This window comes from Thermobia domestica, chromosome 11 (assembly GCF_964235325.1).
Source record: "Thermobia domestica chromosome 11, izTheDome1.hap1.1, whole genome shotgun sequence".
In the NCBI taxonomy this organism is placed as follows: Eukaryota; Metazoa; Arthropoda; class Insecta; order Zygentoma; family Lepismatidae; genus Thermobia; species Thermobia domestica.
In genome coordinates this window covers 182,895,814-183,039,992 of record NC_137464.1, presented here as the reverse complement: position 1 = coordinate 183,039,992, position 144,179 = coordinate 182,895,814, and the positions used below count along the sequence as shown (strand labels likewise).

The following is a 144,179-nucleotide window of genomic DNA, read 5'->3' as shown; positions in this document are numbered from 1 at the left end:
CGTTATAATTTGTTTGCTTAGTGTTTTTCAATACTAATGCTCTCTTAAATATTTTCTAGTGAACTATGGAATCATTATGACAACGGAGAAGAAAGGACAACCAATATAGTGGAGGGCTGGCATTCGAAGTTTAATAAAAGGCTGACAAAGGAACATCCGAATATGTTTAACCTTGTCCAGCTTTTACAGCAAGAGCAGAACGAAAATGGAAGATCAATGATGCTTCTAGAAGTTGGGAAGAAACCAAAAGAACAGAAACTAAAATATAGGCGTATTCAGCAGAGAATCAAGTCCTTGCAAAGTAGATTAGAGTCGGGTCAATTGGATTTGATTTCCAATGTAGACGCTATAGCTTACTATCGTCATCGTGAATTCTGTAGAGGAATTTAAAGCTTAAAATATATAAAACGATGATCATGTCTGCTGTGCTGTATGGTTGCGAAACATTTTCGCTTACTCTGAACGAAGAACGTTGACGGAAAACAAGATCCTTCGAAGAATATTCGGCCCCAAGAGGAACGGGAATGGGAAATGGCGATGTCAAACATTGTTAAGGTCATCAAGTATAACAGGCTAAGGTGGGAAGGTCATGTAGCCAGAATGGACGTAGGAACGCTTTCAAAGTCTTAACTGGAAGTCAAATAGTGAACGACCATTAGGAAGACCTAGGTGCAGATGGGAGGACAATATTAAGGTGGATCTCGCAGAAATAGGAATACAAGGTAGAAACTGGATCCTGTTGGCTAAGGACAGAAGTCAATAGAAAGCTTTTGTAAACGCGGCATTGAACCTCTGGGTTTATAGGCCATAGAATTAGTTAGCAACAGATTATATACTGCTTTTTCTCTATATAAGGATCAATATCGAAACCGGAATTGAAGTGGGCTTCAACCACTTCTGGTTTTAGTAGAATAATATGGACAACAAATGTGAGGTCTATTCTTGATATCCTGAATCCATATTTAAAAAAAAAAAAAGTCTTTATTGATTTGGCTCCATTGTGATTACCCTTGAAACCGAAAATGGTAGATTTCTACCAATTTCGGTTGAATAGAAGGATAAAGACGGAGGTGTAACTAATTCTTGGGATGCTGAATCCGTATCAAGAGGTCGTTCCTCGCTCTTATCGTTTTTGATCTGATATCTCTCGATAGACCAATGATTCCCAACCGATGTGTTGCGAAATCTTAGAATTTAAAAATCATGAAGTGTTTAATTCAAATCAATTTTGAGAGGGACTGTATCAACCAATGCCTCCAGCAGCAACAAGAATGGTCAATACTACATAGGGTCACTACTTTATAGAAACTAGTCTTACACTATTATTATTTATATTATTATTAATTCAAAATCCAATATGTGTTTCGCGATGTCGTGGATGTACAGTAGAATGTGTCTTGATAAAAAAAAAAAAAAAAAAAAAAGTTGGGGGCCACTACGATAAACGGAAGGACATAGCTGTTCCATACAATTTCTGCTACTCATGCATGCTACCATAGTTTAGAAGTTTAGAAATGTCTGTCCAGCAAAGCCTATTTTATTTTAGTTGGTCAGTCTTGGTTGTTCAACGTGAAATGTCAAAAAGCTTCCTTACAAAGTAATAATGTCACATATTTACATCTATATAACCACAAATATGTAGTCAGATTAAACAAATAACCGATTTAGAGAAATTATCAAGTAAAATAGGACATAAATAAAAAAAAAAAAGATATTACCACTTCCGTAATTCCAGTCCCATACTAAGACACACATGATAGAGTATTATATTCCATTGATTCACAAATTTATAACATGTGAATCATTGGGGGTCGCTTTAGAGATGCTGTGGAAGTATATATATGTGTTTTCGTTCGATTAAACTACCGTCAGGAGAATAGGTTCCAATGAGGCACAAGGTCCTACCTTGGGTCATTATTTGTCAAGCTGGCTAATTGAAAGATGGTCCCCACGTGGCCATGTTGAATTTTAATGAAACTTTTAAAGAGCTTGAGAACTAGATAAACTTGTGCGAAGTTACAGCTTCGTATAATCCAAAGGAGACAACAGAGAATTTCCGAGAAGTAACATGCAGAAGAGGAACTTACTAAGAGATCAAGACGTTAGGAATGTTTGTGTACTTGACTCAATAAAGTGAACGCAATGCAGGCACAATTTGTTATCCAGGATGCAGATATTATACAACGAAAAGTTTTTTTTTTTTTTTTTTAAAGAAATTTTTGTTACAATTTGATTTTATACAGGATGATAAATTTTATTTCGATAAATTTCCCCACAATTTAATAGAGTGTAAGTAAGTGTAAAAATAAGAATAAGATGTTTATTCAGTTCATTAACCATGTGTCTAATAGGACAAGAAAGATATAAAAAAAAATACGGCGGTAGTATGTGACTAATTAGATGAACGCTGGACTTCTCAGATTTCGTATTTTAGACCAATCCTTACATCATACCCCATTGATCCCCAGCCGGCTTCACTTTCAAAGAGGCATCTCAAGAAGACGGCGCCGGAATTTAATACTCTCGCACTTTTGCTATAATAACATTAACAAATATTCATAGATTTTCCAAATGCCAAATTGCGTAGAAGAAAGTGAAATTGTTATTACTGATAATTGAATTATATTTTCAAAATTAATTTGGATCGTTAAAAACCTCTTGACTTTGTGTATTTTTGGAAATCTAATTAGGATTTAACTTTGAAATATCTAGAAAAGAAAGAGAATTTTCAGAAAAATTCTTCCCATAAAAGTTTTAGATAATAATGTCTACTCTCAAATCTATTTTTGAAACATGAAAATCGAGCAATTGGTTCATATCCGCATATGATACTCATCTCACACATGAACCAGCTATCGTATTTCTCGAACTATCAAACGTAATCGAACAATTTCTTTCTTTCGATTACATTGACTGTTTTATTTTCTCAGCGAAAGTTCTATACTATCTACAATGAATTCTTTTGGCTTTTCATTTCTTGTCCGAACTAGTGTTGCTCACGACACGAGAAGTACGTTTTTAAATTCGAGATGAGACGAAAAAGTACCAAAATTTTCGTCTTGTGTTTGAGATAAAGCAAGAAATTTCACAAGTTTAGTGGGAAACACTACTTTACTCAAGTCTTAGATTTCAAACACTGTTTTAGTGTTGTATGGTTCATATCTGAAATGGATTAAGTGGTTGTAAGTACAAATAAACCAACATTTATCAACGTTAAAAGATGTGCAGATCATTACATAATTCACTCCAATTGTATATATGGTTCGAATGTAGATATACCGCTATTGTTACTTAATACATTATAATTGTATCTATTTCCTATATCATTTAACATCATTTGAATACATAGTGCATTCTAAATGTTAACTTCCTCTTGTTAGCAGATTAGATAAGAAATAACGAAGATCACAAGTTAAACTCGTCATGTGTCATTAGGCCTACATTATTTAATGATTTAGACTTAGATTTGGTCGTATTTAGGATTAAACTATTTATACAATTCTATTTAACTATTTTTATCTTATTTATTTATTTTTCTTTTTGAATAGAAGCAGTTCTAAGTAAACGTAGGAAGTGCTTAGCAGCAAATTCAATATGAAGATTAACAAGAGGAAAACAAAAGTTATGAGATGCGCAATAAAAGAAACATGAAAAATGAAGTTCAATATAAGAAGATCATCTGGTGGAAGAGGAAGATGAGATCTGTTACTTGAGAAGTAAAATAGCAAGTGATAATAGGTGCAAATAAGATGTGAGACCCAGAATGGCTCAGATGAAGAAGACGTTTGAAGAATAACAAAAACTTCTGCCAGAAGTATTGATATAGAACTTAAGAAAAAAGCTTTTATAAACGTATTTATGGAATGTGACGTTGTACGAATGTGAGACATGGGCTCTAGAAGAAGGAGAAAACGTAGAACGAAATGTTCGAAATATAATATTACAGAAGAATGTTGAAAATTAGATGGTCAGATAAGTTATCAACTGGAAAATTATAAGTATGGTTGCAGAAAAATGGAGTATGCTGAAGATAGTTTCAGAGAGTACAGATAAAATTATAGGACACATTATGAGACATAAAGGAATCGCGCTATTTGCTATGACGGAAATGTCAGAAGGAGAAATACTCAGAGAAGAATCGCGATTGAAATATACGGAACAAATAACAAAAGATATAAGGAAGAATAACTAGAAGAAAACGAAAACTTTGGGTCACAATAAAGAAAAATGGAAAGCTGGATCGGAATATTTGCCTCATTAAAATCGCTACTAGTAGTTCGGCGCTGTGAAGAATTTTTATGTTCGTTTGTGCACGAAGAATGATTTAGTAACCTGGATAATATGTATATTTTTTAACTAATGCCAATTATTTAGAGCATTTGAATTTCCTATTACTAAGTGTAAACATAGCAAAAGTCAAGTACATAAAGTTACAAAACAAGACGACGAAAGCTTATCACGATGAGACGAGAAAGACCTATATTTAAAAGTGCTTTATACAGAAGATTGTTCTTTGTGTATCTGACCATTTTCGATTCAGTGTTGCTGTTGCCACCTGGCAAATCATGCTGAAACTATGGGTTTGCTGGCGGGAGCAGTGTTGTATCTGACCTTATAAGTGCGTGAGGGTTATCAAATGGCGCCGAAAATCAACCGGTATTGAGAGGGTTACGTAATGGCCCTTTTCCGTAAAGTTTTTTTACGTACGCATTGTAAAATAGTGCCGGGAGATTGGGTTAACACTCGGGGTGACTACTGGAAATGTTATTGTGGCCCGTTACACACAATAGGCTTCCCTTATGAAACATTCACCCACGAAAACCACCAACAGAAGAGCTGCATGCAAAATGACACCCGTAGTGTTTAGGGGAATCCGTCGATTGGTGTGCCAAGAAAATCTTCTGACGCAATGTGATATAGGCCACAGATTCCACCTTGCACCGTCAACTGTGGTGCCTCAGGTTGAAGTGTGTATGGAAGGCCCGTTTACGCCGCCTGGTACCGCGTTACATTAGCGAACCTAAGACGAACTGCAGGAAACTGTATGAAAAGAACCTGGCGAGTTCGAAATGGAAGAAAGGTGTCGCAATGGATGAATCACATGTCCATCTTATTTCTGGTGGTCATATTCGGGCGATCACATACCATGACATTGATGGCAAGAGACGCAGTAACATTATTCGTCAGTGCAGGGGAAGTTTCCCTAGTGGCTTTATGATTGTTATGGGATTCGGATATGAGACTAAGTTGCTGATGAACAAAAATGTTAATTCCATTCTGACACCTATCTATCCGAAAGGCATCCCATAATTAAACTTGATGAACGCAAACCAGGTGATGATCCATATGGACAAGGCTTCGAATCATAATGCCAGAACATCACTACGTTTTTATCAGGAAATGGCAGAGGAATGTCATTTCGTCTGAAGACATTCCTGTGAAAAGTCCAGATGCCACTCCAATGGAGTTTTTGCGCATTTAGACTGTTGAAATGTTGTCTCCAACATCGCCGCCCGCGCGTCCTGGGTGATCCATTGAGCGCGTGCAGAGAGGATTGGGGCAGAATTCCCACACCTGTCCTGCTCCGGAGCTTGCTCAATGGAAACTGCGATGCCGTGTGATAGTTCACAATGCTGGGGATACAATAGAACATGATCGCTGGTGGCGGCACGGTAGCTCTTAAGGAGGGTACCCGCCAATATGGTCGGATATAAAGCGAACAATCTTCTGTAGTATTCACTGGTGGAACTAAAGAAAAATCTCTGAAAACCTCAATTAAGGTTACAGGTTGTGTTGTTTGAACCAGGGATCTTTTGATGAGATTAAAAAAAAAAAGTTAAGATATATCAGCATCGTTATACTACTGACATAGGTAACAAAATCTGTAATTTAGTTTGATTGCGTTGTGTTTTAGATTAAGTTCAGTTAATTGAAGAGAGTTTAGTAACAGTAAAAGAGAAAAAGATAAGGGACTGGTTTATCGATCAGAAGCATTCAACTTTGAATTTATTAGTACAGAATGTAAACTTAAAAGTTCCCTGGAGCAGAATTTAATATTGATAGAAAGTTCAGGGAAAACAAAGGAAAAAAATCATTCATTTGTGATGATTTTTTAAAAAAAATATTACTTAGCAATTCGAAACCAGTGTTGCCAAGAACGTTAAGAAACTGTCATATAATGGTCAGTAAAAAGTGTCTTCCACCTGTAGATCGTATTTTGACCAAAATTCGAAGAATATTTTCGAATTGTACAGAGAATTAAGCTTCTTTCAGTGTCAAGAAATAGTAAAGTCGATCGAACTGTTCCAAAGCCAACGACAAAGGAATATATAAGAGAAATTATAGTATACACTTTGTTAACAACTGTACGAGTTGAATAAAAACAAAGCTACTGTCTTCCTAACTGGAGAAAAGCTTTCCCTTTTATACACGTAAGTGATTAGCCGAGCAAAATTTGAGACATTCTTACGTAAAGTAAAGAGTGCTAAGAAGTTTGGAGAATATACACAGCCAGGACGAAACGAAGTTTGAGACCAAGAGCATCCAGAAAGAGGGAAAAGGGCAAAGGTAATTTAACAAGCGCATTTTAAAATAGTTTATTCAGAGACAAATCAAAATACTTAGAAATACACTACTAAAATAAACATTTAGTACATTGATCATATAAAATCTTCATTGGTACTTTATGTTGTATTTTTATTCTATTCGTTTATCATCATATGGTAATTATTTGATAACAGTTCGTAATCCTCCCCCTCCCCATATTCCAGTGTTGAGTTAAAAGATGTAAAATAGCATCTTCTGTGCTGTACTATGGCATTTAAAAAATACGAGTTCTATAGAATCTGCAACAATCGTCTCCATTTTGAAGCAATAATATGAACGGCCATGGGTAAGGCATAATCGAGTAACTTCATTGAGCAACCTCAGCTTAACCTCTCTATTGCGATGGTCGTGGCTTAACTCACGCTCCAAGTGCAAAAGAAAAATTAAATTCAGGCTCAAACTATTAATATGTAAAAAAAAAAAAAAAATCAAGATTTAATTTGTTTGGGGTTCCTTAGGAGTTATGTTTCTTTGTAGTATGCTATAAACCTGAACAATGTAAGAAGGAAACAAAACGAATGAATACAAAACGCAATTTGCAAACATGCAGAAACATTTAATACCTTTTGTGTGTGTGTGTGTGTGTGTGTGTGTGTGTGTGTGTGTATGTGAATGTGGTTCAGGCTCATTTCATAGACAAACAAGACGCGCAGAAAATAGAAAAGAAAGAAAGAAAATGAAACTTGATAGTAGCTAAGAATTTTCACATAAGGAAATCTGAAAAGACTCTATTTCTGAATTCAATAACTGAAATTAAATTACCTATAGAATCCTAAATAAACAAATAGGAAGTAACAAGTACAGATTAACTGTCAGATACTTTATTAAAACCAGCGTGTAATTTCATATCATGTTCATGATCCAAAAATACAATAAAACTTGAATTGAATTTGACAAAAATTATCTCGAAACTTCAAAAGATGAACTGTATCACGACAAATTCCTCTCATAAATTAGTGAGAATAAAGCTGTCGGTAGCAATATCACAGCACACTTAGCTGATGGTACGCCATTAATATGTTCTCCAGTGTGTTTTTCATTCGTGAAAAGCACTAGCCAAAATAATGCCCGATAAAGGTCTTTGCATGGAACCCTTACTGTTTTTCCGCCCATGACCAGTCTGTGCAACGTGATTCCAGTCACCTTGAACCAAATCGAATGACCATCTCAGGGCCATATATTCTCCCGCTTCATTTATCTGCATCATTCAGTGATGACATTTGCTTATGCATGCTGACTATGGACTATCTTACATCATACAAGATTTAAAATGTTAGAGAGCTATTATTTAAAGTTTGTTTGTTAACTATGTATATACAGGACTCTTACCTTATATAATGCGGTTTTGCTCTTACACGAAGTTTATTATTACTCACATTTACGGATTTCCAATAGCTTTACCAATTCACATTCTTAAAAATAACCAAATAACATCTGTAAAACGCATGCTGTATGTATCGATAGAAGTACAGGTATTGTATAAGATGAGTCGAGTATCGGCTTGTAATATGACGATGGTAACTACAGTGTATCCGAGAAGTTCTCGTACTTTCTGGTTTAAGTATCACACAAAACAAAATCAGTGTAATTTTAGTTGTGGTATCGCTGCTTTCATGGTCACAGACAACATTGTCTGCTATCCCTGAGTGATTTCTTAATAAGCAATTTCTAGGTCGCTGGATTGGGCGTGGTTCAACATCTTCATTCCTATTGAAATGCACTGAGCAAAATCTGTTATCCGGACAGCGGTATATTGTACAAATATATGAAGTCTGTAAGTTTACTACGGAAATTTGTACGGAGCATACGTTATCCATGTGCTACATAATACTGCCTTTTCCCGCTTAAATGCAGGATGTCTGACATCTAACAGTCTTCCATACATTACACAAGTATACGTATGTTACATACTTCAGCTATAAATAGATGTTATATTTCCATCTGGATGTAAGATCCTACCGTCTACATACATTTCTTTGTTTCATACGGAAATTACGTGTAGACGGAACATTTATACGGAAAGTATTGTAAAACATACATTTTCAGTTAAACGTTTGCTGCAGAATGGTAACTACAGTGTATCCGAGAAGTTCCCGTACTTTTTCGTTTAAGCATCACACAAAACAAAATCGTAAACTATAGTCGTACGTTGTCTAAAAACTACAGGATTTAGGGCATGTAACCTACGTTTTACGTACGCCACATAAGTTATTTTTCCTTTAAATGGCACTCACGAAAACCGAATCTTATAACACCAGACAACTCATTGTGAGAAAAAATCTAGTCATATGTCCCTTATCATAGGTACAGGACAGACAAAGAATTACGTAAAAATATAAAGGAAGCCTTTCGAACGATAGCTCCTCAGGTGCTTCGCGAATGACATTAAGACGCATACATCTGTGCATATAGTATGATAGAGCACATACAAATCCACTGAAATACACAGTTTATATATGTAGATACTCAAGTATAGTATCTAATAAATAAATAAACTAAAATTACACTGACATTACACTCTGTGATATTCAAATACAGGGCACAAGAATTTCTCAGACACTCTGTACAATTAAAGAATGGGCGCATGGTGACTCAGTGGTTGGGCGCTTACTTCTGGAGCTAGAGACCTTTGGTCTGATCCATTTGCCATTGACTTTCTGTAGGGTTTCTCGATGTTCTCTCGTCTGCTCCTACATTTTCATTCCATCAATTCCTTTGGTTATCATTCTGATCAATATGCAGCAAATCTCTCAACTTATAACGGAAGCAATTGACAATTGAAAATTGGACAGACAAGGGTGATGAACGGGAGTATTTTTCTGTCGTTTGGTGGTGTCCGATTTTGAAGTCAGCAAGTCTTTTATATCTTGTTAAATTTTAATGTTTGGGTACTTATCAGTCGCGTCTCTAGATTTGTTCATTTGCGAAAGTAAAAATGAATGCTAAAAGTTCTCTACGTAATTGCTTAGTACTTAAAAATACAATACTAAGAATACATTGTGTTTTAATATGCTCCCCACTTTGAAATAAATAAATGTTAATTCAACTATGATTTCATTGGCGTAAATGACGAACTAGATCATTTCAAATGTATACTTTAGTTTACTATAAACCAGTGGTTCTCAACCTAATTTCTATCATGACCCCCATTTTATCACATTCTCTCGCCAGCGACTCCTTTATAATTTCTGGTTTGAAATAACTTTGTTTGGGATTTTGAATATGCCTATTGCGGAGATCTCACGACATCCATCGATTTCTATAATAGTAGAAAACATTTGTATATGCTGGATATATGAACTTTCCTAAAAGCAAATGCATTAAAACCAAATTTAGTCAGTTCATTCATGTTACAAATATTGAATCCGATTCCTCATACAGTTCCAAAATGGTGGCCGTTTGAAAATTTTAAAACTTCATTCTTCCCTTAATTTTGGGTCATATAAAAAATAAAGTTATTTCTAATTTGGTTCTAAAAAAACTTGACCAGTTGTTAAAAAGTCATTGAGTATTTTAAATGACTTGATAATGTGCGTCACGAAGATTGAACTGGGCGTTGCTGCACTACTGAAATCATATCATGCTCAGGTATCTCATTAGCTTTCAATTTTAATTGTATTTCAATATGTAGGTTTTGATGCATTTGTATTTTTCTGGTATTTTGATATGCAGTTGTCATTAGTTTTATATCATACCTCTTTCGTTTAAATTGATTTTTAAACAACTCTGCACCTGTTGAAAATGTTTTAGTAGCCCTACTTTTGTTGTTCTTAACAGTATATATAAGAATTAAAATATGCATATCAGAACAAAATTTAAAATAATATTTAAAAATAGTTTTCGGTATTGGATCCTAATTATATTTATCTCTTCCGCTTATCTTCGTGATCCCCTGTAGAGGTCGCGACCGTCAGGTTGAGAAACCCTGCTATAAAGTATTTTATGTTCTCTAGAAAATTACATAAAGAAATTATATTCAGTTCAGATTTTTTTGTCATGGGAATGGTGTTGATAAGCAGCTAAGACTCGAGTAGACAAATCAAAAGTTGCTATCTAAATGGAAATGTAAGATTGTTTTATGCAAGTAAATTCGATGCTACTATGCTTATTATTTCGCAAGTAGATATAGCCATCATTTGCACTACCGTATACATTCAATACACTTGATATATTGGTATATAGATTGGATGTTGACCTAGAGCTACTTCGTGACTAAATGGCTAATATACGACCCAGGTTCGATTACCGGTGTTAGATCATGTAAACTGTAGACTCACGTGTCATAGCGTTGGTGCTATGAGAGAGTCTTTAAATTCCAAATCAACTAACTAATCACTATTGATGCAAATTTCAATTGCATACTGGTATACCAGTGGCGAATTTGTCATGTCAAATATGCCAGTGGAGTATACAAAATTCCATAGAAGGCGTGTCCAAATACCAAAGTTCATACCGATAATTGTAAATAATAATAGTAATAGCACTTAAACGTGTATTACGTAATACGTGCTATTTTTGATGAGATGGAATGAGACAGCATACATGTCTCATCTCGTTGGTACCATTACTCCATACAGTTAAGCATAACACAATTCGGTTGTATAAAATTGTTCCAGAAAGTTAGTAAAATTATCTTTTGTACTTCTGTACACAGATTCTCTGGAAAAAAAGGTTTCACATCAACAAAAAAGTAGCTTCATTGTCACCTTCAATTCGGTATTCTGTTTGTTTGCTTGGTGTTTAGCGTAAGGATGTTTGGTGCGTAGACCGACACTTCAATATGATATTTTACCATAAATACCTTTACTGGGGATTGAACCCGGAAAATACTTCCGTACTAGCCAGGCCTGTAGCCAGACCAAAAATGTAGGGGGGGGGGCGATCCAAAAATATTATGGTTCACCACCATATTATACTTCATTTGCAAGCCTACTGTGAAAATTATAGAGGGGACCGGCCCCCTAGACCCCCTGGGTACGGGCCTGGTACTAACCCCTTCCTTAACTTCGGTCCCTCTCTTTTTTTCTTCTGGACCGCAGTGGCTCAGTGGTAGAGCGTTCACCTCTGGTAATTGCGATCCGGGTTCGATCCCTGCCCCCGCCAAGTAAACTTTATGGTGGACAAACACCGTGTGCGTGGGTTTTCTCGGGGTTCTCCCGTTTCTTCCTACTTTCTTTATTCCACCATTTTCACTCATTACTCATCATCACCGGCTCTTTTAGCCTAACCAGGATAACCGCAGGACGTAAAACTCAGAGATTTCATTTTATTTCAGTTTCTCTTCTTCTTCTTCTTTTTTGTGTTGTGGTAAAGATGGTGAGAATCATATATGTGGATTCAATATATTATACTCATGAAGTACACTGTTGTACGTGTCTCATTTGGGTAGTAACTGACTTTTCAATCGCCGTATACGTAACCGTATCTGTTTCCTCTTGCTAAATAATGACAGTGGGAATTTACGCGCGTGCGTTGAAGGTTATAGAAACACGGGAAACAAAACTTCAAGGAAGAAACGTGTGTAGTACAAATACAAGAGCTTTATTGACAAACAGGATACACTGTTTGAGACATCTATGAGTTAGAAAAGGGAGAATACTTGAACTGGACAAGAGGAAACAATCACAAAAGAAAATCCTTATTTTATGGTAATTCCAATCGGGGATTCTTATCTCTTCTCCGTAACTATACAAACATAGACTGGCATTGTTGGTTCTCCAGAATAATTATGTTTCGCAGAAACTGCTACCGCAAACAACAGAGGTTACGGACCTACATGGTTAGAGGTTCTTCTTCTTAATTTTCTGTGGCATATGCATGCCTGAACACTGGTTATAGCGTTCTTGGAAAGAAATTGTTTATCGTTGATTTAATTGAGGTAATTTACTTCTTTTTCAAAATATTACGATAGAAACATGCATATTTAGCATCTCTTCAGCACTCTCCGCTGGTCTAGTGGCTAGAGCGCTCACCTTTGGTATATGTGGTCTCTAGTTGTATACCCGCGGTGGGAGACCACGGGGTGGTTCCTCAATCTCCCTACAATCCAGACCTGGCTCCTGTCCGATCTCATTCTATTTGGCGGTTTGAATGTCCACCTTTATAGTGAGCAAAGGGCGTGGGTGGATAAGTATGAATCTTGGGACGACAAGAGGGTGGTATGTAGGTACCTCCATGATACATTAATCCCTCACCTTTCAAACCTCAACTCTCATTGCCTCAAGAGAAATGGAGCAAAATCGGAAAGGTGGGATTAATTTATTTCTCAAGAATGGCTCGATCGATTTTGTTCAAACTTAGGTGTATGTATAGGTGTACACAAGGGCTTTGTCTATATATATATATATAAATTAACAGCTCGCCCCGACCATTCCTCCCCCATTTAAAAAAAATCGATTCAATATTTTGAGCCCCTTTGACCTATGATGATCTGGGGGCATAATTATGAAAAAAAATAACTTTATGTCGCTTTAACCCTACAATCACGTATAATATCAAGGGTGAATTCCATAGCCAAAATTAGCCAAAACCAACCATGCCACACCTATAAGGGAGCAATTGCAAAAAGAATAGATATTGATGTATTTTTAGCATATTTGCTACGTGAATGAATGAAAAATCACACCTGAAAAGCACCAATCTCACGAGGCTCCATTTGATGGCCTGTGGCGTCCCCATTCCCATTTTCAGCCATAGTGAAACTGTTGATATTGGTGTTTATTTCATATGAATCAATCAGCCTGAATATGAATATGAGGTTAAAATTGTTATCAGACCCCCGTAATCATCCCACTTGAGAATGCCTAAAGTTTCAGTGTGAGTGTTCATATAAAATAAATGTTATCTATACCTACAGTGTGCAATCAAAGTGAAGTAACCTCAGCTGAAAAGAAAATAACCATCAACAACAACTTAAAGTAAAGCATCCTTTGTTGTAATGTCTCCCTTCGGCCTGAGAAGGAGGGGGAAGGGGATAAGAAGTAGAGTAGTGGAAAACTGCAACATCTGAAATAAAATGTACATTTCATCCAAGAAATAGAAAAAAAATATTATGCAAACGGAAAGTAAGTTACTTGTAAGAAATACAAGTATTTCAATGTGTGAAAGAAATAAGAATGAGAGGAACATTGTAGTACGTACTCCAGTCCTTGTCACTGTTTTCATTTATGTCAATACAAATGTTGTCGTGATCGAATATCTTCCATAACTTAGGTAATAAATAATGGCTGCAACGTGGGAGCAAGAGCCAACTGTTTGCAATTCATTTACACAGTTGCAACAATACCTAATGGCATTTTTGTAATATTCTGTATTTGGTTTTAGGTGAAGCATTTGTATGTCTTACTTTGTGCATGTCTTGAATGCACTGTCGTTTCCAATATCTTGTCGTTGTCTTTAATATACTGCATATTAATATTACCTCTTTCATCCAACATTTCAGCCAAATAACGTATTGCCTGTTTATATTGGAAGGATCCACAAAACAATCCTTTCAAATATTTTTCGGTCATTCGAGGAAAATCCTCCAAATCCTGTGAAGAAAAACGGAAGTTCCCTTGTTCGCAATTTCTACTATTCAACAAGGACTGCAACGGTGTTTTCCTTTCCTGAAGTTTTCGCAGATTTCATGATTGCGGTGACTGCGGAGTGGTTGTCATCTGGAATCACACGTATGGAGAATTTATTGTGAGGTGCGTGAAGTTGGCAGGACCACTAAAAGCTCAAATTCTGAAACTCGGTGCAGATATTGAGTAGAATTTGAGCTCTCAGAAAAACCAACTCCCAGAATTTGAGCATTCAATTTAAAGGCTCTAAGTCCATTTAAAAGGTGGTCCTGCCAACTTCACGCTGCAAGACCACCGAAAGCTCAAAATCTCAAACTCCGTCCAGATATTCAGTAGAATTTGAGCTTTCGAAAAAACCAACTCCCGGAATTTGAGCTTTCAATTTAAAGGTTCTAAGTCCACTTAAAATCTGCAATTTTGAACACATCGCACCAGGACACCAAAAGCTCAAATTCTGAAACTTCGTGCAGATATTGAGTATAATTTGAGCTCTCAGAAAAAAACAACTCCCAGAATTTGAGCATTCAATTTAAAGGCTCTAAGTCCATTTAAAAGGTGGTCCTGCCAACTTCACGCTGCAAGACCACCGAAAGCTCAAAATCTCAAACTCCGTCCAGATATTCAGTAGAATTTGAGCTTTCGAAAAAACCAACTCCCGGAATTTGAGCTTTGAATTTAAAGGGTCTAGGTCCACTTAAAATCTACAATTTTGAACACATCGTACCAGGACACCAACAGCTCAAATTCTGAAACTCGGTGCAGATATTGAGTAGAATTTGAGCTCTCAGACAAACCAACTCCCAGAATTTGAGCTTTCAATTTGACGGTTCTAACTCCATGTGAAAGGTGGTCCTGCCAACTTCACGCTGCAGGACCACCGAAAGTTCAAATTCTCAAACTCCGTCCAGATATTCAGTAGAATTTGAGCTTTCGAAAAAACCAACTCCCGGATTTTGAGCTTTCAATATAACGGTTCTAACTCCATTTGAAAGGTGGTCCTGCCAACTTCACGCCGCAGGACCACCGAAAGCTCAAATTCTCAAACTCCCTCCAGATATTCAGTAGAATTTGAGATTTAGAAAAAACCAACTTCCGGAATTTGAGCTTTCAATTTAAAGGGTCTAAGTCCACTTAAAAGCTGCGAATTTGAACACATCGTACTAGGACACCAACAGCTCAAATTCTGAAACTTCGTGCAGATATTGAGTACAATTTGAGCTCTCAGAAAAACCAACTCCCAGAATTTGAGCTTTCAATTTAAAGGCTCTAAGTCCATTTGAAAGATGGTCCTGCCAACTTCACGCCGCAGGACCACCGAAAGCTCAAATTCTCAAACTCCGTCCAGATATTCACTAGAATTTGAACATTCGAAAAAACCAACTCCCGGAATTCGAGCTTTCAATTTAAAGGGTCTAAGTCCACATAAAAGCTGCAAATTTGAACGCATCGTACCATTACACCAACAGCTGAAATTCTGAAACTCGGTGCAGATATTGAGTACAATTTGAGCTCTCAGAAAAACCAACTCCCAGAATTTGAGCTTTCAATTTAAAGGCTCTAAGTCCATTTGAAAGGTGGTCCTGCCAACTTCACGCCGCAGGACCACTAAAAGCTCAAATTCTCAAACTCCGTCCAGATATTGAGTACAATTTGAGCTCTCAGAAAAACCAACTCCCTGAATTTGAGCTTTCAATTTAAAGGGTCTAAGTCCACTTAAAAGCTGCAAATTTGAACACATCGTACTAGGACATCAACAGCTCAAATTCTCAAACTCCGACAAGATATTCACTTGAATTTGAGCTTTCGAAAAAAACAACTCCCGGAATTTGAGCTTTCATTTTAAAGGGTGTAAGTCCACTTAAAAGCTGCAAATTTGAACACATCCTACTAGGACACCAACAGCTCAAATTCTGAAACTTCGTGCAGATATTGAGTAGAATTTGAGCTCTCAGAAGAACCAACTCCCAGAATTTGATCTTTCAATTTAACGGTTCTATGTCCATTTGAAAGGTGGTCCTGCCAACTTCACGCTGCAGGACCATCGAAAGCTCAAATTGTGAAACTCCGTCCAGATATTCAGTAGAATTTGAGCTTTCAAAAAAAACAACTTCCGGAATTTGAGCTTTCAATTTAAAGGGTCTAAGTCCACTTAAAAGCTGCAATTTTGAACACATCGTACCAGGACACCAAAAGCTCAAATTCTGAAACTTCGTTCAGATATTGAGTAGAATTTGAGCTCTCAGAAAAACCAACTCCCAGAATTTGAGCTTTCAATTTAAAGGCTCTAAGTCCATTTGAAAGGTGGTATTGCCAACTTCACGCTGCAGGACCACCAAAAGCTCAAATTCTCAAACTCCGTCCAGATATTCAATAGAATTTGAGCTTTCGAAAAAACCAACTCCCGGATTTTGAGCTTTCAATATAACGGTTCTAACTCCATTTGAAAGGTGGTCCTGCCAACTTCACGCCGCAGGACCACCGAAAGCTCAAATTCTCAAACTCCCTCCAGATATTCAGTAGAATTTGAGATTTAGAAAAAACCAACTTCCTGAATTTGAGCTTTCAATTTAAAGGGTCTAAGTCCACTTAAAAGCTGCGAATTTGAACACATCGTACTAGGACACCAACAGCTCAAATTCTGAAACTTCGTGCAGATATTGAGTACAATTTGAGCTCTCAGAAAAACCAACTCCCAGAATTTGAGCTTTCAATTTAAAGGCTCTAAGTCCATTTGAAAGGTGGTCCTGCCAACTTCACGCCGCAGGACCACCGAAAGCTCAAATTCTCAAACTCCGTCCAGATATTCAATAGAATTTGAGCTTTCGAAAAAACCAACTCCCGGATTTTGAGCTTTCAATATAACGGTTCTAACTCCATTTGAAAGGTGGTCCTGCCAACTTCACGCCGCAGGACCACCGAAAGCTCAAATTCTCAAACTTCCTCCAGATATTCAGTAGAATTTGAGATTTAGAAAAAACCAACTCCCGGATTTTGAGCTTTCAATATAACGATTCTAACTACATTTGAAAGGTGGTCCTGCCAACTTCACGCCGCAGGACCACCGAAAGCTCAAATTCTCAAACTCCGTCCAGATATTGAGTAGAATTTGAGATTTAGAAAAAAACAACTCCCGGAATTTGAGCTTTCAATTTAAAGGGTCTAAGTCCACTTAAAAGCTGCAATTTTGAACGCATCGTACCATTACACCAACAGCTGAAATTCTGAGACTTTGTGCAGATATTGAGTAAACTTTGGGCTTTCAGAAAAACTAACTTCCGGAATTTGAGCTTTCAATTTAACGGTTCTAACTCCATGTGAAAGGTGGTCCTGCCAACTTCACGCTGCAGGACCACCGAAGGCTAAAATTTTCAAACTCCGTCCAGATATTCAGTAGGATTTCAGCTTTCAAAAAAACCAACTTCCGGAATTTGAACTTTCAATTTAAAGGGTCTAAGTCCACTTAAATGCTGCAAATTTTAACGCATCGTACTAGGACACCAAAAGCTCAATTTCTGAAACTTCGTGCAGATATTGAGTACAATTTGAGCTCTCAGAAAAACCAACTACCAGAATTTGAGCTTTCAATTTAAAGGCTCTAAGTCAATTTGAAAGGTGGTCCTGCCAACTTCACGCCGCAGGACCACCGAAAGCTCAAATTCTCAAACTCCGTCCAGATATTCACTAGAATTTGAACATTCGAAAAAACCAACTCCCGGAATTCGAGCTTTCAATTTAAAGGGTCTAAGTCCACATAAAAGCTGCAAATTTGAACGCATCGTACCATTACACCAACAGCTGAAATTCTGAAACTCGGTGCAGATATTGAGTACAATTTGAGCTCTCAGAAAAACCAACTCCCATTATATGAGCTTTCAATTTAAAGGCTCTAAGTCCATTTGAAAGGTGGTCCTGCCAACTTCACGCCGCAGGACCACTAAAAGCTCAAATTCTCAAACTCCGTCCAGATATTGAGTACAATTTGAGCTCTCAGAAAAACCAACTCCCTGAATTTGAGCTTTCAATTTAAAGGGTCTAAGTCCACTTAAAAGCTGCAAATTTGAACACATCGTACTAGGACATCAACAGCTCAAATTCTGAAACTTCGTGCAGATATTGAGTAGACTTTGAGCTCTCAGAAAAACCAACTCCCAGAATTTGAGCTTTCAATATAACGGTTCTAACTCCATGTGAAAGGTTGTCCTGCCAACTTCACGCTGCAGGACCATCGAAAGCTCAAATTGTGAAACTCCGTCCAGATATTCAGTAGAATTTGAGCTTTCAAAAAAACCAACTCCCGGAATTTGAGCTTTCAATTTAAAGGGTCTAAGTCCACTTAAAAGCTCCAAATTTGAACACATCCTACTAGGACATCAACAGCTCAAATTCTGAAACTTGGTGCAGATATTGAGTAGACTTTGAGCTCTCAGAAAAACCAACTCCCAGAATTTGATCTTTCAATTTAACGGTTCTATGTCCATTTGAAAGGTGGTCCTGCCAACTTCACGCTGCAGGACCATCGAAAGCTCAAATTGTGAAACTCCGTCCAGATATTCAGTAGAATTTGAGCTTTCAAAAAAAACAACTTCCGGAATTTGAGCTTTCAATTTAAAGGGTCTAAGTCCACTTAAAAGCTGCAATTTTGAACACATCGTACCAGGACACCAAAAGCTCAAATTCTGAAACTTCGTTCAGATATTGAGTAGAATTTGAGCTCTCAGAAAAACCAACCCCCAGAATTTGAGCTTTCAATTTAAAGGCTCTAAGTCCATTTGAAAGGTGGTCCTGCCAACTTCACGCTGCAGGACCACCAAAAGCTCAAATTCTCAAACTCCGTCCAGATATTCAATAGAATTTGAGCTTTCAAAAAAAACCAACTTCAGGAATTTGAGCTTTCAATTTAAAGGGTCTAAGTCCACTTAAAATCTGCAATTTTGAAAACATCATACCAGAACAGCAACAGCTCAAATTCTGAAACTTTCTGCAGATATTGAGTAGAATTTGAGCTCTCAGAAAAACAAACTCCCAGAATTTGAGTTTTCAATTTAAAGGCGTTAATTCCATTTGAAAGGTTGTCCTCCCAATTTCACGCTACAGGACAACCGAAAGATCAAATTCTCAAAATCCGTCCAGATATTCAGTACAATCTGGGCTTTCAAAAAAACCAACTCCCGGAATTTGATCTCTCAATGTAAAAGATGCAAGTCCACTTAAAAGCTGCGCCATTAACAGCTAAAATTCTGAAATTCGGTGCTGCATTTGAGTAGAATTTTAGCTCTCAGAAAAACGAACTCCCACAATTCTAGCTTTCAATCTAAAGGCTCTAAGTCCATTTGAAAAGTGGTCCTGCTAACTTCACGCTGAAGAACCATCGAAAGGTCAAAGTGTCAAAATCCGTCCCGATATTCAGTCGAATCTGAGCTTTCAAAAAAACCAACTCCCGGAATTTGATCTCTCAATTTAAAATATGCGAGTCCACTTAAGAGCTGCGCCACTAACAGCTCAAATTTTGAAACTCGGTGCAGAATTTGATTAGAATTTTAGCTCTTAGAAGAACCAACTCCCAGAATTTGATCTTTGAATTTAAAGGCTCTTAGTACATTTGACAGGTTGTCCTGCCAACTTCACGCTGCAGGACCACCGAAAGCTCAAATTCCGATAATCCGTCCAGACATTCAGTAGAATATAAGCTTTCAAAAAAACCAACTCCCGGAATTTCAGCTCTCAATGTTAAAGATCTAAGCCCACTTAAAAGCTGCACAACTAACAGCTCACATTCTGAAACTTTGTTATGTAGAATTTGAGATTTCAAAGAAACCAACTCCAAGAATTGTACGGAGATTGAGAATTTGAGCTTTCGTTAGTCCTGCAGCGTGAAGTTGGCAGGACCGCCTTTCAAATGGACTTAGAGTTTTTAAATTGAAAGCTCATATAATGGGAGTTGGTTTTTCTGAGAGCTAAAATTCTACTCAATATCTGCACGAAGTTTCAGAACTTGAGCTGTTTCTGTCCTGGTACGATGTGTTCAAAATTGTAGCTTTTAAGTGGATTTAGACCCTTTAAATTGAAAACTCAAATTCCGGGAGTTAGTTCTTTTGAAAACTAAAATTCTACTGAATATCTGGACGGAGATTGAGGATTTGAGCTTTCGGTGGTCCTGCAGTGTGAAGTTGGAAGGACCACCTTTTACATGGACTTAGAGCCTTTAAATTCAAAGCTCAAATTCGTGGATTTTTTTTGAAAGCTCAAATTCTTCTTAATATTTGGACGGAGTTTGAAAATTTGAGCTTTCGGTGGTCCTGCAGCGTGAAGTTGGCAGGACCACCTTTCACATGGACTTAGAGCCTTTAAATTCAAAGCTCAAATTCTGGGAGTTGGTTTCTCTGAAAGCTAAAATTCTACTCAATATCTGCACGAAGTTTCAGAACTTGAGCTGTTTCTGTCCTGGTACGATGTGTTCAAAATTGTAGCTTTTAAGTGGATTGAGACCCTTTAAATTGAAAACTCAAATTCCGGGAGTTGGTTTTTTTGAAAGCTCAAATTCTAGTGAATATCTGGACGGAGTTTCAGAATTTGAGCTTTCGGTGGTCCTGCAGCGTGAAGTTGGCAGGACCACTTTTCACATGGAGTTAGAACCGTTAAATTGAAAGCTCAAATTCTGGGGATTGGTTTCTCTGAGAGCTCAAATTATACTCAATATCTGCACGAAGTTTCAGAATTTGAGCTGTTGGTGTCCTGATACGATGTGTTCAAAATTGCAGATTTTAAGTGGACTTAGACCCTTTAAATTGAAAGCTCAAATTCCGGGAGTTGGTTTTCTTGAAAGCTCAATTTCTAGTGAATATCTGGACGGAGTTTGAGAATTTGAGCTTTCGGTGGTCCTGCAGCGTGAAGTTGGCAGGACCACCTTTCAAATGGACTTAGAGCCTTTAAATTGAAAGCTCAAATTCTGGGAGTTGGTTTTTCTGAGAGCTCAAATTTTACTCAAATTCTGCACCGAGTTTCAGAATTTGAGCTTTTAGTGGTCCTGCCAACTTCACGCACCTTTTATAGTGTAGAAAACTAGCAAATTCTACAATATGGGCCGATACTAGCTATCATTTCATTGTCAAATATTTCATCCAACAGACGATACTTTCCTTTCAGCATTCAATGTGTAGCTTCAACTGTCCAACGAATTCTTGTAACAAACCTAGTATCATTTGCTTCTGCAACGGACAATTGTGATTTTTTGCCTTTAAATGCAGACATAGGAACTTCATAACCTTTGTGCTCAATATAAGTTTTATAGGGTCTATATTCTAATGCATTGACTACTGATTTACTAATATAAAACATACAATTCTTAGGTAGATGGGAGGGGGGGGGGTCTTGGCCCAAAGAAAAATTGCAACAGATGCTCCTGGCTGTCAGTGTTTCTTTTTTTTCGCGACATATTCACACAATCACAAAGATTCATTGTTTCGTGTTTGTTTTAAAATGACAAAGATGTTCATTCCCAAATAAATTGTTAAATATGAACAGTTTCACCATACCACCAAGCTAGGGATGCGGGCGCCACAGGCCATCAAATGGAGTCTCAGTGAATTTGCACTTCAGTTGTGAGTTCTCATTCATTCACGTAGAAAATATGCTGAACCTACATCAAAATCTATTCGTTTTGTAATTGCTCCTTTGTAGGTATGGTGTGGTTGGTTTTGGCTAATTTTGACTATGGAATACAAGTGATACAATTTGAAATATATATATATATATATATATATATATATATATATATATATATATATATATATATATATATATATATATATATATATATATATATATATATATATATATATATATATATATATATATATATATATATATATATATAGATAGATAGATAGATAGATAGATAGATAGATGGTGATCAGAAAAATGGAAACACCTGAACGAAATTGCAACTTACCAGATTAATATGGTGTCGGGCCACCTTTTGCCTTCAGTATAGCCTTGATGCGACGTGGGATGGAGGCATAGAGGTCGTGAATGGTAGCAAGTGGAATTTTACACCATTCCTCGTGCAGGGCATCGGCCAGTTCTGTGAGAGAGGATGGAGACGGAAATCGTCGCCGAAGTCGTGTTTCCAAGACGGACCACAGATGTTCAATTATGTTGAGATCTGGGGATTGGGCGGGCCAGGGGAGGTGTTGAACTTCATCCCGATGTTCCTCAAACCACGCTGCAACAACGCCAGCTGTGTGAATGGGTGCATTATCATCCTGAAAGATGGCGTCATTGTTCGGGAACAACATCCGGACCATAGGATGCAAGTGGTCTCCTAAAATTGCGACATAATCGTTGGCAGTGATTCGTCCGCTAAGTGTGATCACAGGACCGAATGAAAACCATGATATGGCGGCCCACAGCATCACCGAGCCGCCGCCATGTTTCACAGTTGGGCGGAGACACTGCAGATCATAATCTTCTTTGGGCGTTCTCCACACATAAACACGGCCCGTGGTTGGGAATAGGGTGAAGGATGACTCATCCGACCATATCACACGTTTCCAGTCCTCAACGGTCCAAGTTGCATGGTCGCGGCACCATTTGCGGCGTGCGAAAGCGTTATGGTCCCTGATGAGCGGTTTGGCCCGTGCAACACAACCCCGTAAGTTCATGTCATGTAATTCGCGGCGGACTGTGATTATCAAAACAGGGTGAGGGAGGTGCTGATTGAGTTCCTCCGTCACTTGCTCCGCAGTGGCACGACGGTTCTGCGTGACAATGCGCTTTAGTACCCGGCGTGACCTGTCACTCATGATTTTCTTCCGCCCACTGTTCCGTTTCCCCGATGTGGTTTTCCCGTGTGTTGTGTAGGCCGTCATCACCTTCGACACTGTCCCACGTGACACACTTAACACAGTAGCCACTGCCGTCACACTCACTCCACATAACCGCACACCAACAATTTGCCCTCTTTGAAAATCTGATAGGTCTCCCATTTTACACTACCTCCGTCTGCTGCAGCCACTGGACACTGCTGTTCTACTGCGCCTGACGTAGTATGGAGACCGACCTAACACACCACCACCAGCGGTCCGGCGCTGCGGGCGCCATGACACCATTGCCAACCCATACATCTGACGCGTTGCCAACTACAGGTGTTTCTATTTTTCTGATCACCATCTGTATATATATATATATATATATATATATATATATATATATATATATATATATATATATATATATATATATATATATATATATATATATATATGTATATGTACATACACATATATATGTATATGTGTGTGTGTGTGTGTGTGACTGAGGGTTAAAGCGACATCTAAAGTTATTTTTTTCATAATTGTGCTCCCAGACCATCATAGGTTAAACGGGGCTCAAAATATTGAATCGAATTTTTTGAGGGGGGAGGAATGGTCGAGGCCAGCTGTTATTTTTTTTCAGACAGAGCCCTTGTGTACACCTATATATACATCCAAGTTTGAACAAAATCGACCAAGCCGTTATTGAGAAATAAATTAATCCCACTTTTCCGATTTTGCACCATTTCTCCTGAACCAATGAGAGTTGAGGTTTGAAAGATGACGGATTAATGCATCATGGAGGTATCTACATACCACCCACTTGTCGTCCCAAGATTCATCTGGGGCCATTTCACTTTTATCCACCCATGCCCTCTGCCAGTGACCAATAACTCATTGGGTGTGTGAAACAGTGTTATAATAGTCAGTGTTCGGGGTTTTAACCAAAGTTCATTTTCGGCATCGAAAGAACAGTGGGCTAAATGTGTCACTGCCAGTGGAGAATATATTGAGTAACATGCGTATGTACACTCATATCCAAAATTATTGTCGCATGTCTATAAATATGTTGTTTTAGGAATATCATTTGATAACGAATTCGCCCGATATTTCTTACAATGTTAGTATGTGTATAATCGGCAAAGAGATATAGTGGCAAATTTCATGTCAAAAGAGCAGTAAATAAGAACAATAAAACGAAAATAAAACTTTCTTGTTCATTTAGCAACATTTTGTTTAACTCATTCTAATTTTTGTATTTATAATTCTTTTCCTATGAATTTTACCACAAATATACATTTCCCGATTATACACATAGTATCAGTATTAAAAGTACCCTGCAAAATCATTATCAAATTATATTCTTACAAGAAGACAGTTATAGATATGCGACAATCATTTTGGACATGAGTGTACATATAGGACACAAGTACACACACACACACACACAAAAATGGTTTTAGTGCAACTATTTAAAAAGTGGCCCATTGTGCAAAACTTTTAGAACGCCCTTTGTATATTCCCACCTTTTTGAACTATTACAAATAAGATTAAACGATGCTGTTGGCAGATAAAAATAGTTTCAATGAAGGAACATTATAGGTTGTATGAACTACTTTAAAAATTAAAAAGAGATAATTTTAAACTATATTTTATTTCTAACGTACTTTTTTTCCATACACATTACCTTACTTATAATTTCGTTTCATAAATCTGTTTATTTTCCTAATTTTATATATATGAAAATTCCCTGAAATCTAAATACTCCTTTATGCGAAGATTAGGCAGAAGAATTCCTGTTCTGCCTAAGGGAAAGATCAAAAATCTGCCACAAAGTGCTGGAGGATCATTAAGAAGAAGAAGAATCAGGTAGAACAGGAAGACACCTAAAATAGCCTTTATCAATAATTCTCCAGTATGTATTCAAGAAAGCAGCTTTTGTTTTTCAGTCTTTTGAAAATTGATTTCATTATCTAAAATTCCTAGGCAATTTGGTCGTAGATTCCCTTGTCTTTTTACTCTTGAAAACATTTATCAGATAATTAAAAATTCAATGTAAGTTACTTGTTTTCAAATTAGGGTATATACATCGCTATCCTTTATTTTGCTACTAAGAATGTGTCTGCATTGTAATCCTTGCTCTGTATATGAATATTCATCTTTGTCAGATCTTCACTCAAAGTATTTTCCAGGTTATAATAATTCTAGTAAGAACGTAGTTACAAAAATAGAATTTCATCAATTATTCTTAAGTTTATTCTGAGTATTATATAGGGTTTCAGCTGAAGATCTTTGCGAAAAAAAAAGATTGATAATAATATTTTAATGTTTTTAAATTATTTCAACAAATTTAATTTTACTTTTGTTATGTTGTTATCATTATTGATAATACTAGTTATTATTATTTGTTTTATGAAAAGTGAGAGAGATCTTTTGCATTTTGCTTATGCCTTACATATAAAACTGTTCATTAGAAACCTACGTATAAACAACCGAGTAAAAAAATCCATTTATACTTGTAACAATCCGTTTATCACTAAAATAAAAGGGAATAAAATAATATGATTATAGTTTTATTCTCCAATAGAAATAGATCTTTATATTATTACTTCATATTACCGTGTTGAGCTAAAACTTGACGTTAAACTATTAAGACAAAACGTGAAGTTAAACGTAATTTCAGTATGTATACCGAAACCCTACACCACCACAAGATAATTTACCCGGCAGAGTTATCTACACCACAAATCGTACGTTACAGATACTGCTGCGGCCGGGGGAAATGTCCGAATGGGATTTGCTTTGTTACGGATCAGCAATAGGGGGAATTCTAACTGTTGGGATCTATCGCTCTCACACAGTTATATTTGCAGGAAATAGCTTGGGTGCATGGTCAATCTGCTAGTAGTGATCATTGTTCGAGGCAAAACGCCACCAGTAAGGAAAAGATTTTGTAGACAGTTTTCAACAACGCATTGAAACTAAACGTAAATATTTATATATTATTTTATTTATTTGTTAATTAGAGACGGAAAGTCATTTTACAGGTACGTGCCTCTAAAAATGGGAAGTTGGATAGAAATATTGAAATGTACACTCAAAGAAAGGCACCATTCTGAAATGTGCATGATAGGACGGAGAAGGGGGAGGGAACAATGGAAAAGCTTCAGCCAGGACAACCGTTTGAAGGTTTCGAACAAGGGTACTTCCGACTACAAGTCAAGAAAAAATAACTGTTCACCTTTGAAAAATAATCATTATTTTAACGTAAGATTTGAAATAAATGGCTATATACGTTTCATATAAACTACCTAGATAGCATCAAAATGTAACTTGGGTTCATATATTTTTTTTAAAAAAAGTAGGGAAAACCTTTAGTATGAATAATACGGAGTGCTTTTTTCCATCACAGTTACATGGTATAATAAAAAAGGTATTTAGCCCATGCCCCTCCATTTAAGCCCTTGCCGTTCGATGGGAGCCCAATCCAAAATAAAATTTTCTTACTCCATATAACACGATACCAACATAGATGTATAAATAAAACATGAAATAGGTTCACACACACACACACACACATAAATCAATAATAATAATAATAATAATAATAATAATAATAATAATAATAATAATAATAATAATAATAATAATAATAATAATAATAATAATAATAATAATAATAAAAGAAAAAAGTTGAAATGACATTTTGATCTGGGCCGATTTCAGTAAAGTGTTCACTACAGGGCTCCAGAAGTAATATATATTTCTTCAGACAGTTATGTCAAATATTGTCTCCTCAATTTAACTTGTGAAGCATGAAATTTTATTCTCACTATAATTTCCAAAAGAACTGAAAATAATTTAAGTTGATGTTACTGACCCATTATCTAAAAAAAAAAAAATATATATATATATATATATATTGATTGATTTGATGGAGGAGAATGAAGGCGATTTGTCCTCGTCACGACTGAACAAAATTTATTTCCCTAAGATGAAGCATGGTTCTTCTTCAGTAAAAACGCCAACTGGGAGTCTGAGAAGAAATAAAAAAATATTTATTAAGGTTTAAATTATAGGGGATTCAAATATCATATTTCATGTTTCTCTAGGGAGCCCAACTTCATGTAGATAATTCTAGGGGGAACAAATATTAATGCTTACCCTTCTAGAAAATGTTCCAAGTAACTGCCGTTTTTTCAGTCCTTAGATTTACTATGAGAACACAGTCGGCATTTTGAAGGCACATGAAATAATGAAACTAATTTCGATTCAATATTCATTAGTCTTACCTAATTATTTCAAATTATTTTTCAATATATTGGAAATAATAATAGTCATCCTCTTATTTATTAATGTTTTTCGGTAATTGTCCTTCTTCTTTTTAGTGGAGTTTCAAGCACGTATACACTGATTAAAGCTTTGACATTTTGCTACGTAAACCAGAGGATAACAAATTTTCACACAATTTTTAGTGTAGGTTCTTCTTGTTTTACTGTTATTTTAAAATTAACTAGCTGAACCTGCGCTCTCTACACAGCGCATCATTTACATAGAGCATGAATCTCCTTGTCATTCCTCACATCTGTACATGTCCTTTTACAGACACAAGTGAAAGACGTATTGATTAAAAAAAAAAAAAGCCAAGGGGTATCATAAAGGGGAGATTTTTTCGATTATTTTTCTCAATATCTCGCACCGTTTGCAAGATTTGAGCCTACTTCCGGTTGGAGTTTCTTATTCATGTATGACCAGTGTTTTCTTTCTTCTTGCATGCAGTATGTAATAAGCAAATACATTACATACACAATTAATTATAGTCAGTTATATATGGTGTTCATTGGGCTAAACACTCCAAAAATAAAGGTTCATCTTAGACTGGAGAAATGGTTATCCTTCCTTTTTCATTATTATTTGGGCATGAAACAAACGCCTGAGACATATACAACCCCTATATACAACAATGTGGTGTTGGAATGTATAATGCGTAGGATGTGATGCTTTAGTTTTTTTTTTTATTTCAACACTTCCAGTGTACCCGTAAAAATGTGATAAAGATATAGTGGCCATGTTTTTAAAATATTCAATTAGAACTGGACAATCTACATGAAATTTGCAATCGATCAGTAAAAACATCTTTCTAGAGCCTGTAGTTTCCGAGATCTCATTGTCGAAAGGATTGGACATAAACATATAAACGTCCACAAACATATACTGTAGTTAAAAGAACTCCAAAGATAGCAGCACAATTCATTTGCATTGATTTTGGAGAAGGCTTATTAAAATACAAAGGCTTGGAACAATAGCTTTAAAACATAAACTTTATAAAAAGATGTATTTAAATAAGAATTTATTTAAAGTACACATACTTTAAAATATTGTCTTTGTTAAACGTGAAATCACAAATAACCGTAAGTCAAAGGTTTGAAACCCAAAGTTAGAGGTTGGAGTTCCGGCATTTTTACAGTTTTTGTAGCATTTTGATAGAGAGATTCTATACTAACTATATGTCCTATTTTCTTATGCAACCAAAAACGTTCTGGAGTTGTCATGTACAATATAACATCCAGGATATTTTCGCGACACACGTAGTTTCGTTTTCACATCGTGAAATTACAGAAGTATGATCGACTTTAAAAGCTGATTGAAGAGGCAGTATTGATTATAATGGGTTATGGCGAACCACTTAGAGCGCTCTATACTTCTATAGTCTTACTCCCATGTCTTCATTGATCTCCCCCTCCCCCCCCCAAAAATAAAAAAATCATAAAAGCATTGTTTCTAAATATTAAAAACAAATATGGTTATTATTTCAAAATTCTATAAAACAGTAAAAATAGCCAGTGTATTTCAGAATTTTTTTTCTTTTAAGTATTTTGCTTACGCCGCAAACGATCATAAGTTATTTGAAGATGTATTTCTTGACAATGTGAAAAAATACCTCAATAACATTTGCTGGCTATTATAATACATATTATTGAGATAACTACGCAGAGAAATTTCCTAACGTTATTCTTTTATTTTTAAAAAGAAAAAAATCAAAAATAGTAAAATGTAAAGAAGAAACTAAGAATCATTCGTGACTCTTATAGTGCTATATCTGCTTATGAAACCTAGCGATGACAGGTGAGAAAGGAAATAAGGAATCCTCCAAAAATCCCAGAAGTAGACAATAATTGAGACCTTGAAAAAAACTAAATAATACAATTCACTGTTACTGTTTATAACAAGTGGCTGGGAAAGTCGATGAATCAAACTCAGAAGCTCCTGGCATGCAAAGCTGTGGCCAAGCCGAGCCAGAGCGAGTCAGACCACCAAATGTAGCGATATTTATTCTTTAAACGATGGGTTACTTGTCCACAAAACTTCGTTCAGATCTAGCTACTAGTTACCAAGAAATAAAATACAAATTACAAGTTGAGCCAAGCCTTTCCCTGGTCGAGCTCGGCCTCCAAATATAGCGGTCTCTATACGCTAGACGATGAGCTACTTGCTCGTCAAATTTGGTTCAGATTCGGGCAGTAGTTACTGAGAAATAAGATAAAATACCACATACAAATCGAGTCTACCGAACCTGGCCTTACAAACAACGATCTTTATTTCTTAGACAATAGAGTACTTGCTCACCATAACTGATTTAGATCCTTCCAGTAGTTTACAAAAAAATAAAGTACTGGAATATTAAAGAGACAATATTTAACATATAAATTGCAAATGTTTTGCGTAAACTGCGATAAACTCAAACGTTATTATCATCAATAAAAACTTTCTAGCGGGACACGATGTTTCAGGGAGAGCTGCCCCTCCCCTCCCAAGACCCTATAGTTACGCATACGTAGATAGTTTGTGTTAAGATTTGTTAGGACGTTTTAACAAGATCGAGGAATACACATCTTGTTAGTTGTAATCCTACATACGGGTAAAAATAGTTGTGATTCTAACGGAAATTATTACGTTTTTTTTTTAATCAAAACTATATATTCAACTACAGTTGCAGAAGATTGGAAAATACTAATTTGAAGAATATGCTGTAGACCTATTTACGTATATTCTGACTGAAAACAACTGAATTAGCGGAATTAATAACAAAGAATGAAGTTTTAGTGAAAATTGTGAGAAAATGAAAATTCAATAATATAAAAACCTGGTGCACTTAAGTTATTAAAAATTGTCCGCTGTGTAAGAATACTTTCCGATGTAACATTCTACGTATTTGATAAATAGAATTAAATGGTATCTGAATATCCTATAGACGCATGCATGAGCTATATAATATCATATATACAAAAATCACTCGGTTCTGTTTAGACAGTAGAAAAAATTTACAATGAAAAATACTTTTGTGTAGAGTGAAAAATATTGAAAATGAAATGAAAATGAAATATTTGAGTTTTACGTCCCACGATTAGGCCGGTTAGGCTAAAGGAGACGGTGATTGATGAGAAATAAATGAAAGGATGGAATGAAGAAAGTGGGAGGAAACGGAAGAACTCCGAACAGACCCATGTATACGATGTTTGTCCACCATAAAATTCACTTGGCGCGAGCTGGGATCGCTCTATCTGTGGGCCACTGAGACCCCAAATGTTGAACAATGCCTTGAATAGGTTATTTAATATATCAGTTACTTTTGTTTGTTTGTTCATTGATTTTATGTTTATGGTTTACATGCTATCATTGCATATACGGAATGTGCACTGTAACTTCTCATAATGGATCATTGTAAACTAGAATTAAAACAAAATATGTAAATATGAATATAATTTGTACATAACCTAAAGAAAAATATTGAATATTAGTGAAGTAGCCTACTTCACAAATATAGACCTTTCTCTTCATGTTAATTAGGTACCCCCGGCAAAGAGCGACAAGGAAGGGATAATTAATTTCTCATGTCATTTCACGAATCTCTTTAGCATCGGGATGGGAAAGTTTGTTTTGATTTTCGTGATTAGATATAACGAAAACGTATTTTTTTTATTGGCAAAACATGTTCTGGTCACTCTGTGTAAGGAACTTACCGCTGAGATTTTTTTTTCATCCGGTAAGGATTTAACGATACAATACACACGAGCCATCGCAGCCGACCTTCGCCCTTATTTGCGCTAGGCTTTCCGCGGTTTGTTGTCGTCGGCTTGGCTGCCTGTTCCACACAGCAATGGAAAGTGATGACGTCAGAGAAAAACCTCCTCAGCACAGCACACGGCACACACCGTCCGCTCCGCTCCGCCAGTCAAGTAGGGGGTGGAGGCTATCGGAGAAGGGAGGGGAAAATCTAAAAGCGAGTAGTACTCGAGCAAATGCAAAAGCGAGCGCCGCATTCACATTCTGTCTGAACTGACTGACATTAGACGTTCTACATGAGATCCTGTCCCTGATATGCCATAGGTTACTGTCATCACTTTACTAGAGGTGCTGAGAGAAGAATAACGCGGCAACTGAAAATCCATCCCTGCTTCTGATCTCTGCTTGTGCGAATATCCGTGCGTGTGAGTGCGTATGTGTGTGTCTGTGTTGGGATACGCAAGGAAATATTGATCGACAAATCCAAAACACAACGGTGGTCCTTTTGTTATATGTGTTACGTTGGTAGACATCTGTTGAAATTTCTCTCGTCTATATTGAGTGTTAAGTTTTGGACCATCTGTTGAAATCTCTCCCCGAAAAAAAAACTGTTCCCTGTATTCATTTAAAGGGAAAAGACTGAACAATAACTAATAGTTTATTGTGCTCAAGTGTTACACGTCCTTGTGCATCAAGAAATCCCACCTGGTACTCCCAAATCACGTGCTGACTGTTCCAATACCAGCTTTGTTGTGTTTGAATGAAGTGATAGTTACTATATCCCAACTTGTTATTATTTTTATTTTTTACAAATATTTCATCAAAAGCACGATGTCTTTAGTAACCGTATTTGCAATATTGGCATGTTTAACTGTTACCAACTCCCAAGAAACCACTCCTTTTAAATACGATGTTGGTACTACAAGCTCAGGACCTCAGGATACTGAGTTCAGATCTGTGTGGGAGGACTTATTTGGGCCAAGACACGATACAAACTCGCATGGTTTACCCGAAGAAATACCAGTGCCTGACGGAGAAGTTTATTTCACCAATAATAGACCAAGTTACAGCGAAGATGGAGAATTTCCATCAAGAGAACCGCCATCTCTATTATCAAGGGTAGAAATTCCGCAACCCAGTACATCAGTAGGTACTGAATCTAGCAGTTCAACATTACCATCTTCTAGTACCAGTACAAGCAATAGGGCAGGTGATATATCGTCTACTTCAACTATTGAATCTACTAGCGCCAACACTAGTGCAAATGATACATCTTCTACCTCTACTGTACAATCTATGAGTAGCAAAGCAAATGAAGTGCCTATTTCAGTAACCACTACCGAATTAACACCGAATTCCAACGTTGTTGAAATCAACAGTACATCACCAAACAATGATACAACAATGGCAGACTTACAAAGCAGTTCAATTACACCAACGACAGTGCCACACATTAATATGAATAATACATCAAGTTCTAGTATGAACGTAGAAAACGTAACAACATCCATGCATCCAAACGCTCCAACAATGAGTTCATCAATTGAACCTACAATGGATGCTAATGTAACAGAACATTCTTCGACGGTTACTTCCAATAGCAGTCCAATGGACAATAATACTACAACCAGCGCTACAAGAATTGGTAATGACACGGTAATTGACGATACAACAGTTGTAGCAATGGAAACTAGTGATGCTGCAACAGAAGGTGGTAGTTCTACTGAGTCTATGGAAAGTACGGAAAATTCGTCAACGGAAGAAGTGACAACATTGGGAATGATGAGAAATGGTGCTGCAATGGACGCCGAAATGCCAACAACAACAACAACAACATCATCATCATCATCATCTCCAACGTCTTCATCTTCGACAGTATCACCAACAACTTCAACTTTATCCACTACTACCTCTACAACATCCGTAGCACCAACTACAGAAATAACGAAAAATAATAGTAAAAATAATTCATCGGTTGTTGAGCCCCCTGTAACCTCGCCCCAGGTGGGATCAACTACAGAGGCACCACACGGATCATCTGCTATCTTCGCTTCATTACCATCATTCTTCACAATATTTACAACAACAATAGCAATTTCGGTGTTATTCAATTGATAATGTAAAGGTAAGTTATTATTTTTATTATTATTTCATTTTGCATTTTTGTCGTGTTGTTTTTTGTTAATTATTCACTGAATAATTATCTTCCTTTTATTTAATTATTTTGTTTTATAAAATATTGGAGGTAAGATGAAATATGTAGTTTTACGTCTGACGATTATGCCCTGTAGGATAGAGACGTCTAATAATGAAGTGAATGATAATGGAAGTATTAATTAGTAAAATGAGAATGTGGGCGGAAACGGGAGAACTCAGAGAAGACCTCGGACACGATGTTGTCCACCATAAACTTACATGGTCTGGGATGGAACCAGAAACCTCTCGGACCGGAGGTGAGGCTTTATAACTGAGCCAGCGCGCCCCTTATTTGAGTTAGCTACTTGCAGTTTTTTTTTTTCATTTCAGGAATTTTTTGGGTACATCATTGGGTTCCGATGTTGTGATGATTTTGAGCAGTTTCAACAGGCGAATTCCGTAATAGTACCTTTAAATATATACTCTGAATCGCTATCTTTCACTGTTATATTTCTCTGTTTAAAATTACTTTAGAGGAGAAATTAACATTGAAAAATTGGTTAGTCGGCCAGTGTAGCCATCCCAGTATTCGCCTGCATCCCAGTGTTTAAAGGTGCTACTCCAGCATTCGCCTATTGGGCCTAAGACAATCCTTAGTCATAATAGCTTTCCTTTGTAGTTTAACGTATGATTATGATAGGGGGGACGATTAAGGGATAGGGCTAAGGGAGACAATGATTATGATAGTGACCAAGCTGATGGAGTGAAGGAAGTAGGAGGAAACGGGAGAACTTCAAGAAGACTGACGCACACAGTGTTTGTCCACGACAAAACCCGCTTGGCGATAGTTAGGATCGAACCAGGGACCCCAAACTCCAGAAGTGATCGCTCTACCACTGGGACATCGCGGCCCAAATCATTAATAGCTGAATATGAATTTTGAATCCAGAACCTCCCAATTGCGAAGTGAGAACAGTAACACTTAGGTGCGCGCTCTCTTTCTTTCTCCATTATATGCAAGGACTTGGGAACAAAATATTAGTAACATTTTATGTGTAATAAACTACAATTTTTCAAAATCGTAACGCTGTTTGTTGCACTACATTAAAAAAAAAAATAGAAAAATGGGTGGGGAGTATAACAATGATCCCGAAGAAAATATATGTATCCTACCATGAAAAATTTAAAAAATCAAATACCTACCATGACCTGTGTAAATGAACTTTAACAATGAAATTTCCAGTGTAACGTCCTACGGTTCTGCTCAGTAGACTAATGGAGACGGATGATTAATGAAAGTGAATGATTATAAAAAAATGGTAGAATGAAAATGTGGAAGGAAACAGGAGAACACAGAGAGAAGACCTACGGACTTGAGATCGAACCAGAGACCCCTCGCATCAAAGGTGAGCACTCTATCACAGAGCCACAGTGCCCTCTTAAATGAACCTTAAATCTAGTAGATTGAGTCTAACACTTTTTGTGACCTAATCTAAGTACAGTATTAATAAAAGATACTTTGACTTTCGAGGTGATGTACAGAAAAAAATAGAGCCAGCTGTTTCCCTACTCCTGCAGATTATGTTGAATGATGGTGGGCAAGATAAGATATATCCCATGACCCTAAAACTACGTAGCTTTTACTCTCCAATGAAAAATTTGCTGCTGCCTACGGGCTTGCTTTCAAGGCATTACTTATTACTAAGAAAGAAAGAAATGAAATGAAATCTTTTGGTTTAACGTCCCACGTTTATGCCCGTTAGGCTGAGAGAGACGATGATTAAAACAAGTGTGTGATAAAGGAATAATTGGTGGAATAAGAAAGTGGGAGGGAACGGGAGTACCCCGAGAAAACCCACAAGCACGATGTTGTTCACCACAAACTTACTTGTCAGGGGTTCGAACCAGGGAACTCATGTACCAGAGGTAAGCGCTCTATCATTGAGCCACGTGCCACCCGTACTACTAAGAAGTTTGCATCTAAATTTTATATACTGAAATTACATTTTCAGCAATAATAATAAACAGTTATTCGAAAAATAAAAATCACTTTATTTCACACCAAAATATGAATAAATGCGCTACATATAATTTAATGTTATATCAAAGGAGGTGTACATGTATTATTTTCAGCAAAAATCCTAAGAAGGGGGTTGCAAATGGCTGTCAAAAGTTCCAATCATATCTTCTCTCCGTTTGCCGGAAATAGATCTGGTATTCAGTGTTATCATAGACTCAGGATTCTTATTATTAAATTTTGGTAAATGTAAAAGAAGTTTCCTTTCAGTCTTGTTATTAGAGACATGTTTGTGTATATATATTGTTCCTACGCTATAGTGGTATTCATTAAATTTCTCATTTCGGAGAGGGAACGAGGTAGCACATATCAATAGATAAGAAGTGATTACTATCGCATGTAATTTCCTCTTTCTAGGGACTAAATTCCATAATATTTAAGCATGATAAAAACATTCAATTCCTTCCCCCCCCCCCTGTATCCTCCATTGCAAAATCTAGGATGCTACAGTAAAACTTAGGTCGGCCACCGTTTATATCACAGAAAACTTCCCATTTACATAGCTGGCAAGCTAATGAAATAATGATAATGTGTGAGTGTATGTATAAACATTTTTCTCAGATTTGTGACAAATAGACCAAGTGGTCAAGGGCGCCGATCCTGGGGTGCCGAGGGAGCCCTCTCCCCCAAAGCTCATGTGGGCCCATGTATTTCTATGAATATATATTTTGTATGTATTTTATTGTTATGGGTCCCCTTAAAGTTACAGAGAAATCGGCGCCCTTGCAAGTGGCCATCTCAACCGATTTTGTTATAAAAGAAGAAATGTTGAAGTTTCTCATGCGGCAATCAATTGGGGTCTATCAAAACCATGTGCCCTATTTTAAACATTAAATCAAGCACTATTTTTGAGTATACAAACTTTACAAAATAGTAATTTCATTGATATTCAATAGATAATAGAAAGGTAAGTTTTTGTGTTTATATTTCGTCTTCATACCAAGTCGACCATATTGTTGCCTTTTTTACTCTATAATGGTTGAGTGTGACATTTGACTAATAAAACGTTGAAGAAACTGCTGAAGCAGTAGTTCTGAGTTCCCCTTCAAAATTAATATTAATGAATTATGAAATAAGTAGCGTGCCTAATTAGCAAAATAAAACGCAAATTACGATTCTTCAGTTACTTGGTCACTTAATCAAACTTTTTATACAGTGAAACCTCTCAATAACGGACACCAATGGGACATGAATTTTTGTCCGTTATTGAGAGGTGTCCGTTACAGAGAGGTTATAGAAATTTAATTTCCCACAACGGTAATTGTATGCTGTAATATACAGTAAATACATTGTGTATGAAAGCAAGTACGTAAAATTCAATATGGAAATACTGTATTTAGCCCTATTTGAATTACTGGGAAGGATGAATGAGAAATTCATTTCTGTTAAATAATATTATTGCTGTCGGAAGTGTTAATATATTCGTATACCGGTACTGCAAAAGATAATGCGTGTATATTAATTTTCTTAAGTATATGTCATCACCCTGTAAGCGTTTCTATTTATTTCAAATTCTCAGAACCTTCTCAAAAGATGCATTAGGAACTAACTAATCGGCTCAACTCTTTCGTTTAGCGAAAAAGGCATATTTTTCCTCTACAAGGGTAATAAAACTCATTAGCAAGTGTCTTCTGAGAATCCTCAGTACGGTTGCGGAAGAAACATATGTGTGTGTGTGTGGGGGGGGGGGGGGTGCGTTTGTGTACTGGTGCTGTATCTTCGTTGGCGGAATGGATGAAAAGGCATATGGGAGTGCATATGTTTATTGACTCAGCCACAATCACAAAAAATATTCTCTTAGAGAAAGTTGAAAAGGAAGCCCGGAAAACTCTAATCCAGACTTGTTTCAGTATCATAAGTAAAAGAAAAATGTTGCTTTTCCAAAAATGTAAGAGAGGAAACATTGCTCGTTGAAAATGTTATTGTAAAACAAAGAATGTTTGTTTTGTTATCTATGAAATTGTCGGGAAAGATGCAAGGCCCAGAGACAAAAGGACTAAATTTGTTAGCGAAGGGAAGATAGTTCGCATAGAATTCTTGGCCATACGACTGACCCTGCATGAAGGTATTGAAGGTTTTCTAGGATTTCTATAAGAAAGCAATTAATTGCGGGCATAAGAAGAATTTCAAGTTCAGCTTGAAGCTTTTTTGTTGGATGGTTCACCAGGTCTAGACTCATGTTCGATACGCTTGTGAGGAATAATATATCGCAGAACTAAGCATAATTCCTGTCCGTTATGAAGAGGTTGTTAAAACGTCCGGGGGAGAAAAGAACTGTCCGCGTCCGTATCTGAGAGTGTCCGTAAAAGGGAGGGTTTTGTTTCATAAGAGAACATATATTTTTTGCAGGGACAAAAAGATGTGTCCGTATTATAGAGGTGTCCGTTATTGAGAGGTGTCCGTTAAGGGAGGTTTCACTGTATAACTGAATACATAATATATTATTTCTTCAAAACACGTTAGTACAATTTACAAATTATTATATGAATTTAAAACTGTTCACAGGACACAGTAAAATATATTAAGACAACCACGTCAAAGCTTCAAATAACACACTTTCCTGCATCGTTCAGTGTTAATTATAGATGAAAGTGTTTCAATTGAGTGATTAATTCACTGTGTTTAGTTGATCATATACCAGGAAATAATTACTTTGCATAATAGTTGTTGTTATTTTGTTGCACAGTTATTATTATTATTATTATTATTATTATTATTATTATTATTATTATTATTATTATTATTATTATTATTATTATTATTATTATTATCTAAATCGTGCCAAAAACTAAAATGATAAAACTAGTTTCTTTTTAGCATTGAGCTCAGTGATAGAGCATTTACCTCTGGTGCGTGGGATACCCGGCCATGTAAGCTTGTGGTGGACAACGTTGTGTCCGTGGGTTTTCTCGGAGCACTTCCATTTCCTCCCATGTTCTCATTCCACCAGTTCTTCCATGATTATTCTCTTGCCTAAATCATCTATCTCCCTTAGTCTAACAGTTATAAACGTTGGGTGCTTAAACTAAAAGACTTCATTTTTTTTTCTTTTTAGCATTAAAAATGTGTCATATGATGCTCACAGGTGCTTCACATCTTAAATTTGATGTCCACTCTAGTTCTTCAAATACAGAAAAGTTAGAAACATATATCAATGCTAGCAAGAATTAAACCATCTGCCGGAGTCGAACCAGGAAACTTTAATTTACTACATGAGAACAGGGCTTTTTATTTTCTGGTTACCATATTTCATGAAGAAAGAGGAGAAAAACAAAACAGGATACTTTCTTTCGAAAATTGTTTTTATTTTGAACAATACATCTATGATAAAAGCCTATATTTCCTCTCTCTTATTATGTTGGTTGATTTATTTGGAATATAGTGTCCCTTTCAACACCGAGACTCTATGAGACATGGATCCGTCGAATCCGAACCACATGATCCACCGGGAATCGCACCCGGTTCTCTGCATGGAAGCCAGTACGTTAAGCATATAGCCACGAGTGAGCTCCATCTTTTTACATATTTTTCGTCTAAGGATGTTCTTTTGGAATTAACAAATTTCATTTCTAGAGTCAAAATTTTCAATTTTGGACAGAGAAATTAATTCTTTCAATCTGTATACTTCAGTTTTAAATCTTGTAAACTTTCATATCTGTAAGGTGTTTTTTTCCTAACGCTAAATTATACAGTACATACCAATGCAAAACATCTACGGAAAGAATCTTGAAACAAGGCTCCAAGGTAAATACGTAGAATTTATACTGTTTGAAACAAAAATATGGAAGAATTTATTATTGGATACTTTCCTCCTACTTCAACAAAATAAATAACAAATAATTTTATCATAATTTTTTCTTACGTTTTGATTTAAAAAAAAAAAAAAAAAAAAACAGGACGATTCTTTTTAAATATCTATCCGGAAGCGTTACAATAAAGAGGATAAGCCGGATTAAGTAGAGTGTACTGTAACTCTGGGTTAAAAATTTGTTTCGAAGAGAATGGTGTATAAATACAGATTAAGGCTTTCTTGTTGTTAATCGACAGAATAAACCAAATGAGAATAACGGTATTCTTTTTTGAATATGTCAATCTATTGCTATTTAATGATGATGGAAGCACTCTTGCATATGGTTGATGTCATGAAGGCTACAAGAAACGATCTTATTAACGAAAACAAAAGATTCAATTATTACAATTCTTAATTTCGAAATAAGAAAACACCTCGTATATATTTCCATATTATTTGTAGCGACTTTACAAAATAATAATGAACTCTTTTGTATAAGATTATGCTGACTGGTGTTAAGAAATTATACCAGAGAAATGTTATTCGAGAATGTAACGGTTTTCTCTGAACCAGAATTGTCTCTGACCATGAAGATGAGCCTATGACTTGCTTTCCTTGAATGAAAGTGAAAAATGTTTCGCTCTCTACCCAGTGCCCTCAATATATCTTCCTTTTTTTCTCACACTATTGAATGTATTGTTCTTTCATAGTTGATAAAAAATCATATTTGGCATCTAAGGTTTTTTGTACATTTGAAATATGCAAATTCCTTCGTCTACGGTCGTATAAGAATGTTTAGCTAAAAGTGTTCATAGAGTGTACCCTTATTTCCAACTATATAGAAGCTAAAGTAAGGGCGACCTACGAATTTTAGTTATGTACAGTATATATGGCAGTATATTGGCTCAATTCCTTATTATTTCTGAATTTCTTGGTTAGAGGTCATGTCCTTTTAAATGAAGTAACTTGAAATTCTTTTATAGTGAAAAGTTTCTATGGTTTGTATACTTTTATTCATAGGAGAGACCACATCTGATCCCTAGTATGAACGTATCTCACACAACGCAATAACAATCAATAAACTTCTACTGGGTACCCGATATTTAACATACTGGACGTCCATGTATATTCCGAACGCATTATGGTTGTACCAATGACACTAAATATTGGTGTATTTTAGGCATCCAGTTGACATTCACCGGGCATCCAATAAGGTTCAAATTGCATGTAAATTCGTAGGTACCTTCTCACATAGTCGCAGTACTAAAAGAAACTATAAATTTTACTAAAACTAATTATTCAATTAAATCAAGTGTGTCGTATTTGCCTTTAACCTAAATTTTCCGTGGCCATTTCTTGAAATGAGTTAGATCATGTCAGATCAGAACTTTTCAACTAAATATAATGGAACTTCGAGCATCGGTAATATAAAAGGAAAACTATTGTAAGAGAGATGCAGTAGTGAACTTTGCTTCATTGTAATTTGAAAGTCCAGCTTTCTTTCGTAATGTCACCTTTTAGATAGCTTTCCTTCAATCACAGGAAGCAAATGCTGGGAAAATATGTCTAACAGGATCGTTTTCTTTCCTATTTCTCATTGAATGGTAAAAATATGTCAAAAGTCAATCGCAAAGATAAATTAATCAGAGATTTCAGATGATGTAAATACGCTCATTAGGAAGGTTAAAGCTGCGCTATTTTTCTTCAATACTGTATCAAGATGAGAAAGAATATTCCATTTTCCTAAAATAATTAGCGTTTTACAAAAGTGTTCCTAGAACCTTTTCAGAGGTATCTTATTCAAGTAATAACAATAATAAATGGATAATAGAAAATGACAACTCCTTCATGAGTATATAGTTAGCATACGAAACTTCGGTGCAAGAATCTCTGCTTCAATTTCCGGTGAGATTTTATGTGATTTGGATCTCTCGTTAAACCAGTTAACTAGTCAATTTCGGAAGTTTTTTAAGAACAATTCTGGTTGGATTGTGTTGGCACTGGAGAGAATCCATTGTAAGGAAAAGTAACTGTCAATTCCAGTCTTGCTGTACTTGCTTAATGGTTTCGTTAACTACATCAGGTAAATAGGCCAGAATCTTCCTTCGGATAGATCAGACAAAATAAGACAAATCAAGAACCCGTAGATCATCTATAGTGTCTGGAGCATTGGTCGAAGTGAGACGTATACGGTGGTATGTCATACCGCCTCTGGTTTTTCAGTGATGAAGACATACCACTTCTGGTTTTTAGTGATCAAGACATACCGTCACGGGAAAGTAGATGCTAAGTACCTTTAATAAATTCATTTTTGTACACAATAATTGACGAAAGATTCCTTATGTAGAAATAATTTCTAAGTTGACAACACCGATATTTTTGTTATCTTTTCATCTAGTTATATATTTTGATGCGCCATATTGAATTGTTTCTTTCGTATGTATGTGTGTATTCTTGTCTTAATTCATATAAATATCGTGTTTTGAGCATGAGCTGATTTAGGGGTTGTCTGCTGTGGGGGTGATTTTTCCGGGAGTTTGAAATACCCCTCAGTCGAGTGAGGGTCCGGGAACTTTCCCCGGCAGGAAATTATTAATATAAAAACTCGGTTTTAGAGCATTTTCGTGTATAATTCTCTATAATACAACATAAGGGGATATATTTTTTTCAGAAAGTTCTTGGCGAGGCATCAAAATTTCTCTATGCCCCCCCCCCCTTCCCCGGCCGTAACAAAGGAGAAGCTCTCCAATGGTTTTCAGTCATTATGTAAATAGAAATGCAAGATTTTAAGCAAAATACCCACACTGTATTTCAACATTTAGATAGACGGTATGTCGAGTCAAAATCGTAATAAAACATACCGTCTCAGCTTTTTTTTCCACTTCGAACACGGGTCTGGAGGCTATAATCTGAGAATATTATAAGTCATGGACTAACATGAAATAAAAAGGAAAGAAAGAGAAATATCATGATCATGAATTATAGGCGCTTAAATGCTATGGGCACTCAATATTCCGCTGCAAAAAACATAGTATTCTTCATAAAAATATGCCCATTTGTAGAGATAAGGAAAAAGCTCGTGTGAAGGCTTAGTTCCAAATGATAGTGTTAAAATACACGTATTTTTAAATGTGTGTCGTTTGGTGCTTCAGATTTTATAGACTTGGATTACCAAGTATTCTAGATAAATTAATATCTTCTCTACTTTCCGCTACTACCACCAACTAAATATTGTCATAGATTTTTAAATATTTTTTATACAGAATTTTTTTTATTAAAATTTTCTGAGTGTCCTAGTAGTCAAATGGTATTAACACGTAGTTCTGGTTCGATTTCCGTGGGATTATGTTTCGAATTCTATGCTCAATAGTGAGCAAGTCCGTCTCATCGATGTTTGGGGCTTGGGACGACTAAATTGCAAGCCAATGATTATAAGTGACATGACTATGTCCAGTGTCACGTGAGTAAATTGAAGCAACTTCCACTTGTTTCATATCAATGGTAGTGATATCCCAATATGAGTGTACTTCATAATTATAATGGTATTCACTTGTAAAAGTATCGGCCTATGTTTAGTTAAAGGGGTTCAGCCTCATTTTTGAAAAATGATAAAATTTCGCTTATTTCTGTTAGGTTAGGTTAGGTTCCTTTAGGTCAGGTTAGGTTACTTGAGGGCTAACTTCACGCATATTTGTATTCATATTCCCGTATACGCGTTTCCAATAAGTACATATAGTCTCTACAGCATTTTGTATTTCTCATTTCTACAACATGTAGTATGATTCCATTCTTAAATGACACACAAATCAATTACAATTGCGTTACTTCAGCTCACTTCTCCTGTAGGACTTCTATTTTTTTTTTTTTTACGTACTTCTGGACATCTTTTACTAAACATAGCCAAAAAATATCTGACAAAAGATGATTCATAATTTAAATATTTTGATGCCAAGAATGAATTAGAAATAGTAAATTTATTTCTTTTTCCTGAAGGGCGTAACTTTTGTCCTATGGTGCGTGGCCCATTGAGTGCAGGCTCGTATCCAGGAAGGTGTAGGGGACCTGGCCCCCCTAAAATTTTCACGGTAGGCTTGCAAATGAACTATACTATAAATGGACTCTCATAAATAACAACGGCTTGGCTCCTGAGTAGAAAGGAATCAAATCTATTTAACCAAAATTACTAGTATATTCAAGTCAATTTATGAAGAAAGAACACAAGCATGTAAGCTGATTCATAGAAATATGCTTTCCATTTAATACATCTTGCTGCCAACATGAATAACCACACTATCAATAATGGTGTGCATACCTTTTATCAAAAGAAATAACTGTATTCACGCCCTTCCTAATATTTATGTTGATTGTCAACAGGAAATAGCATGTTTCTCTCCTTTTCTGGACCTGTTGAGGGGAATTCATTATCTGAGAACACGCAAATCGCTCATTATATAACACACAAATAGAATACAGTTAGCAAGGGATTCTAAGTGGTACTGCACAGTAGCTACTAGAGGGAATTAGGTTCAGTGTCAGAGTTGCCAGACTCTTCATTAATATTATTAAAAGGAATCGACAAAATTGAAGCATGCGCTATCTATAACTAACGAGTTCCATTTTTTTTATTACTTTCTGATTTTGATATGCTTTTTATTCGTAGCTATTTCAGCTTATCTTATGGATTTATATTTTATCTGTATTACTGTATTCTTATATTATCTTCACGTTAATTGATTTTTCTTCTCATATCTTGATTATGAAATTGAAAGTGTGTTTACTGGTCACAGTATATTATGAAATTTTAATGATCCGAAAAGAAGGAAGCGTAAGAAGTGATAGATGACTAGTGATGAGGAATTTGTCGCTATAAAAAAAAAGTGAAACTCAATGCAATTTACTTAGTTACAGGAAGAAACACATAATACAATGTGTGGCTGTGTGCTTCTTGGTAAGAATAAATCGTTATTCCATAAAATCAGGTTCATTTCTTTCTCTGTATTAATAACACGCATTACTTAGCAGGTTTTAGCACAACTCATAAGAAATTGAAAGTAGTGAGCCAATATAATAATGTTTTACTCTGCAGAGAAACATTAATTAGATCCAAATAATCTCAATCCGAGTTCCCTTTGGTATCTCAATTCACTGCACTTGATCATCTCTCCAAGAACTTTATTATTGCTCACTTCCAATTCTCGATGTTTTCATAAAACCTACAAAGTACATGTAGGAACAAAGAAATTAGACTTTGTTTTAGTAATTTATTTAATTGATATGCATTTGGAAGTGTACGGGTGAAGAGAAGTTATATTCTCGTCAATATTCGTTTTTTGAATATTAATTAAATTTAATTAAATGTTATAAAATCCTGGCAGTAGTGTTACAATGAACACCACGCAAAGAAATTTTGTTTTGTCTATCATGTCATTATTACGTTTGTTTATCACCGCGATCTTATGTAACCCCCACACAAGCAGAGTTAAGCTGGTTGCATATATTATCGAGATAATGAAATATCCTCCCATAAGAATACATGGGAAGCCGAATTTTGATCATATCTTCGGATCAACTGGACTCGGTTCCTACTCTGTGGGGCGGGGAGGCGGAACATGGTGGCTCAGTGGTAAAGCGCTTAGCCCCTGCGTAAAGGATAAAGGCTCAGTGCTGCACGGGGTCCCTTGGTCGATCCCCGGCCAAGTAAGTTTATGGTAGACAGCATTGTGTCCGTGTCCCATTTCGTAACGCATCGTTCTACAAATTATCCTACCATCATTTACTTACCTTAATAATCTATCTCCCTTAATCTAAAGAGCATAATCGTGGGTTGTTAAACTGGAAGATTTATGATTTTTGACTCGGTTTCTAACTGGTTCTTAACTTTTGGCACGTTCCTAACTGGATTCGGTTCTTAACTTTTAATACGGTTCCTAACTTCTGACCCTCCTCATCCTGGTCATAATTCATGGTAATCCATAAAGTAGTTCTTCAGATTTTGTACCTCCTGGGAACAAGAACAGATAGAACAAATGTATAAAACAAAAAGTTCTTTTAGTAAACCAAACTTCTTAATTATAATCGAGGGATTGGTAATGATTTTGTAGGACTGCAGAGATCTACGATGGTAACAATAAGCCAAGAAAGCAAGATGTTTACACGATTTTTCAACACCACTATTGACTAAATTCTAATTTAAGCTTACTTTCATCCTAGCTATATAGTTAGCGCATACGCCTACGGTGCAGAAGACCCGTGTTTGATTCCCGGTTCGGAACTTAAGTGGTTCGGAGCCCAAGTTAAGCTTTAGATTCACATCTTCCGCATCTAGCCTCGGTTCTGAAAGGGGCGCTAAACTCCAAATCAACTAACAATCAACAATCTAATTTAAACTGTTTTACGAGACTAAGGAAATCTTTAAATTATTTGAATAGACGATTATTCTCGGTAGACAAAGTGACGTAATCCCTTTCCTTGTCTTTCAGTTCGGGGAAAACAGGTGGAGAAGGAAACTTTATATTTCTCCCAAGTTAAAAGTATCCTATTTGTATTTGACCTACCACCTTAACAAGATAGAGGAATCTAAATTCTATACTTCAACCAGCAGATAAATAATGTGAACATGCTTGCATGAAATGGAGTCGGGTTTGATTTTCCATTGGAGGCACAAAATTGGCTCATCCAGCATCATGAGTCAAAAGCTCACTATGATTTTGAAAGCCAGAAATAACAGCGATGGAAATCTAGATACTAACTACACTGACAAGCCGAAACATTATGACCACTTACCTAATATCTTTAGTGTTCACTTTTGGCTCACACGACAACAGCAATGCGATTTAGCATGGAAGTAATGACACTTCGGTAGACGGCTGGAGGTATTGCACACCATATCTGCCATATATTTCACTTATTTCCTGTAAATTTCAGCGACATCTCAAAGGTATCATTTTGGTTAAGACCGACTGAGTTTGGGGAGCACTGTAACAATTCAAACTCACTAATGTGCTCTTTTCCATTGTAAGTTGGAAATATGGCATGATATGTACAGGTGTATTTGATCAACAATGATCTGCCGATAGTTAGGAGCCGTCACGGTGTCCGCCACACGCATTACCTGGCATGTGAAAGGCCATATAAAAGTTTTTCAAATTATAATGAAGTCATCAACGGGCTGCCGTCAATCTACTGCGCACTTCTCGAGCAGCTGTTCTCCTGGAAGACGATGGATTCTAATCCTTCCATCGAAGTGATGAGGACGATTTCCTGATTCACCGAACCATCTGAAGTTATGCCGTTGCTCGGCGGTTCAATGACGATAGGCACGTACGCATTCCCGTCATTATCGATGATACCGTGCGATTAACATTGGTACACGCATAGAACTTTGGCTGTGAAGCACCATATCAAACATCGCAGGGCAAACGGTGTGCTGAGGCATACTCGTACTTCGTTCACTGTCAAATTTTGTTAAAATATGTTGTTAATTGTGCCACGGTTTGCACCCTATTCTGCTGTGGTAACCTCGAAAGTCTATGACGTCCAGCATTTTTAATGAGATGTGCATACCCCATGAGTTGTGATTTCATGCTGGTTTTATCGTTTCTTTTTCTTAACTTTAGGAAGACACTAATAACGGCAGCTCGCTAACACCTGACAAGTCGCGTTGTTTCCGAGATGCTCGTTTCTTGCCGTCTGGCCATCAAAATCTCGCCCCTATCAAAATCTGATCGACGCTCTTCCCCATTCTATGCATAAGCATCACACTATATCATTGAGTCCGATCTCTTCAACATCTGGCGATCGTTCCTGCTGTTCCCCGCCTTATACGACAAACCAACGACTTCGTTCAAAATGTAGAGTTTGGTCATGACGTTTTGGCTGGTCAGTGTATATCACGCAATTAAAAGCAATGTAGTAGATCCAGTCTACTCATCACTTGTAAACTTAATTTGAAAATTAAATACAGTAAACTCCAATGTGGGGAAGTGGCAATCCGGATAGCCCGAAGTTTTGTAATTACCTAGGTCAGCGTTTCCCAACCTTTTTCAACTTGCGGCACACTACGGGTGTAAGTTGAATTCTCGCGGCACACTTATAGATATTATTATTATTTTCAAATAGAAAATATAATGTATTTTTTTTCTGTAATTACTGATCTCCTCACAGAGATGAAAGCTCGATCACTGGTTTCCCCTATGCTAATTCATTGTGCTTATTTTTTATTCTAATTTTAAAATAGAAAACAATTGCAATGAAATATAGGACTCAGATTTTTAAAAATACGCTTTATCTTTCCAAACCTGTATCCAACCTTTCACTAAGAACGGAGATCACTAAATAACGAACGAACAAACAAATGTCTCGTACTTTTAACTTGGCTGTTTTAACCAAAACCGGTGCATATTATTGCAATCACACAGCTTGCGATGCATCGAAGTCAAAACACAGCTGTTGAATAAAGTGTTGTTCTGACATTTACGTGCGAATGAGTGTTCTACGAACGTTCATTTGACGCGTACCGTACAAGTGCTTCCATTTCTCGGTGTTGTTATGACTCTCAATTTAAGTATAACATAGCAGCTAACCGTGGAAATATGTACAAGCCGAAATACTGTTTGCTACATAGTAATAGATGTAGAATAATATATTACAATTACAGTAATTTGTTTCCATGGTAGAAATTCATAGTAATGTGAAATACAAAAACACATTTTTCCTATGTCTTGCAATTTAGTTGCTATAGAATTAATAATTTTGTTTCGATTTCTTTGCGGCACACCAGCGGTCCATTTGCGGCACACCGGTTGGGAAACGCTGACCTAGGTACTTAATTCATTCCCTACCGATACCAACACACTTTTTATACCGCTATTATTAACATTTTCTGACCTCTTAGTTTAGCCCAGTACTAATAAATGTTCATTAAGTCTGTATTGTAAGTTCTAAAAATTTATTACAGGAAAAGGAAGACTAAGATTAAAAATGTAGTGCATATCTTAAGATAAATTTTATACTCAGGTAGTATCTGATTTAACTGTAGGAAACAGAAATTGATATACACTTTACAGTGTGGTCATATACAATTTCAAAAAATACAAATTTTAACCTTAAAACGTAGGCATAATTCGTAGAAAGAGTAGTTTAAGATCATATTACTGTACATTGATAATTTTTTACACAAATGTGAAAAGATAATCCTAGGGTAAAACAGTCAAAACTTGTACTGTTTAGTTTTTCAAACATCTTGGTAGATAATTGCTTCTCCTTGGCGGTCACGTATTTATGAAGGAGTTAAAAGGCGAATGGGTCGTTCAAAAAAGTATTCCTTATTTTATTACGGAGTTTTTTTTTTTTTTTTGTTGTTGTTGTTAAGAGTCTTCATCCCGGCGAAATTAAAATACCGCTAATTTTACAGTAATTATGTGATATCTTCAAATAAATAAAAGATAATTGAAATATGGAACAAGAGCGCCCTAGACAATATTATTTTGCGTGAGGTACCGTTATCACAAGTCATCTAGTGGCTTTCCGTTTTCAGCTGTTTAGAAACGCGAAAATAAATGCCGATTATCAAAATGACTCGAAATCGAAAGCAGATAAGTGAGTCGTGATAACGGTTTCTCATGTAAAATAATATTGTCTAGGGCGCTCTTGTTCCACATTTCGATTTTTTTTTATCTATTTGAAGATATCACATAATTACTGTAAAATTAGCGGTATTTTAATTTCGCCGGGATGAAGACTCTCAACTAGACCAGATAGTACGGAGGCCGGATAGTCGAAAGTCTATTGTAATATAATAACTTTATTTAACCCATAAATTCAAGAATTTCTTGTCGTATCAAGATAAATTTTGATAGTAACACATTTACTGTATATTGTCTGGTGGGTTAGAATGCAGTAATAATATGAATTCTTAATTTAATGTTAAATCCGGGAGGGATTGTAAATCTGTAGTCATGCTTAGATTGAAGAGTTTGCTTCTACATTTACCTGCCTTCCGATATCCATTAATTTTATGATTTATTAAAAAAAGAAAAAAAGAATAATGGAATACAATTGTAGATCAACCTGTGATTATCCCTGAAGGTAAAGAACACCAAAATAACAGTCTGTATGTTGGACAGATAAAGCATTTTGTCTGGTCGTGCCGTAATGGCTGCTGCATTATAGAATTCGTAGCATCGTAGTGCGTTGGAGAGCAGCACACGAGACATGATGTTCCAATTTTGATCAATAAAAGATCTTCTCTCACCCTTTTCTTTGCCGCTCGGAAACTCTGTTACCAATATTGAATTTCTAAAATATTTATTTCGGAAGATGTCAAAGAAACTCTCTAGTTTCTGTACAGCGTACTGTATGCATCATACTTTTAAACTAACAGAAATATATAAAATTTTGTTATTTCGCTCTTCTTTTTACTCTCCGTTCTCTTCTGAGTATGTCGCTTGCACGCATGACATTATGGTTTTGGTGGCACACGCAGACAGACCATACGCACGTACGCACTGCCATAGGGAATTCCCAAATAAGACTCCAGGGGTGCATAACAAAGGAGACTCGTTTTTTGTCTTTCGTTCATTATAGAATATTATGTTTGAGGAGAGAGGGTAGGTTCTTCAGCTCAAAATCTCGCTTTCAAAAAGTGTGTACTTCTATCTTAGTCCTGACAAATACAGAAGTTATACAAACGCACCAAAAAATTGGGGCTGTTCACCAAAAGTACTTATGTTTAACATATTATTTTATACTATGTTTGCTCCAGAATAGCTATATGCCTCGCTGTTCAGTTGAAGAATAAATATTTTAGGAATTGACACAGCGTCGTGAAGTAATTGGGGAGGTACCTGAATTAACACATTAGTAGTCAATGTGCTGACCATACATCATCTAATTGAACATGCATCATTTGGTCGGTCATAGCCTTTCATACGTTTATGCATTTATAAAACAAGAAATATGAAAACTCTTGACAAGTGGCTTTGTCACGTGTACACAGGGAGATGATGATATATTCTTGGAACCCGTAATTGACTGCACAAATCCACTTTTCGCTATGTTACCGTTTTTACTACGGAGCAATCAAGGTTATACCGTAAAGTTATAGGCCTATATAAAGTTAAAACCGGAAGTGGTTGTTTCTGTCATTTCTGGTTTTAGAAGAGATACTAGAGTGGGGATGGAATATATTCTTGGAACGTTTAATTGATTGCAGGAAATCCTTCTCGCTATATATTACTGTTTTTATTCTATGGTGATCAATGTTAATACTAGAAGTGGTGGATTTCTGCTACTTCCGGTCTAAATAGAGAATTAAGAGAGAAGATGATTCCTATTCTTAGAACGCTTAACCGATTCAAAAGAAAGAAGAAAAAGTGCTGGAATGGAGAGGCAACCGGGGTACATAATATACCAATCAAATTCATTAAACCATGGGAGACAAGGGAAAGGAAGAATTAGTTCCGACGATACAGTGAAATATGTGAAATTGAAGAGTGGTTAAAGGATTTCCTGGGAATAATACTGTTTCCGAGGGTGGAGTATTTCCAGCGATTGCACATGCAACATATATATCAATCAACTCGACTTGATGAATGAAACTGTTCGCCAGTGGAGTACGTCACTTCTGGTACACAGTACCTAATACAGGGAGTGGGATATTTCCAGCGATTCTGGTACCGTTTGCTTTTTTAATTTCGTCAAGACCACCGGACTGATATCTATGTTGCATGTGTGCAATCGCTGGAAACAACCCACCCACAAGAACTGTATTATCCCTGATTTCCTGAAGACGATCATGATACCGTCGACTAAGAAATCGATCGCAGAGAATTTCTCTCGCGACTTCCTTAGAGGTCGCGAACACCAGGTTGATAATTAAAGAAGTCAGAAATGTCTTAGTCACCGCGAAAGTACAGCAAGTGGTTATGTCGATAATTCAGACGCTTGATACTAACTTCTATATAGAAAGATGCATTAGTGTATTGTTAAAACAAATATTCAAACAAGTATGGAAACTTCGGAAAATAAACTATATCAAGACCACAGTATTATTTAAAAGTTTGAAGTTAAATGACCGGATACAAGACCGGATAAATTTGTAATATACGCAATGAGGCTTCAGCAAGTTACCTCTCTTGTTGAACTTTTCTCGTATAGCGTAAAGTCTAATAGAGAGCGTATATTATAAATTTACAACACAATTTTTGGTACAAATTACTGTATTTTAAGTCAAAATTTTCAAGAAATGAAATGAAATCTTTAAGTTTTGCGTTCCACGATTATGCCAGCTAGGCTAAGGGAGACGGTGATAATGAGAAATGAATAAAATAGTGGAATGATGAAAGTGGGAGGAAACGGGTTCTAGTGATGCGTCAGGAATCGGGTAGAGTGGTAGAAGAGGACCGAAAGAGGAAAATAAGATCAAATGAACGAACGACCAGGAATAGGCCCTAAGGATGTTGGCAGTATTACGCTTATTAACAGTAAGATCACTTCTTACTAAACCTATCTGTAAGCAAACTGAACAGCAACTAATTCAACCGAAATAAGGGCAATGGTTTAGACTAACAAGTAAGAGCAATATGATGATACCACTGGAATTAATGCAAGTACGTAAATTGAAGTAACCCTAGACCGGATGTGTCAGATGAAACGTCCAGTGCTTAAAACCACAAACTGTTGGAGATAAAAGGATGAAAGAAAAAGTGAGATAGGAATATATATATATGATATGATGCATTGAATGGAATGCTCTATTTACCCCAGAGCCCCCATGATGGGGCACCAAGGGGTCATCCGAAACTTTTAAATAGCAAGGTGACGATGGAAAGGCCACTCCATCGTTGCATAAAGCCCCCCCCCATAAAAAAACTTCTGTAGGATTTTCTTTTTCGTAAGGGCACCATTTACGAAATGGCTACTACTTAATTGAGTTCATTTCCGGTACATTTAAATGAAACGTCCACTGGTAGTAAATCACAAACGACTGGAGATAAAAGGAATTAAAGAATGAAATATAGTTTAACGTCCCATGATTACGACCTTTAGGCTAAGGGGACGGATAATTAACTCAAGTGAATGATACTGAAAAAATTGGTGGAATGAGAATGTGGGAGGGAACGTGAATACCGAGGAAATCTACGGACACAAAATTGTCCACCACAAGTTTACTTGGCCGGGGATCGAACAAGGGACCCCATGCACCAGAGATAAGTACTCGGTCACTAAGCGGGCCCTCTGGAGGGAAAAGAGTAAGATAGAAAATTATCAGAACACACATCGAACACAGCGCTCTGTGTGCCTCGTAGAACTCTTTTGAAGTAACACACTTCTCCAGTCTTCTTTGCCACTGTTTGAAGCACTTCGGGAAATCTTTCAATTTGATATCGTCCAGTGCCCTCTGCGAAGCTCTTTTGATGGTCTCTACATCATCAAAACGCATCTCTTTTAGATTTATTTTTTCATTCTCGGGAACACAAAAAACGTCACACGGAGCTTTGGGTCATTTTCCATCTAATTTTTCAAGTCCTGGCTCAAATTCAGACGAATATGTATTACTTTATTATCTTGTGTGAGCAGGGAAGGAGCAAACTTATTGCAACTCGTCTCATTTACAAATATTCAGTCTGCTGGCAAAAACTCCAATTCACTCCTGTCTGTTCTGAAATTTCGTCTATCGTGAAAAGACAATCCTCGTTGATGTTTGGCGGATTTTTTCAGTTTTCGTCGCTTCGAAATGATGAAGAGCACCCAGAATGAGCATCATCAACACTCATCTCACCACGTTTAAATCGCCCAAACCACTTGAAAACTTGTATGTGGATCATAGCATCCTTCTTGAAAGCCTGTTGAAGCATTTGGTAAGCTTCCTTTGCCGATTTTTCAAGCAAGATACAAAATTTCAAACACAGCTTTTGATCATATAAATCTGCAATAACGATTTCGCAGGCGGCAAACAACACTATGGTATAATTAAACGTTAACCTCCTACGCAGACGCCGCTTGAGCAACTGATTTGGGAAGGTTTCTACTAGACTCACCCAGCGAAAGAACTCTCTACTACGCCTAGGAACGACCGTGCACTTTTAATTCGTTTTCTTTTGGGTCCTCCTCGTAATACATAATATGAAACAATAGTTACTTACGCACATATCTTTATTAATTACATAAATAAATTATAGTAATATGGTATATAATGTAACTATATTATTAGTACAATATGTGAGTAAGCAAATTAGTATGTCTTGAGATGTGCTTCCAAGAACTGAACACTTATCGAAAATCCAGGGAAGGGGGGGGGGGCAACTGCTATCTTTGCACCTCGCTACGAATGACCATGGACACAATAATACTAGTCTAAGTTGCCCACATTTACTAATAAAATAAATTCAACTCACACACATGTGACCTATTTTCGAAGCTGAACGTCCACATTAAAAAGGAAACCAATTTGGAAAAGAATAATTCATATTCTGTTACTTTCTAATCATTGCACGTATGCTTACTGCAGTTAACTGTCACATGTTTCCTTATGGTTGCTCTTTCATGCTTTGTGCAACTAGTGACTGCTTCATTTCCTTTAGTTTTGTCATGCACATATTGAGTTCTCTTTGTTATGCATTGTTTATTAAAAAAAAAGAAAAAAAAGCTTGTTCTGTTCCGATTATTTGAAATTCTGTTTACCTTCTATGTTTACGTAATAGGCAAAAACAAGATAATAGTTAGAAATGACTTCGAATCTTAAAAATAATACAACAGAGGAAGTTTGTAACATAAAACGCACTGTCATTAATATGTCAAATTCATCTTTTTCACTGCTCAAGTAGGTACATGTTCCTTCGGTAGTGGAATATGTTAGGTAACTAAGATTTTGTGATGTAGTTGGACGCTGATTCCGTACAGTACAGGAAAATACCTATATTATTGTTGTTATTCGCTCATTTCGGCTTAGCACAAGGAGACATGGGTTCAATCCTCGCAGCCAGCCATCGTAACTGATTTCACAAAGTTTCTTGAAGTTTCATCAAGTAAATGCCGGAATAGAATCTCGACGAAGGCCCTAGCAGACTGATACCATTCTTTCTTTCCTATATGAACATTGTAGTGAAGTTTTTGACTAAAAAGGAAATAATCATTGTCAGAAGTCACTCTACACTAGGAAAGACAGCAAGTAGACAAGAAATTTCTTGTCTCGTCTCGAAAGTGTGTCGAAAAGAGTCATGCTTCTCATCTCGTCTCGAAATCGTATCCAAAATTGTCATGCTTTTTTGTTTCGTCTTGAATTAAACAGGTACTTCTTGTATCGACTATCGTCTCGTTTTCAAAACGATACGAGGAATTTCTCGAGTCTCGGTGCACAATACTAGTTCAGTCAAGTTGTAGTTTTCAAACACTTTTAGTGTTACATAATGCATAGTATGAAACTAGAAATTGATAAAGTGATTCTACTAGAACATAATAGAGAGCATTTATCAACGTTATTAACGAGATACACAAGCTATTATCCCAATAATAAATATGATTTAAATGTTCATATATCACATCCTTCGTATCATCAAAGCATTGTAGTAACTTCTACATGTTTTTTTTTTTTTAAACAAAACAAATCAAAGCATATATTTTGTACATGCATTTACGAAGTGAAACGATAGAAAGAATTCTTCGATAATCGACGTGGAGAAATCGTATTTCTCATCACGAAGGCAACACTAGGAGCAAATCATTTTGTATTCTATACTCTAAAATGGTTTTGTTTTCTTGCTTAACAAATTCATACACATCTTTCAAGTTTTATTGTGACACATTGAAATAATAATTTCAACATTTATTGAAAGTGTGACAGTAGCAGTTCCAATGATGTAATAATGTGAGTTGAACCTCCTACCCCCAAAAAGAAAAAATGAAATGAAATCTTTAAGTTTTACGTCCCGCGCTTATGCCGGTTAGGCTAAAGAAGACGGTGATGAGAGATGAGTGAAATGGTGGAATGAAGAAAATGGGAGGAAACGGGAGAACCCCGAGAAAACCCACGAGCACGGTGTTTGTCCACCACAAAGTCCACCACGGCGAAAGCTGGGATCGAACCAGGAACCCCTTGCCCCGAAACAGAAAAATCTCTGTATGTTTGGAAAAGAAAAAATACACAAATCCAATCTATTTCTCTTCATTTGAAGTGTATCGTAATGCAGTTTTAATACATCAATACATCATGGATTGCAGTTGTTTATCCATGATTTTGATACACTTCTTCGCATACTCCCAAATGATTTAGTATATTCTCCTTGAAATATTCCCTACGCTAGAACCAAAACATCCCTTTTATGTTCTTATAGTTTCACCTAAAAAATCTTGTCAAAATTGGAAAGGGAGAAAAGTCATACGTTTTTAGTATTCCCTTTAAAGTTCTTTATGTTAAAAATGTGCGGAATCATAGAATCTCGTTAAGTACTAAATACAAACCAAGAATTTCAATATAATTATTCTGCTAGTCAGCGCGTAAATCTGTCTGCAACATTGGGAGTGAAGGGTAAGACCGTTCGCATTTTTTTTTTTAAAGTTATGTTCAAAATATTTATGAAGTTAAAAAATAATGCTGTGAAGGATCAGGGTGTAGAGTTGTCTCCAACTATGGGAGGTGGGCAGATTTGAGACTTATTCTGGGGGAGATAAATTTCATCTCACTTTTCTTTGTGGCAATCGAACACAAATCATCACATTTCTCCCCCAAAACACATTTCAAATCAGATTTTTTTGGGGGCGACATTCCCCCCAGTTCCAAGGTTGGAGGGGACGTGTTCCCCTCATCTCCCCTGGGATTTGCGCAAGTGCTGCTAGCATAGCTCAAGCCCCGAAGCAGAAGTATCCACTCTTCGCGCGATAAATAAGGGAAAGTATGTATTTGTACGATATATAATTTATACTTCCTATCAGAAAATACGAATACTTCAATTGTACTTCTTCAAAAGTTACTATTTCACATTTTACGGGTTGAGACTTTTGGTGTCAGAGAAGGCCATGTTAGTCACATACTGTGATGTAAATAAACAATAGTAGCAGAGGCACGAAGAGTGTCTTGCAAAATTTAACTTTGTTATTGTGTATGAATCTTGTTACATTTGAAACCTATTTAATATCTTGCATTATAAGTAAAACCAGTGAAAGCTGTTATGATGTTGCACATATTGCACGTAGCGCAAAAGTGTGGAGTTTCGTACACAGTCACTTTCGATAGGAGTGAAACTTCTTTTCATTTCACACGTAGGCTATAACTACAGTATGCGAATAAATTGAATATATTACTGAGTGAAGTAGCCTTGTATTGGAGCGTTCAATGTCCTGTAGCATTGAAGAAGAAGTTTTCTTTTAACACATCAGGTTGTTCAATTTAGTTTAAGTATTTGTTATTTAATACTTTTTAAAAGTAAGTGAATATGTAGAAACTACACACAACGAATTTCAAGCTACTAATCAGCAGTACCACCATTTCAGGTTTTACTTGAGGGTATGCAGGGAAGAAGATTCTACGACACAAATAGACTTTCACGTTTTCCATTAGTACGTAATTATGTTATTGATTATACTGATATACTGAGTGTTTCAAAACAACACCGACAACGTTTGGGAGGTGATTCCTGACACCGCGATAAGACAAAAAGTATAGACCAACCTTGGTACAGAAATGCGTCATTTCAAAGTTATAGGTTGCCGAAAACATGAAAAATAAACTTTATAGGTCCATAGCTCCCATACTATGGGACTTACCGTAGCTGGGTTAAGGCTTTACCTAGGAACTAATAGGCTCTTCACGCTATTCAAAAATACGTTTGAGAATCCTAAGGTACTCACGCAACAATTTTTATAGAGGGAGTTTGGTTATTCGCATATAATTTGAAGTACGCACCAAACTTCCTCTATAAAAATTGTAGTGGAAATACCACAGGATTCTGAAATATGGATATTTGGATAAGGCATATACTAGTTTCTAAATGAAGTCTTGACCCGACTACGGTAGGTCCTATAGTATTGGAGCTATGGACCTTTAAAGTTCATTTTTTCATGTTTTCGGCAGCCTATAACTCTGAAATGACGGATTTCTGTACTCAGGTTGGTCAATAGTTTTTTGTCTTATCTTGGTTTCAGGAATCACCTCCCAAACGTTATCGGTGTTGTTTTGAAACACCCTGTGTATACAACATATATATTTTTAAAAATGATGCTCAAATTCCGAAAGGTGATACCTGATGTCAAATGAAAGATAAAATTTCTAATGAACATGGGTTGAAAAAAGCCTTCTCAAAATAATAAACCGCCGAAAATCGGAAACACCACAATTTAAAACGTCCTAACTTGAAAACTACGGGTTCTATCGCAAGTAGTTTAAGCAATTACACAGAAACTAGTATACACATTCCATCTAAATATCCATGTTTCACAATCCTCCAGTGCCGGCGGAATGAGTTGTATAGAGGAAGTTGGGGTATGAGGATACAGTTATAAGTACTAATGACAAGATTTAAGCATTTTCTTTTAAAAATAACTTATTTCTCTGATTTAGTAATCGAAAATTACTATTATCACTATTCCGTTTCACGTTGGAGCCACTATTATTTTTAAGAGGTATATGCAACACATACAACACTTAGGACTCTATCCCTGTACCCCAACTTCCTCTATACAACTCGTTCCACTGGTACTGGTGGATTGTGAAACATGGATGGTGCGAATACTAATTTCTGTGTAATTCCTTGAACTGGTTTCGATAAACCCATAGTTTTCAAGGTATGGCGTTTTAAAATGGGATGTTTTCCATTTTCAATGGTTTATAGCACTAAAAGGAGACGGTTTTTTTTTCTTTACCAATATTGTTAGGACTTTTTTCTTTAATTTAATATAAGAAATCACTTCTTAGAGTCTGGGATGCAGGAATACTGAATGTCACATTGACATTGTTTCGTATCATTTAATCTAATGGACGTATAAAATTGAAAGTGACTGTGTTTGTGACTTCACGACTCTTCAACTACCTGACTGATCTCGATAAAATTTTCAACATGCATGAGGTTTCGGTCTGGGATGGCTTTTAGTTTAAGGTGGAATTCAAAGCAAAGCATTGCATTCAAATTTCAAGGCTTTCCCACCGGGAATCGAACTCGGGCACCAAAGGAGCACGCGCTAGCCATTAGACCAGCGGGGAGGGCTAGTTTCACGAAGAAAGTTAAGTAGAGTAGAGTTAGAGAGTTAGATGCTAAATAACTAAGAAATCATTGGAGATGTCAATTACTTTTAATCTTTAAGAACAACTAGTCCCCTTAAAAATGACTGATACGATATTCCTCTGTTAAAGTTCGTTAGCCTCGCCATTGTTACGTTTTCTTTCTTTAGATAATAAGGACGAATTGCATCCGGTATAAGAGGTCTTTGTACAGAATACAAGGTAATAGCATCGTGTAAGTTGCAACAGTGCAAGGTAAATCTTTTATTATCTTTGTTAGCAAGGACAGGAAGTCTTGAGTCACTTCTGAAATATGTTTGTCAGGGACGCAATGTATTACAGTGTAGTTTCGCAAACATGTTATGTTGTATGTAAATTACAACGTTAGAAAAAAAATAGTGTTTTGAAATATTTCAAATTATTGTTAATGCGCTACTGGTTCCTAATCGTATCTACAGTATATGGTTGCTAGTTGCAGGTAAATTACTCTTTCTACTGTGTTTACCAAATCAATAATCTACATTTGTTTACAATGATTAAAAGAAAGACGTCTACAATTTACTCTCCCTTAATGGTGCTGAATCTTTGCTTTTATCTTACATGGAGAGTTATCTTTCTACTTTTCTTTAAAATAAATTGGAATTTCCATGGTTTGATTTACTCAGTTCTTCAAATACAATATTCTTCACTTCATGGAAATTAAATTTAGTTATAGTATATAATATTTATATTTAATATTCAAATTCATTTTAATTAATACTAAATTTAGACTATATACATTGTAAATTTGTTCTGTAAAAGCAATGAGCATTTAATTAGATTTTGAAGAATAAACCAATCAAATCTTATCAGTGATATCCCAGTTCGTTTCAAACAAAAACAGAAAAAAAAAAATCCCAAAATATAAATCAATAGGTAAATATACGTATATGGTATTTTCACTATGATAACTATTTCTAATATTGCGATATCATTAGCTATACGTTGGAATTATTTTCTCCTTAGAAATAGGCTACTTGGACTACAATATTGTGGGTACAGGATCATTAAATTTTTGATTCCAATATATGGACAATGTAAAATTCTTCAAACTGTCTACTACTCACAGATACGAAAACATTTATATTTAAGTAGAAGCATACAAGCTACAAGCTTTTAAAAAAATAAACAAAATTGCTCATATATAGGCCCGTGGCGGATCTAGCCCAGGGCCGGTGGGGCTTAGGCCCTCCCAGTTTTTTTTGAGTTACAAAAAAATTGAAGTATTATTTATACATTTTTGAAAATTTATGCTAAGCGTTGCCTTTTATTCTTTATTGGAAATTTTTGAAACATTAGATGTTCCTAGTACCTGTGAACGAAGTGCGTAAACAGATTTCAAATTAAAATGATTTGTATAAACGCATGACGTACTTATCATAGCCTGGGTTCTAGTTGGTCCCTTAGTTTTTATCTTGTAGATCCGACACTGATATAGGCTGTATTATCACGATTTAAGTCCTCCAGAAATTTGTCTATCAGTAGTAGTACTGAACTACTGAAGATTGCATTTCATTTTTTTTTTTTTTTTTTAATTTCTGTGTCACTAGTATGTGGCTGTTCAATGACGTAGGTTAAGCATTTTTATTCATGCAAAACTTATCTTCAAGTATTGATAATTCTGATTAAACCCTGGTAGCAGAGACAACTTGCAAACCGCTTGCTATAAGCTTGAATTGCAAGTCAGCAAAGCTTGCAACCAGCTTGACTGGAAAAAGTGTAAGCATGCCGCAAACTGGATTCCAGTAACGAAGTTACATGGGGCAAACCTTGAATTCAGTGTTAGATTCAAGCTTGTCGCTAGCATTTTACAAGTCAAGTCAAGTCAATACCCAATGTACAGCCAGTGATATTATGATGCTCTGCGAAGGGTCTAAAGCATCGCTTGCAAGTACAACAAAAGGAACATTGTATGAAAGCATGCGTTTCAAGTGCAAGCGTAGAAATTCAAAAGCCAAGCACACGCCAACTGGCCGATACCTTTCTTGCTACTAGGAAATTTTCATAATACGAAGTAATACACTGTTAGATGTGGCTTAGAATAGTTATTTCATTCCGCTGGTACGAAGCTTAATAGTACTAAGTCGAATCTTTGGATCTTTATATTTAGCGCATTGATATATAGAGAGAATTTATTTCTCTCTTTTCTTTAAAATGAACTAAATTTTAATCATGTAATTTTAATGATTTCTTCTTCAAGTCTCGTTGAATATTCCTTGCTTTCCCAAAATGAATTTGCATTCCATTACTTAAATTTATTATTGAACTAGCATCAATTACTCGCTTCGCTGGGTTATTATTATTTTTTTTAAATAGTAATATGTTCCGTTAGTCAGTCACTTTTTGCTATTACTAAATCAGCTCTCTCTGATATCGGTCATCTTCGTTGATTTTTATCTATCGCCTTCCACTCTCTCCCTAAGTTGTGGGGCTGACTGTCACTGTTCATCTCAGCGACCCCGAAAACTATGAATTCGACACTGATATCGAACATTTTTGATCATTTTTATTTGATCTCCCCCTCTCCTAAGTAGCATCGTCGAAGTGATATGACAGAAACAATCTCAGGCCCGAACCTCATGTGTTGAAAATTTGATCTCGAGTCGATCAGTTTAAGAGATTAAGAGTCACAAACATTGATCACTTTCAATTTTATAATGCAGATTATTAAATTTACTATTTATTGCTTTTATATATATATATATATATATATATATATATATATATATATATATATATATATATATATATATATATATATATATATATATATAAATTCAATTTGTTTATTAAATATTTAAATTACAAATAACTATTTAATTTATAACTAAATGAAGTAAGGAGGATTTAAATGATTTTGACAAGAAATTAGCGAACTCAAACGATCAATGTTCCAATTCCAAAAAAAAAAAAAAAAAAAAAGCTTTGAGTTTTACGTCCCACGATTATGCCGGTTAGGCTAAAGGAGACGGTGATGATGCGAAATGAATGAAATGGTGGAATGAAGAAAGTGGGAGGAAACGGGAGAACCCCGAGAAAACCCACGCACACGGTGTTTGTCCACCACAAAGTTCACTTGACGGGGGCTGGGATTGAACCCGGGACCCCAAGCACCAGAGGTGAACGCTCTACCACTGAGCCACCGCGGCCCCCAATGTTCCAATTCAATTTGAAAGAAATAAGAAAAACAATTTCCGATATAAATCAATGGGTTAAAGAACAAATATGGCACTGGTATTCCACATTATCAGGCGCGCACCCAGAAATTTTTGTTGAAAAGGGTCCAAGCATTGGGGGCAGGCCCAATATTACAAGTCACTACATCTATATGTAATATTGAACGGGTATTAGTCTGTACCCGAAAAGTCGATAAGTAATTGTGAAATAGTAGCATCTATATTTTCAGAAAAAAAATATAGAACTAGATTGTTTTTATAAGAGAAAGAGTACAGATGAAGTATAAGATCAAATTCTCATGCTACATAAATTATTTCCTTGTTAAACAAGTATATTGAGAAACTGTACAAATGTATGTCGAGTTAGGAAGTTTTTAGAGGGTTCGGATCCGTTGGATCTCCGTGGGCCAGCACGCCCTGCACGCCATTAAACGGGCCAGTCGGCTGTTTACAGTTGAGAAATGCGCATTCTGTATATTGAGATTCGCACCATCTCATTAGGATAAGAGAAAAGAACCAAAACAGCTAAAGAGCACGTAAGTAAAATAATAGAATGGACTGCTATTATTATTATTACCCAGTGTTCACAGTTATGGGAACTTACGTTAAGTGAAGAATGGGGTTTTATACTTGCGGTACTCCTTACTGTTGGAGTATAGTAACGTTTTTAAAATGTTAATTTCATATTTGTTTTGCAAATATTTCTAATTTTAATACCCAATTAGAGCAAAAACTGGAATGTTATTAAAAAAAAGAAACATTTTTCTGTGTGATAAAACAGCTGTTCAAAGTTCACAGTAAACCTTATTGTTCGTATCGGAGTGTGACCTAGATTCATTATTACGTGAGCATAGGCTTATGTAGTTGCATATGGGAAGGTGTAGGAGGTTTGCAGAAATTGAGAGTAGAACGTGATGGCATTGATATGTGTTGAAAGTTGATCTTCGAGAGGTAAGATGTATGTCAGATTAGAATCTATTTACAGTATGTTCTTTAAACGAAGGTTCTGTTGCGATGATGATGGCCTAGAAAACGAGTCACTGCACTCTCATTGCTGTGCATTACACATACGAGTACTAAAGATGTTAATTGCATCTAACGACAGAATTGATTGATTTCTTATTGAAACAAATCACTACAATATTTTAGCAATATCCTTCAAATGTGAATATCGCTAAAGTACTTTCGTGTTTTTTCCGTGTTTGGTACTTAGTAAGCATTATCATTGCCAGTAAAATATTGAGCACTGATTTTCCAACATTTTAGGCACAATCAGTATGAAATACCCATTCTACCCAGGCCGGTAGCCAGCCCAAAAATGTAGGGGGGCCGGTAGAAATTAGGGAGCCTGACCCAACCGTGAAAATTTTAGGGGGCAGTGAAAATTTAGAGGGGCCCGTCCACCCTAGCCCCCCGTGGATACGGGCCTGATGCTACCGTACTTTTTTAGGCAGTTGTATCGTGTATACTAGTGCTGCTAAAATCCAAATTCTATTCATGAACGTTAGAACCACCTAAATATTCTAATACAATAATTATTGTATAATTCAATGTAATATACTTCAAATACAATAATTATTCTAATTGTTGTTCTAGACAGAATTTCCGATAATTGAATAATTGAAGAGAGAGTAGCAAAATTCTATAATTCCACTCAAACCGCGTTTGTGTGTCTACTTGTTCTACAATAACTACCTTATCATTTATCCGATTTTAATGATCTTAAGTATTAATACATGCTTTAATATGTGCCTTCCGCCAATCTCTCAAAATAATTCGATTGATTGTGGTTTGCAATCCATCAAGAATTAAGAGATACACATGCGCAAGAAAAAAAAGTGTATTAACTATGTAAAAATTATTTGAGTTTCATCAATCATAGTGTATTTTATTTAAGGGATCCCGATCATCCTCATTCGTTGCATTTGAAATCGGTCAGGGAAAAGCGGTAAGTTTCGCCTAATTTCGATGTTCATTATCTAAACAAGCCGAGGTGAATCAAACGCAAAAGCTTCCAGCTTGCAAAGCTGTGGAATTCAGCCTCTGTTGTCGAGACGACATGCCAAGCGTAACCACAAAAAACAACGATCTTCAGTTTCTAGACGATGGGTTATTTGACCACCAAATGTGGTTCAGATACGGCCAATAGTTATCAAGAAATAAAGTACCACATACAAGATATGAAATAAAATATCACATACAAGGCGTGCAGAGCCTGTTCCTACCCGAAGCAGACCAAATATAGCAATTTATACTTTCTTGGCCATGGACTGCTTGCCCACCAAATTTGATCCAGAGCCAGCCAGTAGTTACCGAGAAATAAAGTACCAGATACAGGGCTAGTCGAGCCTATCGGAGCCTGTACTTGGCCAAGCCCAGCCATCAAATACATGTATAACATTTTGTTCATTTGACTATGGACGATTTGCTCACCAAATTTGTTTTAAATCCTGCTAGTAATTACCGAGAAATAAAGTACTACATACAAGGCGAGTCGAACCTATCTGAACCCGTTCCTAGCCGAGCTCGGACACCAAATATAATGTTTTCATTCACTTGCCCATGGGCTATTTTCCTACCAGATTCGGTTCAGATTTGGCCATTAGTTACCGAAAGTACCATATGTAAAGCACCACATACAAGACGAGTCAAGCCTATACGATCCTGTCTCTGGCCGAACCAGCCACCAAGTAAAACATTTTTATTCTTTTGGCCATGGAGTATTTGCCCACCAAATTTGGTTCAGATTGTCAGTAGTTACCGAAAAATAAAGCACTACTTACACACATACATACACCTGGAGTGAAATTATAAGCTCCCGTATGCTTACGTCGTGAGCTAATAATATGCTAAGAAAATAATTTTCTTTGATAGCCTAACTTTTACCAACATGGTTAGATTTTGATGCAATATGGCGTGTATTTTCTGTGAGAGTTCCCATCACCTCAGCTTGAGGTTAGGGTTGTCAAAAATATAAGGCTGAATTTTCTCCCATTTTAAAATATATGTTGCACGGTGATTTTCGTAAAATAATAATAATAATTTTGAAGCAACTGGGGCGTATTTCCAATGATTTTCACTGTATCAAGTTAAAATCAGTGAAGAATAAGAGGGTGGATTCATGTATTAAAAATGCATGTTCCACGACATTTTTCGTACAACTTATGTTCCATTTTGGTGAAATATGAGATATATGTTTCTGACATTTGCAAATCATCGTCAATGCCTCAGCTTAGATTTAGTTAATAGTGGAGGAGGAATGTAAAACTATTTGAATCCCACGATAAAAAAAAAAAAAAAAAAAGTATTCCACGATATCTATCGCGAAAATCATTGAATTTTAATAGAATGTGGTGCTGAAACTAGTCAATTGTCAATAATGTGGAGTGAATTCACCCCCTCCTTCCCCGATTTAAAAATGTATTTTTAGAAAAGTTTGAGAAAAAATCTCCGATTTTTATGAAACATATGATTTTGGTAACGGATAAGACGATGAGAATCTCCGATTAAAAAAAGAAAAAAACGCACGCTTCTACAATGCACAGCATCACTAATTATTCAGATAAAGAAATTATTGCTCGAATAGTCATTGGAATTAGCAGTAATCAATTAATGGGGGATTAAAATAATTTACCCAATTCTTCGAATAATTTCATCACTATGCAATGCATAAAGAAACCTAAATCTTAAACAATGAAGTATACTATATAATTTAAAAAGGCGAATTATACTATGCATATGAAAATCAAAGTGGACAGTCATAGAAGCCAGAGTAACGAGAAAAGGCAGTTGCCCTTTTCGACTATATGAAGGCAATTGGATGTCTATCTTTTCATGATTCTTATTTAAAAGATATCAAACATGAAATACATATATTTCTATCATCAATGTATCTTGACAATCAGCAAATGTATTAATAAAATAACATGAGCTTCGGTTTTTTACTTTAAAACTTCATTTTAGCGCTCTGTTGTTGGTCTCACTTGTAACTGAATGATATACATTGAATGAGAACTTCCAGTTGCATAGATCAGTGGTTTTCAACGTCGGTGTTAATACTTCCAGGTGTGTTCTCGTTTTCAAACGGAAGACTGGAACAAAAAGAGGCGATTGGAAGTGATAAACTATGTACGGGACTTTTTGCTTATTGGAAAAAAAATGAAATCTTTGAGTTTTACGTCCCACGGTTATGCCGGTTAGGCTAAAGGAGACGGTGATGATGACTAATGAATGAAATGGTGGAATGAAGAAAGTGGGAGGAAACAGGAGAACCCCGAGAAAACCCACGCACACGGTGTTTATCCACCGCAAAGTTCACTTGGCGGGGGCTGGGATCGAACCCGGGACCCCAAGCACCAGAGGTGAACGCTCTACCACTGAGCCACCGCGGCCCTTTTTTGCTTATTGGATGAAAGCCATTGTGTAAATTTAACAAATTATCAAAATTCAGATTTTTTATAAATAATAATAATAATAATAATAATAATAGGCTGAATATAATATGCTAGACTCCTTTAGGAAAAAAACGGTCAAAGCAACTGCGTATTACATTCTTCGGGGTTGATTTTTAGCGGCGGAGCTTATGTGGTTCGGATTCCACGTTAATCAGTAGGTCCACGTCTCATATAGTCTCGCTGCTGAAAGGGACGCTAAACTAAAATCAAGTCAAGTCAAGTTGATATTTAGCTTTGGAGTCTTTTTCTAGTTCGCTCATGGAGGGTTGCCAGATTTTGTAAACGAAAAATCGGGACACCAATCTCATTCTATATATGAGGTCAGGATTTCTACTCATTTGGTCAGAATCAATTAATTACCTGTCTTTTCCAGGCGACTATTCACAATTTTCCATTTCATTCTATACACAGTTAACACAAATCAAGCCCCACAAGGGATGCATAAAGAATGTGGAAAGGTAATGTAAGAAGGGTTGCCTGGTGTTCCTTATTCCGAATTTCGATTTGTTGTGTTTACCAAGTCGTAAATATTGAACCAATTACGACACACCCTTCTATTTACGATTGAAGAGATACTATTTTCTTTGTTCCGTCATCACCTGAATCAGAAACGCTACCCTAAAAGAAATACAAATTTAGCATTTACCAAGAAAGAAAGAAAGAAAAAAAAAAACATTTACGCTAAATTCAGAACGATAAACAAAAAGTAAGTCCGTCACCGGGAAAAAAACATTCTTTCCTATTGAAAGTGATATGAAATAAATTTTTGCCATGACCTACGTATGTCCCTTCTTGAATATATATTTTTTAAAAAGCCTCTTTTTTTTTTTTTTTTTTTCCTTTGGAAGCTAAACAACCCATAGGACGAAAATATGGATGAGATTTTCAAAATTCCTTGTTTGTTTAATAAAACTAACTGGCTACACAAATCTCCCGAAAACCTTCTGTTTTTAGGTGAGACATACTAGTTCTTACAGGTTGAATTTTTTTCAATCTGAAGAACGAAAACCGGGACAAGCAGGCGTTCCGAAAGCCTTTTCGGGATAGTGAATTCTTTCATTGAAAACCGGGATTGTCCCGGAAAACCGGGACGTCTGGCAACCCTAGCTACGGCCAATCACGAAGGCTGCTTAGGACAATCGCATTTAGCCGAGGACACACTAGGCTCGAAAAGGTTGAGAACCACTGGCCTATATTATAATAAATAACGAAGGAACGAGCAAAAAATACATAGAATTTACTTTGACCTTTAAAAAAAATCGATCTGAGTCAGCTTATACCAGATAAATTTCAGGTGTGTAAAACCTATAACATACTAAAATGCATTAGTATGCATTCCTCTAGATTTATTATTATTATTATTATTATTATTATTATTATTATTATTATTATTATTATTATTATTATTATTATTATTGCTATTAAAACAAAATATTAAGCATATAATAATCTGCGCCGTCTTTAAGAAAAATCCAAACGAAACAAAAGAGGCATACATAAAAACTAATTTTCTCATTGTCTCAAAACCCAGTGTTGCAGATAACAGTCTTGCGCGAGAAATTTCATGAGTAACTGGCACACTGAGATAAACAACTATTATCTTGGTGGTTTCGTTGGTGTTTTGTTCGTCACGGATGAAACGTGGCGCAGGTAAGACACGTTGTATAACAGTACTGGGCCGTCTTTGAAAACTGTACAGCCTATTTTCAACTTCAGTACAACGCTCCTAAAGTGTTACGTAAGAGTGACATATCACGACATAACAGCCACCTATGACCCTTCAGTACAATACCAGGGAGTTCACGGTTCTTAATGAATTTGTAGCGTTCAGGGGCGTTGGATAGATTCTGGGAAAGTCAAGCATACCTGACAGAAATATTCGAATAATATGTAAGAAAAAATACGTTTCTAAATCTTACAAAGCTAAAGTCTAATACCCAATCTTTGTACGAATATATATATTATACATTTGCACTTATTATTATACATTTGTTATAATTCTTTACAGTGGCGTAGCTCAGAGATGCCCTCAGGCAGGTTTCGCCGACAAAAATATTTGGAGGTAGGGGCGGATCCAGGGGGCGATCGTCCCCCCAGAACAGGAAACTTTTTTTATTTTATATATAAATAAAAACCATCCCCGAGTTTGACGCTCTTAAAATTAGCTCTAAGTACCAGTATTACAACCCACCGCCCCCCAGAAGTCCGTCCCGGATCCGCCCCTGTTTGGAGGGGATATAACTTTTCATTGAAAATGGTATAATCGAAATGAAGAATGGTAAATTTGGGTGGGGAAAGGTATATTTGGGGACAGAATAGTAAATTAAATTATAGAGGTAAATTTTGAAAGAAGAATGGTAAATTTGGGGGGCAGAATAGTAAATTTTGGGAGAGAATGGTAAATTTTTGACGAAAAATGGTAAATATTTGGGCCAGAATGATAAATTTTGGAGGAAGAATGGTAGGTCTAAATTTTTTGAAGGGAAGAATGTTAAATTTGAGGGAGTTGTGTCGAAGACCTTGGGGCAATGGACACCCCGGGCGTAACGAGTAAATCATAATTATCATGTCGAGAAGGTAAGAAATTTGGCGTTGGAAGCCGATACCCTCGCGTCACCGGTTGAAATGCAGGCCATATGGTCGGCCCAAATTCTTGATGGGATCTTGTGAACAGGTAGTTTTTTTTTTTTTTTTATTTCAGTACACAGAGGTGCATTGAATTGCAGTGGAGACAGACAATAAAAATGTCACATTCTTTCCAGTTTTCTGCACACGATACTGAAATATTGATGAAATTAACTAACAGGTAGAAAGAAGAACTAAACGGGGGCTAAAGCCAACGAAGGGCTGTGGACGGCCCTAGGCGTACGATTACTTGGATATTGTGTAATCAGAGCATCGGGTCCCACGCGCCATTATTTCTAGGCTTTCCGGACAGGAGTTTGATACCTCTCAAGTCAATTAGCTTTCCAATTGCTTCAGTTTGCTAGGTCAACTCTGGAAAATTTTAGTGCTTCCACTGGGAATAAACCAGGGTCCACGCATATGAGAGTCAGGCTAAACAGGAACTCAGTAATATGTTCAAAAAGACTTGAACACCCACTTTCTTTTTTTAATGATCTCAGTTTGCAGTCGAAGGTAGTAAATTTTTATATTATGCATATACTAATGAGAAAAAGTTCTAAAATGAAGAATACAGTATATAACTAATTTGCTGAAAACTTAAAGATAGAACTTCTGGGAATTAAGGTTTTTTTTTTCAACCTGACTGTACTCTTTATTGTCATAAATTATTTTAAAAATCCTAACGTCGACAATTACAAATGGAAAGTACTGCATTAAGCAGAATCCATTTTCGATAACACTGTACTAAAGAGAGGAGAACTTGAGCCAGGTCAACTGTTCCATCTCTGCTACTGATGACTTATTACACCATATTGGATTAACATATACAGAAATAAATGAAATATTTGAGTTTTACGTCCCACGGTTATGTGCCGAGTGGGCTAAAGGAGACGGAGAGAAATGAATGAAATAGTGGAATGAAGAAAGTGAAGGAAATGGGAGAAACCCGAGAAAGTCCACTTGGCGCGAACTGGGATCGAATCAGGGACCCCACCCATCAGAAGTGAACGCTCACTGAACCACCGCGGCTCTCGCAAAAATGTACAGTTTGCAACATGAAAGCAAAATACATGTTTTGAATACGTGAGGAGGCGTGGACTAAGTGAACTTCTGCTGTACAATCGAGCAAGCATCTGAACCTTTTTGATAATATGAGGAGTCAGATTGCTTTTGTTTCTGAGAAATATTATAATTAATCAGTTATTTTAGAAGCGATATAAGTTGTCATTGGATTGGAGTTTAACATTCCTTTCAACAACAAGGTTATTTGATACTGCTCAACGTCGGATATAAACCACACGCACTCACACGGGATTCGAATTGAAGACCTCGGTGCAAGAAGGGGACAGCTCCAATTTTACATTTTGTTCAGGTTTGAAACAAAATATTAGAAATCTATTTATTCTACTTTAGCCTCCAAACGTTTTTGCCAAGACATGTTTTACGTCTATAATTGAAAATGTTTACAAAATGTTTGGAGGCCAAATGAAAATAAATTGCGTTTTAAGTTGTTTTTTTCTTTTTTAATTGTGAATCAAATCCAGCATGGAGCTATCCCCTTCTTACAACGAGGTCTTCAATTTCGATCTGCCGCACCGAAGACCCATTTCATTTGCTTGATTGAACTCGTACGTAAATATATAATGGAGTCATACTTACTAGGTTATTGTATATGTAGGGTATTCCTCACAATTCTCAATCTATATCTTCACTCTCAGTTACTTAAATTTCAGTTTTTAATACATCCTTTTGAACAAAGAGAAAAGGAACTGACAACCTTACCTAACTATTTAAGAGTAGTGTACTAGAACGCTTGGACAAATATATATCGGATTGCGTTAACCAGGAGTCGAACCTGGAATCAGCGTACTATATTCTACATTCGGTTGTCTGTACTTCCTCTTATCAAGAAAGCCAATAAATAAAAAGTTTATACGTAACTTCTATATGAATAGTTCATACTGAAGATACAGCCGTTCCAACTTAGTAGTTTAGCGATTTAAAGATTATCGAATACAGTAGAAAACCATTTACCAATTTAGAGCTATATCAGCGGTAGTTAGCTACTGGAGGGGCCTCCCCTGCAAGGGCGTCGATTTCTCTGTATTTGGGGGGACCATTCAGATGCAGAAGGTATATATATGAGGATTTTAAGACAAATTGCATTAAAATTATGCCAAATATGGTATATTCATAAATACAATAGGGGGCCCATATGAGCTTAGGAAGGGCCGGGTCCCCTAGCCCCCCAGGATCGGCGCCTTTGCTCCCCTGCGGAATTGATCTGAATTGAATAGGCAGACGAATAATGTCTTGGAAGATGGCAGCTGTCCTTCCAGTAGATGTGAGGTGAAAACAACAGGAGACTAACACCCATCACAAGTTTGCTGATAAGCGAAAAGAGGTGTGCAATGGTCTTTTGCAGATCAAAATATAGTGCCAGAGATGTAATATCCCGCTCATTCGGTCTCCAGGAGGGGTGTGTTTGGGGAAAGACTATTGAATGAGAGAGTAACAGTGTGAATAAGATTGCTGGAGAGAGAAAGACGAGCAAGAACAAAAGGATTAGTATAGGGTCATAGAACCATCGTACAGGGGAAAAAATTAGAAAATTTTACATACAATAGAAATAAAAATAGTCTAGACTTAGTAGGAGTTTAAAAAATTAGAAGGGAAAGTAATGTGAAATTTAGTAGCGAAGATTATAGAATGTTTTACTTGAGTGATCAGAATTAAGATCCTAATAGTGCGGGACTAATTTTGAGTAAGCGCCTAAAAGAGTAGGTAGTGAAAGTAAAATTCGTAATGTTAGGGTAATGACGTTGAGATTTAAGGAAAAAGGTTTATCTAGTAGTAATACAGACATAAGCACCGACCACTTCACAAATAGCCGAATAAGACAAGGAAAATTATGAGAAGAAAGAACTAATTATAGACAGGAAAAAGAGGAGTGCGTGTGTAACCGTAATGAGAAATTTTAATGCACTCATGAGGGAAGGACAGCAAGCAGCGCCGTAACTTAGACTTTTTTCTGGGGGAGGCAAGCATTAATACGCGTATTTGGGCGCTTTAGAAACAGTTGTTTTTCTAATTCTTGGGCGGCCTCTTTCCATCTTTCTTTTACTGTTTGTGGGTCCCTGAAGCCCGTGGGCCCTACCACAAGCCTCTGGGCCCGTTTCATACGTGACAAATTAATTAAGGGGACAATATTGACAAATCTCAAAGCCATACGTAAAAAAATATTATTTCTAGGGCCCTAATAATAGACATTCTTTACTGAAATGGGCCCACGACTCATTTTTGTTTTATTTACCTTTTTTGTGCTGTTTTGTTTATGTAATGTAGTAAACCTGTTTGATGCATCATTTATAATTTCATGTTCGTATCGTATATGGAGTAAGAAAATTTTGTCTTAAAGTGGGCCAACCTCGAACGGCGAGGAGCTTCCCTGTGGGGACAGTTGTTCCCTGTCCCCCGCAAGTTACGGCCCCTGACAGCAAGGTAGTGTCATAGAGTAATATGGGTTTTAAACAAAAGAGATGAACGATGAGAAATATTGGTTAATTTATGTTGGCAGAATTCACTAGTTATTGGGAATACATGGTTCAACCAGGACAAGAGGAGATTATACAGGGTGGTTCAGTAATGTTGGACAGCCCTGAATAAATCGGAAACCAGAAGAGATATTAGCAAGAGTGTGGTGGATGCATATACTTGTGGAAGGGGGACGTCTTGTGAGGTACCACACAATGTTACCAGGTCAACAGTGTTGCCAGCTCAGTACAAAGTTGTATTTTTTAAATGGAACATATAAAAGTTTATGCCATCAAAAGAATTAGTACAGAATGTGAATACCAACAAGCGAAACCGCACCTGTCAGTGTTGCCAAATAAGGAAGTTATAAAGCTTCAAAGATCAAGAAATTAAAGTGTCCGTAGAGCAAAACTAGCAAAAAGGCAAGAAAAATAATACTACGGAATGAAAACGAGTAACCGAAAGAGTAAACCAAAGAACGCACAGCATCCAATGAGTAACAGGGTTGCCACAGTAAAGGGGAAGAAATTGAAAATTTTGCAGTTGCTATAGGAGGAAAAGTGCCCATATGACATAATGCTGGAAACACCATAGAAAGTCTATGTAAGATTCAGAAATCCTAATAGCGTTTGTTCGAAAGCGATATCTCTAACCGTTTTCGAGATACACCAAAGGTGTGCGGGGTTGGCAACACTGCATAATTGATTTGACGATTAGACCCGTGTAGTTCTTACATTTTGTTGGGCGTATCATTTTCATTACTCGTTCCTGTAGTTTGGAGGGCGAGGGAATTATTATGCAGTGTTGCAAACTCCGCACACCTTTGGTGTATCTCGGAAACGGTTAGAGATATTGATTTCGAACAAACGCTATTAGGATTCCTGAATCTTACATGAACTTTCTATGGTGTTTCCAGCATTATGTCATATGGGGACTTTTCCTCCTATAGCAACGGCAAAATTTTCAATTTTTTTCCCCCTTTACTGTGGCAACCCTGTTACTCACTGGATGCTGTGCGTTCTTTGGTTTACTCTTTCGGTTACTCCTTTTCATTTCGTAGTATTATTTTTCTTGCCTTTTTGCTAGTTTTGCTCTACGGACACTTTAATTTCTTGATCTTTGAAGCTTTATAACTTCCTTATTTGGCAACACTGACAGGTGCGGTTTCGCTTGTTGGTATTCACATTCTGTACTAATTCTTTTGATGGCATAAACTTCTATATGTTCCATTTAAAAAAATACAACTTTGTACTGAGCTGGCAACACTGTTGACCTGGTAACATTGTGTGGTACCTCAAAAGACGTCCCCCTTCCACAAGTATCTGGATCCACCACACTCTTGCTAATATCTCTTCTGGTTTTCGATTTATTCAGGGCTGTCCAACATTACTGAACCACCCTGTATATATGGAAACCCCCAACGAAATTATATTAAACACATTATGTTATGATTCAGGAAAAAATGTCGAAATAGCTTAAGAACACGAAGATCCTCCGCGGGGCAGACATTTTCTCACATCATAATCTTGTGCTAGTCAAAGTGTGTACGACTGAAATGTAGCCAGAAAGAAAGTAGATGACAAAGAGTTGAATACTGTAAAGTTGAAAGATGAAGAAGTAAGCAAATGTTTTATACTAAAATTCCAAGAGAAGTATTCAAACACGGAAAGAATAAAGAAGGAAATACTAACGGCACTAAGAACATATTAAATTCGCATGTAGCAGACTGCAGAAGTACGAGTAGGGTACTGCAAGCAGACAAGGACTTAAAAAAAAATCATTGTTATTGTTTCAAGTCCTTCCTTTCTATTTTTCTTTTCTTTCTTTCTTTTTTTTTCTTTTCATTTTTCTCTTTGTCATTAAGTGCTTTTATAAATCACTAAAGCGCAAGTATTATCTCAGGAAATGTTCAGGGTGAGAATCTACGTGCCAGGAATACCACTTGTTCTATCAGAATCTACATTTCTTTCAAGCGACTCTATTTCCTGCTAGAATTTCATTTGCAAGATAATAGACAAAGGCACAAGGACAGACATTTAGGAATCTCTGGATGAACAACACGTTTTTAAAGCTGTTTTGTCCACTAAAGCGAGTAGACTCAGGTGTATGTCATATTGTTCAATTTCAACAATAACTGTATTAAGGATGTATCAAAAAGTGTAAACTGCATACTTTGAGGATGCAAGCTCGACAATTGGAATGCACACTTCTTCAAATTGAGTTTTGATTTCGTTCCAGTGCTTCATTGTGGTAGAACATGAAACGTTGATAACAAAAGAAAGGAATATTTAGTGTGCTGAAAAGAAAATATTGCTTTTTTTTTCAGATGAATGACTTTCCGATTCTATTAAAGATAAAAGTAGGCCTATCATATTGATTGAGAATAGTGAGCAACTATAAAAGTGTTTTTACATGTATGCTAGCAGCTTCAGGAGTTTTCGGTCGCCTCGCCTGCAAATATTTATCATTTCGGATCTCTCAGATGAACACTAACAAGAACGGAGGGTAAAGGCAATGACTACATAAATTTTCTGTCTTTCTTTTTCTTTTTCCTTTTCCTTCTTCTTTTTCTTTTCTTCTTCTTCTTCTTCTTATTTTTTTTTTTTTGCCTGAAAATGTTTCTTTCATGTTTCTCGATCTTCAGCTTCCTCTTTTACCTCCCAATATTTTCTTCTATTCTTTAAATAATCGATCAGTTGTGTTCATCTTCTTCCTATTGCTCGCTTTCCTTCTATGGCGCACCCAACTATTGGCGATGTTCTATTTTATTAGGGATACTTGCATGAGGGAATCTTTCATAATCCACCGGCAGGAGAGTAGCACTGAGGATTAGGGAGCCGATGACACTACTGCGGGCCCTATTTACAAGTAATATGACGTCTTAATCCTTAGAAGTGATAGTAACGTAGGAAATTTATTGCAAGTGAAAGCAGGCAAAACTAGCAAGAGCGTTAGAGCATCGAAGTTACTGAGGACAGCGCTATTTACAGTAAGTGTAGCACAAAACTACTTTGGGAAATGCAAAATGTATCAGGTCATAGAGAGTTCATATTATTTATGATTGCTTTCTGTACGATAAATTACACTACAATGTCACTTACATTGTGCTAATTTTTACCATATTGCTTTAGTTACAAGCATACTAATTGGGCTATTTCTGCCATATTACGCTAATAATTAAGTTCCTTAGGTGTTATTCTTTCTTTGTGAATCTATAGATTTTATTATTATTAGATTTATTATAAATCTTGGTGAAATAGTGTCTCCATATTCTTAATCTGTACTAAAAGTTAGTACCTACAAGGGTGAAAAGTAAAGAAACGGTGGAGTTCAACACTATTAAAACCAAAATTTAAGGAAAAAGCTAATATGTCACTATAAAATACCAATGTGTAAGGATCATATATACGCGGGCTATATAAGCCTAATTAAAATAATATGGTTAAAAAATGAAAGACTACTACCTTATAAACCTTTTTAAATAGTCATGTATATACACTCCAATACCTGCATGCACTTCACTATAATATTCTGAGCCACAGCAATGAAGCGCGCGAGTACGCTTTCGGCGCCGTACACATGTCTTGGTATACATATGCCTTCCCTCCCTCATGGTTTTCTCTTTGAAAATGGTTACTCAGTTACGAAACAAGTCATCTCGTCCAAGTATAACCATGAATGAAAATTGCTGATATAAAGGAATTTTATGAAAATTAAGAGATGGTTTTATGAACAAAAATAAATAAATAAATAAAAATAAATAAAATAAAATTAAAAAAAATTGCATTGATGGGAATGATGAACCTTCGTTTCCAGTTTACACGAAAGTCGGGAAATGTGACATAACATTATGATTCCCCGAGCCGCTCATATAAAAATAGTAGCAATAGTAAACTATTAAGAATGTGCAACTCTACTGTATAACTCTGCTTGCTCCTTCCAATCAATATCTGAAAGAATGCCGCTGTTTCTCGCTTTGATATTAATGGATTTGTGGAGTAATATAAATTTTTCTGTAAAATTCAAACATGCCCTCTTTTGTCATATGGTAACCATATTTTAAAAGTATTTTTCTTTAATAAATTTTATGGCGCTAGAAAGTTCGAGAAGTTCTAATTTACTAGATGGTTTGTTAGGTGGGTGATGGTTATAACTCCTCCTTTCCTCTCTCCAAGACTAGTTCACCATCTCGTAAGTCAAGCATCTTCCCAATTGTTTCTTAAGAGTGAATTGATACTAAAAATTTTGCTTCTACCGGGAATTCAACACAATACCACCTACATATCGTACAATGAATGAAAGACGACCAACAACAAGCCCTACTAATTTAAATTTTAAATATGTTGATACCTGGAGGATGCAACCCATAATGTCCATTAAAATAATGACTTTCTCACCTCCTTAACCCGGGTTTCCTGCTCCAAACGAGATAACGTCAATCATTTGTCTTTTTAACTACAAGCAGCTAAATTGTTCACGAAATAAGGCGGAAAAAAAGTGACAAGATACGAGACGAGACAAAGCTATTCTAATAGAAATAGATACATTTTCCGAGGCTAGACATAATTTTCAAGACACCTTTTCGAGAAGATACACCATCGACTATTGTCTCGCAGGTAACCCTACCCATGAGACTAGACGAGACAGAGCTCTTCCAATAGAAATAAATACACTTTCCCAACCGAAACATCACTTTAAATACAACTCTTCGAGACGGGACACTCTCAACTCCTCTCGTAGGCAACCAAATAGAAGCAGAACCGTACATAGATAGAGGTTATATGCAATCCTATTTCATGCCCTCAAGGAGTAAAGACGAGATTATGTCATACTGAAGCCTTTACAGTAACATAGACTCTACAACATAAAAATAATAAATAAATAAATAAATAAATAAATAAATAAATAAGAAATAAAAAACAAGAAGAAATATTAATGTGAATATTTTTATTACTGTGATTTTTATAGAATGCTAATTGAGCATGTGTAAGTTTCAATATCTTCTTTTCATTCATTATCGCATCTAAGACAAGCGATGCCAAGAACAATGAACCTTGTGAATTTAGTTCCTCTTTAAGACATACTAAAGTAGCAAATGCATAACTGGAAAGGTTCCCATATGTATAGGATATAAACAAGGTCACGTATTCAGTCGAAGCACGACACGCAACCAAATTGCATAGAATATTTTCATGTTGCATTACACTCTACGTCAATGGAATTTTGCATAGTGTCTTGTCCAATTTAAGTAAACAAATCACGCTATTACCCTAAAGTATAGTGACTTTTTGAAAAGAAGAAAGAGGAAAAAAGAATAATGAAAGTTTCGCAACCAATAATAATGGAATGATTTAATGATTGATTTCGAATGTATAATCATATGCAAATGACCGAAAGATTAGTAACTTTCAGTTTCTGGTATGCACATAATTTAAGTGTTCTTGGTCGCTGTTCGTGTAGATCTACTTGTAGCGACACGATCTTTGTGTATTTCTAGTAATTTCCTTAAATAAGAAAGTTATTTTAATTATACCAATGTCTGAGTCTCTGAATTGAAGGTTTTACCTGATCTCTATAAATGCTCCTTTCCATCCGTGTTTTGCGCCTTAAAGAGTGAACGAGTTCTCCTTCCGCAGTGATTGTTACAATAAATTACAATGAATTTTTGAAGTGTATCAATTCTTATTTGTTAATCAAGAACTGTCATTGCTTTAAATGGTTACTTACACTGTATTTAAATATTAACAAGGTATCCATACTTCCGTTATTGGTAGTGAGCATCTACGCTATCATTAATTTTAAGGAGTTTGGTTTTCAAATTTTTTTATATATTTACTCTGCTGTCCGTTCGGAAGACATAAAATGTCAAGAATTACTTAATGGATCGCCGTCAATCTCGGCCAGGGTGTAGACGAACAAAAGTTAAGAATTGAGTTAGCAGGAAAGCATCCATCCAGCTGATCTGAAAATGTGGACAATCAAAAATCAGTTCCCCATGGTATTATGTATGAAATTGCTCCTCGGCTCCCTCATGGATATATGGTTAGCGTACGTGTCTTTGACATGGGAGATCCTTCTTCGATTCCAAGCGGGAGCTCATGTGGTTCAGATCTCAAGTTATGCTGTAGATTTATGTTCCATATAGCCTCACTGTCAAAAGAGACTCTAAAATACAATCCAACCACAAAAATGACCCTTTGTAATATGCAACTCATCTGTAATATCAGGTTGATTTCATGCCATTCAGTTACTTTGATAAGAACCAAACTCTTTGATGTGATGTATGTATACACATAATACTGCTACTTGTTTAGCCTATTGAGTTAGATAGGAAATAATTTTTTTCGTTTGTTTTAAATGAACATGGTTTTTAATGATTTCTTCTTTAGGCTGAGTTAACTCTCCTTTGTTTTTAGAAAATAAATTAGCATTATCATTACTTAAATCTAATCATTAAGTATTACAATTATACATAACATGTAATTTTCAGGAAGTAAAGGACACTTAAAAATAAGAAATCAGGAAAATCAGACAATAAACTTCCTGCTTCATTCAAAGAAAACAAAAATACTTTCCTATTTAAAAGACTAAGGTAAAACTCTAATAGAGTGAATGGAGGGAATTGCTTTTAAAGAAAGATTGAAAATCTTCGTGTAAGAGACCTCTGGGCCTAGAAGAATATATACCATACACCCTTCTGATCCAAGGTCTCATATATATATATATATATATATATATATATATATATATATATATATATATATATATATATATATATATATATATATAACATAAATTTTATAATATATATACAGTTCGTTATGTAAATGTTTTGTAGTTTGTTTTCTCAAAGGAATCTAATATAATGTTATGTATTCTTTATTTTTAGAGATCTCAATAAGGAAATGAAGAACACCATGAAAGGTATTTTACCAAGATTTGTAGTATGTTACGCCAATATGATGAAAAGAAGAAATATTCCCACATTGTGAGTGCCTAGTCGAAATCCAGAATTATTCAGATCACCAGTATATGTAAGGAATCAACTTTATTGACCAATCTTTAAAAATAAAACAAAGGAGACAGAAAAAAATACAGGAAATATTGGCAATATGTGTATATGTATGTGCATTGATATGTATGAATGTATGTATGTGTGTATATGTGTGTGTGTTTGTGCGTGCTAGAATGATACCTAAATGTTAATACTTGAGTGCTTAGATATAAATAGAACTGAGCGTGTGTTCACATTTCCATATGAAACAATGTAGATAGAGATTATAATAGAACTATTCTATCGTATATAGCACATAAGCTGTTTATAATGAATACCACATATCCAATATAGTATCCACAAATTATATAGTTACTTGTACATATGGAGTGTATTAAAATAAATGCATGGACTGATAGAGATATACTCATAGAAGAAGTCAATGACTACTAAGAAGTCATTGTGTTAACAAATATAACACGTATTGAGGTATGTGTGTCGTTCGTTAATAATAAGTTATACGCACAGGTGTTACGATATAAAAAAAATACATAACTTTGATATAAGTTCTAGCCAGAGAGAAAGGGGTTGGTACGGATATTGAATTCTAGAGACATAAACCAGTCTTCGCATCTAAACAGTAGTTGATGAATGCAAAATGACCAGTAAAATTGGGCTAAATTTGATCAGATCTACGTAATGGATGTGATTTAAGGTGGATCACCACCCGGAAGTCAGTACATATTTTAGCTTATTGCCTTAACTACTGTGCAATGAAACGTTACATATTATAAATATTGTACTATAAGATAGAGTAAATTTAAGCTATAGCACAAGACACTGATTCATTTGGTTGTGTTTCCTGATATCGAAAAATGTAATAAATAAAAGAAAATATTTGATTCGTTTTACAATGAGCATACAAGATAGCACTTGCTGTAAGATCTTACTAGAAGTGTTCAGTTTTACGAAATGTTTCTTTGTATGTGTAAAGTATTTTAAAGTAACGATCTTATTACGAAATAGATATATTGTTTGACCGCTTTTCGTGTTATGTTTCATATTTTATTTAAATATTAATTTACATTTAAGGAAATAGATTTTGAGACGAAACTTGCGCAGAACACCATAATGTGTTGTTGCCAAATTTGTACGTTTACTGTAGTAGTCACAATAAGAAAATTCCTGGATTCTAGCGTTGCAGTTCGAGAAGCGGAGTTGCGGTAAGGGTCGAAAACTAATTTCTCTAATAAGTATCCAAGCAGAATTCCTTGATTACTTCCTTTATTATCTGGCATCAGTAAACACTCGACACTATCTGGCAACGCCACACTATTCAAGCAGCGTTTAGCGTAGCACTGGGAACACCTAGTGATCCACCTTAAATAATACATTTACTTCCAAAGTGTTCGAAGCAGTTTCCTCAGTTTTTGTCAAATTTATCTGGAAATAGCATTGTTTAGAGGAAAACAATTCTAAGACTTCTAATCAAACTAAGCAGCAATTATGATGTAAATTTGGTTTATTCGTTTTTTGAATGAGTGTTATAGCTAGCAGTAGAGCAAATTAAATACATCAATTTTCTAAGAATAACTGCAATTAAAATGTATCTTTTTTTTCAGTAATATCCGTACTCACAAGGTGCTATAAAATTCAATAAGTATAAAAGTATCACAAACTAAAGTATTTCATAAAAGTATTATAAAAGTTATTCATCAGTACTTATATTTACATGGAATTACAAATGGTTATATTAAGACAACAAATATTACAAACATACAATACTAAAACTATGCATTTGGTATAAAACGGCGATACAGGTGATAGTCTAGAGTTTTGTTTGTAGAAAGTATAAAAATACGTGTAGCTGGAGTAGAAATTGTATTGATCCTTGGTGACATTTATCGTGATAGGCTTTGATATGGAAGAATGAGATGTTTGTTGAAACGTCATTTGTCATGGATAATAAAATTAGGACATATTAAGATTTTGTGGGTACTGTTTGGATTTATAAGATCATAATGAGACTTGAACATCTGAATTTAAGATAATTCAATGCTATTAATATGAAATAAAAGTCGTTTTAATAAATACATATGTGATCAAAACTTCATAATTCCCATATGGCTTTGAATGAGAGTTTCACTGTTTATTAGGTCTCCTGTGATGTGTAACATGTTTCAAATGGTAAAACTGAAAATATCCAGCGAATCAGTCAGGGATAAATGTCTACTAGATGTTAACCATAGTTGCTGAGCCTCTGTAGTCGAACTTGTAGATCAGCATCATAATAAGGTTTATTGTCATGGACGATGGCTTAAAATGGTAGACATAATCACCAAAGGGAGCAACATTGTTTTTTTACTAAATAGTGTACGTGTACCTTTATATTCTGAATAACGCAAGCTAATTGTCCTGAAATTTCAAAAATTAATTTGAGAAGTATGACTAATATTTGACCTACCTTCTCGCATGAGACATAAGACTATATTTCGGTTATAACTATGATGTGATAAGATGAATTTCTTACAACACTACAATATTACAGAATGCACTACTATACTAGAAAGATTAAGCTCTAATGACCTTTTGATAAAGTCACTGGCATCTTCATCTTGTTCAACGTGGTTGTAGTTTAACCCAATATCTCTAAACTTTTAGACTTTTAACAAACTACTACTAACATGTTATATCAACGATAGATTAAAATGTACATTTTTTTACTTCAAAGTTGGCTTTCATACTTCACCTCTGTACTTTAAATGTTAATACCTATTTCTGTAAAATGATTTCAGAAGTTAAAGACATGCACAGGATATGCTACGAGAAATAACTGAAATCATATTAATAATTGAATGAAAGAGGAAAAGAATCGAAGTTTGAAAAGCATAATAATCAATCGAAAACAAATTGTATGTTCACATGCTTCTAATTTCAAAAATAGGCGGAAACAATATTTCAAAACACATTTAAAATATTAATAAGGGTTCAAAAATACATCTTAAGCTATTCTCTATTCCAGATAGTGTTTAATCGTGGCAATCTAAGTATAATGTTTCTAATACTCACCAACTGACATGTGTCAAAAAACATAATTGATAAATATTTGTGCATCTCTTATGGATTTTATGAAATATAACTTTCACAAATATTGCTCCGTGAATGCCTGAAGTGTAAAGATGCAAATTGTCTGTTTAGCTTTATATGTCAAAACAAATTTCATATAAATACTCAGCAAGCACAAAATATTAAGTAGTGTTTCTTAAAAGTATATAAATAATATGTACTAAACAGTATAGAGAATCAAATTAGAGTATTCAATATGCTATATATAATGACTGATATTGCTATTGTCTTCCATTTAGAAAGTGTTAGAATTACTTTTCTGAATAGTTAGAATTTGATTTAGAAATTTACTGGAATTAACATTAACATAAGAAAGAAAGTACCTTTTCATAACAAGAATATTTTATGACATTAAGAGAAAATTAAAACATTTCTTAATGGTTTCAAAAATGTAATAAAACAAGTTTTTTAGCTAATACTTTTCTAATGTCATACATTGTAACACATTATTTTTGAATATTTTAATTATATATGCCGATTAAATTTTGTCTCATCCGTTTTTATACAAGGCGATGAGTGATGAGTAGAGATATAGTAGCATATCAAAAATTTGCTCAAAATAGTTTAAATGTGTTTAAATATTTTGTAACCTTTTTTAAAAAAAACAAAGTTGTAAAAGTCTTTGATTTTGTATAACTAAATGTGATTTTTATTGGAAATCTTTTTGAGAATATTACCATTTAAAATGCTCAATTTTTATGATTAAAATTTCTAGTTCCGAACTAAATTTTTATAAATAGATGGTGACGTTCCCTTTTTGATATGAATACTTACATTTTTTGCAGTAGATGAAAGACTGAATCTCTAAAACTTTTTCTCAGATTGTTAGTAACTAATTTACCAGATTCATACGAAAATATTAAAAATGAAAATGTCATTTTTGATTAGTATGCTGATCAAGAACGGGACCATAAACAAGTAATACAAATGTGATGTTTTGAAAGACTCTGTACTAGACAAATGCCTTAAAGATTATATTTAATTCTAGTTATCGAGTAATGTCCACATTATATATATGTTAGCACCAACTTAACTTGCACAAATACTTTTTCAAGAGAAGATTTTCTTATTTACATCTTCCCATATTATTGCAAAATAGTTTAATGATTTATGTTCTGATAGTATGAGTTACTTCTAATGAATAACTAGATTTATTTTTTACAATCTGTATTACATTCCTTCGAGTACGACTGTTTCCGGTATATATATTCTTTTCTCGTTTATCTAAGCACTATTTTCCCTGGTGATATTATTTCAATAAACTTGTACTTACTTCTAAATTGTGACTTGTGATGTAGACCGCAAATTTACAGACGTAAAAATATACAAGACAATTTTTCAAAGAGACTTAAATGATACAGAGATTACTCAGAAAGTAAGATTTATATTATTTCCTCTGAAATGTTTATTCAAGATAAATGAAGCTTGCTCATATTATAAATTATTTTCACCACACACACACACACACACACACACACATATATATATATATATATATATATATATATTCTTTAAATTTTGCATCCAGTTTAAGGAATCCATCATGCACAAACTTTGAAAAAAAACTTCCATAACTTTAATCACGTTTGTATTGTTGACAGAAATTTAAAGGATTAATTATCAAATTTTAATGTGCCAATTCTAATAAATAATAGTAAAACTTGCCTGAACTAGAACTGCAACAGAATGTTGACAAAGTGGTCATAAATAAATTTCCGCTTCCCTACTTCCTGAAAATAGAACTTTCTGAGCCCATTGACTATCTGTGCTTCCATCAGTTACATAATTTCCATACAAATCACACAAACATTCGTGAATTTTGTTTATTTTCTACCGAGAGTTACTTAGCTCACAAACAGAAGGCTTCAAATTTGAAGTCTGTAGAATTCTATGCTGATTTTATATTTTATATTAGGTTAGAGAAAAGTGCATTACTTTCTGAGCAATCCTAGTAAATGAAATACTAGTTCACATGGCAACGAAAAAGAAAATTGACAAGATTACAGAAATATATAAAACATAGTTCAAATCAAAACATAATAATTGGACCAGACTAAAAAAAAATCATTTACTGTGTTTCTATGTCGTTTTTTGAATGTTAACGTGAGCTTTTGCTACAAAATGTTTTTAACATGTGAATCATTTTTTGTATATGTGCAAATGTATAGAATACATATGTAGATATATATATATATATATTCTTTGAAATATTTTAAAATCATTCTTAAAACTGTTCAGTGTTTTTAAAATGTTACAACTGAAAAGAAGTGTGCGATTGACGTCAAAGTTGTACGTTCTTTTAACAAGACTTGTTTGTAATTTCTTAATCGGCACTTAATAATAGCAATTTAAATTAATAATTAGATTTAAAATTTTGAACTAAAAAGTTTATGATTTCAAATTATCTATTTCTCACATACTTATGATTAATAGATTTTATTGCAGTGATTTAATTAGATTTTCGTATCATTTTAAAAACAGGTGATGTAATAAAGTCATCATTTTACAGTAGTATTTCATGTTTTTATATAGGCCTATATCATTTCGGTTTTGTCATTGTTTACATAAATAATTATATTAGTTAAACCAACTTGAGTTTATAATCTCATTTCAGGATCTACTATTATTGTAAAACATTTCTACTAGTGATTATCACTCAGAAACAAGTTAAACATATCTGAGTCATTATCCATAAATAAGAAATTGTTTTTATCAGTATGAATTTATGTGTGTTGGTACGGCTGATCTTCGTTGTGCTTAAATTTAATATTGTAAACATTAATAAAAGTATGTTTCGGAATGTACTTTTAAAAAACAACAACTTTATAAATTTATATACAGTTTGCAGTTTATCAGCCTTAGCGTTAGAAATCAAACTATTTTAATCACCATGCCTTTATATATTCCGAGTAATTGTTTGTGAAATATTTTGTTCATAATAGAAATGGCATGGCTGTTATTTAGTACTAATAACAATAATAATGCAAATAATTTCCTTTAGTACTACAGTATTTCAAGTTACTTGTTCATTTTCTTTTTCAAATCAAATTTGTATATTTTTGAGTATACAATGAATGAAAACAATTTCCTTCTCTACATGATTTTACCTTCTTCATCGTCTGCAAGGTACAAGATTAAGTCATGGACAGTAACTTAGCTATTTTATTAATGTGTATGGCAAGTAAGAGATACGCAGAATTCGGACTAATTGTTATATTTAAGAAACCAAAGAGTGGCTGTATTTGACAAAAAAGAAAGCGAAGGAAATTGATTATGAAAGTAATGAAAAATATTATTTTAGTTTATATTATGTTTCATAATTATTGTATGTCTCCTGTCATATTTATGTACAAAATAAATTAGTTTAAATTAGTGTATTATGCTACATTATTATTATTATTATTATTATTAAGTCCTTTTTTCTCTTTGGGTATTATATTTGTCTAACACAGACAGCATATACAGTAGATAAATTTCGATAGAACTATCATGTTACGCCCGCAAATTCAAGATGCTGATTTCGCATCTGAATATCGTACATATATAGCTCATATTTCTTGTGGTATACACACAAGCAAAAGTGCATTCACACTTCCAATTTTCATATCCTGCAACGTTAGACAACCAACAATACTGTTAAGGTTCGCTGGTTGAGAACTACATAAGGTGTTCTGCAAGTGCACTAGCTTGTTCGAAACATGTCAGTGTAGCAAACTTCAAAAAATAGAAAAATATCCATACTTCTGCGACGAATAAAAAATCGGCTAGGATACAAAGTTTAGTATTTACAGTGCGATTGATATCATGAGAGAGTTACAGAGAAATTTTAACTAACCTTAGATATACCTAGGAGAAATCAATGTTGTTCAAACATTCACTTCATTTCACAGATTACAGCATTTCGTAAAATCTTCGAATGTTTTACATTATTCGTTTCAAAGCTACCTTCAGTTTTGTTAGTTATCAGTTTTAATATCTCTACTAAAACTATTAAAAAATCAGGTCGAGGTATTTTGACTTCCATCTTTGTTTTGTGAGAATTTTTCTTTATCAGCAAAACCATCCTGGCTTTTATTTTTTAAAAATGTATTAATATTGTTGTACATTTATATTATTAACAAGAATATTTTTTGTTGTTGTATTACTGGTTTTCAGTGTGTTCGGAAAATGAAACAGAAAAGAAAAATAAATACAAAGGAGAAAGAAAACATAAGAAAGTAAAAACGAGATGTGCAGCGTGTCAGTTCAATTTGCGAAAACCATTCCATCAGTAGAAAACCTGTTATATGTTTTAAATATGAAAAATAGTTATATTTTGTGTGCTCATAACATCAGTTTGTGTAATTTAATATCCAATTAATGATACAAGCATGTATTTAGTAGAAGTATATACGATATCAAAAGAATACGAATTCTCTCTTGTAATACGCCGTAAGATATCATTCGCTATCTCTTGCTATATTCTAAGTAATCGAGAACTGCAATTTCGTAAGGAAGAATAAACAAAAATGAAGTAAAACATAATCAAATATGAATTTCGACGAATGTTTAGAGTAATATTTCAATTGAAGATATCTCCTCCCTCTTTCTCTCGGTTAACATGTGCATGATTCTTGCATCTCATCTCTAGATGGAGAACTTTGAACAAAGAGAAGTCATCGTACACCCTGCAAGAACAAATTAAATTTAAAAGTATTGACTCTGAGTAGACTTGAATCCAAGACCCTAACCTAGTGCCTATAACAACTCGACTATTCGTTCACTACTGCTGAAGTCTCCCAACTTGAGAGTTCTGTCATGTAATAATTGAGGGGCTTAGTGGAAAAGGGGCGTATCCCACATTTTAATGTTTTCGAGAAACAGAGGGTTTTGCGTTGCAACTGACAAAAGTTTTACTATGGAAGAAAGGTACATAATTACAACCACATATATTAGAGGAAGGTCTGATATGTTTCAGAAAAAATCATCATGCATCTTCAAGAAGAAATAAACATAAGATATGCCAATGATCATGGCTGCCAAACCAATACGAGCTTTCTATATTAACGGATCAAAATGAAAGTTCCAATACGCGAATATGTATGTAATGTACAGAATAACATAACAGAGTAGACCATGTTCGTTTCTGCAAATAACGTTTACGTACTCTACTCAGTGAGAAAGAAATTCACACATGTTCGTGTAGCCACAAAAATAACATGTTTTAGAGAAAAAAAATTCTTTGTACGGCAACATCCTAATATGCTAGAACCGTACACACTATAAACACAACACTGAAAACGAGTATCATACACATTATACTGCACAATAAACCATTACCCAGGGCACAGTACTCACGTCCCTGAAGAGACACTTCACACTAACACTCGAGATCGCTACTGTGAATATCCTCTACCCGTACGTAGTTCCTGTCGCCATTATTGCATTTTAGAGATCTGTAACATTCGTGGTGGATTGGTGGAATGTAGTTTAACATGCTCATTAGATTATCATACTTAGGATTCTGAACAGGTCTTCCTTCAGGAAAACCATATCTTGCAGAGAGCGTGGTTGTCCTCTTCCTCCCTGCAAACGTAGAGTACTTAAAGGCTCACATGTGGAGTATGTATATTTCACCTGGACTAGTTGGCTGCCTTTCATAAATTTCATGCCAGTCGCTGTTCTCACATTGAAGCCTTTCCCATCTTCTGTTTTCTTGCTAAATATCAGAACATACCGCAACGCTGATACAACCTTCATGACTCCTGTTGTCATCTCGATGACTTGAAATGGCTTTTTAAGCGCTGTCTTTATCAGAGTGACTTGTGCGGGGATGTACACAGATTGTTTTCCTCTTCGCTCTCTCAATGATACCGAAATCGGCATCGCAGGGGAGAACTATATGACCAAGATTGAAAACTATGTTCTATTGTCTGGAGGTCGGTGACATTTAACAAATACAGAGTCCCATAATGAGCGAATATTTATTTTGTCCAACGCACGAATCACTGTACACTAGTACGTCTATTGCGAATATCTCTGGTAGGCGCATCATCACTCGAAGAATACAGCTTGCAATTTCATCACTATCACGAGAAGCAACAGATTCTGACCAGACACACATAACAGCAGAATCATCATGACAGAAATGGAACCCGAAACAATATGTCCACAACTGCCGCAAATAGAAAACAGTTCGCGTGCTTATCATCGGTGTTGGAAGTGCTTGATTCAGATCTATAGCAGCAACTATGGTGCTGCTGTTAATGTATTTGCATTTCTACTTTGCATTTCTCAAAGATTGGTAGGCTGCTTCGGCTTTATGAATATGTATATGATATTCAGGTCGTCTAGGTTCTATGTGTAGCATCGAATCACAAGTTTTACAAGTGTCGGTGCTTGATGTTTTAAATGTGATGTTAAATTCATTATTGAACACATATCGAAATGTACGTAATTTCACTGGACCGACTTTCCTTTGTTCACGTTGTTCTCCATATAAATCGTACATTTGTTGTAAAGAATTCACCGAAACTACAGCATGTATATATGAGCGTTCAGGGTTTGCAGCTCTGCTGTAGTGAGAACAGTATCTTGGAAACGACCTAAAGTGATTCCTGACAATATCTAGTTTTTCTTCCGAAATAGCATGGCGGCAGTGTTGATGTTTACCTGTACGGTCCTCTTTGGGAGAAAGCAACGGTTTCGCAGGTATAACTTTCGTATGTGTTCTCTAATCACCACGGGCGGTACGCAAACGACGTTCAGTGATACCATGGGTATTGCAGAATGTTTGTTTGGCATACATTAACTTTCATTCCAGATGACAGACGAAGAATATAATTAAAAGTATTGGCGCACCCGAAGACATTCACATTTTTCCTGTCTTTAATGTACACACGTTCACATTCTGACCTCCTCATTAGCCCAAATAGATAGGCATTTTGCGTGTTGAAATCTTGCATGTTGTAAAACAAAATTAAAATATTATCTTTGGTTTCAGAATCTATATCCTTCAAATAGCCTATCTACACCACTCAGTTTTACAATACCTAACATCACTTCGTATTTTATCCGGTACTTCCTTACCTATGGGACCAATGTAAATCTTCCCTGCTTACATTCATTATCCTTCCATTTGTCTTCGTTTCGTGGTTTAACAGGCGAATTTCCCAGACTGGAATTACTTTCAACGTCCTGCTTAGCGGCCATTATTACTTTCAACAGCAATTTGTATCAGCGGTCACGCTTGGCAGATTTCTAGAATGATAGCCAATGACAGATACTGTTATATCACCACAAACTCACAATATTAAAGATGGAAGCGGGATACGTCATTTTTCCACTCAAGAGTTGCAGCTGAAAGGGGATACGTCATTTTTCCACTAACATTTTTGATACAAAATTTTCTTAATTTTCGTCCTACGCTTATGGGATCCATACTATACGGAGTTGAATCCTAACATTTCTGCTCAATATACCGGATAGTTCCCTGTATCCAAATTTGTAGATATCTCGATTTTCCAAATTTTGTGGGATACGCCCCTTTTCCACTAAGCCCCTCAATTGTCGGAGGGAGCAAGAATGGAAACAAAACTTTGAATTACAAAAAATAACTAAAATTTTCGGTTTGCCGAATGAAGGCTTAAGTGGCCAAGTCTCGGTGAGGACAACCTTTTCGAAGAAATCTTGAGTGACACAATATTTTTTTTCTACCATTGAAGCCTGTGTACGAGGGAGGACCCAAAAGAAACCGGACTTTCGTTCTAAAAAAAATAATTTATTACATTTTTTTTTACAAAATTCTTTCAGTCTCCTTCAAAGTACGTTCCATTAAATGCGATTCATTTCTCCCATCTTTCCCCCTGTTTGAAGCACCTCTGGAACTCTTGAACTTTTATATCGTCCAATGCACTCTGCGGAGTTCTTTTAACAGCCTCTATACCATCAAAACATTTTCCTTTTATATTTTGTTTAATTCTCGGAAAATGTCATGTTGGTCAAAAAGTTTGGATCACTTTTAATCTGATTAATCAAGTCCTGGCTCAAATTCAGACGATGATTTGATTCTGTGTGAGCAGGCGAGAAACAACCTTAGCGGCAACATGTCTCATTTGCAAAACATCACGCTGGCATGAGCTCCAACTCACTCCTGCCTGTTTTGAAATATCATCGATCATGAAACGACGATCCTTGCTGATTTTGGGGCAGATTTGTTCGATGTTTTCGTAGTTTCGAAATGATGAAGGGCACCCAGAACGAGCACGACCTTCAACACTCATCTCACCACACTTAAAGCGCCCAAACCACTCAAAAAATTATGTGCTGTTCATAGTATCCTTCTTGAAAGCCTGTTCAAGCATTTGGTAAGTTTTCGTTTCCGATTTTCCAAGTAGGAAGCAAACACACTCCTTGTTCCTTTGAATCTGCCATAACGATTTCGCAGGCGGCAAACGAGAACAGTTGAGAAAAACAATAATACGGTCAAACGTTAACCTCCTACGCAGACGCCGCTTGGTCAACTGATCTGGGAAGGTCTCTACTAGACTCACCTAGCAGGAGAACTCTCTACTACGCCTAAGAACGGCAGCGCTCTTTCAATCCGGTTTCTGTTCCCCCCCCCCCCTTGTATCTTGGTAAGTATTAATTAATTGCGCTGAAATCTAAAAGAAACGTCTTGTGTGGTGAAATAATACATTACTATCTGTCAAAAAAAGATTTTTGTCGCGGGTCTGCATTGTTTAACCCTTCCTGGAATCTATGTTATGAACAATCAGTCCATACAATACGCATCCACTTCGTAATTTAATTATAGGATTTAGGATTTATATTGCTGGGGTCTCGGGATCTAAGACCATTTAGCCCGTCACGTTTTGGAGGGATAACGTCCCTCGGCGAGCAGAATATCCAGAGAAAGGGAAGGAAGGAAGCGGCCTGGGACCTATAAGTTAGGCACCACCTCGGCATTTGCCTGATGTAATGAGAAAAACCCAGGAAAACCTCATTCAGGGTGGCTGGCCTTTTACACTTTTTGACCGAGTGTCCCCATAGGGAATCGAATCCGGGGCCGCTCGCACTGAAGACCGTAATTTAATTATGTTTAGCAAAGCTATTCAAGTAGCAAATATGAATAAAATAGTTATCTACATTTATTTTAATGTTGCAGCTTAGACAAAAAGCTGTAAAAATAAAAAAAAAAATCAGAACAAATCTTCATACTTAGCACGTAAAGTTAATACAAAAAAAAAAAAGTATTACAACTAGACTGAGATATTATGTTTGTTACAGAAGTTTCTCTGTGTATCGTTGGGTGAGTGGATAACGTACTTGAACAGTGAGATAATCATTAGGTATCTTGGGTTCGAAACTCCGCTCCAGCTATCTTATGATTCCTTTTTTCTAATGCTTGTTGAAAAAGAACCACAAATAGAAGGCAACAATTCGGTCATTTGAATTTGGAATTGACCACGTAATCCTTGTGCTTGAATACTACGTCGAACAAACGTTTGTTTAGTGGCGGATACAAGTGCTTGACCAGGTAATGGGGAGTGCTTTGAAACTAAATGCAAAGCATGAGAATTAAATCTGTCATATCTGTAGTTAAATATGAATAAGAAACACAATTGAGAATTAAAGGTTAAAGAACAATTCAAGTTGTTAATAGAAACTATCCGAAGATTATTGACTTACATTATCATAAAAGAGATACGAAAGTCATTCCGAAACAAAAAGAATTACATAGAACTTTCTAATCGGAGGCAGAGAAACCTAATGTGAACAACACTAAGGACGAATCTTTTCCTGTGTAGTGGTTCAGTGAGCAAGGCGCTCGGCTAGTAATCTAAAAGTCGTTGGATCGGATCCACGGAGGGCAAGTATTTCTTTTTACTTTAGAATTTTTGGTGGCGATTGATCGGCGATCACAGACTTTTTTTATTTTTAAATTTTGAATTCTCAGATGTTTCAATACTTGAACTACCAAATCTTCAGGCATAATAATAATAATAATAATAATAATAATAATAATAATAATAATAATAATAATAATAATAATAATAATAATAATAATAATAATAATCTCGTAGATGATTAAATGATAGGAGCTTATTATCGCTCAGGTCATACCACTACAAGCAGAAACGTGCTATTTGGCAAGAACATTTTGGTTTAGTTTAGTGTTGCCCACGAGAAGAGGAATTTCTCATCTCGTTTCTCAAACAAAACAAACAAAATCGAGACGAGAAACAATATTTTATTTTCGAGATGCTAACTCAAATTATTGTCTTGCTTTAGCTCTAAAGTATCGTAAATATTTCTCGTCTTATTTTGATTCTCGAAGTAGTGTATGTCCATTTTTTAAGTAACAGTTGCTCTGTAGACTGAATCTTAAACGCTACTTTGTTACTTTGTATTTCTGAGCTTATCAAATTATGGTCTATGTACGTATTTTTGTAAGAAAGCTTTTATAATTACTTCTGCATATCCTAAAATTTAGTTTATTATATACCTTACTTTTCAGTGATATTCAGTTATTTTTATTACAGTTATTTTCCTTAAAACGTACAGTAGAATACTTTCTACATGGAATTTTAGTGGAACGCTTTCGTTTAAAATTTTGATAGTTGCAGAGGTGTGTTTTGGAGGTCGAGACCCCCTCCCCGAAATCCCGATATTTCTGTAAGTTTTCCCTAATTTTAAGGCAACTTTAAAAAACTTTAATACCATTATTATTATTATTATTATTATTATTATTATTATTATTATTATTATTATTATTATTATTATTATTATTACTGAAGTTTTGTGAATTTAATGGTTTACCCTGTTCCTAATAGGTTAAGCGCTTTCTTTATGGTTGTTTTGGTCGTAGCCCGCTCAGCTCTGGAGTGACCCTGCATCTATCTTAGGTCCCGCCCAATTATCATTGTGCTGGAGAAAAGCCGCGTGTGTAGGTTTTCTCGGAGTTCTGTTTCTTTCCACATTCTTCATTCCCCTATTTCTTTCGTTCTCTTCATCGACATCTCCTTTAGCTTAGTCGACATAACCATGGAACATAAAACTTAAAAACATAATTTTCCTTAGGGTTGTTGTGAGTTCAGTAGGCCTACTTTCTACATGAAATTTGACTGGAAAACTTTCGTTTAAAACACGTTCACTGTGTTACGAGTCACCTGTGCGCTTCAACAAAAGACACGGTGACTCGTAAAGCACTGAGATCCAAACTCAGTTTTACACTACCGCAGCGAACATGTTAACATCTAGATAGTTGTAGGGACGTACACAGGGGATATGTCCTGGTCGTCCGGACACTTCTGTCCAATCCCGACTATTTTGTAACTTTTGCCTAATGTCTCGGGAGATTTTACAGATTTTAATACAATCTGTCTTCACATGGAATTTATCTTCTATACAGGGTGTTTCAAAACAACAACGGCAAGGTTTGCGAGGTGATTCCTGACACCATGATAAGACAAAAGTATAGATTAACTTGGGTGCACACATGCTTCCTTTCGAAGTTATAGACTGCCGAGAACAAGAAAAAATGAACTTTAAAGTCCAATACCTCCAAATCTATGGGACCTACCGTATCCGGGTCAAGACTTTACTTAGGAACTAGTATGTGCCCTATCCAAATATTCCGGTACTTCCGCAACAATTTGGATAGAGGTAGTTGGTGAATACTTCAAATTATATGCACGTAGCCAAACTCCCTCTATAATAAAATTATTGCGTGAGTACCCTAGGATTCTGCAACATATTTTTGATAGCGCACTTATTAGATCCTAAGTAAAGTCTTCACCCAACTACGGTATGCCCCATTGTTTTGGAGCTATGAACTTTTAAAATTCATTTTTTTCACGTTTTCGGGAGCCTATAAATTGGAAAGGAAGCATTTGTGCAGCCAGGTTGGTGTATAATTTTTGTCTTATTTTGGTGTCAGGAATCACCTCCCAAACGGTGTTGTTTTGCTACACTCTGTATATATTATAAGAGGAAGAGATGGATATAAACACTTTATTTTACAATATGTTAGCCCATATTCCGTAGTCGTTAAAAATCTGCTTTTGAGGGGATTACCGTCCGATCATCACGGAAAATCGAATGAACCGTTTGAAATAAATATTTGAATATATTTAGTACTTGGAAGAAAATGGTCAGCTGTCGTCCACTGGAAACTTGACAAAACTTTGATACGATTTAGAGAATGGTCAACTATGCATAAATATAACATTTCAGGCGGAAGTGAACACCAAGAAAGAAGTAATAGCGGATTTAAGTTTAGCATTGGAAGTTACTGAAAAACAAAATGTGTTAGGCTTAAACTACAAAAACGTAATTTTTAAAATAAGGTTTGTAGACGTGAGTAGCATAGTATTTGTCCCAACGGATCAACCATTTCTTACACGTGTCTAAGGTGTTTAGTTGCACTCTCAAATTATGTTGACTGATTATGGCTACATTAACATTTGTTCCTTATTGTGTTTGGTTACTAAACTTCACTTCAATCCCCATAACTTCTCCTTACGTGTATTTCCACCTGATTTTTTTGTTTAGGCATACTTGATCATTCTCTAAATAATGTCCAAGTTCGCCAGCGTACTCCAGGTGACCATTTCTTCCAAGAGGGAAGCAGACTTTGATAAATGAACTTCGGGTCCATCCTTCGCGAAGTAGAAGTGCAAATTCAAAGAACTAATATTACAAACTGGGACAGCACAATAGATATAAATAGTGTAGAAAAGAGTCTTAAAGATTTCTACTCGCGCATATATGATACGACGCGTAAAGTTATCAAGTGACGGCCTTGCAGAGCGTCTACGACCCCCTTGCAAAGGGTCCTGGCTTGAATTCCCGCACGAGTTAACTTATTGTTTTTTGCTTTAACCAATAAAGAAGCTATAAAATGTAATTCATCATATGCCTGTAATGCATAAAACAATAAAAAAGTTCAAACCAGTTGTCAAATCTTTTAATGATCCGTGTTAACTAGTAATAAAATGTAACCTACTCATCGTTGTATATTGATATCACGTGTTATATTATGGTTACCACAATCATTGTATAAAAATGGGGATACGGCTGTTTCGGTGTAGGACATTTTGCTGCACGGATGTCTCGGTGTAAGGACGTTTAGGTGTGAGGCTGGTTCGGTGTAAAAGTTCCATTGTTTACACCGAAACGTCCACTTTTCAAAATGAAAATTATTCTTTAGGGAGAAATAAATTCATGAAGTAGAAAATATAAATTAATAAATAAAATAAAAATTAAATGCTGCTGTAATTTTCCTGTCATTATGACCCGAACTATTATAAAAAGTTCGTATCCACTATTATAAAAAGTACATATTTAATAATGTATTGTAAAATCTATTAGAATATCTGCGTTCCTTTGTCTATTGAATCAAATGTTAACAGAACTTTATTTCCACATAATTTTCTGTTTCTATTATTCCATCAACTACTGTCTGTTGCAAATGACAAGTTAAAGGAGCAGTAGAAAATTGTTTCTGAAATAACATGTTTGATATTGCAGAGAAGCGATGACGAAAATTTATGATAAAAAATGTCCACACTATTACAGAACGGCACTATGCTTTCGAAAGCTTGAAAGTTCCCTGACTAGTAGCAGGAAGGTTTCTAGAAATTTCAAAGTCCCTGACATTTTCAGGGGTATCCCACTCATTCACCACCATGTATTGCAAATAATACAAACCTCCTCATAAGAAGGAGTAATCAAAAGCTTGATGTAGCTTTTTGTTTTTAACGTTGATTTTTCTTTTTGTTTCATCCTTCCTTACTTTTTTTCATTTCTGGTTTCGAAGGGGGAGTTCGGTCCCCCGGATTCCCCTGGCTACATGTCTGAGTTCAACTACATAGCAAATTGCATTGCGTATAGTTCAAACATAATTTATATTCAACAGAGAGCGACAATGTCTCTTTAGAGGATTTAGTCAATAACATTAGTTGTGACTACAGATAAACAAGATATTAGTATTTTTCTTTCTTCTTCTTCTTCTTCTTCTTCTTCTTTTTTTTTGCATTTTTGTGTCTGGCAACGCTGCATAGACTGAAGTTAAGCGTATTTGAACATACCAAATCTTCGATTAATATATATATATATATATATATATATATATATATATATATATATATATATATATATATATATATATCGACAGAAAGGCTTTTGATAAAGTAAGGTAATAAATATAAAAATTTAGGTGAAAGTTTAGCAGAAGGTATCCGGCAATTTTTTCCCTAAAAGAATGTTGCAATTTCGGTAATTTCTGTTCACATTATGTTAGTTTATGTTAAGTTACGTTAGTTTATGCTAGATTATGTTAGTCAAGCATAATTTTCGTAAACATGGGAGAATTTCGCTTATTTCTATTAATATTAGGTTAGTTTAGATTTGGTTATGTTATGCTTATGTTAGGTCTAAGTACTTGCATCTTCCATTTCTCCTGTAATTTTTATATTTTTACGTACTTCTGAACCCCTTCCGCTCCAACATTCTCCAAAATTTATTTTGGTAACAAAAGAATATAATTGAGTTATCAATTTCATAAAGTTAGGATATCTTTATGGCATTTCTTGTAGTATTACTAATATATCACCCAATAAAGTTTATCAAAATTTAAGTAGAAAATTAAAAATATGTAATGTATTGTTGCTAAATCGAAATAATAGTAGTATAGACATGGAATTGTTAATTATTTTATCAGTGGATATTGAAACTAAGCACACAATTGGAAGATTGGGGTAACATTGCTTTCTCTTGAAAGGTAAGCCATAGAAATCATTTTATGTTTACGGAATGTCTTAAATATAATTAAAATTTCTTTTCAGATAAAGAATATGGGGCACTTCATATATCTCTTTTTACATTACTTTTCTTGACTTAATATATTATAGAAAGTTTTCCTCTAGTGCATGCGCTAATGATGACTCAGAGATATGTCATATGCTTGCAGATTCATATGCCACCCTATTTTGAATATATATTTTGAGTGGAAAAAAAGAATAATTTTTTTATAGTATATGGTAGATGTTTTATTGGAATTTACAAGCAAACTCATATAGATCGGAGTAATGGGGGGGAGTAGAAGAAGAATTGTTCGCTTCAACAATGCAAAGGAACAATAGTACCAAATAGTAGCAACGTGAGCTGTTCGAAAAGTTCTCAAAATCAGATAGAAATAAAGAATATGAGAGTGATTGAGATTTATTTTTAACATGATCTTCTCGAAGTTAAAATATTCTGAAAGACCTTCCAATGCCTTGACAGCAGCAGAATATGTTGATTTGTCCACGCCTGTCACTGTGAAGATGATTTACTGTCCACTTGCTATAAGGCAAATGATGGTGTCGAGTCGGGTAACATTCATAAGTCCTAAACGGCACAAGACTTAAACGGCATAAGACCTAAATTTTAGGTCTTGTCCCGTTTAGGTCTAGTGCTGCGAAATGATTTTTATGTCTTGTGCCGTTTAGGTCTATGACATTTAGGACTTGTGACGTTTAGGTCTTGTGCCTTTTTCATTCGCTTGTCTTTGTTCTGAAATTCGCCACCACCGCACGAAATTTCAACGACGCAGTAACTAGTTGGCAATAATGTTACGAACTTAAATAATTCCAACGGTAACAGCTATATTTGTACTACTAAAATTATTATTATCATTATCTGTTGTGCAGTTATACAAGAATTAAATAACTTAACCTTTTTCGTTCTAAGAATTAATTATATAATTGGTTAAGAAACTAGTTTCTTTCAAATAGACAAACGAGAATTCCAAGACAAATTCCTAAAAAAGAATTAAATAAAAATGTTTAAAAAGCATATTTTACCAGACTTTTCTGAAACCAAGCAAGCATTCAGAATTGCAATACATACTCTGTGAAGTGTATTTTATTAAGAGTAGAAGAAAAGCCCCCTCTAACTTTCCAAAGGTAGGACAAAAGCCCACCAAAGTTTACTGAATTAGGACAAAAGCCCACTAGATATTTTACAAGTGAACATTAAATACCGAATGCATAAATTAAGAACGCGGTAAATTTAAAACTTAACAAAGAACATTTATTATGCAATACAGTTACTATATTTTGCAGTGTGTTTTGATAGAATTGATGTGTATAAGCAAGAGATAATCGACAAATAACGCTAAATTACTAATGCAATATGTATCACAATACGTCTGCAGTGAACAATACGTCTGATTGACTACTTTCGTTTCCGCCATGATTGTTGGCTCAAAACATTACGATCTTACTGGGCGGAGTGGGCAGAGTAGAGGTGGCAAAACTGTGAAGTATGGCTTCAAGATTTTGTTGTAAGGGCAGATCCTCTATTTTACAAGATCCTTGTAATAAATATATACATATTACACACGTACATAAATACATATATTATTATTATTATTATTATTATTATTATTATTATATTTTCTGTTTGTCACTTTTTTGAAACCTTGCTCTTGACAGTGCGTGAATTTAAAACCACAGCTTGTGGTAAACGTACGTAGTCATAAGATATCGGAAGCTGTTCTTCGAAGTCTATTTGTTTGACTGTGTTTTTCTTCTGTGCTCTTATATAAAAGAGTTAAGATGAGTGACTTTCTGGGCATACTACCACAAATAGAATCGTTAAATTTTAATTTTAAAAGATCATTTTCTTACGAAAGCAGGATATAAGAAAGAATTTTTGGAAATAACGTAAAAAGTGTGGGGTAAGATTTTTTTGTTTTAAAGAGTAGTGTATCTCGCAAATCTCTGAAGCTAGTAAAATGAAACTTGGCATATACTCTTTCCACTGAAAAAAAAACTGAAAATTCAACACATAGAAGGGAAAACAAAAGGGGCACTTTCTTTAGTGTTCGAATTCCCCATTACTTATTTAGAAAATATATTTATAGAGTAAGAAAGGATTTGCTTAAGCTGGATGCGTGATACTCGGTATTTGAACTTTTAACTAAAAGTAATAAAATATATGTTTCAGCGTCTTGAAAAGTACACTTCCAAGAGGGAAGGAGGGTATTTTCTTATAATAAAATTTCCCACTGCCTATGAGATTTGGCCACAAAACTCTTTTCCTTCAGGTCTCGGTTCGTCCAGTTAAGCAAATGAGAGTATTATTTGTCAGGAAAGTAAATGTACACCTGTTTTTTCAGTCTGGCATTCCTGCGCTCCATCCATGGAGAGTAAGAGAATTAAATCAATCAAATGTTTACTGAGAGACAAGAAGAAAAGTCTAATCTGAATAAAACATTGCAGAGGGGCACAAGCTGTGAATACGAATAGTGCATAGTGTAAATAAAGGGCGACACCGAAAGAGAAAGCTAGAAACAGCCGCTAAACGGTGAAAAAAGAGTAAAAATTGTCGAAGTGGGAACATAACATACAAATACAACAAATATGCCAACAACTAAAAATTTACCAAGCAACGATCTTGGTGTAGTGGTTAAAGCGCTAGATTACAAATCCAAAGAACGGCGGATCGAATCTGCTCCAAGTAGTATGTTTTTATTTATTTATTTATTTTTTTTTTTGTAAATAGTGCATACAGCACATGAAACGTGGTAAAAGAGAGCGTATTACCGTTTAATATGTTAAGTGAAAACGAGTTAAAATTTCGGTGAAATTTATTAGAGAAGTGAAACAATAAAAATGAGGAAGCAAGTATATTTAATCAGGGGTTGTATCAGAGGGTGGTGACAGGAAAAACTGGAAATTTTCCCGAATTTCGCCCATGTGAGTCTCTACGATAGGTAAATTTCTTGTCTGGACTCATCGCGTTCCAAATGTCTTGAAAGCATTATCCGATTATCCGCTCTTGTCCGATTATCAATTCTAACTTGTAAAATTCGTTACATTTCGAAGGCGCATGGCTTCTAATTTTACTTCTATTATTATGAGGTTTACGAAAGAAAATTAGACGAAAGGAGAGGAGATAACAATTTGTCTCGTTTCGGAAACACGAGATGACACTGGGATAGCCACGAGACGAGACACAGGCTTCGTCTCGCATCACTAAAATGAGACAATTTAACATGAGGAGAAGAAACAGGCAATCATATTGTGTCTAGTGCATCATAATAATTTATTTTCTAAAGTTCTGTTTCATTTCATTATCAAATTATTTCTCGACGTCCGACATCGGATCATATTTCATTAACCGTCACGGTTCCGGAACCTTAGGTGATGATGCTTGCAATGCGTGTTTTATAGTTGTTTGTATTCCGCATTCTCATTATGTAAGCGTCTATTTGTCAACTCGCTGATTTGAATGGAAGCACCTCACTCTCAGTTTCTGGAACATCTCTCTCTTTCTTTCTCTCTGTCTCTCTTTCCGTTTCAGAGCTGATGATAGATAAAAGGGCAAAATTGAATATAAATTTTACGGCATTTCTGGCAAGATGGTCTCTACAATAGGTCCCTACAATATGGTCTCTACAATAGATGGTCTTCAGAAATGTGCCTATCGTAGAGACTCACATGCGCGAAATTCGGGAAAATTTGTAGTTTTTTTAAGATTACCATCCTCTGATACATACCCCTGATTAAATATACCTGCTTCCTCCTTTTCATTGTTTCACTTCTCTAATAAATTTCACGGAAATTTTTAACTCTTTTTCACTTAACATATTAAACGGATAATACGCTCTCTTTCACCACCTCTCATGTGTTCTATGCATTATTTTTTAAAAAAAACTATATATATATATATATATATATATATATATATATATATATATATATATATATATATTATATATATATATATACTCCTTGGAGCAATTCGAAACGCCGTCCTTTGAATTTGTAATCTAGCGCCTTAAGCACTACACAAAGATCGCTGCTTGGTAAACGTTTAGTTGTTGGAATATATGTTCGCATTTATTTTTTGTTCCCACTTCGACAATTTCTACTTTGTTTTTCTCCGCTTTCTCTGTATTGATTTAATTACCATATTCTATATGGTTAGAGCGCAGGAATGTAGTGGCTAAGACGCTAGATTGAAAATATAAGAACGTAAGTTCGAATCCACTACAAGTAGAATGATTTTTTAATAATGCATACAGCACGTGAGAGGTGGTAAACGAGAGCGTATTACCCTTTTGAGATGTTAAGTGAAAACCTGGTAAAAATTCCACTGACATTTATTAGAGAAGTGATACAATGAAAATGAGGAAGCAAGTATATCTAATCAGCGGTATGAATCAGAGGAAGGTGATCGATAAAACGAAATTTTTCCGAATTTCACACATGTGAGTCTCTACAATAGGCAAACTTCTTCAGAAATGTGCCTATTACAGAGACCATCATATTCCATCTATTGCGCTAGCCAAAGTTAGTTTAACAATAACAAATGGTGTAGTGTTTTTTCCTTAGAACGATAAATTAAAAAGTGCATACTGCAGAGACGAACATGCGTAAATCGTCTCTATCATGATACAAGTGTTTGCGTCCATTTTCTTAAGGATTGCTCATTTAGTATGAGAAGTCACTCTTTGATTCTTCACAATTGCTTTGAAAATAAAATAACTTGAAAAGGATTTGAAGCTATATTGATTAGCTGTATTACTCAGAAGTCCAACACTTCACCCCTACATTATCTTCTCATGCAACATCATAGGCTAAATATTGCCAAGTTCAGCCCTGATGTTTGGAACGAACCGGTAATGTTCCTGTAATGATATTTCCAGCAAAGCGCATGCCGAAGTTAATTTATTCGATGATCTGGAGACAATTTAGTACCCACTAATAAACTAAATAACATACAATAGGGTAAAATTACACAAATGATATCGTATTATACAGTAATTTCGCCGTGCAAGTTCAATAGTATAATAATAATAATAATAATAATAATAATAATAATAATAATAATAATAATAATAATAATAATAATAATAATAATAATTTTCATCGGTCCTGCGCGGAAAGTGAGAATTAAATCAATCACATGTGTAGTCAAGGTAAGGAGAAAAGTCTGAACTGAATAAGACATTAAAGCGGGTCACAAGCTGGGAATAAGAATAGTGCATGGTGTAAATAAAGGACGACACCGAAAAAGAAATCCAGAAACAGCAGGTAAACGGAGAAAAAAGAGTAGAAATTGTTGAAGTGGAAACAAAATACAAATACAAATAGGGATGAGCACGAGTCGAGTCAAAATTTCACTCGACCCGAGTGCAATTCGAGTCGAGTCAAGGGTAATTTTCTTGAGTTGAGTTCTGAACCAAGTCGCTGTTTTCGAGGTCGAGTTTCGAGTTGAGTCGAGTTTGATAATGCGCTCGCTCGTTCAGCTCGTTTTAACTCGTTTTGAAATAATGGCCTGATTAGAATGGAAAGCGAAAGCCATGAGAAATGTAAGCAGTAATGTGGAATACTTTTAGTGTTGCTCACGACAGGGGTGCATCTCGTCTCATAATTTTAGTGCATCTCGTGGGGTAATTTTAATGTATCGTCTCGTCTAGATAACGAGAGGACAAGAGTTTTATTATTATTATTATTACGAGACAGCCTCAAATGTCGTAGTCACCAATATATGTATATACTGTAGTTCTTAAAATCAAGGCTGAGACCTGCACGGTCGAATTCTTGAGCCCAAGCAGAAGACCAACCCGGGTAGTGATATCAACCGGCTCGGCTCGTATCAACTGAGCAAACAGCTCGAGTCGGCTCAGTTGGAACGAGCCATCGACTCGGCTCAATTGAGCCGTTGGCTCGAGCTTTCTCGGTTGGGATGGGTCACCTACTCGGTTCATGTGAACCGGTTCGAGCCAGCTAAGTTAAAACTAGTCCATCAGCACGGTTCGACTCAGCTCAACTAAGCCGATGGCTCAAATCGACTCTGCTCACTTCTCGGTTCGGTTCGGTAGTGGATTAGCTGTAAGCCGAGCCACTCGACCCGTTGGGAAGCCTAAACCCGGTCCCAGTTGTTTTGAGCATGTTTGGCTGAAGCCTATCATTTTTAACAATTTTTGGCTCGAGCCCGAATACTTGCCCCTTCGGAACTCAAACCCAACACGTGACCGATGTCCTTGCCTCCTGAGGACTTCTCGACGACCGAGATCGACAGTCAATTAGCTTTTACTATTCAGATTCAAACCACACATCTTTTAAAGATTATACACGGTGTTGATATAATAATAATAATAATAATAATAATAATAATAATAATAATAATAATAATAATAATAATAATAATAATAATAACAATAATGGCATTAAAAGTTTTAAACTTGCTCTAAAATTTGGCAAAACTTACTTAAAAGTAGAGATTTCGGGGAAAGAGTTCCGTACCTTCAAGACACACCTCTGCAACTACCAAAATTTTGAACTAAAGCGTTCCACTAAAGTTTCATGTAGAAAGTATTCTACTGTATGTTTTAAGGAAAATAACTGTAATAAAAATAATTGAATATCACGCAACACTAAGGCATATAATAAACTAATTTTTAGGATATGCAGAGGTAAAGATAAAAGCTTTGCTACAAAAATACCTACACAGACCATAATTCAATGAGCTTTGAAATACAATGTAACGAAATAGCCTATGAGATTCAGTCTACAGTGCAATTGTTACTTAAAGAATGGACATACACTATCTCGAGAATTGAGACAAGACGGGAAATGTTTACGATACTTTTCGTCTCGTCTCGATTCTCATCTCCAAAACCGAGACGAAAATTTTGATTTAGCCTTGTTCTGTCTCGAATGTAAAATGTTAATTCTCATGTTATTTTGTTTGTTTTACAAACGAGATGAGAAATTCCTCTTCTCGTGGGCAACATTAAACCAAACCGAAATATTCTTTCCAAATGTCACCTTTCTGCTTGTAACGGTATGACCTGAGCGATAATTAGCTCCTAGCTTTTAATCTTCTACGAGATAATAATTATTATTATTAGTTTATTATTATTACTATTATTATTCCTGAAGATTTGCTAGTTCAAGTATTGAAACATCCGAGTATTCAAATATCTGAATATAATAAATCGTATGTCATCGCCAATCAATCGCCATCAGAAATCCTAAAATAAAAAAAAAAAAATAAATAAATAAACAATAATAATAATAATAATAATAATAATAATAATAAATAAATGTGCGACGTGGATTCGAACAAGCACCTTAACCACTGAACCGCGATTGCTACGCGGTAAAAGATTCGTCTTTAGTCTGGTTACGTTAGGTTTCTTTGTCTCCGCTTGCAAAGTTGTATTTATATTTCTTCGATTCGAAACGCCTTTCGTATTTCTTTTGTGAATAATCTTCGCCAAACTTTATATTAGTAACTTGAGTTGTTCTTAAACCTTTGGTTCACAAGTTTGTTTTTTCTCCATACGAAACTACAGATACACAGATTTAACTCTCATACTTTGCATTTGTTTCAAAGCAGTAGCCATTACCTGGTCAAAGACTTATGTCCGCCACGTTACAGATTAATCAACAGAAATTCATTTTCCGGAAGCGGAAGTTTCACTTTCCGGCTTTCGGAAAATTATGGAATTCGGTAAAATTCCGTAATTCAGAAAAAATCCGTTACTCGGAAAGAATCCGGAATTTAGAAAATTCCGAAATTCAGAAAATCCAGGAATTCGGAAAAATTCCGGATTTTTCCGAATTTCGGAATGTTTACGAAATCAGAAATTCCTAAATTCCGGATTTTTCCGAATTCCGGAATTTTTCCAAAATCGGGCTTTTTCCAAATTCCGGAATTTGTCCGGTTTTACTTTCGGGAGTCCGGAAATTAAAAATTCCGGAATTGGCCATCCCTAGTTTACACACAAACTTTCAGAACACTAAACTAATAGCTGTCTACAAATAATGAAGTAATGCAAAGCATTTTGTATCCTGCAATACGTCATGTATTAAAATCCGACAGCAGTTTCAGCATCTAACCAGAAATTGAATATATCTATGAAGAATTGTATTGTGTCTTATCTTTTTATGTCTTATACAACCCTGCAAACCACTGAATGTCTAAACGGCTTTCGTTAAATCCAAGTTGTAGTATTCACAGTTACATCCATTTGTGTCTATATGATCCGGTTAGTAAAGCTTTCTATATGACAGGGTTAGTAAGACTTTCTCTGCTCTCCTGTAAAGTTGTGATACGATCTACTACAGGATACAGAACTAATTATCAATTTAACCAAAGTTGTTGTATTACTACACATCTGCTTCCGCCTCTGTCAACTCTGGTTGATCTCATTGACGCGACATGTTTGCTTTCTATATCCTTGTCTTCGTTTAGTGAATTAGACAGTATTTATTCTGAATTATGTTACTGCGCATGCCTTGTAGATAATGGACCTGAGAAGTAGAGTAGTATAAGTCACATTTTATTAATTTTACAGGAGAAGCAAAAAACTGTTTTAAAGACGCTATTTTGTTAAATTGCGTATTTTTTCTTGAACATATTAAAACTGATACATAACGTTTCTAACATGGTCTTTAAAGTAAACATTTTTGCTTTATTCCGTGTCCTAAAGTTGTATTTTGCAATGTTAGCAACAATGTTTTATACGTTAGTGCAAAATAACTTGTAATATTTTACCACAAAACTTTGTTTTCGCTATATATTAGCAAAGTAATAACTGCTGCTTAAAATGAAAGAAACATTGTAAAGCAGTAATTTCAATATATCACGCATGATATTGTTTTACAGGGTGTTTACTCGTAGAAATAATTCAGATTTCAATGATTACACTGAGAATCATTCAGATTCTATATCACTTTGAGTCCCCGTCACCATTACAATGCGGTAGGTTTCTGTAGTATTCATGCCAAATGATGGGGACCCACGTTAAAAGTCTTTGAATATCCTTGTACTTAGCCGAACTAATGGGCTTCAATGAATCACTTATTTGGGGAACTTCGGCTGGCTTTTCTGGCCTTCTCAATCACAGCATGTTTGGAATCCACTTCCAAGTGAGTGTGACCTCTTAGAAGAAATTTATGATTGCTAATCTTCAAATTCGGAAACTTTCGAAGCAACCACTCGTATAAAGACACAATCACAAGATTCCGGTTTTGCCCACTGCAATTGTCAGACCAAACTGTTATCACTTCAACATCACTGTTGGTAAGCTCTATTTCTGCCCACCTGTATAACCCGAAGCCATTTCATTGGCACCTCTCCCAGACTTTGTTTCATCCCACATAACACAGTAAGTTTTCTGTGTAGTACTATCAAAAATAGTGTAATTGAATGTCCACAATTTCCGTAAGTAAAAACTTTCACAATTTGTAAGCAATGGTGTTGGGAGACACTTTTGTAAATCGGCCATAAGAACCCGATCTTTACAATTGCCTCTTGCTCTGTTCTTATCTTCCCATTTCAAATTGTATCGTTGCTTAGCCTCTTCCAAGTGATTATCATAATCGAGTTGGAGCTTATTTTTGTCTTCTTCACTTTGATTCTCTTTCAAGCTGGCAACAAAACCATCACATGTGTCGCAAGTGTCATTTTCGGGCATTCTAAATGATAAGTTGAATTCTGAATTGAACACCGCTCTTTAATAAGACTCTTTCACAACGTTTGCTTCCGGTGCACCATTCTGTATACATTCCTCGCAATACAGCTTGTACATTTTTGCTAAATTTGCCATCTCGTTTTTTTTTTTTTTTTTTCAAACCACACTATTGGACGAGTGGCGATGAATATTTCCCTGCCCGTTCAGGTGCTCTTGTAATGCTCATGCTTTATTCCGATTGTAAGCCATCTCTGAGCGATTCTCAGATTTTCCGAACAACTCACGTAAGTGATATGCACTCCATCCTTCGGGTTTTCGCTCAATAAAATCCACATGCATTATTATGGATATGAGCAGCAAGAATATGCAATGCTTTACAATAGCTTCTTCTTCTTTAGTTCTATTGAATTCAGGCGAAGTTTGAAGTATTTACTTGCTACCAAGTTCCTTCAATGATGCTTCCAGAATGACCGTTTAACGCGTAATTCAAACTTAAGAGAATTTGACTTTTCAGCACTCACAGTTAAATCTGCATCTTTTGCCTTGTCTTCACTAAACGGCGAATTACTACTACTACTACTACTACTACTACTACTACTACTACTACTACTACTACTACTACTACTACTACTACTACTAATAATAATAATAATAATAATAATAATAATAATAATAATAATAATAATATACTTCATGATTATTCAAGACACATCTTCCCCGTTTTTATTCGAAGAATAACCAACGTTACTCGGTGAAATGTCACAAAGGTAATTATGCTTTGATAGAATCTTTTAGGTGCTATCAGATCACAAGAATTGCTAACAGATACGAACTATTCATGTATATAGAACTATCACTGTTTCTTATTTATTTTAGGAAATATGTGGAAATAGTAAGACAGGGTTCTTAGACAATAATTAGTTCGCATTAAATTCGAATGAAACAATTGAGTTTCGTTGGTGGGAAGTCAACGGCGATCATTCACGAATGACTTGTCCTAGAAATTCGGGATTCTCAGCTCCAATCTGTGGTGTGTGCTAGACAACGTACACTGTATAAGCATGGGCGGCGATTAGGGGGGCAATTACCTCCCCGATTTTTTTGAAGTGACCCATTAATGTATACGAGGGCTATCCAGAAAGTAGATTACGTTTTCGTCTGTGTCCGCTAGGGGCGGGGCTAGCGCGGCCATCTTGGGGTCAGAGCGTTGCGCAGCTCAGTCGGCATCTAGCCGTGCTAGTGAGAGGTTCGTGCTGTGCTCCGTTAAGATACTGTGACGGTTTGAAATGTCTGCGTTAATTGAAAATCCCGCGAGCTGCGAGGTGCGTGCAGTAATAAGGTTTCTGACAGCAAAAAACTGTAAACCGATAGAAATCTATCGGCAGCTGTGTGAAGTGTATGGAGACAACATTATCACTGAAGGTGGAGTGCGACAGTGGGTCATAAGATTTAAAAATGGCCGAACCAATGTTCACGACGAAGATCGAAGTGGGAGACCCAGCAAAGTGACTGCCGAACTTGTCGAAAAAGTCGATGTTAAAGTCCGTGAAAATCGAAAGTTCACAATAACGGAACTTTCTTTGAGTTTTCCACAAATTTCGCGAAGTTTGTTGCACGAAATCATCAGCGAAAAGCTTGGTTACCACAAGTTTTGTGCAAGATGGATTCCAAAAATCTTGACAGAGGACCACAAAAATCAGCGAATGGCTGCAGCGTTGCACTTTTTGGACGCCTACAATAAGGATGGTGACTCTTTACTCGATCGCATCGTTACTGGTGACGAAACATGGGTGAAACACGTGAACTGTGAAACGAAATTGCAATCAATGCAGTGGGGGCACACAGGTTCTCCCCAAAAACCCAAGAAATGCATGCAAACAATGTCGGCAAGGAAGATGATGGCGACTGTTTTTTGGGACAGAAAAGGTGTGATTTTGGTGGACTTCCTGGAAAGAGGCACTACAATAAACGCTCAAAGGTATTGCCAAACTCTGCAAAACCTCAGAAGAGCAATTCAAAACAAGCGCAGAGGAATGTTGAGCTCTAAGATCTTGTTGATTCACGACAACGCCCGGCCCCACACGGCAAATGTCACGCGTGAAGTTCTTGAATCTTTTCAGTGGGAGTTGTTTCCTCATCCGCCGTACAGTCCCGACCTGGCACCGAGCGACTTCCACCTATTCCCAGCAATGAAGAAGTGGCTGGCTATGCAGCGTTTTGATGACGACGAACAGCTGCAAGAAGAGGTAACGAAGTGGTTGAAGTCTCAGGCGGCCGAATTTTTCGACGAAGGAATTTCCAAGCTCGTACATCGCTACGATAAATGCCTTAATTTGAATGGTGACTATGTCGAAAAGTAGTATTTGTGTGTGGCTTTCATCTGTATATAATAAAATTTGTTTCCTATACTTTGTTGATTTTTTTATTCCAAAACGTAATCTACTTTCTGGATAGCCCTCGTATTATTTGGAAATGTAAAGTTTTTGTATGTATTACTGGTTCATAGGAAAAATGATGCCATGTAATATTTACTGTTGCGTGAGTACGTATTAGTTGTCTTCCCGTGGAATTGCCACTGAAAATGGCCTAAAAATTAACCTATTGAAGCGCAACGACTCCAGCGTACTTTCATTTCCTCTTACAAAGGCTCGATATGTTAGTCAGCCGCTTTAAAACTAATTAAAATAACATTTCGCCAAAAAAAAAAAAAAAAAAAAAGTCTTTCACAAGTTATTCTTTAATTGCACGAAAATCTACAGTTCCTAAAATGTATTTTTTTTCCTAATAGTAAGAAATATTGATTAAAAAGAGAGTAATAAGAACAACTTCTAAATTTTCATTGTTTTGCAGTGCAATATAAGAGTGAAGTGGTGTGTCTAGGGGGTACGAGTGTATATGCAATTAAATTTAGTCAATTCAACATAATTCTAAGTTTTAGCACTATTTTGTACTAGCTGAAATACCCATTCTTCGCATGGGTCAGATGAAATATCTATGTAAACAAATTGAGCAATGAAAGAAAAAAAAATATATCGGTTATTTTCTACTACTTTTTCATGTTCCGGTAAACGACCCCCTCAGACCCCTGGTTCGAATTTTTAAAAAAAACTCCTCTGGCCCCCAGCCGATGAGGGGTGTGTTTGGAAGTCAACACCTTTGGGAGTATCACCATTGAGCTCAGCGATCCCGAAAACTATGCATTTGACACTAATATCGGTCATTTTGGATTATTTTTACATATCTCGATACCCCGAACCGGTGACCCCTGGCCCGCAGCCGAATGCGGTGTATTTTAAGTTAATTAAATCGGAGTTTCACCGTTAATCTCAGAGACGGCGAAAACTATGAATTTGACACTAATATCAGTCATTTTCTACTACTTTTACATATATTGGTAAACTTTCTCCCCCCTGAGACCTTCTGGTTCGATTTAAAAAAAAAAAAAAAACTCTTCGTCTTGGTCTGGGGCCTGGACCAAGGTACCCGTGACTACAATTTGGTAACTCTCGATCCACTCGTCTGGTCCCCAGGTCGCACACAGACACACAGACAGACAAATACACAAACAAACTCTATTTTATTTATACTGTATTAGATAGATTAGATAAATAACTGAAGTGTGGAGTGATTCCAAGTATTGTTGAGTTTTGCTGTATTCCAAGAAAGTGAAAACTGTACCTAATGGCATTGAACATGTTTCGGGGAGCTGCAAAAATAAGTATTTCTTTAAATGTCGTAGCATATGCTTGTAGTATTTACTGTCTTTCTAAGAGTAATAACATACATTTAATAGCATGTGTGGAATTAAAAATATAAGTTGTTCATTAATCTCCAGTTTCAATATAACTTTTTGCAAAACAAGCCTTATTATATTACTATGATTAATATTATCCTTTCTGTTTATTTGTTTTGCAAATTTGTTATTAAATAATCTGATCACACAATTTTCCAGACAGAATTTTAAGATGTTCGTGAGCAAAAAATCAAATCTCTTCTTACACTTTCGTTGTTTAAGAGTACAAAGGACTAGTACTTACTTGCGTTGCTCTTGTCAATTTACGTAATAAAATATGAAATACAATATACGATATTTTAACTGAAAAAGATAGTATCCTATTAGTTATACAACCTTATGGATAATCAGATCATGTCTTGTCCCCTACTTTTAACGTCCAATCGCCGCCACTGCTGTATAAGGTTGAAAACTTAGGCAAGAAGATTGCACTGGCATTTACTCAAGTGCACATAACATTCAAAATGTTTTTAAGAAATTTGTGTTAAGCTAGAAGTATAGCTGATTAACAATTACATTGTCGCTGATTTAGGGCTCCCAGACGTTCTGGCTTAAGGGAGACAGTCCCGGATTTACATTAAATTAAATTTGTGTGCTTTCCAACTGGGAATCAAACCCGAGACTACATGCATCATAAGCACAAGTGCTAGCCATTAAAAAACATGGAACTTCCACCCCACTCTCCCCCAAAAGAATGTTCAAAACTACAAATGTCCCAAATTTTCACTAGAACTTAAGTTAGAACTAGTGCTCTCAAACGGGTCAGCTCGGGTCGGGTTACGGTTCGGGTCGGGTCAGGTCAACTCGGGTCGGGTTGTCGGGTCGGGTCACTCGGGTCAGCTCGGTCGGGTTGTCGGGTCGGGTCAATCGGGTCAGCTCGGGTCGGATTGTCGGGTCGGGTCAATCGGGTCAGCTCGGGTCGGGTTATCGGGTCGGGTCAGTTCACTTTGGTCAACTGAGTGTAGGTTGAGCTTAAACTCGGCTGGAGTTGAAAGCTGCTGTTTTTCACTACCTGCCTAATTAAAAATAGCAATTTTCAATTGATTTTATAGAAACCATAAATCTATTTTGAACACTTGCAGCTTGTGTTTTTATGGTAAATGCTTATTTTTGTACTTGTGTATACTTTAATTTTTAAATGTGGAAGATTGATTTTACCAATCGACTGTAATATTAATATCTACGCCAATACGGAGTCTGGATTTAGAACAAAACTAGAAGTTGTTTAAGCAAGACCAAAAGAAAGATTAGATATGGACGACCAAGCCCAAGCAGGGCTGCGGTGGCTCAGTGGTAGAGAATTCTTCTCTGGTGCATGGTGTCCATGGTTCGACCCCAGCTTGTGCTAAGTAGGCTTTGTGATGGAGAAGCGCCGTGTAGTGGGTTTTCTCGGGGTTCTCCTGTTTCCTCCCACTTTCTTCATTCCACCATTTCATTCATTTCTCATGGTCACCATATCCCTTAGCCTCGGTGCAGAATCGAGGTACCTTAAACTGAATATTTCATTTTATTTTACCAAGCCCAAGGACATCGATACTAGAACAAGATAAAGATTGGATATGCAAGACGAATTGCATAGTAATCTTGCTCTTGGCCTTGTTTTGGTTATCACCAAGTAGCGATGAGCGTATTTTCTTGCTTTCCGTATAGTACGAAAGACCATAATCAAAATCACACTTGGTCTTCATTTGTACCGATGAGGCGAGCATTCTTGGCTCTTGTATAGCATGAAAGACCACCAAGACTACGAAATGCAGGACCAAGACTTGACTGCAAGACAAAGAATAAGACGCAGTATTGATGACCAAGACCCAGGGAGCGAATTGTTTGAATTTCATTTGTTGGGCTGAAAGTGATGAAATAAAATTAGTACTTTATAATTAAACATCATACTGTATTTTTAAATTTTAAATTACAAAATTCATATTATGTATCTTTTTACGTGCAACTATATATACTGTAATATACGTTTTAATTACCGAGAAAGAAAAATCAAAGTGGCACGGGTCACGGGATCATAAGAACCTATTTTGGAATGAAAGTTGAAGGGTTGGAAAAAATCACAGGTGTTCTCCTGTTTCCTCAATCCTTATCATTGTAGTTAAACGATTTCCTTTTGTCTCCGCCAAGAGACTCTTGCTACTGCCTTCCGAGAAGACCCCCTGCCGTCCAAGCAGGTGAGAACACTGACCTTGAAGAAAAATTTCGTCACATAGAACAAAAGCAAGAAAAAAATAAATGTCTCCGACGTCGGACATTGGTATCAGTTATAAAAAGAAATAACCAAACCTCAAAAGTGCCAAATATTCATTAAGATACATATACAAATTCCCCGCTTGATCTAGCTAGTGGTTAACGTGTAAGACTTCGGTACACGTGGTCCGGGTTTAATTCCCAATGAGAGTGCATTTTGGCGTTCACCCAGTGTCGTGACCATAGTGCTCTGAAACAGATCTGGTTGACCCGACCCGACCCGACTCAGATCGGGTCGGGTTACGGGTCGGGTCAACTGGGGTCGGGTTGTCGGATCGAGTCAGTCGGGTCAACTCGGGTCGGGTTGTCGGGTAAGGCTACTCGGGTCGGGTTGTCGTGTCGGGTCAGTCGGGTCAGCTCGGGTCGGGTTGTCGGGTCGGGACAATCGGGTCAGCTCGGGTCGAGTTGTCGGGTCGGGTTATTCGGGTCCGATTGTCGGGTCAGGTCAGCTCGGGTCGGGTTGTCGGGTCAGGTCAATCAGGTCGGATCACGGTTCGGGTCATCGGGTCGGGTCAGTCAATTCGGGTCACGGGTCGGGTCGGGTCGGTCTTCAACTAGGATTGGTCGGGTCGGGTCGGTCTTCAACTCACTAGTTAGAACCATTCGTGCATCCCTCATTTATTAGTCATCGATATTCGACTAACAGGGATAAACTGTTTCGTTCTTCATCATTGGTGAGTGTTTACCTTTTATTTACGAGTGATTAGACTCTTTACGATTGAAAAAAGAGACATGGTGGTCTTGCCTGATTGATTTCAGTGTAAAGGCAACATGCGCATTCTTGCTGCGAAATTTAGCCAGGACCTTGCTTAAAGACATACCGGTCTCATTCGCGGTATAAGTTGTGACGACTACCTTCCATCAGTCGACTTCCTACAATTACATTTTACAAAGTATCCCTCCTTGGATTTCTATGATGTAATAAAATATGTTGGCTCCGTGAAAGACCAAGAGCTATATGCCAATTATGTGCGAGAAATGATCGTAAAAATGTTACAAAGGCTAGTGGCTTATGTGTGAGACAGCTGGATATTCAACACATCTAATGATAGAGGGGACTCACCAATAGTCCTCGATGTAATCACAGTTTTCGTTCAACCGATTATCTCAACGGCAGATAAAGTTTTCTACACTATTTGCATACAAATTCGCGTCACCTGAGGCAGCGGGTTTGACATAATCACATGCCAGGTAATGGTGGCCAATCAATTTTTACTTTAGAGCAGGGAAAAAGTGAAAGTCACTGGGGCTCTATCAGGCCTGTAGGAGGAGTGCTCTAGTCGTTTCAAGCGTAATGTCAGTGGTTGAAGTACTGGCTCTAACTCTGAGTCCATTGTTCCCAGTAAGAATATTGGACTGTCTTTCTTTGAAAGCACGACACCACTTATCTACATGTTATTTTCAAATTTAGTCCTCCCCATATAAATCTGCGATCTACCTATGAACGTCGGCAGGTGCCCTAACAGCACAAGATGTGCTAGGCATGTGCCATTTAGGTGTCCCAGCTACTTTTTAGGTACCCAACACCTGGCACATATGATACTCATGTGCTAAGTATGTACTTCAGCTACCTACAATTTTAGGTACTTATCATACCTAATTCATATTTGCAACTATGTACTACAAGTATACCATTTATATACCTGGCTCAGTTTCGCACTCTAACAGTCATTTGTTTTTATGTCGTCACTTGGAACATATATCTGTCATGTTCTAGGTACGTCCTTTAGGTACATTTTGTTTCAGATACCCTAACAACACAAGATGTGCTGCTAGGCATTCGCCATTTAGGTGTTCTAAATAATATTCATCTCCCACATTTGATGCATTTGTTGCTTCTTTTTCTAAGCGATTGTGTACTCTGTAGAAGCAACAAACGCATCAACTTTATAAGATGGCAACTGTCGCCGATCATTTGAAAGTGAATATGGAAAAAAGTAGGGCTAAATAGACACTCGTCATTTTGTTATAAAATTACATGGCGAACAGATGTTATCTTATCCCAAACGGTTATCGTCGAATATACACGGTTAAAGGAGCACTCTGATTAGCCAAATTCAAAAGACTTCAACAATTTATCCCTCTACAAGCGACGTTATTTTTCATCGCCTCTGTGGCCAAATCGGAAAAGCACGCGGCTATCAATCCAAAGTTTGGTGGTTCGCACCTACCGTAGGGGAGCCCTACATTTTTTTTTTTACTTGTTTAAAATGTTGTTTAGACTCACTTTAATGTAAACACATTACGCATATAGGTGATTTAACATTTTGGGGGAGTAATTTTGTGGTTTATTAACGCTTACGGCATGAGGAACATACTTAGAACATAATAGGCTAGGCACGTTCCCCAGGTACATGTCAGGCATGTGCCTAGGGGCGGACATAGACTGTGGCTACCACTTGCTATCCATGTGATTTCTCTCTCGGAGGTACATAAGGCACATACTGGACACATTCGCATGTACCTGAGGGAACATGATAGGCATATGCCTGCTATGTAATTGTGTTGTTAGAGTGTAGTGTTTTTGGTGCACGAAACTACACCACTGAGACACTTCTACTCCTAACTAACTTTCCAGACGAGTCATCATTTTTAATGTCCGCTTCTTGGGTATACATAATTAGAATCCGAAGTCTCAAACCTTCACCAAGACAGACATGTTATTGATCATAAAATAAATTTTCGTTAAGTCACACTGAATATCATAAACGTTTTATGCTTTATAACCTTTGTTCTGATCATCCCTAGTATTTTGGGAAGATTTCATCGAGATAATACATTAGTTTACAATGCTTCGAAATGTGAGTTGCTTTGAGAAACACTTGTTAAGATATTCACTGATATTAATAATTTTCGCACTGAGTTTCGCTTTATTTTTGAGCCCTGCAAATTAGCAGGGAAAATGAGTTATGATTGTCCACAAAGTCGGGGGAACAAAATAATGTTTTATATTCATAAAATGTTCATGAATAAAGAATAAAAGTTGTCATAACTGAAGTCTGCACATAGTATTTGTCGCCATGCGGTGAGTTGTGAACTTATTGAGTTTCCACACTTAATGTTTAAGCAGTGTTGCTACACTTGGTACAATTGTACCAAATTCAGCCCTTTCTGTCATTCTTCGGCCCGTTGGTACCACGCTGGCATTTTCAGCCCCTTTTGTGAAAAAGTTGGTACAATTCTACCAAATTCAGCACTATTTAACAAATACTTGTCACGTTTTCAAAAGTGTCAGTACGACTTTTCCTACATCTCACGTTACTCATACTGTGTGTTGGACTTTTTAAAAATGCTGTTGAACATTTCTTCTGTGATATTGCACCGCATAACGCTACAAACTTCGTGTGGAAAATTCGTAATTCGAACTATACAAGAAAACAAATGACCAGCCAATAACCTCTGAAAAAAAAATAGTCTATATCGGATTCAGAAATAAGCTTTTTTACGCCAAAAATGGCTAGATTTTGAACTGTTAACCTACAACCCACATTGTAGATTTTAAACCTCTTTTTTATGTGTAGGATAAGTGAGTTATAGTAAAATTTGAGACGTTGAATTTACTAATTCGCTGAAGACTAACAAGCAACATACATGCAGGGGTGGACTGGCTATGTAAAAAGGGCGCGGTCACATACTCTGGGAGGGCGCCGTCAATCCGAGGCTTTCGCTTATATGGAATACCCTCTCCTAATAAAAGGAAGTGCCGGGGGGCTTTCCCCGGAAAATTAGTACACAAAAAACAACAAAAGATTAAGTAGCTATTGCAGTTAATCACGATAGAATTATACAAATTCAATATTTTCATAAACAAACAAAGAGACTTTGAGTAATAAATATATTAGGTCTATATAAATCTGCACACTTTAACTGAGACTACAAAAATCACACCAGTTGTTTAAATTCTTCGGCTACATTTGTTAACAGCCTAATTATAACTGAAGATTTGAGTTAAGTTTGGGGCTTATGCTATTTTTCATACTTCTGTCCTTTTAAAGCTGTGTTCATCATAACATTGACTTATTTTTCATCTATTTTTAAAATCATTGACAAAAAGTATACATGAAACATTTATTACAAATTAACAAAAGTAAATTTAGAATTATATACCTACCTAGCGAAAAAAGAAATTCAAAAACAAAACTGGAAAATGAAAGTAAAGTCACTGCATTATGCTTGAAGGAGCCTTCGCATCTCCTTGCTTTTCTCACACATTTTGTCAATAATAAGATTGTTGTCTGTTTTGGTCAGAATGTTTCTTTCTGAGTTCATCAAGAACAATGATTCCAGATATTCATCTGTAAGTCTTGAACGGAGTCTTGCTTTTATGTGTCTGAGCTTTGAAAATGCTCGCTCACAGGACACTTATGTTGCCGGTAATGTAAGGAGATACTTATAAACTTTGAATAATTCTGTGTAGAGTCTTGAGTACATATTGTACTGCAGAATCACATCGAAGGCGCACTTAAAGCAAGAATTGCACTTCACTCCATCACATTTTATAGACCTTAAATCCACAATATCGTCAGTCGGCTCCAAATATTCCTCTTCATCCTCCATGAAATCTTCAGAAAACTTGTCCTCTTCAATCAAATCTTCAATCGTACGAACCTCAACAGCTTCTTGATTCTTTTCTTGGTTCTCATAAGGGGATTTTGAAAACTCTTCCCACATTAATGTAAACGAAAGAAGCTCTTCTTTAAGTTTTCCCTCTTCAGAGTCAGAAATTAATTCTGTGATTCTTTTCAGTGACAACGAAGCCAGACTTAAACTCTTGAACTTCTTAGGATCAAAACACTCTAAATCTAAGTATAAGCTTTGATTTCCAGCGAATCGTTCCTGCATGCTGTTAGAAATTTGGTCTAGAACACAGTTGAAAACGGTTACTTCAAATCTATATTTACAGTCTTCAATTACTTCATTAGAAGCTGATTCCCCTTCCATTTTTTTTTTCTTTTTCTACATCTTACCTCAGGCAATTCTGTTTCTATAATAACTTGTTCTAGACTAGGAACATCAGTAATGAGTCCTTCAATACTATTTGACATTTCTGTTGCAAAGTGTTCTGCTGCTTAGTAGACTTTGTCAAACCGATCCCTAGCTTCTTTCAACTTATTTTGAGTTGAGGATATCAGGCGCCATGCTTACACATAGTCTAAGTTTTTTGTTTGCAAGTAGTCTGATAAAGGTGTGGTATGCTGAAAAATCAATTTAAAAAATCATAGCCACAATGATAGTCTCAAAGGAGCACAACTTTTGAATGAGAGACATTGCATCATGTCTGACTTTGAAATTGAATTCTTGCGAGTTGCCAATCACACTTAAAGCTGCTACGAGTTCCACATATACTGGTTTTGATTTTCTTGGTCTGGCATCCTTGGTCGGGTGCCCAGTAATGAAAGTGTCCAAATATTTTTACAGCAGCGTTGCTTTTACTTCTCCATCGAGTTATCCTAATAGCTTCAAGACGGACGCTTGGGTTTTGTTCCAAGTACACCTCAAGTCGTTTCTGGGATTCTTCCAAAAATATCTAAATTTCCTGGAGAAGCCCAAAGAAAGATATACAAACACCCAAACTCGGCTAAAGGGCAAGCCGTAGGCCGAGTAAAGACGGAAACTGGGGGCGGAACAGTGGGAGGGTTGATATATAAAAATCATCCAAAATGACCGATATTAGAGGCAAATCTATATATTTAGGGGTAAATCAAATATCATTAATAGCATTCCCAGAAAGAGAAAGAGCGAGGCCGCAGGCCGAGCAAATACCGGGCTCTGGGGTGCAGCCCTGGCTGGTCAAAGGCTAGCAAATTTATAAAATAATTATGTAGCTTTTTTTTTTTAATTGTGTTCAGAGAGGAAACTGTGCGCGCCTTCCCGAGGCTAATACGGGTCTTAGCCCCTCCCGCGGAGGGCGCAAAGGCACTGATGTAAGGAGGGCGCAGCGGCCATCGGGCCGGAACTTGATTATGGCCAGTCCACCCCTGCATACATGATTTTAAATTACAATAAAATCCATCAACAATTCATCTGATTTGTGAAAGTTATGAGCCATATTACCAGTAGAATTGAAATAAGTCATTATCGATGACGCCGCAGCTAGCCGAGACGCTGGAACTGTATACACGATCATTGGATTCTGGATTGGCTGTGTTTGTGTAGACTGCCATTGTCCCAATTTACTTTTTTCGGCAGGTGATAGTTCTCACAAACACTTCTTATTTCCCCGTACACCCACATGAATCATCATGATTGCATTCAGAGTTTTCAAGCTAATTAGATACCCTATTTGTTTCTTTTAATAAACAAAAATAATCTCTGTGGCTTGAAGAACCGAACAGTTTATTAAATTTGTATTAGAAAACTTTCATTCTTGCAATGGAATGTGAAAATTAAAATAATTAAAAAGTCGGAAACGAAGACGTTACGGCAATGATATTATGAAAAACAAGTGTTTGTTGCGTGATAGAACACCCTATATCTAGAGAAATCAATTAATACAATAATATATAATGACAAATAGGCTATTTTTTTAATACACTTTATTTTCAATGGAGAAGTATTTTTAAAATTAATTTAATGGCTAATGAAAAGCCAAAAATGGTAAAAGAGTTTCGTAAAATAAGCTATATTTAAGGCTATAAGCATTTCGTAGATTTGTGTGGCTAAATGCCTCTCCAAATAGGCTAGATTTAGCCAAAAATAGGTTAAATTGTAATCACTGCAAATGACGCTAGATGCGTACATCTGCGCCGCGCATAAAGGAGATGAGAAAGAAGCTGTGTGGTGGAAATTGGTGTGCAATTATTGGAATGAGGTGCAACAATTTATATTTTAATATTATAACGCACTGTTCACATACGAACTCAGAGATGATTGATTTGTTCCTCGTTTTATATATTTTTTTCATATATAGCTATAATATCGTTTTGGTTTATTGGTTACTTTGAAATAGAGGCGCGTTTTGTTTCCTTACAATACATACCAAACATGATAACTGTTTTCCCTTTTTAATTTCCGGCGTCTGTCATACTTCCTACGTGTGAGAAAAATGTCATCTACTTCCACGGTTGTTTCGGCATCCTCCTACTTGGATGTTTCTTAAAAAAAAAGAGCCTTCCTTGATTTGGAGTCTAGGATAGGATTGCCATATTTCAAAAATGCAAATCCGGGACGCTACTGATTTACAAGAATCTTTGAGATGCTTAAAATGAAAAGAAGTGTTATATACTAATTTACTTTCTTCCATTAGATAGAATTGTTCAAGGACTACGTTATGACATTTTTAGTCATTTCACTAGACCTTCTCCCTAGTTAAGGAAACGTAAGCAGATGATTTACTCCCTCCCCGTGGTAAGCATTTTCCCCCCCTCAGGACCTGTTATGTTTCGTGGTTTTCAGAGTCTGTTTCAGCTCATTCAAGTTATGATGTTTCCTTCCACACGTTGTATACTTTTTTTAACATATAGAACGGTCAATTCATTGGAAATATGTTCTGGCGGAGTTTGTTATATTATATTCCCTTGTAAGCAAACTATAATATTCCCTTCTTTTCTTCTTCCCTGAAATCCAGGACATTTAATCTTCCCGGGAAATATTTTCGGGAGGCCGGGAACCAAATCTCGATTCCGTGACGACCCCGGATTTTCCGGGACGAATGGCAACCCTAGTCTTGGAAGAGGGGAGGGGGCGTGACTGTTTTAGAGCTTTACCTCTTTTGGTTTCCTGTTATAGAGCCATGTATTACACTGGTATAAAATAATGGATTTAGCCCCTTTTGTTTCAAGTTAGTACTATTTTTCAGCCCACTCCAGAGTTAGGAGTGTGGCAACACTGTGTTGGCAACGAATGGCACTTTCTAGCCCATAAAAAGTTATTTCTTTTTATTATTTTCCTGACAACTATGTATGAAAATTCACCGTCAATACTTTTGTTCAGCAAAATGAGGTCTATCGATTTGTATGTGTCATCTATCGACAAAAAGTTTTCCGCTAAAAATGTCAGATTAACAATGCGAACGAAATCCAAGTATTTTAAAAGTATATTGTTTAAGGGTTTTTTAAAAAAAAAGTATTGCTGTTTCCTTAGTAATTATAAATCTGAATAAATGTTTCAATACTTGCTCAAGCACTACAGTCATTGGTGAATTACTGTTTATACACAATCTTCGGCAGAAATTGAAAATATAATCAGGTATTTTACTCGAATATATTTTGTTTATACAGTATTAGTAGTTCTTTTTCCTTCAGTGTTTTCGCCTCAAACATGTTAAACACTTAAAGGATTTTTTTTTTAATTTCTTAATTAAATTTATCTTATTGCATTAAAGTGCGAGAATCGTAAGCATGATTTAATTTTTCAAACAACTTTTAATATTTTGTTTCAAATTTGTTTATCTGGTTTATTATGCGTGGAAAGTTTTCTTATGATTTAATGGAAATGCTTTCTTATCATATAATTGCTGCTGGTTGTTGTCGTCTACAGTTACAAGATAATTTCAATAAATGTTATAATTTCAATATAAAAAATTTAAAATTATTGGCTTTAATCTCATATATTACCTTTGTGTAAGTGAATGGTGGGAAACTCACCTCTAGCGCGTTTATAATCACAACTAAGACTTTCAGGAGGTCAATATTTTAACATTTGCACTTAAAAATATTAACATGAAAGACATTTGATCGCGCTATTCGCTGTTAGAGCCTTTCTATTTCAAGTGTGCCCTCGGAAAATATGTCAAACATACTTGTCCCCTCCCCTGCCAATCTCCCTTCCTTTGCTTTGGGGAAAGATCTGAATGACTTCAGCTGTGTAGCCAATTTGCCATTCAGTCGTTTGGTCTTGAGTGAAGATAGTAGGCTACTAAGAATGAATAAAAGACAGTGCACAACGAAGTCCGTCAAATAATTCATTGTGGCAACGCTGTCCGCGTCCAACAATTGAAAGATCTCAGCTGCAGCAACTTTTCCCTCCTCTTTCGAGGGAGGTACGGGAAAACACATGTCGACAGCAGCAGCAGCAGAGGTACACTTGAAATAGAAAGGTTCTAGTTTGTCAAATTTCTTTCCGGTGGCACATCAGTGCAAAATCAGTCCTGGGAGACCCTACAAACACGTTCGCAAATGCTCATCAAGAACAAGGTGTTTGGAGACCCTCGGAAACGTGTTCGTGCCAATACAAACGACTCCACATCATTGTCATTTGTCGCCCTGCGCACAGTGTTGCTAGCAGTTGCCTTCGGAAAGTAACTAAATGTAGTAAGGGATCTGACCGAAAACGGCTAAAGTTACCTCAAATTGAAGCTAAATTATAGTTAAATGAATTTAACAATAAAGAAAGCAAAACACTTTTTACTTACTCACCATTTATTTACTTAAAACATACTACAGTATACTCAATCAGTTTCACCATTTACACCTAAAATTTGTGTAATACGTTTTGCTACCTTATTGACAAAACGTACTAAAATGCATTGAGTTATTTTCTTAGTTTTACATGCTTCTGGTAACTATGATTATTGGTTATTATAATGGGATTATTGACCTACTACAACACTTAAAGTACGCCCAATACAAATCATACAAAAATTAACTCCGCGTTAAAGTATAGAAAAGCAGAAGTTTCCGAAACCACGATTTGTGGTGATGTCATGACGCGCGTGTTAGGATAAAGTAGTAAGAAACCTATTGTGTATGCAGTAAGTACTTTGGCAAGTAGAAGGTTTAGAAAATAGCAAGATGGACTTCGTTGCAATTCGGAACGGATCCCTTTCTAAAGAGATTAACGTAAAATATTTTCAAATATATTTCTACTTATCGCATTTTGAAGCTATTGTCGTTATTAATGTCAACTTAGTTGTAACATATGAGGAAAATTTTATATTTCTATCGAGCTATTAGACTTCAGTTACTAGTTTCGTGATATTAGAAATTTAACTATTAAATGGATCAAAACATTATAGGAATTATAGGAACAAGCATTAAAAAAAGTAATGAAAGTATTAAGAGATAGAAGAGGATTAGAATGCATTTATATTGCGAACTTACAATATATTTATAAGCATTTAGCGTCACGTTACACGACAAGTTAAAAACGTTTAATTAACCAAAGAGTTTCGTAAAAGAGATAAGATGGTTATATGCCTATTTATATGCATACACTTTGCTAATCATTTACACGACCAGATGTTTCATAAAATAATAACGTAGTTGAAAGTTGAGCAAATCATTTCCGAAATCCTTTTCTGTAGAAAAAGAACTGTCAAACATTTCTACGATTAAACATTTATCAGGCAGGAATCTCAGATATATTATTATTACTTGTGTATTTTTACTAGGTTCGAGATATCCTGTTATCAATGCTCCAGCCACTGTGTAAGAGAATCCACTGAGATGTCAAAGTCGAACATTATGATGTCTGTCTACTACTTGGTAGGATGCAATTTGGATAAAGTAGATGATATTCCCAGTGACGAGTCCACACATTTAAATCATCGACTGGTCGACTAAAGTCATTCGGGGCTTCATAGTGGAAATTAAAAATACCATGAGTGCTTGGTAGATTTACTTTCTGATAGATTTAAGAAAATCCCTGAGTGCCAATTTTCTAATTTTAAGCAAAATATTAGCACAGGAATGTGCTATATTATATGAAGGGTTGAGTGGGCCGTAAAGGGGGACCATCAAAACTCGAAACGGAAACTAAGATAATTTTATTTTGCTGCTGTTATGACATTTTATTATTTCCAGATCCTTTACCCTGTAATCGAAATTTCCTGTTGTCGTACGTATTAAACGCCATTACATTGCGTAGATTTTTCGGTCGTCGCTTTCTCCCTTATCGTGATAAAGATAGTCAACTTTGGCTCTCAACCCTTCATGTTGGAAGGCATGAAGGAATGATTATTACCTGCCTGTATAGAATTGAGGAATTTATTTGCGAGAAATGTTTTCATTTACTAAAAAGATCCTAAGGAGCCGTTGTAGCGCAGTTGGCAACGGCTCGGGTTCAATATTTGGGCATTTTAGTTATCATTTTCACAATGTCCCATTCAAGGTTTACCTATTGCCACGTAATTGGATATCTGAGGAATCTTGGAGCCAGAGGCATCGGAGATTGGTGCTGAGTACATTACTCCTGTTTGTACCAAAATGCAGAAGATATTAAATCGCCCGAGAGTCATTGCCTCGAATGAAAAACTGATATTTTCATCCTAACTAATCCTATGATTTAAAATTTCAAAGTTCGTTATCGCAGGGACATAATATTTTTGTTTCATTCTATTTTGCTATCCAATTGTTCTTGTTACCTCTTTAAAGAACCATCTCTACAATACACTCATGGCACCGTTTATGTTGGACAAATCGTGTACGTCGGTTTTTTCGGGGAACTTCCGTTTCTTCTTACGTTCTCATTCCACCAATTCTTCCATCATCATTCACTTGTCTTTATCATCCAACCAGAATCATAATTCCTAATCCTGATCGTAATCTACATAACACTCGTCTACTTTCAGCCTATTCATTATTATCGACTCAATATGTACAAGTATTTTCCATACAAAGGATGTGCGTATTTCTCCTTAAATTATGATTCTATGTCATGGATTCATTGAGGAGTTTAACACTGCAAGACTTGTTAAAAGCATCTATTAAGTTTGTTTATTGTTGTGGCAATTAGTATTTCTATTATTGTACAGTACATGCTCAATACATTTTATACACATCAATAATATGTTCACTTACGGTTACACGCAGTGTGCTGATTTTAGCAGAATACTAAGTATATCCCTGTTCGATCCCAGCTCTCGCCAAGTGAACTTTGTTGTAAACAAACACCGCGTGCATGGGTTTCCTCAGGGTTCTCCTGTTTCCTCCCACTTTCTTCATTCCACCATTTCATTCATTTCTCATTATCACCGTCTCCTTTACCCTAGCTTTCATAGTCGTGGGACGTAAAGTTCAATCCGAAGTTTCATAGCGCGTAGGTCATGAGCATAACGTTTGTATTAAATCCTCACCAGGAAATTTGATATGCAATATGAAGGAAATATCAATTGATAACCGATGTTTATCTAGTAGATAAGTTGACAAACTTTTATATATTCAATCAGAAATATCACCTTAATTCGAATACTACTTGTATTTAACGTTTGCGTCATGTAATCTCAAGGTCACCATGCAAGTGGGAATTTAAGCTAAACAAATGTTTCATTTTACCAACATATCTCATTAACAGCTACAGGCAGATGGAAAATTTAAGAATAAAATAAAATTAAATAGTGCAAATGAACATTGATCTTTTTATGGATACGCTGAGCCTATTTAGCTAGATGTGGGGATTCAGAAACCTGGAATCTCATCGTCGCAGGAACTGATGGTCACGACTGGATCCTTAATGTGAGAAGCTAATCCAGCTAAGTTAATTACTACTGTACTGAAATGACGAAGACCTAGCTTTCACAATCCTTTTATCTCTTTCTTGTCTTACCCATAGCTCTTTTTCCAGAGTTTTTTAAGACTACAACTCTATATCCTTGAACTCAGCTTCTATTTAATTACCGCACTTCATTTATAAAAGTTTATGTATAATGTAGAGTGACTTGTAGGAGTTGTAAAGCTTTTTTTTTTTTTTATTATCACTTTGTTTATTCGCACCTATCTGTCATCTGTTTTCTGGTCATCTCAAATATTTATTTTCTAGATCAAATTAACATCAATGGCGTATGCGAAATTGTTTCGGGGCTTAAACCACTCCTTGAACAATATATTACGGAAAAATAAACATTTACTATGAACGTAATAGACCTGTATACAAAAAATTGACCTTGACCGGAAAATATATGATTGAGTCTTTGAACCCCAACACGTAACGGAATTCTTGGTACTCTACTGTTTGGCATTATTTAACTGTGTTCATTCATAAGTTTGCATCTTCTAGCCTTAACTTCTTCTCTGGCTCCTTTAGCCTAGCCAGTATAACCGTTGGACATAAAACTTAAGATATCATTTTATTTTAACCTCTTCAAACGTCTGATTTCAAGATCCCTTAGTACTTTCTTTTTGGGAGTTAGTTGGGAGCTTTCGTATCCATCCGACATACAGAGCTAAATGCTTTTATGCATTCTGACATTCAGTTCCTCCAAGTGTAGAAGTGAAGGTTAAAGCTTTCACTGAAAATAACATTATACATTTTCCATTATTAATTTATAGGATATTCTCAAATCACGCCAGACTTGAAAGCGCCGTCGAGTCTAAACGGCAAGTGACTTCGGCATGATACAAGTACTGAAAAAGTTTAGTAAACTTCAAAGTTTGAGGATGACGTACTCTGTTCAACGCCAGTGTGCCAACTAGCAATACAAATCTAATTGAAAAATGTAACTGTTTGTACAATTTCCGTTAAAGTTTTTTTGGTTTTCAGCGCTTCCAAATCAAGAAACCTTATAGGGGTAGTGCTAGCTTAAAGGTACCAATAGTATTCACTTAAAAAATAGTCCTGTTAAATTATGTGTGCAATACCGAATATGCTGTGAAATTATTCTTATAACACACGTCTATTAATATAGTATCAGTCACTGGCGGTCATTCATGACTATTTTCACTACAATATAGACTCTCCCTGAAAATAAGATTATTGAGTTCAATATTCATATCTCCACCTTTTTTTCAATTGCTGTACGCAAAATTGCTTCAAATACAGTACATAACAGTAGTAGATATACTACAGAAAGGAAACCTCAAATTTTAAACAGATAGATGACACTTTTCTGTGAATGATTCTTCAAACTATGTCCTGTTTATTTAAAATTATAATTCCACTGTCACGAATTTTATCTTCACCATTCACTATTTTGGTTCCTAAAGTCTCCTTCTTGTTTGGCTCTGCAAATAGTTGTGTCAATACCCTGTCTTCATTTCAGTGTTTCAAAAGGAAGTCTCATAATAGAATTGACAGAAGACGACCGGGTGTGGACCAAAGAGGATAGACGAGAGACATTATGTGTGTGTGGCCTTTACCTATCAATTCTAAAATATACAACTATTTGTAGTATAATCACTGGACGCTGAGAAAAAGTTTTATGTTTTATTCTGCAGGCAGGGTATAAATCACCCTGAGTGCCTTCCAAAAAGAAATAAATTCCCAGCTGTAAAAATATAATCCAAAACCAGTAACGACACTATTTCTCTTATTATATTAGGATTAAACTTAATATTAAAGGCCTGTTGTATTAACTGTACGGATTCTATTATAACGTAAAATCCCATTTACGTTTTATAGCCCTAATTTAAACCAATGCGCTAGATAAAATATAAGTGGATCAACTAGTTTAATTTTAGATTAAAATTAAGTAAAAACTGTTATGAATGTGTTTGAAAATATTACCTGACATCTAGTAGCTACAACTGAACTTTGATTTAAATATAGTTTATTACTTAATATTTGCACAATACTGGACATTAAAAACAGAAATCCCGAAAGATGGCCCTCATTAACTCCACAGCGGAAGAACGTATAGAGAATGGAAGCTCAATAAAATACCTAGTGTGTAGGGGCGCCCAAAGAATTTTTTTTAGGGAGGGGCCCATCTCCATGCTTGCTGTATTACGTCTTTTATTTCTGGTTTTTAAGGGGACATTTGCCATTTTGAGATTTACTAATATTAATGCATTACTCATGTTCTGTGTGCATGAAAACACGATTTCATTGACTATATGTTGATTAAAAGTGATTTTATACAAAATTATATAATTAATTGCTGCATAATTAATTATTAATTATGCATTTTGTTACGTGTTTTTCTCTGTAATCAATTGTCAGAAACATTTTTTTAAAAAAGTATATGATTCTTTACACATTTCTCATTGACATAAAATAATAATACACGTCAATATCGTGACAGATGTTAAATTATTATTAATTGAAAATGGAAAAGTGCATTGCTGATACTACTGAATTCCGTATGAGGAACAAACTTTCAGTTTTGAGCACTATTTTTGTGAAAAATACTTTATTTATTCCTATATATTGCATATCAGGCAAATCCCTATATATTTGTCTTTTGATTGGTACCACAGTTTTGGATATAGACATATGCATTTCAAAATAAGACATGAAACAATTTCGTAATATGTAAAATGCACCCTCTTGGTTTGTAAGGTGGCGCCTCCCACTTTAGGCGACGTTTTTTTTCGGAACTTCTTGCGGTCTGGATAAGTCTTGACAGAGTTACTAACCCTCAATTTTATTCAGCTAGAGTTTTAGAAATGGGACGCAACGATGTCCTTCCAGAAGTAGGAAGAGAAATAAGCTTTCTAAGGCTATTCGTTTATCTTGGATAAAAAGGCGTTAAATAGAAGATAGCTCTAAGTGTGACACTTCTGTTTGTGTATCTTATACTGTAGGAAAAATAGACTTTCCTACTTATCAACAATATCACAAGTGGCTAATATAATAGTTGCATTGATATAATTCTGTATAGAAGATTTTATCACAATAGAACTTGCGCGATGAAAGTAATCATAGTTACAAGCAGGCCCGCAACCAGCCATAGAAGTCTGGGGGTGCCATAAACATGTTAGGGGGGCCCAAGTCATAAAATAATTGTTACAAATATATAAATTCATGAGCTTTGTGTTAATATAGTATATGATGCATTGAGATCTGCGAGCCATGAAAAATTTAGGGAGGTCTGGCCCCTTGCCCCCTTCTAGTTGCTGACCTGGTTACAAGGGCAACGTAATAGTTTCAATTGCCAAAAATGTGGAAAATTCGAAAAACTGAAGCACATAAATCGGTGATTTCAGCTTTGATAGCGATCAAATATGACGGATTTATAATAAATTACTTTTGCTTTTGAGAAAATCTTTTTTTTTTTTCTTATGCACTGCGACTAAGGAATGCTGTAATGATGAAATAAGCAATAATGGTGGAATGAAGGAAGTGGAAGGAAATTAGAGAAATCTAAGGGAAACACTTACGCGGTGTTTGTCCACCATAAAGTCTACATTGGTGGGACCGAGATCGAAGCAGGGATGCCCTCCGCTATAGGTGAGCGCTCCACCATTGAACTACCGCGATCTCATAAGAAGAAATATATTGATGGGTCTCCGAAGCGGCTAATTTTGAATTGTAAATAAATTAATGACAAGTAAATTCATTACTACTTCATATTGAACGGGGGAGTCTGAAAGAAAGAATGAATTCGCCGCCTAACTGCGAATATTTGAGTCGTAGTGGATGTTAGACCGTTCACCTGGTACGTGGGTTTCCTGATTTGATCCCATCTCGCGCCAAACGGACAGATATCATTGCGTGGGTTTACTTTGGGGCTTATTTTCTTTCCTCCACTTTCTTCATTCAACCATTTCATTCATTGTCATCATCAACGTCTCCTTCAGGATCGGTGCATAAATTCCATATCTAAATGCGAATGCGGGATAAATTTGGGTTAAACAAAATGGGGTCAACATGAGCAGCTGTTGAAGGGTGGGGTGTAGTGAGATTTTTGAACTCAGCATACTTTTAATTTTGCAATTTCAACTGAAAATAATGGAAAAAAGATGTTATAAATCAGAGCTGCCCAAATGGCGGCCCGCCAAACCATTTTCTGCGACGCACAAAGCTCTCACGATTTACAATTGTTATTACTGATAATATTTTCATTTATATTTATTCATTCTTTTAATGTTTCCACACTTCTTTCTGAATAAGGCATCCATTTAGCGCTTCTGTACAACAAAAAGGCGCGGGCATCCACAGCAACACTGCAGTTGGTAATGTAACTACAGGGAAAATATCGTTGATGAAAGGGACGATTACTTCAATAACCAATACATCTGGTCTAGCTTAGAAAACAATTGGCATGAGAAGTTCGTTGAAACAGGGTGTCTGTGTGCCAAGAAGAGAAGTGGTAGGCCAAGCGTGAGTGCAAATGACGTTGAACGAGTGAGCGAAGCTTTCACAAGGAGCCCGAGAAAATCGTTACGCAGTGCTTCACTTGAATTGCAAATGTCAACAACGTCTGTGTGGCGTGTTTTGCGTAAAAAATTAAACATGAAACCATACAGACTATAGTTAGTTCAAAAGTTATACCCAAAAGACAAAGAGGAGCGATTCCAGTTTTGTTGTGCATTGCAGAACAAAGAGGATGGGAGGTGTCCAGATATCACCCCATGCGATTTCTTTTTGTGGGGGTACGTGAAGGACCTTGTATTCGTCCCTCCTTTGACAGGTGATGTTAGGAAATTGAAAAGGAAAATTGAGCAAGGAACAGCAACAGACTCGGAAGACATGTTGGGTCGTGTGTGGCAAGAGTTGGATTATCGCGTAGACATTTGTAGGATCACACGTGGTTCCCACATAGAGTGTATGTGAAATAAGCATTGTTCAAAACAAACTTTACAGTTTACCCTTTACAATTATGCAATTCGTTACTTTCCATTGTTACTAGTTTGCCTACAATAAAATATTAAAAGTGTTCCCGGACTTTTGAAACACGCTGTATATATATATATATATATAAACCCATCATTATTCCCCACGTTGCCTTTGCTTTTAACATTTGCTGAGGCTGGCACTATTTTCTTGTACTGGTGCTTGCTCCTGCATCGGGTACCCGAAACTTAGATTTTGCAGAGTTCAACACCAACTGAATTGTTTTCCAAGTTTGATTAAAATAACGTAAGCTGTTTAGGACGGGTCTAGGATGTTTCGGTGTAGGATGTTTTGGTGTACGGATGTTTGGGTGTACGAACGTTACGGTGTTCGGGCGTTTCGGTGTAAGGACGCTTGGCTGTAAAGGACGTTTCGGTGTATAGCCTAATATTTGATTGCATTAATCATGTGCTCGTAATGAACAGTCATGAACTTTCATACTGTAGCTACTCTGCAATAGTGTAAACTGATTAACATTATTATTGAGTCAATTAGAGGATGATAATACAACAAAAATGCATTTGTAACAATAATTTCGATTCAAAGGTGTTTACAGTAGAGATGCAAAAAAGCCGGCTTTTTTGAATCGATGCTTTTTTCACATAAAAAGCCGGCTTTTTTGTGAAAAAAAACGAGAATTTTGGAAATTTTGGCTTTTTTCATTTTGATGAATTTTCTATCTAAATAGCTTTCTTATAGTATATTCTATAGTTATATAAGAATTCCATGACCTAAATGCCATATTTCGCTCTAAAATTCACTATAAAGATGGATGGAGCACATGTTTTACGAATTAAAGCTAACATGAAGAATGTAGTATTTGAGGGCAATTTTAGAGGCTATTTAACTTTATTTTAACTTTTGAGTTATCGACATTTTTTTTTTCTCGGGATCATTTCCGTTTGTCATCCGTGTTTCATTTCTAAGAGCTTAGTTTTACATTTAGAGTAATGACGGGATTTTCCCGATGGCTAAAGCGTGAGTTTCCCAATTTAAGAGCTTTACTGACCGAACTTCTTTAAGCTTATGTGACCTCTCCCAGCATAACCCCGTTGTTGCATAATAACACCAAGGCGAAACAAACTTATTTCTGTCAATATGTAATATAAATACATAAAGCAAAATATCTAAACCAAAAAAAACTGGTTCAAACAAAAAAAAAAACTGGTTTAAACAAAAAACTAGTTTAAGCAAAAAAACTGGTTTAAACCAAAAAACCTAGTTTAACCCCCCCCCCAAAAAAACGGGTTTTTGGCATTTTCAAAAACAACCCTGGTTCTTACCAACCCTGCTTACTTTTGTATGTAGGACGTTAAAAAACTCTTATTATATACATTTTGTGTGTGGAGTGTTGTGCTGTATGGGGCGGAAACGTGGACATTGCGTAAGGGTGACGAAAATCGACTGGAAGCCTTTGAAATGTGGGTGTGGAGAAGAATGGAAAGAGTTAGTTGGGTCGAGCGGAAAACGAATGAGAGAGTGTTAGAAATGGTGGGTGAGAAAAGAACACTTTTAGATATTATTAGGAACAGGAAGAGAAGCTGGTTGGGACATTGCCTAAGAAGAGATTGTATCATGAGGGACGTCCTAGAGGGTATGGTGGCGGGAAAGAGAGGGAGGGGGCGAAGGAGACTACAATTAATGGATGATATTAAAACAGAAAGATCATACGCGAAGACGAAAAGGTTAGCGGAGGATCGTGGAGCATGGAAGCTTCTCAGGTGCGGCAAGTGACCTGCCAATAAAGGCAGAATACCTATGATGATGATGATGATGATATACATTGGTTAATCCTTTGGAATTCATAATGTAAATAAGTTGAGAAGTAAAATTCTTCGAATTATCTTTTGGAAATTCATGGTTTATTTTTGGGGTTTTATATTATTATCGGCATCAACCACTAATTAAATGACTTTTTGTGTTAGAAAGAAGCGAAACAAAATCTGGTTTATCAATTTAAAGCAGAATTTTGAAAAAAGCTCAAAATTTCCCAAGCAAAAAAGCGAAGCAGAAAAAACCGAGTGTTTTTTTTTTCAAAAAAGCCGGTTTTTCTCCGAGACCTTGCATCACTAGTTTACGGAATGCACTAAAAAGTTCAAAATGTGTAAATGAATGGCAGTTTTACACTCCCTAAATGTGGTGACAATTCATCAACTTTGAACCTATTTTAAGAACAAAAGAGTAATTCATAACAGAAACCATTTCTGCAGGAACAACTGGTAGGATTCAGCCCCTTGATGTGTTGCGTGGAAAACTTCTTGAGACATTTTTCTGACACCGTCCTTCTCTACAACTATAGCATGAATTTATATCTCCGTAATAATATAATTAAGATCCCATCACTGATTCATAATCAGTTTTCTTGTCCTAGATTTGCTAATCTTATTGGGTATGCATGATACAAAAACGGTTATTTGGAAGAAAAACCACCTGTGTTTGAAAATTTCCTTTCAAAGAGTGTGCAGCATTTTGCGATTCGTGCACAGTTATTGCCGTAATAAGGCGTGTGTGGTGTAAACAAGGTTTATGCATCACATGCTTTTTTTTATTACGGAATATCATTACCGTAAAACGTTTTCTCAATTAATTCATAATTATAACATTTGAGGATATATGAAGTTCTGACATAGATTGAGGCGAGGGGACTCACTATAAATAATCACCTCGAATAGTGGGAGGTAGAGACACTTTAATCAAGCATTCCATTAAAATAAATACACAAAGGAGTTTCAAATCGGTCTGCAACCTTCTCGCAGTAACCCCTTCCAATTATAAGCAGCATTTAATTTTTATTTTATTTATTAAATTATATTTTCTATTTCATGAATTTATTTCTCCCTAACGAATAATTTTCATTTTGAAGAGTGGACGTTTCGGTGTAAACATTGGAACTTTTACACCGAACCAGCCTCACACCTAAACGTCCTTACACCGAGACACCCGTACACCGAAACGTCCTACACCTAAACATCCTACACCGAAACAGCCGTATCCCGTTTAGGACATTTACTTTGCTTCTACTTAGTTCAAGAAAAGTGAAAAAAATAACCGTAACAAAATTTCCTATACGATATTATTTCTGACAGAACTACTGGAAACTTATTATTATTATTATTATTATTATTATTATTATTATTATTATTATTATTATTATTATTATTATTATCATATTTTGAATTGCTTCAGTTCAAGTTTAAAGAAAGCAATTTCAAAAACTTTTTCGATTCATTCATTGTACTTTTATTATGTTCTAAAATACACTGGTGATGAAGTTATCATGACAAAATTTTCGGTGACGAAATTACCTATATGGTAATATTTTGGTGACGAAATTACTGTGATGAACTTTCCGGTGACGGAGTTTCCGGTTACAAAATTACCGCCGCCCGAGGGCGAAGCCCCAAAGGAAAGCCCCAAATGAAATTAATATGGTTCTAGGTTCATGAACTGAGAGGCCGTAAACCGAGCAAACTGGGAGATCTAGGGGTGAAGCCGACGAATACTTTATCTATATATTCAACTAACCACATTCTTTTTAAAATAATGTTTGTAAGTTGTTATTTCACCCTACTAATCATTGTAAAGATGGGAAATGAATCGTTTTGTTTGCTATCCACGTTCTATTTGGGGTGACCCTCCCTGCTGGTCTAATGGCTATTATGCGCGACGTGAACGGGATCCCGTGTTCGATTCAGGGTGGGAGTGCATTGAACGATAACGTCTCATGTAGCCTCGCTGCTCAAAGGGACGCTAAACATAAAATCAAAAGTTCAATTTGGCATTCTTTTATGAGCACAAGTAATATAATTTTTGTTAGTATACATTCTGTGGAGATTGGAAACACCTCCCGCCAACAACAGGGCTTTCAATAGTTTCCGCTTCCACTCCTGGCTGTGTGAATTTTTCGTGAAATATGTTCATATTTAACACCCAAATGAGCTCCGAAACATTCCTGAAAGCTTTCACAGATGAATGGACAAAGCAACCAATATTATTTTTCTTCTGAAGCAGAAATAGTCTTTTGTGAAGGTCACTGCAAATGGGGGTGGGGGTTTATTGACCACGGAAGAGAAGATTGAAGAGCTGTTCCCATTTGCAGACTTCCTTCTGCGAACTCGATATTATCTCATTGTCAAAAGCAACAGCTGAAGTGAAGGGATGAAATTTTATAACCACAATACCTTTTTCAGTACATTTTTTGTACTAGCTGATTCACAATTTAGACTAGCGGCAATTATCTTAGCCAAGATTCCAAACACCTCAGTCTCCTTCCCAACTGGGATTGGTGGGGGGGAAAATGACATTCTCTTGTTTCTGACCCTGCCGGCACGAACTATTTTTATATTCTTACATCTCGACCGTGACAATAGCTGTCATGTTCCATCGTCTAGTTTATTCCAGGAATTACAATCTTACTCCTAGCAGTCACAACATACAGTACTACACTTATGCAGAGGTACAGGAAAGAACAATGCTACACATGTTCCCTTCGCACACACACATACACACACACACACACACACACACACACACACACACAAGAGAGAGAGAGAGAAAATCGAGTTTCATATATATATGTATATACAGGTCCGGATTTCCCAATAGGCCCGGGCCTATGGCCGCAAGCTCCCAGGGGGCGCACGGCCGAGAGAAAAAATTAAAAAATATCTATAAATAAAAATAATTAGCCATAACTTAACATATTTTTTTGAATTTATTTTAAAAATCAGGCTAATAAAGCATTCTGATTTTGAAGTTCATTGGAACAAATAATTGTTGGTAAAGTTCACCAATCTTTTGTTAATACATTAACGGTATTTTGTTAAGCCCAGAACCAAGTAAATTCCTCAAAAAACTTGCAATGATAAAATTGCATCCGGGAGTGGTGTTTAAGCAATTAACATATAGGCCTGATATAATTTGTTAATAAAGATTTTTAGGAAAATAACTTTAACTAGACTAGAGGGCGGAAAAAAGTATTGGGCCTAGGGGCCCAAAATGCTAAATCCGGCCCTGTATATATATATATATATATATATATATATATATATATATATATATATATATATATATATATATATATATTCATGAACAAATATTTTTTCCTGAAAGGAAGTCTATTTAGACATAGTAAAATCAGAATGTATTTATTTATTTATCTTTTAATGAGAACCGGAAAATGACTAGTTGTTGGTACTTACCAAATAGTCATTTTGCACTTTATATTTGCCTAATTATTTGCACTTTATATTTAACTTATGTTAGTCCTACCAATGTACAAATTTGTGTGCGGAATGAAATGGATATTTCTCCCACTCTAAAATTTTTGCGAAAGATCATGAAGAAATAAACCAATTTTCAGATTTTACCAAATGCTTTGGTAAGTAGTAACTGTGTTATACAGGGTGTTTTAGAACAAGACCGGCAACGTTTGAGAGTTGATTCCTAACACCAAAATAAGACAAAAAGTATTGACCAGCCTATGGTCAAAAGTGCATAGTTTGGGAGTTACAGGCTGCTGGAAACGTGATAAAATTAACTTAAAAGGTCCATTGCTAAACTGCTATGAGACTGATCGGAGTTGGGTAGAATTCCCCGGTACTTGCGCAACAGTTTTTACAGAGGCAGTTGGAAAGTACTTCAAACCTTTTGAGTACTGTTGAGCTGCTTCTCCAAAAATTCTTGTGCAAATTCCGGGAGATTCTGAAAATGGATATTTGGATAAAACACGTGCTACTTTCTAAGTGATGTTTTGGCCCGACTCCAATCGGTCCCAAAGCAGTGGAGGGAATGAGATTGACCTTTAAATTTATTTCAAGTTTTCGGCAGCTTGTAACTCCAAAACTGTGCACTTTTGACCGTCGGTTGGTATATAACTTTTATTTTGGTCACCTCTGAAACGTTGTCGGTATTGTTTTAAAACATCCTGTAAAATAGGGCCGGGGTGGATCCAGGACGGACTTTAACGGGAGGGGCGAGAGGGGAACAGTCGGGTTTGTGGCGATAAAATATTCCACTGGTGATCTGTAGTTCGTACAAATTGCTACTTAGGTACACTGTTGTGTGGTAGGAAAGGGGGAGGAGAACAACCCTTTTCCTGAATTCATTTATAAATAGTACTATATACATCTAAAAAAAAAAATATTTATCTTCAGACTTACTCGGACACAGACGCGCAGCCAGAATTTTTTTGTATTGAGAGGTGTTCAGTACTACAAGACAGTGCTTGTATGTAATATTGAAACGATTCTGCACTTGAAAAAACTATACACATTTAAAATTTTATCAAACTTCCCTATGATAGAATTAGATTATTAAAAAAAAATAGGATTTATAGTACAGATGAAATTTATCTGCTAAGGAAGTGTGGTTTTATTACGGAAGTGTACGGAATCTTTTGAGTTATTGTTTTTGAGGGTCTGGTGTAAGCGGAGTAACCCGTGGGTGCGCTCGTGCTCATAAATAAGCTTAGTGGCTAAGGCATAAGATTCTACAAGACAGTTAGTGACCAGTTGGGATAATCTTTAAATTAAAAATCAAGAAAATCAGTATTTTTTTATTTTAACGCTTTACTCTTATTCCATGGTGGCTGCAGGAGATCTACTGCCTTTAGTGGTATCTGAACATTTTTTTGTTCTACTGTACCCAATCTCTTACCGGAATTGAACCTTGGATAGCGAGCTCCGAAGGCAAGTGTGCTAGATACTAGACCAAGTAGAAAACCTTAAAATCAAATTAATCTCTAGTAGACTGTTACCTTGAATAGTATCAAATTAACATCTCTAGAACTGCTTTATATTCTTGTGCCAAGCAAAGGGGGTCTATGTACATCATGTCCAAATTTATTGTCGCATATCTATAATTGTCTTCTTGTAAGAATATAATTTGATAATGATTTTGCAGGTTGCTTTAAATACTGATACTATGTGTATAATCGGGAAATGTATGTTTGTGGTAAATTTCATAGGAAAAGAATTATAAATACGAGAATTATGACTAAAATAAAATGTTACTAAATGGACAAGGCAATTTTATTTTTGTTTCACTGTTCCTATTTACTGCTCTTTTGACATGAAATTTGCCACGTGTCATTTGAAATTTGCCACATATACACATACTAACATTGTAAGAAATACTGGGCGGATTTATCAAATTTTATTCCTAGAACAACATATTTATAGACATGCGACAATAATTTTGGACATGAGTGTACATTAGAAATTCTAATTTTTGATAGCGTTCAGGAACGTAGCTAGAGTTGTGATTTTGGGAAGCCATATTAGCAAATGGGCTCCATATAAATAACTTTAAATAAATATTTGGAGGGCTAAGCCAACTTTTAGGGGGTCCGTGGCCGCCCATGTCCTCTCCTAGCTACGTTCCTGGCACCGTTGTAAGCATGCGACGAATGTACAATTTTTAACAGTATGACATAAATGCACATTCTTTAGGGCTTAACGAAGCGATCAACATAAAATATGTGCAACATTTCCATTAGAACAATAAATAACGCGAAAACACTGAAAACATATTCCTTAACCTATTGCCTAGAATCGAGCAGAAAACTTCAATATCATGAAAGCCTTTCACTTAAAAGCGAATTTTTTACAATAATTTAAAAAAAAAAGAACAGACGCCACTTGGAAATGTCATCGACGAAAAACAGGGGAAAAAGTAGATAACGCCGATGTTAATAAATCTGAAAAAATCTACAAAGTGAAAAAAAAAACTGGCCTGTGCCAATTTCAGGGTGATTTACCCTGTACTTTAATGAAACGAAACGAAACGGAACGGAACCATTTGGTATGTTGAGATGGAAACACTGTGAGAAGCTAGTTCCAACTGAGTTCACTACAGATGCTAGAAGCGACCTACGCAGGTGACCTCTCTTGACACTGATACAAACTACGTAGTGGACCGGCCCGCTTTAACATACGTGGTTTGCTATATTACCGACACATTTTTGCGAGCCAAGGGAGGGGCGGACCCCACCCTGCCCCCCCTTCGGGCTCCCATAGTATGTATTAACATAGAATAAAATACTCCACGACCGCATCACTTGAACCATCCATGCCCCTTCGAAATAAAGCAATTGTAGGCAGCCATAAAGTCACAGTTCGGTATTGGGCAAGCGTTTGGTGTGACACGAGTGTATCTGGGCAACCTAACAAGGCCTTATCGTCAAATTAGCAGCAATTCTAGTACACTTCCACTGTGGATTCCAAAAGAATTGTCTAGTTATTAATTTCCCACGCCATTGGTGACCAAGTTGAAGATAATACAAACACAAAGATGAGAATATGGTATCAAATCGGTGAAAAGAAAAGCAGACAACGTTCTGGGTCATACCACGGGCCAAAAACTGTCTGCTATACGAGTTCGTATTTGTGGCTGCTATCTATTCTTCTTGATATTTTGAAGTTTTACTGATGAATAGTGTATATAGTAATGATTGTCTTTTAGCATATCTTCGTCTTGTCAGTATGTCTATCCATCTGTAACATGATGATCCCAAAATTATTACAGACTAATTCTGATTTTGGATTCAAGTAGCCTTCGAGGCAGAGATCAGAAGCGTGTTACAAAGTTTTACAATTATGGGTCTCTAGAGCTACTATGCACAAATAGCTTTATACACGGTAAATATAGCCGGATCTCTACCTTAATAGGAGCTCATGACCCAGAAGAATGTGGAGTAGAAATTTTTGTGCAGTGGTACTAAAATTTCCCGATAAGATTTACCTTTTAAGGCCGGTAGCTTTTCAAAACCTCACTAAGAATGCATTTAATCTGAGGCAAAAAAATAAAAAAATAAAAACATATACAAGTATAAAACATCGGATTGTAAAGATATTAATTCAATGTCCCAACCGTAGACGGGACGGTAATTGGATAGAGCCACAGCGTTTCGAAATGAATGGCGTCAACACCAATATTGTCGGGCCGGCCATTGTTAGGTTTTTATATGTATTTGTATTTAGAATATTAGTCATAAAATTATATCATTGGCGTACACAAAAATTTCATAAAGAGGTCTAAGCTCCCAAGTTCATACATATATTTGTAGGATGTAGGTATAAATATCTAAATATCTTAATAATCAATGAATGGTTTTGGTAATATCCTGTTAAGGGATGGGTTAAACCGAGAACCCCTCTCTCAGTATATCACTCTATCCTATCATATACTTGTAGGATATCAACAAGATTTAGAAATTGTAATAGTAGCAACACTGTGGAACGCCTATAACTTGTTATTTTCTAATCTAGGGTTGCACAACACTTAGCTTTGTGAAAAATACGGCTGTACAAACGAATTTCTGCTTTCCGCAAGTGAGAAAAAAACAACATTCAGGTATACTCTTCAGCTCAACAACTCACTTGAGTTAAAACCACGTCCAACGACGAATGGGACGAGGCATGAGTTTTCCAATAGGACAGGAGCATATATATGACAGCAAGGACTCTATGGGAGTGTTAAAGTGTGTTTGAAATAAATTTAATTAGAGAGCTACATCTAGTAGAAAGCATTATCTTATTATAATTCGATAACAAAAGGCTGGGTATCTTTGTTCTAGTTAATAAGGCTCGGTTCAGACGTGCAGAAAAGTCTGTTGCGGGCCCGCAACAGACTCGTAGCAGACTCGTGCGGGCGTCTCAGCCTAACCACTTCACATAGACATAAAAAACAGCTCATTTTATTTTCAGCTGCAGTTAAATGAAGATAGAAATTGAAAGAAGAAAACGTGCTGTTTTTGTACACTTAGCCAGTAAAATACTAAGGAAGAAGCAGAGACGATACTGGGTTCATCCGTACGTAAGCTCACGACTGCTTAAAGGTGAATTTTCTTCCATGTTTATTGACTTGCGCAATGACGAAGAAAAGTTCTTTAATTATTTTCGCATGAGCATCACTTCATTTGATGAACTTTTATCGAAAATAAGTGATAAAATTAAAGCAGAAGATACTTTCATGAGACTAGCGATACCACCAATTGAAATATTGGCTGTTACATTAATGAGTTGATTTTGAGTTTAACGTTCTGTTCAGCAGCGAGGCTATATGAGACGTGGTCCTACTGATTAACGTGGAATCCGAACCATATGAGGTCCCGACGGGAATTAAACCCGCGTCTCCCACGCCAAAGGCGTGTACGCTAACCACTTAGCCACGGAGGAGCTCTGGCTGTTACATTAAGGTAAGTTAATTATGTTAACTAATTATCATTTGTAAGAGCACAGAAAGTTAAACATTCGGAGACCTATTCATAGACATTTTCAAATGTTATTAGTTGCCACTGGCATAGTTTAACAATTGCGTGACTAATTTAGATTTTTTGACATAGTTAGTGGCTTTAAATTAAAAATTAGACATTTTTTTAGACTTCCCGAATATCCCGCTCAAGAGGGGGCGTTTCAATAATAGTAAAATTTCCCTTTATTTATTCAAAAATTACCGAATGTGAGGATTCGCTTCAGTTAGAGATATAAAATTCGCCATGTAAACTCATAATAAAAATAATGGAGCACAGGTTTCAGCGTCTTTGAAAATTTTCTCTTGAAGGGGAGATGGGGGATTTCTATAGTTGTGGGGTCTGGTGGCTCAGTAATAGAGTGTCTACCTCTGGTTCGATCCCAGCTTGCGTCAAGTGGGCTTTGTGGTGCGAGAAGCACCGTGTGCGTGAGTTTTCTCGGGGTTCTCCCGTTTCCTTCCACTTTATTCATTGCACCATTGCATTCATTTATCATCATCATTTCCTTTAGCCTACCCGGTATAAGCGTGCGACGTAAAACTCAAGGATTTCATTTCATTCCTATAGTAGTGACATTTCCCGTTATATATTGAGAAAGCGTTCAATATGAGGACTCGCTTAGATTGGAGATGTGAAATTCTTAATGTAAACTCTTAAATAAAAATAATGGATTTAGTGTTTCCGAATAATCCATTTCTAAGGTGAGAAAAAGGAAACATTTTTATAATTGTGACATTTAACGATAGAAGGTTTTGAGGAAATCCCCAATACGTGACCTTGACCTAAAGTATAATGCAACGTAGGTTATAAACAGTCGGTTCATTCCGGAGTGAGTAACAAGAAATCTTATCAAAGAAACTGTATTAACAATAAAGGCTTGTTCTCCAAGCGTATTTGTTTATTGTTATCACAAAAGAGTATTCATAGCCTCGCTGCTGGAAAGGGACGCTCGACGAAAATCAAGTGTAAATACTACATGAATATTAGATTTTTACATTGAAAAGTAATAATAATACATACCAATGCTGTTTTTTTTTTTCTTCTGTTTTTTCATTAAATTTCTCACATAAGGTTTCACACATCCTATTCCATGCATCCCGTTTTTTTTTTTTTTTTTTTTTTTAATTTCTATCTCTATACATTTCGCACTTTAAATTCCATATCTCGTGATATTTTTGTATTTCGTTAATGAATAGTTCTTCATTCATTTCTTCGCTTTCCATTTCTGCGGGCGCGGGAAAGTCTGCACGTGTGGCTTGCCTCATTGCCAGCAATGGTTTTCCGACCCGCAACACCTGTGCGGACTCGCTGCGAGCCAGCAGTCCCCGCAACTCAATTTTCGCCCGTTGCGTGCCCGCAGCAGAGTCGTGCGGGATAGTCTGCACGTGTGGCATGAATGATAAGAACCAATGTATTTCCGGCTCGCGCGGGTCCGCAACAGACTTTTCTGCACGTCTGAACCGAGACTAATAGTCTCGTTTAAGAAACTGAAAATAGTAAAACATTTTGTTAAGAAATATATACTTAAAATTATAATTATAATTATACTATCTCAAAGTCTATTTTATATGCTTATCTTAATATGTTAATAATAACTTCTATAAAACGACTAATAGAAAGATATTTAGTCGTATAGGTTCAAGTAGTGATCTTCTGTTAGGAAGTAATGGATGTCCCATGCGAAGGTACATACCACGATAATAATAATTTACTGTTGTAAATATTTAAAGAATTTTATTTACATTTTCTGGAGTTTGTGAAATAGTTGGATGATCAGAAACTCATAATAAGTGATCACCATCAAGATAGAGCCACGGGAATGTATTCGGCACGAGATCAAAAAGGCAACTCCAAAGGTTCTGGCAGCCACCTTCAGAAACATTTAACGTCGTGTTCACTTGTGTTTGCATGCCCAGAGAGAACATTTCCAGCACCTCCTGTGACTACCTTATTTCTTATTCTTACAGGTTTGGCATGTAAATGTTTTATTTCCTCTTATACGTTTACTATTTAAAAAAAAAAAAAAAAAAAAAAACTCGAGTGGGGCATCTTGTACCATCGCTTTCCAAAAGCCCGCTACCAAGAGCGCCTTTGGCAAGCGTGAGACCCCTACCATCGAGTAGATAATACATAATCAGACATGATAAACAAAAGAACTTTTTTATCATTAAGTTGAGTGTTTCTAACCACTAACTGCATTTCCATTAAGAAATTAGTACAGTAGAATTAAAAATGTTTTGTGTTAAGCAGATGATGAAGTTCTTTGGTTTAACATGTCTAATTATGGGGGACGGGTAGCCACATTGATTGTTCTATTATAACATGCTAGGAGGTGAGCAAAAATTAATATTATCAATGGCTCATATTCTTTCGGAAGTAAAATTGACCTTTCAATATTTGTTCTCTGTATTCTAATCTCCTTTCTCAGCACATAGCTTATGCTATTTAAGCTTAGACACCTACAGCTTAAGACGCGAATTTAAAAAAAAAATGTACAGGAGGAAAACAATGTTTAATCGCGGCAAACAGGTAACAAGCTAGTTTTCTGTGCGCGTGATCCCAGAAGGAATGTTTCTCCAAATAGGTCCGGGCTTAAGGTGCGGGGTTATCGTAGTATATATTGTATATATATATATATATTGCGCTCTCCCTGCTGGCTTAGTGGTTATACCAATTTCCCTTTATAACGTTTGTTCATCTGCAAACTGTTTGGGTGAAAACTCTCAACCTGATCATTGCTCATAGTTGCTAATTTTTCCGAGAAATAAATCAAATTAAAATGCAGACAGTGAATGAATTTTAAATACCTACCAATATTTCATAGTTATCTTCTCTTACAAGTAAACCTATCGGTGTCGAAATCTAGTTTCTTGAACTTGGCAAAGGAGTGTGGAATATCAAAAAACGAGCGTAAGCAAAATTTAAATTGCTTCTGTGTGTAAAGACGGCCGCAGTGGCCGAAAACTTGGTTGATCAGAATAAGCCATAATAATGTGTTTCGAGTTTGAAAATTTCATTTTATTTGCAAAACGGGTAAAGGGATGAAAAACAAAAACACATTAACCGACACTGGTAGGAAGTAGACATCTATTTGAGGGTGTGCTTATCATGGCCTCCATCTTGAAGTCGGCCTATTGTACTCTATTTCGCATTTTTTTTTAAATGGGAAGGGGATCATGCACATATCAAATTGGGTTAGAATTTTATGAGAAATACAATGGTGAAGTCTATGCTTCCATAACAATTAAATCCACATTGATATGAATTCGTTGGTTCAAAGATTTCTTAACAGCTGTATCTTCTTGAAAAGAATTGATGTCAGGAAAACCTATTGTACGCTAGTGAGAACATCGTAAGTAGCTATTTATGAAAGGTATAATCAGCTTGAAATCATTATCGACTGCAGATAAAATGAAATGGTGATGAGACGATCACAAACCTTAAGGAACTGATGGAAGATAGATGACATATTTACCATTGATTATTTGAGTTAGAGAACAAACCTTCATAAGCAGCCATGTATTCAGTACGCACTAGTATACATTCGGTTTTCCTGACTGGATTTTTAAAAAATACATCAATGGGATTTTTCGCAGGAGAGAGCCAAGTTTGTCCTCTGGTTTTGTATTTTTAATATAGTAAAATAAGAGAAACGATATGCAAAGATATCGCACTGAGGCTGATTTATTTGGTACCATCTCGGTATTCACTATAGTATCACATGACATAATCAGTAAGAAAGTCAGGAACTTTTACTTAGTGGAGATGTTCAAAACAAAATA

The 144,179-nt window shown here is 35.9% G+C and overlaps 1 protein-coding gene across 1 annotated transcript; it reads left to right on the top strand.

Moving 5' to 3' along the window:
* The first annotated feature begins 31,177 nt into the window (after positions 1 to 31,177).
* On the top strand, positions 31,178 to 85,583 carry LOC145664603 (uncharacterized). Its single transcript, XM_081731411.1, has 2 exons — positions 31,178 to 33,170; positions 78,976 to 85,583. The coding sequence occupies exon 1, from the start codon at positions 31,877 to 31,879 to the stop codon at positions 33,158 to 33,160; it is 1,284 nt and encodes a 427-aa protein (XP_081587537.1). The 5' UTR covers positions 31,178 to 31,876; the 3' UTR covers positions 33,161 to 33,170; positions 78,976 to 85,583.
* Positions 85,584 to 144,179: the final 58,596 nt, after the last annotated feature.

Excerpts from the sequence above, each read along its gene's own strand:
- LOC145664603 (XM_081731411.1), top strand. The coding sequence starts at position 31,877 with ATGTCTTTAGTAACCGTATTTGCAATATTGGCATGTTTAACTGTTACC.